The sequence below is a fragment of the Saccostrea echinata genome, unplaced genomic scaffold (assembly GCF_033153115.1).
Source record: "Saccostrea echinata isolate AGI-Se365-2 ecotype Australia unplaced genomic scaffold, CSIRO_AGI_Sech_v1 ptg000056l, whole genome shotgun sequence".
Classification (NCBI taxonomy): Eukaryota; Metazoa; Mollusca; class Bivalvia; order Ostreida; family Ostreidae; genus Saccostrea; species Saccostrea echinata.
The window spans coordinates 7,592,556-7,736,734 of NW_026889805.1; the positions used below are offsets into that span (position 1 = coordinate 7,592,556).

General features: G+C 33.5%; 7 protein-coding genes and 1 pseudogene across 7 annotated transcripts in view; 4 read left to right on the forward strand and 4 right to left on the reverse strand.

Moving 5' to 3' along the window:
* LOC133173774 (peroxiredoxin-6-like) overlaps positions 1–1,760 on the reverse strand; it is a 5,747-nt gene extending 3,987 nt beyond the window's left edge. The window contains exon 1 of the mRNA XM_061308806.1: positions 1,606–1,760. Coding sequence (XP_061164790.1) covers positions 1,606–1,691 — 86 coding nt within the window. The 5' untranslated portion in view covers positions 1,692–1,760. The remainder of the gene's footprint in view (positions 1–1,605) is intronic.
* LOC133173576 (uncharacterized) lies at positions 1,693–3,578 on the forward strand (annotated as a pseudogene).
* Positions 3,579–11,737: 8,159 nt separating this feature from the next.
* Positions 11,738–22,598, forward strand: LOC133173577 (leucine-rich repeat-containing protein 74B-like). Its single transcript, XM_061308557.1, has 12 exons — positions 11,738–12,080; positions 12,435–12,619; positions 12,839–12,946; positions 14,244–14,337; positions 14,910–14,959; positions 15,074–15,155; positions 19,766–19,851; positions 20,910–21,104; positions 21,230–21,325; positions 21,885–22,145; positions 22,242–22,327; positions 22,415–22,598. The coding sequence occupies exons 1-12, from the start codon at positions 11,738–11,740 to the stop codon at positions 22,596–22,598; spliced, it is 1,770 nt and encodes a 589-aa protein (XP_061164541.1).
* Positions 22,599–27,606: 5,008 nt separating this feature from the next.
* LOC133173578 (uncharacterized) lies at positions 27,607–29,062 on the reverse strand. The gene is made up of 3 exons (XM_061308558.1): positions 28,990–29,062; positions 27,967–28,890; positions 27,607–27,920 (listed from the first exon to the last, which is right to left on the reverse strand). Exons 1-3 carry the CDS (start codon positions 29,060–29,062, stop codon positions 27,607–27,609), a joined length of 1,311 nt encoding a protein of 436 aa, XP_061164542.1.
* Positions 29,063–34,095: 5,033 nt separating this feature from the next.
* On the forward strand, positions 34,096–53,735 carry LOC133173276 (uncharacterized). The gene is made up of 5 exons (XM_061308262.1): positions 34,096–34,361; positions 34,507–34,798; positions 50,854–51,031; positions 52,353–52,412; positions 53,178–53,735. The coding sequence occupies exons 2-5, from the start codon at positions 34,547–34,549 to the stop codon at positions 53,609–53,611; spliced, it is 924 nt and encodes a 307-aa protein (XP_061164246.1). The 5' UTR covers positions 34,096–34,361; positions 34,507–34,546; the 3' UTR covers positions 53,612–53,735.
* Positions 53,736–55,223: 1,488 nt separating this feature from the next.
* LOC133173144 (uncharacterized) lies at positions 55,224–64,633 on the reverse strand. The gene is made up of 11 exons (XM_061308083.1): positions 64,401–64,633; positions 61,222–61,365; positions 60,817–60,902; positions 60,541–60,652; positions 60,142–60,264; positions 59,362–59,811; positions 59,129–59,267; positions 58,863–59,005; positions 57,777–57,920; positions 56,486–56,614; positions 55,224–56,397 (listed from the first exon to the last, which is right to left on the reverse strand). The coding sequence occupies exons 1-11, from the start codon at positions 64,414–64,416 to the stop codon at positions 55,682–55,684; spliced, it is 2,202 nt and encodes a 733-aa protein (XP_061164067.1). The 5' UTR covers positions 64,417–64,633; the 3' UTR covers positions 55,224–55,681.
* A 3,508-nt stretch (positions 64,634–68,141) lies between these two features.
* Positions 68,142–89,240, forward strand: LOC133173737 (motile sperm domain-containing protein 2-like). Its single transcript, XM_061308761.1, has 16 exons — positions 68,142–68,212; positions 68,329–68,383; positions 69,885–70,049; positions 70,672–70,758; positions 71,006–71,160; positions 71,554–71,614; positions 75,390–75,428; positions 76,189–76,313; positions 76,672–76,752; positions 77,346–77,423; positions 77,766–77,860; positions 78,127–78,217; positions 78,506–78,602; positions 79,255–79,378; positions 79,506–79,602; positions 88,690–89,240. The coding sequence occupies exons 1-16, from the start codon at positions 68,195–68,197 to the stop codon at positions 88,894–88,896; spliced, it is 1,575 nt and encodes a 524-aa protein (XP_061164745.1). The 5' UTR covers positions 68,142–68,194; the 3' UTR covers positions 88,897–89,240.
* Positions 89,241–91,571: 2,331 nt separating this feature from the next.
* On the reverse strand, positions 91,572–128,985 carry LOC133172898 (cyclic nucleotide-gated cation channel alpha-3-like). Its single transcript, XM_061307731.1, has 5 exons — positions 128,912–128,985; positions 109,619–109,851; positions 101,500–101,645; positions 98,097–98,308; positions 91,572–93,310 (listed from the first exon to the last, which is right to left on the reverse strand). The coding sequence occupies exons 2-5, from the start codon at positions 109,832–109,834 to the stop codon at positions 91,929–91,931; spliced, it is 1,956 nt and encodes a 651-aa protein (XP_061163715.1). The 5' UTR covers positions 109,835–109,851; positions 128,912–128,985; the 3' UTR covers positions 91,572–91,928.
* Between the last annotated feature and the right edge of the window lie 15,194 nt (positions 128,986–144,179).

The following is a 144,179-nucleotide window of genomic DNA, read 5'->3' on the forward strand; positions in this document are numbered from 1 at the left end:
AGAATTAATGCACTTTCACTATATAATCAATAGAGCCCCTCCCTAACACCAGAACCCCTGACCCAGGGACCATGAAATTCAAAATTTCTGAAAAGGCAGCCATGTTCACCATAACTTTGTTCTTAAATAGTTTATTTAAAACCCAGGAGCAGAGAAGATTTTCAATGAATTAATGTATTTTCACTATCTAATCAACAGAGCCCCACCCTAACACCAGAACCCCTGACCCTAGGGCCATGAAATTCACAATTCTGGAAGAGACACTCTTGCTCATCATAACTATGTACTTACTTAGTTTATTAAATACCCAGGAGCAGAGAAAAAGATTTTTAAAGAATTATAATGCATTTTCACTATATAATTAATAGAGCCCCCCCCCCCACTTTTTACCAGAACCCCTGACCCTGGGGCCATGAATTTTAAAGTTTTGGAAGAGGCACTCTTGCTCATCATAACTATGTACTTACTTTGTTTTCTTAATACCCAGGAGCAGAGAAAAAGATTTTTAAAGAATTAATGCATTTTCACTGTATAATCAATAGAGCCCCACCCTAACACCAGAACCCCTGACCCTGGGGCCATGAAATTCACAATTTTGAAAGAGGCACTCTTGCTCATTATAACTATGTACTTAGTTACTTTATTTAGTACCCAAGAGCAGAGAAGAAGATCTTCAAAGATATAATGCACTTTCATTATATGATCTATATAGCCCCATCCTAGCAAAAGAACCCCTGACCCTGGGGCCATGAATTTCACAATTTTGGTAGAAGGCTCAATGCTTATTACAATCATGCCAACAGTTTGACTGCTTGATGTCCAGGAGTAAAGAAGAAGATTTTTAAAGATTGCATTAATTTTGGTGGTTTTAGCCCCACCCCTCAGGTCCCGGGGGGGGGGGCAGGGACCATGAAATTCACAATTTTTGTTCCCCTTCACCCATAGATGCTATATGACAAATTTGGTTGAAATTGGTTGAGTGGTTTCAGAGAAGAAGCTAAAAATGTTCAAATGTTAACGCTCATCACACGACGCGCGCCGACGGACAAAAAAGATAGCAAAAGTGACCTAAAAATCACATAAACTAAGTATATATTATCCCGATAAGTATATAGGGTGTAGGTCTAGCCTTGTAGGGAAGGCCTAAGGATGCTACAGGAATTATCACAAGGTTTTGAAGCTTGGATCCTTTTTTTTCAACGTAGAATAAATGTAATTGGATTAATCATTCGGAGATTCCTTATAAGTTTATATTTTATCTAATAAATCTTGGAAACAGTGTCGTAGTCTATAAAAAATGGTCTGTAGGCTAAAGATGTTACGTAGGGCGGGTTCGTTATGTAGGACACGGGTAAAAGGAGGCAAGGTGATAAGCATGAATTCTTCCACTAGAATCAAATTCATACATTTTTGACAGTCGAATTCAAACACAGGATAGATATTTGTACATTTACATCGGTAAAACTGGCTGACATCGGAATTTTACAACATTTTAAAAACATAGCGCTCACAGCAATTTGACACATGTGTTAGTACATGTGTTACACTTACACATGCCTCAAGTGCTAGCAGTGGCTACTGAAGGAGTAAAGTTCTGTAACTAACCTGTCGCCAATAAAATCATGGAATTTGATTTTTCCAGCAGTTGTTTCCGCCTCAAAGTTAGGGAAAGTATCGCCTAAATTCACCATTATGAGAATGGTCAGTCGTCCTCAAACAGGTACACTAAGCTAAAGTTCCGAAGTGCGTGTATTTCGAGAAGGGGCGGTACTTAAAAATACGATAGCATAGTCATGTCATAAATTTCCGATTCAATCCCTGAAAAAAAGTAATTGCATATTAGAGCCTTTCCTTTCTTAGGAAGAACCAGAGAGGCATTTAGCTTTATGAAATGCCGATGATTTAAAAAAAAATACAGACAAAATAGGATAATCAGACGCAATCACCGCTAGTGCACGTGGTGGTCGGTCAAGTTTCCGTAATATTGCTTGTTTATATAATCATGCTATTTCCTGTTTGTGGTACAACTAGAGCGAAGTCAGTTGATATTGTTTTTTGCACATATTTCGAGACATCGATCTGCACGTTCACACAATTACTAGAGAGGCACGTTTCAATGTCACCTTGAAGCCAATAAACCTATTTATAACTATCACAATTTGAAGTTTTAAAATGTTCAGCTGTGTTATTGTTCTTTATAGATCTACACACTCGCATCAGAGACGAACAACATAATATATAGGTCTCTACTTAAAAAAAATTGCAGATGAATCGCACCAAATATGTTTTTTTTTAAATGAGGCTTAAATCCATTTTAATTTGTTGATCTCAATAGCAATGAATTACCGGGAAAAAATCCAATAAAAACTACAGAAAGTAGTGAGCTTTAATCACTTTTAGGTTAAGATCTAGAATTATTTACAAACTGCACGTAGTTGAGGATAACATTGAAAATTTTCACCCCAAGAAAACCATTGTCAACCGAGGCGCATCGAAGTTGACAACGGTTTTCGAGGATGAAAATTTTTAACATTTGTTACACTCAACTACATGCAATACCGGTATTTATTATACTATACTGAATGTTTTATACAAATACATTTTACATAATTATAACTTGGCCATTCAAGTACACTCCATGCAGATAAAATTGATTGTAGTATCATGCGTTTTAATTCCATCCTTTTTAATCTTGTCCAACTGAAGACCGTCAATTGAGGAGAATCCGATTTTCTATTTGAAATTCCTGTGCAAAACAATGTCACCCTTATCATTTACTGTGTGTAGCCAATCAAAAAGAATCTTGGTTCCCCAACATCTGAACATAAACCCTTGGGGGGATTACAAACTTCCATGATAAACGAACTGATTATTAAAGCAATCAACAGTCAAGCTTTCATAGGGGCCTTTGCTCCTCTCATTGCTTCAGCAATTACCCCCCACATTCAGGTAATAGTTCAGACTTGTATACAACCGATCTTAAGCTCCATAAAAGAACAACAAAAAGATATTAAAGAACAAAATGATCAAATACAATCATTGAAACAAAGCAACTCTGAACTCAAACAGAGGGTCGATGATCTGGAATATGGACTGGACAATCTGGAGCAATATGGACGCAGAACATCTTTACGATTACATAATGTGCCCATACCAGTACCAGGGTCAGATGAAGGGGAGGAGATGGTCACAGATACAGATGCTACAGTGATTAAAATATGTGCAGGGATCGGAGTTTCCATCACTCCGGAAGACATCAATCGCTCACATCCGATTGGGCGTCCAAACCGAAATATAACAAAATGCAAATTATTTGCAAATTCAGAAGCTGGAAGATCAAAAACAAAGTGTACAGTGCCAAAAAACAACTTAAAAATAACGCAGATAAAATTTTTGTCACAGAAGATCTTACTAAGTATAGACAAACAATCGTGTCGAAAATCATACAAGCCAAAAATGCCGAAGTTGTACATAGCTTTTGGACCTACGATGGTAGAATTTATTTGAAGTTCGAACAAAACGGAGACAGATGCGAGGTTACATCACTTGAACAACTGGACTATTTCTTAAACGGTTAACTTTGTGACAAATAAAATAACTGTTAGTATTTATCTTACAGTAACATTATCCCTTTGACAGTCATTGCAACAATTGTTACCCACTGCATAAACAGCATTAAATTAGGGTGATCATTTTATACATTATTACTATGCACCACCTCCCACTTGCTCTCCTTATACAATGTCACTAGTTGTGCTCATAGTAATTAGTTGTCTTTTTGTACATATATCAGTTTTGACTGAATCACTTAAGCTACCTTTATGGTATCTGTTCTTTTTTTCTGTCAGTTTTTGTTTTTTCAGTTTTGCTGTTTTTTTTTGTTTGTTTCTTGTTTTTCATCATGTGTTCACAGTCTTGTTATCAACTTCAACCAAATCATGTGCTCGTATTAACATCTTTTTTTCCGCGGCTCACTTGCTTATTTTTATGGAGGTCACAAATTTCTTTTTAACTCATGATAGGTAATACTATCGAACAATATCGAGCCGCCATTGGTATTTATTACTGCAAGTGCAGATGTACAATGAAATCAGAGTTATTCCCCTTGTTTAATGCCTCATATCTACCAATGTTTTACTACTCTATTGTCAAAAGAGATTTAAACAGTTACTATTTTGCACCGTTTTTCAACGAAATATCCTACATGTACACTTTTGATTTCTAATCCTCGTCCTTTTACATCTGTTATCTGGTGATATAGAATTAAATCCAGGCCCTACTAATGATCAAATACAAACGCTAGATATCTTTCATCTAAACATAAGAAGTATTCGTCATAAAATAGAGAGTTTAGCAGCATTTGTTACAGACTTTGATATTTTATGTTTTACTGAAACGCATTTAGACACAAATGTATGCAACACAGACATTATGTTAGAAGGGTATGATAAAATTTTTCGCAGAGATAGAAATTCGCATGGAGGAGGTATTCTGATTTATATTTCTTCATCCATTCATGCAATCCGTCGATGTGACCTTGAACCTACGTCAGTTGAATGTGTCTGGTTAGAAATAAGTGAACCTACCTGTAAATTTTTTCTTTGTTGTGTCTACCGTCCGCCAAACAGCAATAAATCCTTTTGGGATAAACTTCTGTGGTCAATAGAAAAAGTATCTGATATATCCAGTAAATATCTCATTGTAGGAGACTTAATTTTTTTAGACCATTCTCGTTTAAATCCTATAAAAGATGTCATGTTGAATTATCAATTGACAAACACAATCCACGAAGCAACAAGAACTACAAAATGGTCGAACACTCTTATTGACCCAGTTTTGGTCAGCACAGACCTAGAAGCTCTCCACTCAGGCGTGATAGACACAGACAATACACTTAGTGATCATAAGCTACATATGTATTTCTTAAAACTTGTATTAAGTAAAGTGAACCTTATATTAGAAAAATATGGGATTATAAAAATTCCGATATAACAAAACTTAATGCTCTTGTGGAAACTACTAATTGGGAAGGTCTTATTAGCAATGCTGAATCGATTGATAAGGCTACCGAAAATTTTACAACTACATACTTAGACTGTGTTAGAGAATGCGTTCCTGAAAAGTAGGTCATGATTAGGCCCAAAGACAAACCTTGGTTTGATTCGGAATTAAGAAGAACACTTAGAACCAAAAAAAGATTGAGAGAAAAAGCACTCAAAACTAAAAAAAAACGCTTGACTGGGCAAATTTTAGACAAATTAGAAACAAATTTAATAACATGAAAAAGCATGCAATTGAAAACTACCAAAATAATATTGAATCACAACTCAATGATACAAGCAAAAATAATTCAAAACTATATTGGAAACTTGTTAAGGAAATTTTTAAAACCAAACCAAGAACAGACATTCCCCCGTTACAATATACGTCCAAAAGTGGTGGTGACGAGATCGCCTTTTCAGATGATGATAAGATAAATGTTCTTAATGATTACTTCGCTTCAATTTCATGTGTTGATGATGAAAATTCAGATTTATCTGAAGAAACTCCTATGTGTGACACCATATTTGATAATATACATATTTGTGAACAAGAAGTAATAGATATTCTATCTATACTCCCTGCAAATAAGGCCACTGGAGCAGATTCTATCAGTCATAAAATGTTAAAAGCTACCAAATTTTCTATTGCGAAACCGTTATACTTACTATTTAATCTTTCATTGAAAGAAAATATTTTTCCTAACAATTGGAAAATAGCTAATGTTATTCCGCTTTTTAAAAAAGATGATCCTACAGTTTTGTCTAACTATAGACCGGTTTCATTACTTAGTTGTGTTAGTAAGGTCATGGAACGTATTGTATTTAAGCATTTATACAACTATTTTCCACAGGTACTTGTGGACAGGAACCCCCCCCCCCCCCCCCGATATTCAACTCCGGGGCTTGTAGGATATTTTTTTCACAAATTATATTTATTACACTTATTCATCATGTGTACCATAGGAAAAAAATCGTGAAAATCCCAAAATAATCGTTGTACACAAAAAAATACTCCACTATACATTATAATGTATAGTGGGGTATTTTTTGTGTACAACGATTATTTTGGGATTTTCACGATTTTTTCCTATGGTACACATGATGAATAAGTGTAATAAATATAATTTGTGAAAAAAAATACCCTACAAGCCCCGGAGTTGAATATCGGGGGGGGGGGGGGGGGGGTCCTGTCCACAAGTACCTGTGCTATTTTCATTGTAATAATATTTTTTATAAATACCAAGCTGGTTTCCTACCTGGTCATTCAACGGTGTATCAATTAATAGAAACGTATGACAACATTGTTAGACAAATTGATGAAGGGAAATCTTGTTGTATGATATTTTGTGATTTGTCTAAAGCCTTTGATCGTTTCTGGCATAAAGGGCTTTTATTTAAACTAAAGATGTATGGTATTAATGGAAATGTGTATCTCTGGTTAAAAAGTTATTTAGAAAACAGAATGCAAAGAGTGATGTATAGAAATTTGTTATCTTCGCCGGCACCTTTGCAGACCGGGGTACCTCAAGGTTCGCTGTTAGGTCCATTGTTATTCTTGATTTATGTAAATGATGTAGCTGACAAATTGTCAAGTTTTTGTAGATTATTTGCTGACGACAACAGTTTACAGTATGCTTCAAAATGTGTAAAATCTATTGAAAGTAATTTAAATAATAATCTTAAATCTCTAGAAGAGTGGTCAAAAAAGTGGTTACTTAAATTTAACCCCTCCATTTTTTAACACAAAAAAGAATCTAGAACCACCTAAGCTTCTTTTTCAAGATAACCAATTAGAATACGTTCAAACCCACAAGCATTTAGGAATAACGTTTTCATAAACTTAAGTTAGTCATCCCATATTGAAATCTTACTATCAAATGCATGCAAGAAATTGGGTCTTATGAAAAAACTAAAATTTAAATTAAATCGGAAAACTCTTTCACTCATGTATACATCATTTATCCGCCCTCAACTTGAATATGCATCAGTAGTATGGGGTGGTTGTTCAACTACAGATTCTGAAAAATTGGAGAAATTACAACTACAAGCAGCCCGTATTGTTACTGGTCTGACTCTATTAGCTTCTGGAGAGTCTTTGTATTTCGAAACTGGCTGGGAGCCGCTAAGTGATAGACGCAAGCTACACAGATTAAATACTATGTATAATATTCATAATAATTTAGTTCCTGATTATTTCTGTGATATTATACCTGATATGCGATATAACGCTTCCACTTATACAACAAGAAACTCTCAAAATTACCCATGTGTAGACTGCAAACTTATAAATCGTCATTTGTTCCAACTGTAATTAATGAATGGAACTCATTATCTCTAGAATGGAACTCATTATCTCTAGAAACTAGAAACTCGAGCTCACTTTCTGCCTTTAAAAGAACGATTTCACAAAAAAAAAAAAAAAAAAAAAAAAAAATAGCAGTAACTCCTCCTTATTTCAGTTTTGGAAAAAGACGTAATAAAAAACTGCACACCAGACTACGACATAACTGTGCATTAAATATTGATCTTTATAGATGTAACATTATATCAAGTCCATTATGTTCTTGTGGAAAGGTAGAAGACACACATCATTATTTTTTCTCTTGTTCTAATTATACTAAGGCCAGGAAAGATTTTTTCGATAAGTTTTGAGATTTGATAAGGTTCATATTGTTGACACCCATACTTTATTGTGGGGGGATACTTCACTAAGTGTTGCTGAAAATGAATATCTTTTTTCCATTGTGCATTCATATATTCAGCACTCTGGCAGATTTAAATGATATATTGTAATTATTTATGTATTGCATTTGTATATCACAAATTCTCTTGCAGTTTACAAATTCATGTTGTGAGTTTATCAAATTTATTTCTAAAACTGTGTAACACATTTAACTCAAACTTTATAGACTTCTCATGTAGGGAGAGGGCGAAATAAGTTTTATGAACTTGTGCCCAATCCCATTGTATATATATTGCAATAAAATATGTTCAGTTCAAAAACTTGAGTGATATTGTCCCACACAAGCGTGAAAAAAATATCAAAATATAATACCCGCAATAAAGAACAATTCACTGCTCCTAGATGCGGATTAGAATTATTTAAAAGGTCTTTTATACCCGATGCCGTGTAAACAGTGAAATTTATTAAAGATAGAAGCCATCTCACTCAATGCATTTCGTAAAAACTTAACTACTCGTATAGAAGTAAAAAATCCCCCAATCTATTTTTCATTTGGTAAGCTTTATATACAAATTTAATAGACATAATTGTATATACTTAACCATGATCTACACAAATGTAATATTATCAACAGTCCTTCATGTTGATGTGGGGAGTATGAAGATGTTTATCATTTCTTTTTCTTTTTTTCTTTTTTTTTTTGCCTGTAGAAATTATCCAAACACTAGGAATAATCTTTTTAAATAACTGCCTATTTATATTTGACGAATTGGTCACCATTGATACTTTGTTATAATGGTTGATGTTTTGCCTTTACAAACTCATATAATTATTTTTGCTGTTGTGCATAAATTTATTAATGAAACCTGTAAATTTTAATTGCTATGTTATCTAACAGAATTTTCACTTATATCGATTGTTAACTTTACATTTTCTATGTTCTATTTCAATTGCATGACATATTGGTATATTTAAGGAGAGGATGCAGTAAGCTGTAAGAACTTTTTTCCAATCCTTTTGATTCATTCAATAAAATAATTATGTTCAAAACAAAAACAAAATGCTGTCTACACATGAAGCATCCCGTGTTAATATTTCCATAGTTCCCGACCACAGACGTCAGACCCAATCACAACCCGGTTAATTGACTTGCATATTAATTAGGCACTTGACCAAATTATATAATATTCTGATTTAAAAAAAAAAAAATCTAGGGCAAGGTTGTGAGAGCATGATTTCAATAATAGTCTGTAAATTCAGTTTTGTTTGATGAATATTCATGAAAAAAATATTTATAAATAGTCAATGCTATTTTGCAAGTCCAATTTTTCATTTTATTGAAAATGATTATCTTTGGTAATTCGAATGTATGTTCATTTCTTCTAAATAAATTATTTTCTAGCAGCCCCAATGTTCTATGCTCTAACCTTTCCTAGAAATCAGTTTGCATATACTACTACATATATTTTATATACTACTACATATATTATATATACTACTGCATATATATACTGCTACATGTATTATTTACTTCATCAGTTTTAAGAACTTCATCTTCTCAAATTTCATAAAGGTCTTTTAAAATGTTTTTCGTACTGTGGTCACGAAAGTCCAGGGAAATAAGTCCAAACAAAATCTCAAGTCGAACAAAGAACGTGGAAAAGAAACAAAATATAAAGAGAGGGTTAAAAAATTAAGCATAGTACAAAGAGTTCTTTAATTTTGTTTCCATTGTTCTTACGTAATATTACTGCCCCTTGTTTGCGATAGGTGTTAGCTTAACTAGATTACCATGTTTAGATAAGCAATTTCTACCTGTCAGATCTTGTGTGCTCTAAAACTGTCAACAACAACATTTATCAATTAATTAAAAAAAATATTGTGTGCATTCAAATAAGGATTTACAAAGGATGCAATGAACAGGTATTTTTTTCCTCCCCAAATTTTTAATGATATTATTCAATAATATTTTAGTATCAAAAAGTTACATAGGTTAAATAAGAAAACGTGTTATATATACATTTTGACACTATAATTTCAAGAAAATAAAGTTTATTTGAATGATTGGTAATTTTAAGACTGTAAAACAAATGTTTTTCTGTCCACAATTTCAGACCATTGTTTACATTTAGAGGGAAAAATAATAAAATAGATGACAAATGTTTTATTTAAAGGTAAACAATAAATACATAGGTAAATAATAAAGAAGGAAAGATGTCAGTCGTGTTTGAAAAATATAGAAAATAAGTGTATACCTTTAAGGGTATCAAGTTTATGATTATTAAAATCATATGAAAGCAGAGACTTATCCATCCTCCGTTTAAAACTATTTTAGTTATTGCTTGATTAGGATCGAACAGCTGACATGGATGCATTTCTACAGTTAGTTATCCATCCTAGCTACTAAGCATTTCTTTTTCAAATGAATCGTCAAATGCAGCTACATGTACTTAAATCTGACTCAAAATCGAGAAGAACGTTAACACAACCTTTAAAAAAAAAGCAACTAATATGATTTTCTGTCATTTCAAAAAGCTAAAAAGTATAATGAATCATAGTGACGACTGTAATTAATGCAGGGGTTACTATTTCTTGACATGGGACACATATACGAGTACATGTGCGTTGATGTGCGAAAAAAAATTATAGAACGTCAATTTTATTCATACTTAATGTTATAACTTTAATTGGTCAACAAAGGGATGAGAAAAAAACCTTACGAATCACTATACAAGTTAAAGTATACATCGTTCCTTGTGGAAGAACCTTAATCATGAAATCAAATGGTACATTTTTTAAAAACCCTTTTAATGAAATCAAGTGGTGCCTTTTTTATACCCGCCCCCCGCTTGAAATGTGGGAGGGTATATAGTGATCGGGGTGTCTGTCCGTCCGTCTGTTACGCTTTGGAGTACCCATCTCTTATCCGCAACTCCTCTTATACCATTGAATGAAATTTAATGAAACTTTCACAGAATCTTTGTTACATAGTGCCATTGTGCACCTCATATTTTACTTTTTGATCGGACACATATTTCGGGTTTCCCATAGCAAAACATGGACACTGCCATTCTTTCTATAATATTGAAGGGTACCCATCTCTTATCCGCAACTCCTCCTATACCATCTAATAAAATTTAATGATACTTTCACAGATTCTTTAATACATAATGCCATTGTGCACCTCCTATTTTTCTTTTCGATCTGACACTTATTTCGGGTTTCCAAGAGCAAAACATGGACTTTGCCATTATAATCATATGGGGGGAGGGGGGTATCATTTAGTGAGCTCTTGGTGTTGAATTCGATATATTTTCAGGGAAAATTACAATCAGAAATTAGTTTTTAATTCAGGCTTAGTTGAATGTTTCGATTTTTTCATATGTACATGAATTTATTAAATCTACTAAGAGACTAATCTAAGTATATTGTAATATTTTAAATACTATAATAAGTGTACAATTTTACAATACTCATATTAAAGCTGGAACAGTAAGTAAATAATTTATACATAATTAGGGGGTCATCGTCTTTTTTTTTTTTTTATACAATATTGAGGAATAATACTTGATTTTGAATCTTTATTTTGGACTATTAGTATTTTTATTATCATGTACAAGTATTATTATTTATTGTCTTTGTCTTGACCTATTATAGATTTATTAAATAAAAATATGTTTAAATTAATGTTTCGATTTATCGGAGATATCCACGGACTGCCATGGCCTTGTACTTAAATGATTCAAAGAGAGAAGGGATTAATAAACTCTATTTCAAAAATATATAAAGTGTCGATATAATTTTCAAAAAATGTTGGATTTTCAAATTTACATAACTGATTTTGCCTTATGTTATCTGCTTAATATATAAATGAAACTCGCAGAATGACGTGGTAACTCCTTTATCACCTCAATCTGGAGTTTCCTTTATATATTAAGCATATATAACATAAGGTAAAGAAAATAATTAATATTATTAATATATATCTTCGTCTTACTCATCTTACAGACAAATGCGCAGGGTAGTACACACTCGTCAACTCTCCCCGCTTCGTCAGGGTAAGTTGCCAAAGATAAGAGGGAGAAACCGGAAGACCTTACCCACTAGACCCTCTTCTGAATGCCTGATACGAGATCCGGCCGAATTGTCAATCCGTCCCACTGAGCTGTCTGTCCGTCCCAATAGCGCCCGCCCCGAAGGCATCATAGACGACAAACATTCATTCAGGAAAGTGGCGTGTAAAGTTAATAACATCATGAAAATGAGAAGGAAAAAACGGACGTCCAAATCATCAAACGCAGACGAAAGCGACGAATACGAAGATGAAAGTTCAGACTGTGAAACTGTTTTAGATGGTATGTATATTAGAGCACGTCATGAACATAGAAATCCGGTCTCTTGCAAAAAGCTCCAAAACACGGGTCCGTAGAAGGTGGGGGCGGGGGTGCACCCCGACTTTTTTTTTCTGAGTATTGAAAAAATGTACCAAAAAGTAAGCCCCCTAGGATTTTCGAGTTTGGACAGTTTAGTTTTTTCTTTTGGCTTGTCAGTTTTGGAGATTGCCACCCTCGCCTACTTTTAAAACCACTGCTACGGGCCTGACACGGTTACTTATTTATCTTTTTTATCTACATGTAAAATTAAATTGTATGGTCAATGTGTAAGCTGAAAAATGCAGGAGAACGACAAGCGCATTTTTTTTTGTTTAGATGTTGATAACATTGGGATGAAAAGACTTCATACAACCGAAGACCTTCAGTATCGCTCGCTGTGTGAAGAGCTAGGGATTATTCCTTGTAATGCCTTCGTCCGTCAGCTGAACAACCCACACGCAAACATATCGTACAACCAGCTTATGCCAATAGACTTCCGGGCAATTTCAATTATTCTTATTGTGAGTACTTGTGCAAGTTTGAGTATCGGGATATCAATAAATGCTTCATATAAAAATCAAATGATATTTTGTTTTCATTGGATTTATTTTACAGTGTTCAGGTATAATGTTTTGTGTTTTTATTTCGCAAATCACTTTCAAGAAGTAAGACTGGCATTTTTGTAACGACAGAACCTTTTTTAAAGTCCTAAAACATGGATATTAAATGATATACTTCAGAACAATGCGTGTATAACGTCCCTGAATGTCTCAAACAACAACCTTGGAACCAAAGGTGTCACCTACCTTGCTGACGTCATAACAGAAAATCCTTTCATCGAAAAATTGGTGAGTTTTGAGAAATGACTCTTTCTCTTAAAGTCGTCTTAAAAACTAGTCGAATAATATATTTACATCCACTGAATATTTTCATGCAAACCGATTGCTATTTATCTGAAGCAATAAACATAATATACTTCTAGACTAGTAGTAATGTCCAAAGTCAGGTGGATATTCATCAACAGAAATGTTGTCCCGAGGAAATGCGGAAGACCTGGGAAACTGATGACCAAGGCCGAAGTAAAAAGTTTCCCAGGTCTTCTCCATTATCGAGGGACAACAGTTTGAATGTTTCCCGATTTGTCATGAAATAAATGTTTTATTACTTAATCTACTTAATATTTTCTCAAAGTAATGATACAGACAATGATCCATTATCACGTCATAATTAATTTCCCGTACTTTACAGCTACAATATTGAATTATGTAGAAAACGAGGCATTTTCATGGCATTCAATTTGAAATTATCGTTTGAAAAGTAATCCCGATACCCATATACATTCAATTATTATCCTTTCAAGTAAGTGGCCAAGAACACCTTTTCTGAAGGTTATTTTGAGAAAATGTAGGCTCCTTTCACTCGCCAGAGATCTTTGCCTTAAACGTCTGACTCAGCGTGTTATATTCAAACCTTCAAGTCATCATATATTGTTTACTAAACAATACATGTATACATCAATTTATTAGTGCCTAATAATATTACTCCATAAATTTTCTGATTTTACATCAATCGGTGTGAGAGTTTGATTAATATTTATCTTGTTGAGGTTGGTTTCAAGAAATGCTACAAACTGTTGTCGATGTATTTTTAAAAGCCATTGATTATTACATCTATATCATTACTTTAAAGAGTCAATGTATGTTAGGTTATAAAACACATTTCATGACGACTCGGGAAACAGTCAAACTGTTGTCCCTCGATAATGGGGAAGTCCTGAGAAACTGTTGTCCTCAGCCTTCAGCCTCGGACAACAGTTTCCCAGGTCTTACCCATTACCTCGGGACAACAGTTTGACTGTTCACCTCGTGGTCATGAAATAAGTGTATAATGCATAATTACAATTTATATAGTTTTATTTAGGTTTGGTAATATAATGTTATATCGATCCTTCTGTTACCTAGAAGGAAGAGCCATAGACAAAATAGTAAAAATAATTCACTTTTAATTTTTCCAATTTTGAAATACAGCTGACTATAGATAACAGCAATGTGGTTACCTTACATAAGAAATAAAGGAGAGAATATTCTATTGATGTAAATACCCGGTATATTTGGTACCTAAAACATTCTTTTTTTTTAATTTAAGGAAATGTCTGCTGTGAACATGGATGCAACAGGTTTTAAATCACTCACCAAGGCTCTCCTGGAGAATAAGAGTATAACGTATTTAGACATATCAAGTAAGTCTGAGGCTGTTGACTTATTTTATTAATTTTATAATGGCAAATCACTTAGTATCCAGTCACAGATTATCAAAAGATTGCCAAGAGTTTTTCGATTTCTTACTCCATCGTCTCAAGCCATGGTCCTAGTCTTCACTTATAGCTCTCTCGTACTCTCTCAAGCCACGGTTAGTAGTCCGCACATAACTCTCTCCTACATTGTCTCAAAGCCACCGTCCTAGCCCGCACATAACTCTCGCCTACTCTCTCATTGAGAGAGTTATATACAGACTACGAGCCATGGCTTGAGAGTTTCAAGCCAAGGTCCTTAGTCCTCATATAGCTCTCTCCTATAACCGCCAGAATGGGAGACGCGCGTACATTTTTGTCGTGGTTTGCGACGATGTTCTTACTCATGATGTTGTGGGATTTGTTGGACATAACAATGCACAAAATGTCAGTGCTTTAAAACATTGCCATCAGATTTGATACCCCCTCCCTGCTTCCCAAATCATTTATCTCGTTTTAAAGAGATTTTACAAACGTATTTCCCCTTAATCGACAAAAATATCTTCTCTTTTTTTCTAAAGAAAACAACATTGACAAGAAAAACGCCGAAGACATGGCCAAATTTATAAGGGTAAGTTGTCCACACGTTATTTCAACTTTTAGAGAATTGCGGTGCTTGCATATCGGGGCATATTTGAAAATAAATGAAATACACAGATTCCATTAGAGGTTCTTACTTTTTCAGACGAATGACTACATAGAACACCTGAATCTATCTGGAAATCTGATCGACAGTGAGACAGGGTGTATCTTAGGACCAGCAATAGGTACGCGTCATATAATGAGATAATTTACATTTTACGATGCCTCAGTTTTTTTTTTTTAAATTTAAAGGGTTTTTATCACGTCTCAAAATTTTTTGATATGACAAAGTTTACATGCTATTAAAATCATAAATTTAAAAATATTTGCTAAAAAATTAATATTTTTGATGTTTCAGCGATTCAAAGTTTCTCAATATGCATATTTTGATCGCCGATGTTACGCGCCATTGCTCTGACGTCATAGGTGTCAATTCTGGTCAAGCGAAGTACTTATTGTGTATAAAAAAGAGCTCATTTGTTGTGTCTGTTAAACCTGTTTACGGTTATAAAATAATTAAGTGATAAATGGATAATTGACAGCTAGTAAGGTATAATTTATGGCCTTAGGATGCACAAATGTGCACAAGAAAGGTCTTAGGAATTTTTTTCCACATTTCCTAGACTTGGTCGAGAGATGGTTGTATGTTCGTTCGCCCTAAAACTTGTTCGCCCTTGACGCCGTTCGCCCTCATTCCCCTTCGCCCAGAGTTCGATCGCACTAAAACTTGTTCGCACAGGGTCCGTTCGCCTTATTTATATTGCAGAAAGTTGAATATTGAACCAATGGATTTTTAAAATAAATTATATGTACCTCCCGACTTTCCAAAACGATGCTACGTCCCTGGTTAAATCACACGAAACTTAATAAATTGCAGACGGGAGACAACAGACGTATGCATGTGGTCACACTATAAATACCTGTACTTTCAAAGACCCGACAGACCAACAGAAATTAACGTCCCAGTCCTTTAATTGTTTTCAAAACATAACGCAGATTGTATGATCCCCTAAAATACAGTGACATTATTAAGTATAATTAAATCAATTAAGCATTTAAAGAGCATAAATATCAAATTTGAATTATTTAATTAAGATTACGGTAAATAAAAAAAATACTGTAACAACATTTGAAAAAAAACACCAAGTCGTAAAATATTGAATAAAATTAATAATAAATGTTAACATTTACTATATACTGTATATATAATAGGGCGAACGAGATATAGGGCGAACAAGAATAATGGCGAACGGACCCTGCGCGAACGGACTCATGCGAACAGGTAGATAGGGCGAACGAACCTAATATCTCGAGGGTTGTATGTTCGTTCGCCCTAAAACTTGTTCGCCCTTGACGCCGTTCGCCCTCATTCCCCTTCGCCCAGAGTTCGATCGCACTAAAACTTGTTCGCACAGGGTCCGTTCGCCTTATTTATATTGCAGAAAGTTGAATATTGAACCAATGGATTTTTAAAATAAATTATATGTACCTCCCGACTTTCCAAAACGATGCTACGTCCCTGGTTAAATCACACGAAACTTAATAAATTGCAGACGGGAGACAACAGACGTATGCATGTGGTCACACTATAAATACCTGTACTTTCAAAGACCCGACAGACCAACAGAAATTAACGTCCCAGTCCTTTAATTGTTTTCAAAACATAACGCAGATTGTATGATCCCCTAAAATACAGTGACATTATTAAGTATAATTAAATCAATTAAGCATTTAAAGAGCATAAATATCAAATTTGAATTATTTAATTAAGATTACGGTAAATAAAAAAAATACTGTAACAACATTTGAAAAAAAACACCAAGTCGTAAAATATTGAATAAAATTAATAATAAATGTTAACATTTACTATATACTGTATATATAATAGGGCGAACGAGATATAGGGCGAACAAGAATAATGGCGAACGGACCCTGCGCGAACGGACTCATGCGAACAGGTAGATAGGGCGAACGAACCTAATATCTCGAGGGTTGTATGTTCGTTCGCCCTAAAACTTGTTCGCCCTTGACGCCGTTCGCCCTCATTCCCCTTCGCCCAGAGTTCGATCGCACTAAAACTTGTTCGCACAGGGTCCGTTCGCCTTATTTATATTGCAGAAAGTTGAATATTGAACCAATGGATTTTTAAAATAAATTATATGTACCTCCCGACTTTCCAAAACGATGCTACGTCCCTGGTTAAATCACACGAAACTTAATAAATTGCAGACGGGAGACAACAGACGTATGCATGTGGTCACACTATAAATACCTGTACTTTCAAAGACCCGACAGACCAACAGAAATTAACGTCCCAGTCCTTTAATTGTTTTCAAAACATAACGCAGATTGTATGATCCCCTAAAATACAGTGACATTATTAAGTATAATTAAATCAATTAAGCATTTAAAGAGCATAAATATCAAATTTGAATTATTTAATTAAGATTACGGTAAATAAAAAAAATACTGTAACAACATTTGAAAAAAAACACCAAGTCGTAAAATATTGAATAAAATTAATAATAAATGTTAACATTTACTATATACTGTATATATAATAGGGCGAACGAGATATAGGGCGAACAAGAATAATGGCGAACGGACCCTGCGCGAACGGACTCATGCGAACAGGTAGATAGGGCGAACGAACCTAATATCTCGAGGGTTGTATGTTCGTTCGCCCTAAAACTTGTTCGCCCTTGACGCCGTTCGCCCTCATTCCCCTTCGCCCAGAGTTCGATCGCACTAAAACTTGTTCGCACAGGGTCCGTTCGCCTTATTTATATTGCAGAAAGTTGAATATTGAACCAATGGATTTTTAAAATAAATTATATGTACCTCCCGACTTTCCAAAACGATGCTACGTCCCTGGTTAAATCACACGAAACTTAATAAATTGCAGACGGGAGACAACAGACGTATGCATGTGGTCACACTATAAATACCTGTACTTTCAAAGACCCGACAGACCAACAGAAATTAACGTCCCAGTCCTTTAATTGTTTTCAAAACATAACGCAGATTGTATGATCCCCTAAAATACAGTGACATTATTAAGTATAATTAAATCAATTAAGCATTTAAAGAGCATAAATATCAAATTTGAATTATTTAATTAAGATTACGGTAAATAAAAAAAATACTGTAACAACATTTGAAAAAAAACACCAAGTCGTAAAATATTGAATAAAATTAATAATAAATGTTAACATTTACTATATACTGTATATATAATAGGGCGAACGAGATATAGGGCGAACAAGAATAATGGCGAACGGACCCTGCGCGAACGGACTCATGCGAACAGGTAGATAGGGCGAACGAACCTAATATCTCGAGGGATGAAAGGGGGCCTTTTTCTGCAAATGCGATGGCGTTTATCTCCATTCACAACAATCGTTTATGTTCGATCGATCACAATTTTTTTTCTGTCCTATAAAATATTTTAAGGAAAGATACCTTTAAAAAAATGATAAATGACAAACACGCATTTTAAAAAATCGCACAGAATCTAGTAGGAATGTTGTTAACTTCGTAATGGCGTACGGCGCCATTGAAGAGTGTCATTTCTAGGAATGCGGGTGGTTACGTTCCGATTACTTGTTCGACCCGCGTGGTTTCGACACGAATCCATGTTCGACCCGAGTGGTTTCGTTCCAAAGCAATTAATTGCTTCGGAACGATATTAATTAACACTTTCAACAGTTTTACATTTTATTTTTTCGTCTACATTTTTTTTTTTGTATCGACCACGTATATTTTTGTATCATAATTTGGAGAAATCTACATTAATGTTTAGATAGTGCATATGTGATCACGGTACATTTGAAGAAGTATTTGATTAATTTTTATGGAAAACTGTTCAAATATAATTCATTACTAAACAAATTCATCAACATCCATGCTTCGCGATAGTACAAAAAATGTTAGGAAACCTTCTAACTGCATGTTGACTACACATACGGAAACAACTACCTATTGACACGCACATCTCTGAAGCCATACAATATACAGCTACCGGATATCCATTTGTTTACCGCACAGTGTATACCCCTGTACTCAGGTATTCACATATTGGGATAAATATTAGAGGAGGTCGAAACCACTTGGGTCGTAACCACGCGGGTCGAACACGGAATCGGAACGTAACCACCCGACACCCATTTCTAGTACGTGATATTCACTGCTGGAACAGATAGAAGATGTACAGGATTTATTTATGTATAATTAATTAAAAATAATAATAAAGGAGAATTTAAAATTCCCATATTTATAAATGTTTACGAAGTTAAACTTCAGTAATTCATTCTTTTTAGTCGAAGTCCCGAGTTGTCAACGGCTTCGTCTTCGGTGACTTCTTAGCATATTTTCTGGTTATTTCTCTCTGCTAGACGTTCATACATAAAAGATTGACCGTCCATAACCAAAGGAACATAGTCGATGTCAAAATTTCAACCGGCCATATTGTGTATTTTATTTATTTAGCGTAAAAATCTATTCAAAATATTTTTCTTACGATAAGCTTTACGAGTTCTATTGACCATTGACACCTATGACGTTTCAGTACCACGTGACCCCTATCTAATTGTTGGAGATTTTTGCTTCGAGGACCCTATATTTCGGGCGTTTTATCGTCTAATTTCGGCCGTTTTCAACTTTATTTCATAATTAAACGATAATTAAATGTTTCAAGAATATAATAGTGCTTTATTTTTAAGAAATATAGATACGTGATAAAAACCCTTTAAGTATCAATTCATTATATTTTCATTATTGTTATTAATATTTGCAGCGTCAAATTTAACGATAAAATACCTGGATCTCAGCTGGAATCACATACGTCGACAAGGTGCTCGTATAATTACAGAGTCTATTTGTGTAAGCATGCTTTAATACCTATTTAAATGTTATCAAAATCTTTTTTGAAAAAAAACATCATAATTCTGTTAAGAACTTAATTCTCAGTTTCCTATAGAAATGACGAAGCTGTGTAAGTTTTTTGCATGCCCTAATTGGTATTTTGCAAACCATCAGCATCATATAATGTCAAAGTATCAGCATAGAATGACAAATGTCATCATAATAATGCTTAAAATCTGCTTAAAATCTTTTCAGTGTTCAAAAATGCCAAAGTATCAGCATAGTATAACAAAATATAATCATATAATGACGACGTATCAGCATAGTATGACAAAATATAATCATGTAATGACAATGTATCAGCACAATATGACAAAATATAATTAAATGATGACAAAGTATCAGCATAGTATGACAAAATATGATTATATAACGACAAAGTATCAGCATAGTATGACAAAATGTAATTACATAATGACAAAGTAGCAGCATAGTATGGTGGTTTAACAGAACAGTTATCCATGTAATCTAATAAACAAAATTGGTAACAATTTAATGTGAGTTTAAGTTTTTGCGATCTGAAAAATGCGAAAGCGAAAATTGGATTGTCGCTAAAAACACTGTTATATGGTAATCAGCATAGTATGAGAAAATCATATTATGACAAGTTATCGACATAGCATGACAAAATCATCACATATGACATAGTATCAGAATAGTATGACAAATATCATGATACAATGACAAAGTATCAGAATAGTAGAATATCATCATATAATGTCAAAGTATCGGTATTAAATGAAAATTAATTAAAGTATCATTTTACAGAAAATTTTCACACCCTATTTACCATCTACGACTCGTCAAAAGTTACTCATCGGTTATTTATCTGTCCTACATTCAGACATATTAATACCTTTTATAGTCAACATAAGCTACCAAGATCTATAATACTATGAGATGCCTGAGTGTATACAGTAATCATGCTCATGAAGTCAAACACTACTTATTTACATCACAATAAATTGTATAATCTCGATCTAATGTCTGTTTCATTAATTTTGCTTTCTTTAAAGAAAAACGTGGAGCTTGAACACGTGAATCTGTCATGGAATGGACTTGCAGAGCATGGCTGCAGAGCTTTCGGTACAAACCTCTCAAAAAATCACACGCTACGAATTCTTGACGTTTCCCACAATAGGATAACGTTTCATACTTTGGGCAATTTCCTGAAAGGCCTACAATCCAACAGTACTCTGCAAAATTTAAAGGTGAGTTAAATAAAAAAACCATTCTAACTGTTACAGACAGTTAGATATATTCTTTTGATACCAAACAGAAGTTATTATTAACCATTCTATATTATAGATTTATTATTAACCATTCTATATTATAGATTTATGGAAACCCCATTACTACAGATGGTGCCTTAGCCATACTGAAGGTGTATGAGAATTCTCAATCCTCAGTACTGGAAGAAATCGACATACAGGTAAGAGACAGATGAAAATCGTGCATCACATACCCCTTAAGAGTAATGGTGATTGTGTCATGATTCAAGGACTTACTCTCAAGGTCTAGGTGCAATAACGTTTGAAAATCATGAATGAGATAGCGTGCTACGTATAATTAGATTAAAACCAGCTTATCGTAAGCTGTAGCGTATCGAAGCAGCTGATTTTATAAAGATGCTAGCTACAACGTTGTAAAAGTCAATAATAGTACATCCGTTCTTTAGCACTTTAGACCGTAAAGCGTGGTTTTATCTTGATCCAGGGCCGAGGTCACATGGCAATGATATATCATAATCTTCCCATTGTTGAAAAGTGTAATCCTTTGGAATGAGTTCAGGAGCTTTTCAGACCTAAAATGTTGCAGCTTTTGATCTAAAATGCATCATTCCATAACCTTGTTTTTGTTCAAAAAGGGTTTTAGTTGAAATAAAAGGATTCCCTAACATCAACATTTCAAAGTGAAAATAAGAAAAAGACACTGAATTAGCTTTATCTGTAATCTGATTTTGTCTAATCACTCTAAAAATTTTGCTACAGGACATTCCAATAGATGAAAAGTTTCAGAGACAAGCATGGAATTTGATGGAGAAAAGAAATATCAAATTACATCACAGGGACCTGGTCACTAAACCGATCACTCACATAGGACGGACTCGACATCTGAATGACTTTAATCCTGTTCTGATTTTGTTTGAGTACATGCGCCAGGAAGGCTTCCGGTTGGTTGATCTGTTTCGAACCCTCGACACCGACAATGACAGACAAATATCACGTGATGAACTTAAGGCTGGCTTTGCTGTAAGTTTACAAGTCTTTGAGTGATTTTCTATTATTGAAAGATGATATCACTCATTTATATACACATGTACAAAGTTGATTTTGTTCTTGTTACAGAAAATGAACGTTCATTTGACAAATACACACATAGATCAAGTGCTCGGAATTTTAGACAAAGATCGAAACAACACTATTGATTACAGGTAGATAAGAAAAATTTTGATTTATTATTTTTAACAGTAGAATAAAAATCCTTTATTATATCATTTTTTTTGCACATTGTTTTCCAGTGAAATGATAAAGGGGCGAAGATATGCTGATCACATTCGCCAGTCCTCCCAACAATGTGGTAGGGAAAATCTAGCCGAAATGATGGTCGATTTGCAAAAGTTGATGAAGAAAGCAAGAATAGAGAAACAGACGATAAAATCAGCCATGAGACGTAAACCACAGCTACTTCCTGAGAATATGTAACGAACATCGTATCATGATGCTTTGTCAACATTATTATACAAAGTTTTAGACTAGATGTGAAAAGAGTGCTCGAACTGTCGTATAGCTCAACACTTTTCTTCTAACATGAAATTCAAAACTACAAGAATGGTTCCTGAATAAGATTAACAAGTTCACCAGCAAACAATGATAAATGATTCCTGGAGAAGCTAAACGAGTTTACGAGCAATCTATGAAAATTGACAGAAATTGTGAAAGCATTCTGTTTGAAATCTCCTCCTCTTTCGTCTACTTTATTGAGGAATTTCACTTGCCATTTTTAGAATTTCATCAACATCTTCAAAGCTTACACCGGTTCAAGATCAACTCTGGTTTGAACGAATCGAACTGATGTAGATTATGTAGTAAAAGTAACCATTTATTGATATGTGTGAATTTCAATCACCGAAATACCACTATTTCTACCCAGTATCTTGCATTTAGTGGCTTGTTATCTGTTACACTTACTTACATAAATTTTCAAGACTCTGAAGGCGACCAAGCTCAATTGTTCCTAATATGAACATACAAAATATGGGGGTTTTTTTTGCAAGCACCTTTCAAGGGGGTGTAATCTCGGTAAAATGAACTTGTTTGTCAAAGTATTTCATTCTATTAAATGAACGCTCTTGTATCCATTACAATCAGATGTTTTTTCTTAAATATATTCTGTGTACATCATCAGCACCACAACAACGTGCTGGAATAAACAAGTGTTCCCGACTTCAAAAAAGAAAATAAAACTTGATAATAGATTATTTGTTAGATTAAATACTTGTCGTGTTTTGATTTTTTAAAATGACTATACATCAAATCTCGTGATCTCGAACTTGATGGGGCTGAGATAAAAACTTTCAAGATTTCCAAAGAATAGAGATAGTGAAGTTTTAATACATAAGGTTGGATAAAAATCGTATACAATCATAAAGCACGTGGGATGGGTTTCATCACATGTTTTACCTAAATTTTATGAGTTTTACCCTTTTTCGCTTTCCATCCCATTGTCACCAAAATTACGCCGCAAAAAACGTGTGCGAAATTACGCCTTTTTCAAGAAAAACCTGTTGTTTTTATCAATTAAATTATATAGTGATGTACCACTATTACCTGTATATAGTGTTTATGTCTCCCAAAGTACCAGTATTCGATACTCAAGAGCATGCTTTTAGTACGTTCCGTTCAATTTTAAACCGAGACAGGCAACTGACAAATAAGTTGATGTCACAGGGATTTCAACAATTTCATTAAAAGTTAACATTTCGAACATTCTATGTCGTTTTAGTGACCTTGTTTGAAAATAAGAACTATCTTTGGATATTTTGGCTGTTTCATATCAATTGAGTTCATTGTTTTATCCTGAAATTGATTACGGATTATCTCGTTAACCTGATCAACACACAGGGCTCACGGTGGGTTGGACTGGTCGACAGGGGGTGCTTACTCCTCGTAGGCACCTAATCCCACTTCTTAAATTTTCAGGGTTCTTGTTTTATATCCTGTTTACAAATTTGTATTGTTTAAATTTTTTGAGATCGATCATTGTTCGTTATCATTGCCTTTTACATTTGGAATTCTACCATTTAAGATTAAAATGTTCATGTTTTAAAACTGGGCATTATTCCTTTTAAGCTGTTTGCATTATGATTAGTTAAGAAAACTTTGCAACTGACAACAGTTGCACAGGTCAGTGCAGTATACAAACAAACACAATGCACGTAACTGCAATAAAATTAATAAACAAAGGCAATGCAAGATAACGAATACGTGTCGCCATTTCACGCCGTTACCCTTGACAATAAAGCAGTCAGATGTAACGAAGCGAAAGGTATATCCCAGTGCTGATATCGTAGAAAGTATGATCAAATATGGCGTATGCCAATTTACGAGTCCTGTTCAGCTTTAAGTACTGTCCAAACGGTGTCTGGATTATAAACAAGAACATTCGATCTTGCTGTTTTCAGATACATAGCGTTTAAAACTGGTAGTGCTTTTTACACTGTGTATATTGAGTATTAGAATGTGTTGTTTAGATATTTTTGTGTCGCCTGCAGAGCAGAGCAACACTTTGGGATCACTTTACCCGGCATCTGTCTGTCTGTCTAGCTGTTCGTCTGTCTCACCTTATATTTTTAGAACTGTAAGAGGTGTGGATTTTGATATTTTGCACATATATTCCTTGGCACTATGGCTTTTGTATATTACCATGGTTACCAACCTCGTGACCGTTGACTTTTCACATACTTTATATAATAGTTCATAATGCCGATATAAAGCATATTTTGGACATTTAAGAGGTAGGTCTACGCTATCGAGCATGTGCACTGTTTGTCAAAAACATTATGAGCAATCCACTTGATCTTTGACTTACTTTGCAAAAAATACCCCGGGCAGTGTAATTTTAAAGTATGACTTTTGAATTTTGAGAGTTTTGGGGTTTTGGTAATTAGCATTTATACATGTTTATCAGCTCATGATACTGTACTTTGAAAATGTATGATATTCAGTTACCACACAAAGTTATATTTAAATACGATGAAAATACATCGGGATCTGTATTCCACAATGGATCGTGTAGACTGACAATACTAGAATCTCTTTTGGAGGATTGTTGGAAACAGGTTTTAATAAAATGATAAATAAATATTTCTAATCAAAATCCTCTCAATTTAATTATTAATTTGAGGGTTGATGAACCATATTTTCTTTGAACGTCAGATTTTATCGCAGTCTAATACAATCTGTGGATACTTTTTTCCCTTCTTTTCGGGCAATTGTATGAACTATCATGCTAAAAGTAATTATTTACATTTGCAAATATTTTTCTTAGATGAACCTATTGAAGAGAAAATATGTTCAATTCTGTATGAACTTATTTGGGGGTCAGAGGTCATGGCATGACCGAATCACACAGCGCGATGATATCTGTCTACATATTTCTGTCACGGTGACACTGGTTTCGGAACTTCTAACCCGTTAAAGCGATGAAAAAGATAAAATTATTGGAACATATATGTTTTTCTTCGTTCAACAAATGATCATTTGTTCTTTCTTCGATGCGAAGAAAGCCTAAATCACGCTTACCTTTTTAACCCGAAATCCCTCTGAAGGTATGTAAACGGAAGACGATAGCACCGCTTTTGACTTCATATATAAAGAACTCATACAATAATAGTAAGATTATTGTCAGTAGCGATCATTGTTTTGCATTAGGAACAGATATTTCCTGAACTGGACTGCTGAACATCAATGTAAGTATTCAAATGTTGGAGCGAGGCGAACTCTCAAGACCAAACAGCTTCTAGATCATTGTGCGTCACAACGTAGCAATACGGCGGGCCGTTCGTGTAATAAATGCAGTTCTTTTCAGAATATTTGTCTCAAATGTAAATAAAAGTAATAAACAACAATGTTAAAAAGTTCACTGGGAAATGAACTTGGTTGGTACGTGATCAAATCTTCTGAGAAGCCCTTCGGGCTTCACAGGATTTGATCACGTGACCAACCAAGTTCATTTCCCAGAGAACTTTTTAACATTGTTGTTTATTTCTTAAATAAATAGTTGACCACTCTAAGATTTATTTACGTCTTTAATGAAGCTACAAAACAGGCGACACATGCGTTCCTTGGAGCACTCTAGTAATGTCTATATAATTAGCATGGTGAGCTCTTGGTGACAAAGCACTTGAAGTAAAAGACAATACACATACTAAAATCTTTTTATCCCACCTATTTAATAATTCACTGTTAATGGGTTCATTAGTATAAACATGCTTTTTTTCCTCATTAAAAAAAAAACTTGTACCTTTAGCTACATTTCAAGTTTCAACTTGATTACAAAGTAAAGCAAAAAAAAAAAAAAAAAAAAAAAAAAAAAATAATAATAATAATAATAAAAAAAAAAATAAAATAAATAAATACACATGTTATAAAAAAAATTACATTAAAACAAAAACCACAACACGATTCGAACACTCTCCTCAGTAAAATTTCTATTTTAATTCCCCGCTGAATTTATACGCATAGCTTTATTAAAAATCAAAACAAAAAATGTGGGTCAATGCGCTTCTTTTGGCGCTACAGAGCATTTAGTTTGACCTTTTTGCACTGTAAATACCTCTTACACATAAATCAATTTTTAAAGTTTCTCCTCCAATATTTTTTGTTCAAATAAATTATGGGAACAAAAACAGTCTTATTTCATCTCTAATAGACACATTAAAAATTGTGACAACGAAGAAATTTTCAAATTACTCCGTATGTTCAATTATTTGACCTTTTTGCACTCAAGCATTTTCATTTTTCTGGCATTAAAAATTTAACAAGCAAAAAAATCATTTGAAAGTAATGACATTTTACTGAATTGAAGAAGAATGGTTAAAAGTATCGTATATATTGAGAAAAGAAAATCAAAAGTGGGGGTCTGTGATGTTAATTTTGAGATATTACTTAAAAAGTGCTAATTTAAAGCTTAAATTAGGGCTATTTTTTTCTTCATTTTCACAATATATTTGCTATATTTATCAAATATGATGATAGAATTCATGACAGTTTATTTAGTAGATAATATAGGACCAATATAAAACAGTCCACTGCACAAAATAACTCTGTGTGCATACTGCATGTAAAAATAGGAATCCAAACTTAGCATACTTTAAATACTTCGAAAGAGAAAAAAATTTTCTTCGATAAAAACCTTCCGCCACAAAATATAGTTCCCCACTTAATGCTTTTGGTAGGGAATTTAATCATGGAGTTTAAACTGAATATAGTTAAATTGGCATCGTAGAATCAAAATTTATTGTAAGAATTAAAACATTATGCAGAATTTTTGAAATATAGGTTAAGATAAAAATCTGCTCAAAAGCTCAGGAGCGAACCTCGTTAAGTGCCTCAGCCGGGATATTATCAGGCCCTGCTGACTTGCCATTCCTCATCTGTTTTAACTTAAAACCAGCAGATGAGGACCTAGACATAGACTGGGGACCACCTACTAAGGAGGAAATAAAAATAGCCTTAAAAGTTTTAAGGCTATTTTTATTTCCTCCTTAGTAGGTGGTCCCCAGTCTATGTCTAGGTCCTCATCTGCTGGTGTAATATTAGGAGGGTTGGGTGGAACTGGCCTATTCAACAATTCTTCAAAATGCTCTTTCCATCTCCTTCTTTGTTCTTCTTCCCCTTCTAGTTGCTTCCCTGCCTTGTCTTTCACTGGCCTTTCTTGTTTACTTCGCTTCCCAGCTAGTTTCTTGGTGATGTCATACAAGTCTTTCATGGTTCCTGCTTTTGCAGCTTGTTCTGCCTCCGTTGCTAGTTGCTAGTTCCTCCATGTACCTTTTTTTGTCAGCTTTAATACCTTGTTTAGTTCTCTTGTTGGCCTCTGCATACTCTTTTTGTGCTTTTGCTTTTTCAGCTCTCGTTCTGCTTGAATTGACCCCAGCCTTCTTAGCCTTCCTCTCCTGTACTTTTCTAAGTGTGTCATTTGTGATCCACTCTTTATGATGGTACTTTTTCACTCCAAGTATTTCATGGCAGCTTGTTGTGATGGTCTCTTTTATCCCTTTCCAATGGTCTTCAAATGTTGTTACTTCCCCTTTTTCCTGAAGGACTTGGTATTTGTTTTTAACCGCAATCTTATACTCCTGTAAGATTTGGGTATCTTGGAGAAACCTGGTGTTATATCTGATTCTCTGAGAGTTTCCTTCTGTTTTCATTTTTCTGAGCTTCAGTTTGATGCTGCCTGTCAATAGATGGTGATCTGAGGCTACATCTGCTGCTCGTTTGACCCTGGTATCCTGCAAAGATCTTCTAAACTTTTTATTGATGCATATATGATCTATCTGGTTTTCAGTTAATTGGTCTGGTGATACCCAGGTGGCTTTGTGTATTCTTTTGTGCTGGAATAAAGTGCCACCAATAACTTGTTTGTTGGATGCACAAAAGTTTGCTAATCTTTCACCATTTTCATTCATTTGTCCCAGTCCATGTTTTCCCATAATCTCGCCATATCCGGTGTTATCATTTCCAATTTTTGCGTTAAGGTCTCCCATCATGATGGTAACATCTCTTTCTCTACAGGTGTCAATAACACTTTGAAGTCTGTTGTAGAACTCATCTTTTGCTTCTTCCTCTGCATCATTTGTTGGGGCATAGCACTGGATAATGTTTGTTTTAATCCGTTTATGTTTTGTTTTAAAAGATGCCCTTATAATCCTTGGTCCATGTGCTTCCCAGCCTATTAATGCTTCCCTTGCTGTTTTGGATAGCACGAGTGCCACTCCTTGAGAGTGCGGTGAATTTTATTCTTCATGTCCAGAATAGAGGAGTAATTCACCTGTAGTAAGTCTGCACTTTCCTGATTGAATCCATCTTGTCTCACTTATGCCGAGCAGTGTCAGATTGTAATTTCTCATCTCTGCTGCAATTTGCGCTGTTTTCCCTTCTTCGTACATGGTTCTTACGTTCCAAGTTCCTATATTGATATTTCTGGGTCCGAGAAGGGTTTTCGGCCTTGTAGTTTCCTTCTGTCTCTGGTTTTCACCACATGGCGTCCTTGGTCTTCCTTTTGGAGAACCTTCTCTTCCAGAATTTGAGAAGTCTTGATTAAATCTTGTATGCGTTTCTGTAGCAATTGCCTTTTTACATGGCGGGTTGCTAACCCTGCGCAAAACCCCCTGGACCCGGAGGACTGGTGGTTTTCTGTTGGGGTTTTCCTTCCCCTAGTCACAGATTCCAGTTATTTAAAGGCGCTGGAGACTCGCCTCTTGCCACTGTCACTCAGCTACCTAAGTATTTCCAGGGCCACCAACGGGGAGGTGTGACATGTGACTTGCTGGCAGAACCTATTTGAGACGGTAGGCATTAATTCGAAGTTTTGATAGTGTAACTTAGTGACATCAGTTACACCCCTCGAGACCTTCACCAGCCTTTGACCCCAATATTCAATGTATATGGTTATAATCATTCCAAAGGGAAATAATTTGTGAGAAAATTTATGTCGTTACGTAGGCATATGGGTCGGTTAATCCTCCCCACCCCCACCCCCACCCCCGATTCTTTGTAAATAAACTCCGAAATGAAAACATCATCAAAGCTCATGCTTTTCGGTCCTCTAATTAGCAGATGATTTAATTTTTTAATTTAATGTTTTCTTTTTGATGAACCTTTATTAGTGAATTATGAAATCATTTTTTTTGTGATTGAGAAGAAATAAGTGATAAACAAATGTGTTTATCCTTTTCGTCAGTCCCCGATCTTATAGTCTTGATGGGGATTTCGACAGTGTTATGGCATCAGACCCGATGTTTAAAAGAAACAAAATACTATTAATCACTATATGTATATGAAAAAATGGGCATGGAAATTATGGCATGTCAAATGTTGCAATATTCGATCTTTTCCATTTGTATTGTATAATTTTCTATTTGTATTGTATAATTTTCCATTTGTATTGTAAAAGTTTCCATTTGTATTCTATAATTTTTCATTTGTATTCTATAATTTTTCATTTGCATTGTAAAATTTTTATTTGTATTCTATATTTTTCATTTGTATTCAATAATTCTTCATTTGTATTGTATAATTTTTTATTTGTATTGTATAATTTTTTATTTGTAATGTATAATTTTTATTTGTATTGTATAATTTTCAATTTGTATTCTTTAATTTTTCTTTGTATTGTATAATTTTTCTTTGTATTGTATAATTTTCCATTTGTATTGTATAATTTTCCATTTGTATTGTATAATTTCTGATTTGTGTTGTAAAATTATAGAATACAAATGGAAATTTATACAATACAAAAAGAATTATTGAATACAAATGAAAAATTTTACAATGCAAGAGGCCCAGGGGCCATATCGCTCACCTGAGCACTCTGGCTAGGAAAAAGCAGAAATCAGTTCAGTCTTGAAAAGTTTAAATATAAAACTGGTTGGTGGGGGGGGGGGGGGGATTTGAACTAACTTGAATCTAAACTTCATAGGGATATAGGGATGCTTTTGATTTAATATGACAAATAATGGCTTTGCTGTTCTTAAGAAGAAAATTTTGATTGATATATCCTTTGTATTCCTTTACATGATCCCCTGTCATAGCCCCTCTATTCTCCATGGGATCATGATTTGTACAAATTTGAATCTACATTACCTGATGATGCTTCCATTTAAATATGACTAATCATGGCTTTGCTGTTCTTGAGAAGAAGATTTTTAAAGATGTTCCCTATATATTCCTATGTAAAACTTTGATCACCCATTGTGGCCCCACCCTACCCCTGGGGGTCATGACTGGAACAAACTTGAATCTACACTATCTGAGGATGCTTCCATATAAATATGACCAATCATGGCTTTGCTGTTCTTGAGAAGAAGATTTTTAAAGATTTTTCCTGTTTTCTTATGTAAAACTTTGATCCCCCATTGTGGCCCCACCCTACCCCCGGGGGTCATGATTGGAGCAAACTTGAATCTACACTACCTGAGGATGCTTTCATATAAATATTACCCATCATGGAGTTGCTGTTCTTGAGAAGAAGATTTTTAAAGATTTTTCCTATTTATTCCTATGTAAAACTTTGATCCCCTATTGTGGCCCCACCCTACCCCCGGGGGTCATGATTTGAACAAACTTGAATCTACACTACCTGAGGATGCTTCCACATAAGTTTCATATTTTCAAGCACAGTGGTTTTTGAGAAGAAGATTTTTAAATGATGCCATTAATTTTTCATGAATTCATAATTATCTCCCCTTGGAAGAAGGTGTGGCTCTTCATTTGAACAAACTTGAATCCCCTTTACCCAAGGATACTTAGTGGCAAGTTTGGTTGAAATTGGCCCAGTGGTTCTTGAGAAGAAGATGAAAATGTGAAAAGTTTACGACAACGACGACAACGACAACGACGACAGACAACGGACAAATTTCGATCAGAAAAGCTCACTTGAGCCTTCGGCTCAGGTGAGCTAAAAATATAGAATACAAATGAAATATTATAGAATACAAATAAAAATTTTACAATACAAATGAAAAATTATAGAATACAAATGGAAAATTATAGAATACAAATAAACATTATACAATACAAATGGAAAATTATAGAATATAAATGGGGAATTATAGAATATAAATGGAAAATTATACAATACAAATGGAAAAGATCGAAGATTGCGACGTTTGACATGCCATAGGAAATATTCTGATAAAACTATCAAATACATACAGTGAATAAATTTATTTATCAATCAAGGATTGATAGTCTAGATAAGAAACCAATTCATGGAATATCTTGATGCTTTCTCAATTTGTGCCAGGTACCGGTATATTTATATTAAACCAAAACTGTAAGAGAAATAGAATTTTGAAAGAATTTTACAGCTTAAAAGCGGTACATAGTGCTATGTTTTGACATAGTATAATCTACACGAGTGTCATCATTCTCTATGAGAGTTGTCGTTCCCGTTACCTCTGTCGACGCTTGTTTTGCTAGATTCTTGAAAAGTTTGTAAATGGTGAAAAATTGCATTAAAAATAATTTTTAACTGTATTTAGGAAATGTTCTTAAGTTTTGTTTGCGCAAGTTTTTGAAATATGCCCACCAGACAAGTCTGCCGGTGTGATTTACATTAAACCAATGACTTTAAAAACATTCCTTACATATTACGAAAATGGCAAAATCAATTTCTTAGTTGATCAAATAGAAAAAAAAACACAGTAAATGTAAATATTATTATTTGAAATGATTAATTTTTAATTTATCATCCCTTAAAAAGTTTTTTCCCCCAAAGTTATTTTAATCTTTAATCCGCAAGATCGTTCCTTTAAAGCTTTGAAAAAAATCGTTTAAGGTACGACAGATTCAAAACTATTGATTTATCATCTTCATCCATATCTATTATAATTAATTACAATTACAATTTTAATTACAAATTTTCATCGTTTAAAACTTGTACAATCTTGAATCTTGCACAACGAACGTTGACAGAGGTTTTGTGGGAGCGTAGCGGGAACGACGTACAACTCTGGACAAAGAATGGTGCATTATGTTTCAATCTGACCAAAGCTTAAGACAGAAATTTCTATTCTTAGTGACCATGGGAATACCATTTATTGAAATCAAATTTCTTTGTATGACTTTAATGTAGTGTATTTGTATACAAAGTTTTATTAAAATTGGACCAAAAATTGTAGGTTGAGTAGCATTTTTAAAAGAAATTCACAGAAATTTCTATTTCTCTAATTTTTGAAAACAGAACACAAGCTTGCCTATTTGAGACCTGTAGAGCTTGTAAACTTGATTGAATTTGTATTCCTCCCGTGGCCCTCATAGCAATGATAGCATGTATATAATTACTTAAAACAGTACTTTCCGAGAATCAGCATGATAAGTCTTCGATGTAAGTTCTGAATTACTGCAAAATTCTGAGTGACACGAAACGGGGGGGGGGGGGTTACGTGCCAAAAATGGTAGTTAACATGGCATAATCTTTAATATCCAAATGAAATTCAAACAACATTGAGAGCAAGATGTGTTTGTGAAACACTGATGCCCCCGTATGGCAGGTTATGGCGAAGGTTAAAGTTTTAATGCAAGTCAAACTCCAAGGTCAAGAGATAAAAAATGTTGTTACCCAAAGATAAGTTTTGTCTCATGGAATATAACTGTGAAATATGAAAGCCCTAGCACCAAACATTGAAAAATTATGTCAAAGGTTAAAGTTTTTTTGAAAAGTAAGTCAAAAGTCAAGGTCCAAACTAATGGTGCCGAAGGGAAGGTCTTGTCACAAGAAATACACTTGTGAAATTTGAAAGCCCTATCACCAACTATTCAAAAGTTATGGACAAGGTGAACGTTTTTCAAAGTAGGTCAAACTCCAAGGTCAAGGTCATAGGGTCATAATTGTTGGTATCCCAATGGGAGGTCTTCTCACAAAAATACATCTGTGAAGTATGAAAGCCCTAGCACCAACTGTTCAAAAGTTATGGCCAAGGTTAAAGTTTGATAAAATTTTGCAAAAGTGGGTAAAACTCCAAGGTCAATGGGTCAAATATGTTGGTAGCCAAAGAAAGGTCTTGCCACAAGGAATACACATGTGAAATATCGAAAGCCTAAGTCCCAACCAATCAAAAGTCATGGGCAAGGTTAACGTTTTTGCGGACAAACAGATATATTAACAGACAAACAGACTGGCGGACAGCCAAGACAAAAACTATATGCCCCCGAATCTTCGATTTACGGGGGCATAGAAATTTTAATACTCAATGTTATTTAGAAAGGTTTACTAACCCTTCATCATAAACATATCCTTTCACATTATGTAACCTATGGGAATACTTATATAATTATAGAATTTAAAAGAGTAATCAAATTTCTCCCTTTCGTAGATCAACCGTGAAATGTTCAAACACATACAAAACTTGAGTCGAGGAGGAGATCATTTATAGCTGTTCTTTATAAAAAAGAAATATTCTTTCATCACGTAAAGAGGACTTTGTTCAAATGGCTTTTGACGTTTGAAATCAAAGTTCGGTCTAATTACCCAAAGATAATGAAATGCTACGTACATCCAACGACGTTTCTTTTGGAATGAGAATAAAGCTTCTATTTACCGTTAGATTCGAGCGGCAATCAATAGACATTGCAGTCAGTCACCTTCCGTATAGACACAGAGGAGAAGCGCCAATCACGGATCCACTAGCCCTTTGGTTATTGTTAAGGTTGGAGAAGATTCCCCTGGATTACCTTTTCTCACAGGTAAATTAATGCATTTGAAAGAAAAAATAATATATTCCGTCGACGTTAAAAAACATCAGTGTATAGCTTGACATTTTCCAAAACAGATTTTTAAATATACATACATTGTACACTTTTTCTAGTATCATTTCTTTTGCATATTAAGATATAATGCAGAACATCAGCTGTTCCCAATAATTTACGGCATGCTGACGCGGACAGGGACCGTTGTCCGGAAGAATCGCCGACGTTCCAGCGGAAGGGGGACTTGTCGACGTGGATCCGCGCCCACCGTACTTCAGGCAGGCTGTGTCCCACCCTCTTCTCCCCGTAGGCACCTCTCAAACACACGGACGTATCTAACACCCCAACCCTCGCCTTCAAAAAGTGTCGCATTCAGCTTTGAGAGTGAAAGAAAATTATGCTACTCTCCTGATGTTTTGTCAAGCCGCCGACAAGTAAGAGTTCAGTTTCTATTTAAATCACAATAGCTAGTAAGATAAAATAGAATGTATTTAAATATCTTTATTAGTTTAAGTCTACAAACAATAGAATTAACTATATTTAAATGTCCAAGACGACATACACATAATTAAAATTACGACTGTCCTTAGAATAGCATTGTCTTAAAACACATATTCATACTTTGCTGATGTTATAATCCAAAATGTATGTTAATATACTGAGATTTAAAATTATATATTACATGTACAAAGACATTCTTATATAGGACTTCTGGATAAATAGAGGATATTCAATGTTTTGTAGTTGCATATGGAATTTATTTCACGAGTGGGACAGGATTTTTTGATATTTCCACGAATGCGAAGCATGAGTGAAAATATCAAAAAATCCTGTCTCACGAGTTAAATAAATTCCAACTATCCAACTAAAAAACATCGAATTTTCTGTCAGTTACATTTTCTTTGATTTCCTTTTTGCGTCTGTCTTTTCGTAACACAGTGTCACAGGCAATGACGTCATAGTTTAGCAATTGTGAAATTGAAAACATCGTAAAGTGGATTTTAGCAATTTTTTGGGAAGAAATTGGCAGTTTTAGTCTCTATCAAGATGGTTTAGTCACTATCTCTATCTTATGACAGTCCAGAAATTATTTTTTGCTTACTTTGATATCCTATCGGACTGTGACAGAATATCACTTTTATTCAATAAATAAAAGTATTTCACTATTGAAAATGTAATAAATAGAATTCTCCAGAAGGGATCACATTTGAAGCTCTCCAAATGTTATCCCGAGGTTTTTGTTCCTTTATATAATTATGGACTTTTGATGGAGTCTACTCGTAGCTATACGGAACTGGTCATATTTGGTTGGCCAGGGACGAAGTTCGAGGTTAACCAATACCTGATCAGGTCGAGTACACTGAAATCAAGAGCCAATATTTACATTTGATGTGCTTTTCTACTTAACCAAATATGAAATCCACACTTTGCAAAAGTTGTGCCCCGTTGCGGGGTCAACCGAAAAGTCAAAAGGGAAAGCTTTTTTCTACCAAACATTTGGGCGCGCTCCGATAAATTTATCCTTTATAAATATCTAAATAAATAAATGATAAATTTCCGATGATTTATGGGCAGCCTCATCCTGAGGCAATTAATATTCAAAGTGCAAAGATTTTTTTTTTTTTTCAAATCAAATGATAAAGTTACACACCAGAAAACTACAAAGGCTACTGTGAGGATTCTAAGAGTTTTTCTTCTAAATGTCGGCCAAGGGACATAACTTTTGAAATGTACTAACGCGTAGAAATATACGCGGAGAAACGCACGCTTAAGTGACGTCACAATGAGGCTACAGAGACGTTGATAAAAGTATAACGAAACTAGATGAAATCCAGCGCAAGCGCGGGGAATTGAATTTATACCACTACCGACAGAAAAAATCCAGTAATATATATCTACTGACAGCCTACAGACTTATAGCAGGAAGAAATACTTTGTTCAAAATCCCGCATGAAGTAGAAGTACGCCTCCACCCCCACCCCACCCCAACCCCACCCCCTTTGAAAAACTTAAATAACAATTTCATTAATTGACGTTTATTGTGAAACCTGTTATATACTATGTTATTGATATTGTATATACTGTGTTATGGATATTATACTTCAGATACTCTTATTTCATTTCCGTCAAGAAATGCACATTTTACCGAGAAATTGATTTTTTTTTTGGTAAAAATTCACAGGTACCTGGGTCTTGGTTTATAAATATGTATGTACTTTATTGATATGTAAAAACTGTACCTTACCTTTATTTTTTACATATCAATAAGGTACATACATATTTATAATCCAAGACCCAAGTACCTGTGTAAAAATTGGAACGCCCTATGAATACACTGGCGGATTTAGAGGGGGGCCCAACCCCCCTCCCTTTTGTGTCCAAAATATACATAAAATTTAATAAATCATTTTTTTGGGGGGTGTCTGGATCCGCCACTGGAATAGGCCGAGTATTTGATACAAAAGACTGTATTCAGAAAAAAACTGAAATGTATTGATTAAAGCACAAAATTTTACAGCATAATTGTATTTGAACAATCCGTGTTCATTAATTTTCTCTTTTCATGTAAGCAGATTTATTACGAAGTCCAAATTGTACTTTGGGTTCGTTGCCACGATGCTCTCAGTGAGGAATATACAAATTTTACCGATAAATTTGTTAGGAAAACCTACTAAATAAATGTAATAGTCTTTCGATATATAAATATATTCACAACTTACAGTGTTATCAATGATTTACCATTATTTCAATGACCATTGACACAAAAGCTTTTTTTTTTAATGTTAAAGCAGCTATTTTCTTTTTAACATCGGGCTCGATGCTATATGATGTTCTAGAAGCTTCCGTCAATATTACGATCGGTGAATGATTTGCACATTTTCCTTTTTAATCGGTTATCTCAACTTATTTCTTTTATATCAATTAAATCAAGTTTTGATTGAATAATTCAGTAATGACGTTTAATGAAATAAATTGCTTGTTGCCAGTTTCATTAAAAATTGCCAGTAACTTAGATCCGCCAACCGGAAACGCCACCATACTCACATTTTTGCTATTTCATGGCTGTTTATAGAAAATAAAAATTGACTTTTAATTTAATATACGATACTTACAATGCAAGTGAAATCTAATTATAGTTTACGGACAACATCTTGTATCGTGTGTATTCTTAGAGGAGTAAGTAAGAACTCGGGTGCACCCGTTTCAGAGTTTATTTGCAAAATTTATTAATTTATAAGTATAGATAATGTAGCGAGAAATTCAAACATTGAGTATATAATTAGTTTAGGTGCTTTTAAACATGTAAAATGTACATATAAGGAATAAGATATGTGAATTATTGGTGTATAAATTATACAGACTTGCACGTAGGCATATTTTTCATGAAGCGCTAAGCTAATACCTGGTATCTTGTGTAAATGCAAAATGGTCAACCTGAGTAGTATTGATAAAAAAACATTTCTCTCATTAGTTTGTTGGGAAAGGTATAAATTTAATCACTTTTCGTAATCATTTGTATGGTGGCATAGTTCTCCCCCCCCCCCCCCCTTGTCAGATAATTGATATGATGACTTGTCAGGTCTTTTTGTTGACTTGTACGATAATTATGTCGACTTGACAGATATTTTTGTTGACTTGCCACTTTTTTGTCTCGATATGCAAAAGCATGCTCTATGTATGAACAATTTCTAAAACGAGGCAAGCTATTGACAAACAAGTCGATGAAACAAGGATATCAACAGTCTTGTTTGAAGACACCATTTTGCAAGTTTTATGGTCGATACAACTACATTGTCAGCAAATACAACCTATAATAAGTCAAATGACGACTGACGTTTTCAAACCAATTGTTAGGCCATTATTTACACACTGATTTGTCTACGGATTTTCCCGTTTTTTTCCCCCGATCATGACAAGGAGCACACGGTTGTTGTGAATGGTCGGCAGGGAATGCTCACTCCTTTATGGCACCTGGTCCCACCTCTGATATTTTTGGAGGTCCAGGTTTGCTTTGCCTGATTTGTATTATTAATGGACTTTGAGCTTGAATACTGTTCGTTATCTCCATATTTCATTTACGTGTTTATGAATTCATCATGAAAATGTGTCCATGCCCAGTTTATGCCACCAGTTGACAACATGTTTTTCTGACAAGTTGAAACAAGGATCTTACAAGTCACCATAAAGATCTGACAAGTGAACATAAAAAAATCTTACAAGTTGATATATTATCTGACAAGTCAACATAATTTTCTGACATGTTGACATAATTTCTGACAAGTCGACTTTTCAGATAATGATGTCGACTTGTCAGAAAGTTATGTCAACTTGTCAGAAATGATGTCGACCTGTCAGAAAATTATGTTTTGTCAGATAAAATCAGGACAGGTAGATGTCAGTAAGTGGCATTAATATGCTTTGATAAGAAGATACGAAGATACTGGTCGTGATGATTATTATTTGACAAGTCGACATAATTATCTGACAAGTTGACATAAATGTCTGACAAGTCAACATAAGCCTCTGACAAGTCAACATAAACATTTGACAAATGGTGGCAGAAATATGCCACCATACATATTTGAAAATTTAGTGTTGTAAATTTAATTTTAAAAAATGCATTGAAAAATATTGAGTACATTTGCCTATATTTGTTGATTTAATCTGTTATTTCAATTGAAGAAAGGAGAATTAAATTTTGAATGATATTTCTAACTATTGTTCAATTAATAAAGTCTATAAACGAAGATGTTTGAAGAAGTATTTTTGTGATTTTCTATATTATGATCACTGATGTACTCCTAAAAATGGCTGAAAATTAAAGTCGCAATGGATAATTATCATTCTAAATTGCACCGGCTGCACTACATTTAATAACAAGGAAACATGTCATGTTCTGTTAATTTATTACTAAGCGAGTGCTAATTACTCATTTTGAAAAGTTTAAAAATCTTGTGACAAAGACTTTTCCGTGCAGAGCAAAGATAATGCTTACATTGAAATGTATCGAAGTTGGAACCCTAGGAACATATTGTGCTAAGTATATTAGTTAAAAAAATGCAGACAAAAAACTTGAATGTCATTACGATCACTAAATCTGCTACATTGAAGTAGAATGTTTCATTAAAAATGTCAGTTCATAGTCTCATGAATGTATTTTATCCATTAAACGAAACCGGAAGTTGATGTATCTAAAATGTGTTGAGGTATTTTTGGAGGAATATAAATGAGTGGTTTGCAATAAAGAGGTATCTAGAACGATTTATTAGAAAAAAGAAAAGTTTCTCGAAGCGAAATGTATCAAGATAATGTAGGCTAATGATCACAGATTAATAATAAAATACGAGATTGAAGGGTATGTCTGAAATTGAGTAAGGTGCCTTGTGAAAAAAGAAAGGAGAGATGCCCTGAACAGACAAAACAAATGCCTGTGGTAAATATTCATCATTTATTATGCGAACATTTTCAACATTAGTCTTGTTTCTAGAAAAATTATATGATTTATCCAATGAATATAGTTTAGTGTTTTTGAAATTAGTGAATCCGATGATTTTACAACTCGAGTCCCTTTAAGACTTGAGTTCCGTGCCACTGACACACTTCCTACATGAAGGTAACATTTTATGGAGGCTTTCGTCTACAGTAAGAGTGTTTCGATCGTCACATTATCATTCAGAGATCCGTATAAGGAGAAAGAAATTCCTCTATGTACATAGACTATATGTCATATAGTCATATATGCATTAAATATTGTTGATACCTGAGAAATGACATGGATTACTTCCAAATAGAGAAACTTGAAAAATTCCCATTAATTACTTTACTCTTTATTTAATTGACAGAAGTCAAATTTAGAACTTTATTTACACGAAAATAGTTATTTATTAATCTAACTGTCTATGTCTTTTGGAAGTTTGCTAAAATTCCCTTATTCGTTCTATACTTAGCTTGCTGAGTGAGTATGCGTGAACCTCTGAGACGATGTGGTGTGGAAGTATCTGTAAGTCACGATGAAACCTGCCATTTATAGAAATTCGATTAGAAGAAAAGATTTCTATTCTTGTTGCTAGGGAATTTGATATGAAAAAATGGCGACTTCTAATTAGCGTGGTCGTGAAAAGGAACGTTAAAGGCACCTCTTTGCGCATGACGTCACGAAACGAGCTCGATTTAACACGTCAAATGCAGACGGAGCACTAGATAATGAAAGCTTTATAACATCTGAAACAGGAAGTGTTTGAAATCAAGAAAGTAATCAAAACACCAGTTGTAAATTGAATAGACTTAGAGAACATAGATCTCCAAAATTTGATTTTAGATGTAAGCAAATATGACAATTTTGATTGTGTTGTTTTACGAAAGGTGTTAATATTATGACATAGTAATGCATATAAATATGTATCAGTTTAAGAATTCGTTTATAGATACAATGGACATGTGACAAAAGAAAAATTCTCAGGAAACAATTTTGAATTCACACGGAAATGAATTTATTTGAAGCTGGCCCTTTTTGTCTCCATTATTACAAAATAAAATGTAGTATTCTCTTAATTTAGTCACTAATCATTTTTGAAGTATTGTAAAGAATGACCGTACAATAATTATAAAAAATTCTTTTATTTGAATTAATATTAACACGAAGCTTGAAATTAAAATCACTTTTCGTTCTACTTTTAAAATTTGATCAAGAGTTGTTAATCTTTGATCTAAATTTACATGTAGGAAATGAAGATAATAGGAAAAACTCGAATCCATAATAAGTATGAAAACCATGCAGTATTTTATTTCAGGTTACATGTATATTTATTTTTCTACTAGAAAATGCATAATTGATGCTTTTTGTATACAGAATTTCCTTAAAATATTTGAGATTTCGTAAATTTTACTATACTCGTATATATGTAATATGATGAACTATAATTTGAACTTGGAAGAAAATTGCATGGATAGGTACATATTACGGTTTGAATTCAGTGATATTTCGGTGAGCATGTAAAGATATTTACTGATGATTTTCAGAGGAATAGACATCCTTAAATCATTGATCATTTTCATGATTAATATCATGTCGTCCAAGGCAGGAATATTATTAATGACTTTAAAAAGGTTAGATAAATTTTAACATGACTGTTTAATTTAGAAAAAAAATCTATGCCATAGACGTGAAATAACTGAACTCCTAGCTGAACATGCCTCTAATTGTCAAGATTTTATTGTTATTGTTGGTGAAATAGAAGCTGAATCTGTTAAAATTGAATCGCTTAATCCAAACATCTCTCACTCTCTTTCTAATACTTCATATGCAGCTTTTTGATTAATGCAAGTGCCCCGTAGAATGAAGAATGTAAAACTGCTTATTACTTGCATCATCTAAAAATTCTGTTTCCATTATTTTTAAGAGCAGCAATTATTGTCTGTGATGAGAGGTCTCAGCTTATCTTTATATTGAACAGTTCTGTGTATTTTCTGTTGTCGAACCCGAACGTTTTGAGGTCTCTACAGGCCAATTCTTCAGTTGTGCAACACTGGTTCTTTCATAAAAATTACGTAAACTTGGATTATTTCAGATAATATCTTTGTCGACATTATTACGAAAGAATGAAAAACTGGTCTTGAACTGTATATAGCACCTCTCGGCGTTTTTGTGTTGTTTAAAAGAAATGTCATGGAATATCCTGTATCCAATATTGTCAACTTATTTTAATATAGGATAATAATTAATACAATAGTGGGTCAGGACGTGTTCTTATCATAAGAATAGTGTATAATTGATTTTCATTTACTGGATAATAACGGAAATTATCAGCTCGTGTACATAGGTGTTTACGAGTTATTACATATGAAAGAACCGTATAAGGGATCCATCTCAGCTTTTATAATGAATAACTTTTAGGTTTAATCTGCATACGATTCCTCCTAAGGCAATTCACCACGACTAATGGTATGTCATTATTGAAGAAAAGTTCATTAAGAAACTAATCTCTAATTAATAACTCAAGAAATTTTGAATTCCATATACACTGTACCTTATTGGAGAATTCTACTGATGATTTTTTTTAATGAGTTTTCTTTAGATTCTAGAACTATGTATACATTACAATTAAATAAATGCAAATGAGTAAGGAGAAAATGAAAGAACTACATATCAAGCCGAGACTTCAATATGTGGATCATAATGTCTTTCCAGTACCTAAATCTTCCGCAAAGGGGAAAATATTTACATCCACTGAATATTATTTCCTTTATTTCTTATGAAAACCATTGCTGTTTATCAGTCAGTAAACGCCACTAAGCAAGCCACCTGCAAAGATTTCTTGAGCAACGGCTCTTCCATCAATTATGCATACGATAACACACATATATAATTTTAATTTTACTATGTTTTTATACAGATATAAATATAAACAATGAAAATGTCTTTCTTTGTTTGTTAGTACGGGAATTAATTATAACGTGGCAGCTATTGCAGAAAAAAATTACATAACCCGCTTACGCGGCGATTTGTCATAATGGTCTATGAAACAGAAGTTACTAAATGCAATCTTAGATCCAAAGACAGCTGAACTTGAAGGCGATTCCTTTTCTTATAGTAACGTAGCTTACTACACTCATTCAATATAATTTTGCTGCACTCGAAGTCTAATGCCAAATTGGCTTCTACGGGTCAAGGTCATACCAGCTTTTTTCGCATTGCTATCCTAACGAGTACAATTAGAACCTCATCTGAATGCAGTAACGGATCCAGTCGGGAGGAGAGCGTCTCTCCCTGAGATTTTCAAAGATGTTATATATCAAAGTGATCTAAAATGACCTCGGATCCCCTCAGGGAATAGAGACTTCTTGTGAGTTGATAAGGAGAATCACATTTCTTTAAAGGACAGCAGCTGTAGTCCGTGAGAAGTCTCAATATGTTTGCAATGTTTGTATTATTGTATGCTTTCCTTTCCGCACTTGTTATATGGGAATTAAAGATTGGGAAAGATTGACAATAGACAATTCTAAGTATCCAAAAATAAAAATAGCACAATACATTTTATTCGTCAGCTCAACGCGGGCTAAAACGCCATAAGTGCGATTTTTTAAAGGATTCCCGCATTAAATCACCCGGAAGTAACCTGTCAAAGCTTTGTTTTTACTTTATGAAGTTAAAATTAGATATTGTCGGATTATTTCCGGAACTCGAGCGCTATGATTGACATCCTATGCTGAATTACCAACGACAGCAATTCAGCTAGAGATTGATTTCAATTTGTGTCATTTAATTCTCGGAATTTGACAGAATGTGGTCTCGAATTGTGATAGATTTGGACTGTATATTCTATTTCACAACATGAAAATAAATTTCTTCTTTGGCGGGACAGTGACACTTGTAATTCGATAAAGAGAAGATATTTTTATTGAATTCTCAATGAATTTTAATTTAGATGCAGAGACTGTACCACTAGTACATGTACCCATGGACAGGGACCCCCTTCCCAATTTCTTAATACTGATTTTTTTTTTTTACTCAATATTCATGATTTTGATACAACGATTACAGTAAAAATTAATTGTTATATGTAATAATGAAGAAATAAACTTTGCACTTAATACTAATTGGTTTTCCTTATATTTAAGTTTTGGTAGAGTTAATTTCCTATACGAGTTGTTGCCCCTGAAGACCCAATGTTTGAATCTGTCATTACCCGTATGTTAATTTTAGAACATAAAAAAATGGGTTTACTGGTACCTATTTTACCCATTTGTATTTAAAAATTAATATTTCTTTTTTATTCAGGAAAAAAACAAGGTTAAGCAATTATCTTATCCATTTTGTAAATATAAGACACTTGTCGTCATAAATATTATGTGATACAGAATAATAATGATAAAATATTTCTTTGTTGATCCTGCAGACAGCATGGCACTCAAAGAAATGCCATTTTACTATTGAGTCTTTGTGATTAAAACGTATAAATAAGCGACAATTGCAGGAAGCTTTCAATTAACTCCAGTTAAATGGTATCTCTTCGCGCGGTTGCTTTGAATTATTGTGGTCTTTGAACAGTAATGCTTGATGTTCATTTACAAGGAATATCGATGACGTCATCGTCACGAGCAAAGTTTTCGTTAAGTGAAATCATCGAGATCCAGGCACTTTTATATATTTTTGTTTATATTTATACCATTGAATACCAGTATTCAGTTCATATCCATGTGACAAAATATTTCTGTTTAATATCAGTTTTAGTTTGATCTATACTCAGTTTGGGATCGATAGGAAAATAGATATTGCAAATGATTCCACAATCGTTTATTATAAAAGGTCTGTTATGTCATGTGCGTATGTGTAATGTTCCATTACGCAATTCTATGGCGTGCTTTTCAGAAGTGTCAGAAAAAGCTTTTAAATCCATTATCTATTTGTATGAATAATCACTGTAATTTTTTGGTAACCCCCTCAATCTTAGTTGTACTTTGGGGAAAAAACATCCATAGTGAATCTTACGGAATCGATGATGTCACGTTGTTAGGGCTCCGAATACAGACCTAACCCTAATCACATTGTCCATCTGTTCGGCCGTCTGTACCTCAACACTTTAGTAATTCTAACTCATTATGTGAGTGATTTTGTCACCTTCCTTGTGTGCTGGTAATTAATATAAGACTCCTAGGATGCGTCTTAACTCACAAGACCAAAATAGGACTTGCGAATACCTTTCTTCTTTATATAAAATTGAAAATGGTACCGGGTATTTAAGTAGTATTGCCCGCAAGTATTAAATATTTTTTTACACATGGATATTATCGTGTAGGTCTTTATATGTTCAAATGATGAAAAATGTTCTTTCCAATTATCCTATGTCTCGTACCTAAGTTGTAATTAGAGAAATAGAAACTACTCTGAGCTAACCCTAACAAAATACTAGTATACTACAGTTAACTATAGTTTACTATAGTATCAAAGTTTTTACTATAGTAAATCAAAGTTATTACAATAGTAAATCAAAGTAATTTTGCTATGGATTTCAGATTGTTTTATTTTATGTTCTCAAGTTCAAACATACACATTTTCGAGTCGCCTGCAGAGCAGAGCGGCACTAAGCTTAAGGGATCACTTTACCCAGCGTTTGTCTACCTGTCTGTCCGTCTGTCACACCTTGTATCTCAAGAACTGTACGAGATATGGACTTGGTATTTTGCAAATATATTGCTTGGCACTATGGATTTTATGAATTGACATGGTTACCGACCTAGCGACCCTTTACCTTGAGCTTTGACCTACTTTAAAAAAAGTAAATAGTGCCTATATACAGCATTTTTTTTTTTACATTTAAGAGGCAAGTCTATGCTATTTAGCATGTGCACTGATTTTCATAAAACATCATGAAAAATATCAGCGTTACAATTCACTTGACCTTGACCTTTGACCTACTTTGCAAAAAATACCCCAGACAGTTTAATTTAAGTCTTTTGAATTTTGAGAGGCGGGCTGTTGATAATTAATATTGATACATGTTTATGATACATTGTAATCGAACTTAAGAGATTTTATGCTTTGAAATCTCAAAAAAAAGTTCTAGAGTAAAGTGTCATAGTAGATCAAAGTATCAAAGTATTTACTATAGTAAACTATAATTATTTTTCGTTAGGGAAAATTTGGGCGTGGTGATTTCAAGGCTAATCGAAAGGTCGCTCTAACGTGACATCGAAAGGGATGATGTTAGGTGTTTGAGAAACGGTAGCAGATTTGGAACATTTCGTTTTAGTTAGATCGACCATTTTACAATCAGCTGAAGTTTTTGGCCTTACTCTTTAATAGAGTCCTGGATGGTGAGATCAACTGAGTACACTTTTTTTCCTTCAGTGCAGTTGACCTTGGCTCTTAACCTTACTGCCAGCGTGAAAAAAAACATCGTGGGGAATATTTTTCTGAAAATAATAATATACAATAAATATCTTATAATACAAGTCTTTAGAAATGACTGTTTTATACAAATAAAACATAAATTTCCAAACTTTACAGATATCAGCTGATTTTGACAACCCTATATAAACACTACTGTAGCGTCTTCTTTTCCTGCCAATTTCTGGGCATGGATTTCAATTACAGCCTGATCTACAGTTTTTTATGTCATTTTATATTTTGACATCATAGTTAGATTACAAAGCATATATACATTTGAACAATCAACAGTCTTGTTTTCAAATAATAATAAGACAGTTAATTTTTCTACATTTTATTGAAACAAGCAACAATAATACATCATGATGTATGTTGCTTAATCCAAATCAATTTTCATTTCACCCCTGTGGTACATCACATATATATATATAACTAAAACTAATTCGTTGTCGGCCTGGTTCCACTCCTCTTGTCAAAAATGGTCTGCCATGACAATGCGAAGAATTTCTTCTCCGGTAAGGTAATCAGGGAACCCAAAATCTCCTCGAAACTTTCTTAAGCTGCCACCAACTTTTTTATTCAGTTTTCTGATGTCTCCTTTGGCTTCTGTGGCTAATCTGATATTTTTCTTCATGCGTAGAACGTGGCGTTAACAATGATCAACTGAGTCTGTTTTACACAGAATGGATATAATATCCTTTCGACATCAGGGTTGTGTAAGATGTAACTGCCAACATATTGCTTGTCAGTAGCGGGTCTTTGTAAAAGTTCCCAGGTAATTGGTACATAATGATGCCCAAAAATACCCATTCACGCTACGAAATACTAGTAATCTCCATTCAGTCCATGATTGCTGTACTGTTGTTGCATCTTCTTGAATGATGATGATCAAACAACACGTCTGTATCCTTCGGGTTGCAGAGAAAGAATGAAAGATTTTTGTTTTGTTTTGTTGTGTTTTTAAATTTAAATTTACTTTCATATCTATAATTATTTGCATAATTTACATTTGAATAATAACACACTGTACTACCATTTTCTACATTTATTAACACATTATTAACACATTAATAACAATAAACATTAATATAAAGTAATTACAATTAATTTTAATTCTAAATTGAATGTTCTTTAATTTTTCTTCTTCTGTGGTTTCTTAAGCTGCTCGCTGGAGGAGAATTTGGTACGATGTTGGACTACTCTCTTCAGTCACAGTCGCCGATATCTTTTCCTTGCTTTCGCTCTTTGTTTTCAGGTAGATCTAAGGTTCCAGTATATGGGTACCCATTTTTTCTGAAAGTCCTCGTGCTGATTATCATTATTTTCCTGGCTGTTTTCATCTTTTACTGGGCATTCATTTCCTCAGTGTCCTGGTTGGCAACATTTGTAGCACCAATCTTCTTGGTTTTTAGGACAGTCTGACGCCTGGTGACTTAGTTCTTTACAGATGTAACAGGCGTTTGTTTCCTCAGTTGGTTTCTTCCTTGGATCTTTTGCTTCGTTCCGGTACTTTGGTTTGCAATTTTCTTTTGATTTCATCTTGTTCTGAATCTTTTTCATTTTCGCTTCCATTTTTGCTAATCTTCCTCTGATATAAGAAAACTCATTAGTCATTTCTTCTCTAAATTCTCTCAAGGTGTTGTTAACCCTATCAAAGCTGGTCATTAAATCCACAACATTTTGCTTGTTGATGGGCTCCTGAATATTATAGAGTCCTACATCTGATCCGATGGAGTCCTGCGTTTCTTGTTCTTGTTGATAGTGTCTTTGTAAAATCTGTAAATATTTTCTTCGAAGTTTCTTTTCTTTCTTCTTTTGTCGATAAATAATGCTTTCTAATTCTTTTTCTCGTCTTCTTTGTCGTAATCGCCGCCGAGTTTTTAAACGTCGTTTTAGAACACTATCGTAATCCATCTTCAGGTCTGACATTCAAGTGCTTTGAAGATAAATTTACGCAGTGGGCCTATTTATATTCTGCAATCTATCCAAATGACGTCACAAAGTTGGATTTAAATGTGGATTTAAATTGATGCCAAAAATGACGTCATAATGCAGCCTTAACTAAGACGCTGTCGCAATGTTTACACAGAGCAGAAAACTGCATATCTGTCAAGACTGTAAATTCCTTATTTTATTTATGTATATAAACAGTTATTTCTCAAAACTTTTTAGTGCACTTACAAGATATATATTATTTATTTTTATGAAATACATTTACCCGCCGGCGGTATTTTTTCGCGCCGGCGGTAAGCTCGAGAACCTATTCTAAAAACACCTGCCTTATGTCAGAAGGCGGTAAGCTCGAGGTCGAGTTCCAATTAGGTTTTTATGATGTCACGGTTTTTCCACCTACACAAACGATTGCTCAATCAACAATCTTATGAAAAAAAGCACTCAATTGAACTAACCATCCAGAGTGCCGGAACCTCTCTGATTATGTTACTTTTTAGGTCACCTGAGTCACTCAGGTGACCTATTGCTATCCGTTTTTGTCCGTCGTCGTGCGACGTCCGTCGTGCGTTAACATTTAAACATTTTCAGCTTCTTCTCTGAAACTGCTCTATCAATTTCAACCAATTTTGGCATATAGCATCTATGGGTGAAGGGGGACAAAAATTATGAATTTCATGGTCCCTGCCCCCCTGGGCCTGAGGGGTGGGGCTAAAACCACCAAAAATAATGCAATCTTTAAAAATCTTCTTCTATACTCCTGGACATCAGGCAGTCAAACTGTTGGCATGATTGTAATAAGCATTGAGCCCTCTACCAAAATTGTGAAATTCATAGCCCCAGGGTCAGGGGTTCTGGTGCTAGGGTTGGGCTTTATAGATCATATAGTGAAAGTGCATTATTTCTTTAAAAATCTTCTTCTCTGCTCCTGGGTATTAAATAAACTAATGAAGTGCATGGTTATGATGAGCAAGAGTGCCTCTTTCAAAATTGTTAATTTCATGGCCCCAGGGTCAGGCGTTCTGGTGTTAGGGCGGGGCACCATAATTGAATATTTAGTGAAAATTCATTAAATCTTTGAAAATTTTCCTCTCTGCTCCTGGGTATTAAATGACCTAACTAAGTACATAGTTATGATGAGCTTGGCTGCCTCTTCCAAATTGTGAATTTCATGGCCCCAGAGTCAGGGGCTCTGGTGTTAGGGCGGGACTCTATTGATTATATAGTGAAAATCCATTATTTCTTTGAAAATCTTCTTCTCTGCTCCTGGGTATTAAATAAACTAAGCACATAGTTATGATGAGCAAGAGTGCCTCTTCCAAAATTGTGAAATTCATGTCCCCAGGGTCGGGGGTTCTGTGAAAGGGAGGGGGGACTCTATTGATTATATAATGAAAATTTATTATTTCTTTCAAAATATTTTTTCTACTCCTGGTTATAAAGCAAAGAAACAAGTGTATAGTTGTGATCCGCAAGGATGCTTTTACAAATTTTTTAAAACTTGTGGTCCCAGGGGTTCCTTTGTTTCTGTGAATGGGGGGAGGGGGGGGCTCTATTGACATTATAGTGAAAATGGGTGAATTCTTTGAAAATCTTCAACTACATGTAATTGCATAGTTATGATAATAAGAGTACCTCTTCCATATTTGTAAATTTCATGACCCTGGGTCATGGGTTCTGTTGTTAGGGTAGGGCTGTGTTAAATAGTGAAAAGGTATTATTTCTTCTCTGCTCCTGGGCATACTGGAGGCAAACAGAGTAAAACGTTTTAATGTGCAAGGGTATTTTTACCAGAATTTTGAACATTTAGTCAAGTGTTCTGGTCCTGGCTAGCGCTCTATTAATTTGTATTCTACTGAGTGAAGTTATTCCCCTTTGCCATTCACCTTTGAAAATTAATCACTATAGATAATGTATTTGAAAGGTTAATAGAATAAGAGAATTATGCAAGAACATTTATTATATAATACAAAATTTTAAAGTACTTATTTAGTCTAAATGATCAGGTAGACTTGGAAATAATACAAGATTAAAGATGAAACAAAAATAACTTATCTTTTTAAATGTTCTTCAAAGGCCAAGTGAGGTCAATATGAGAGGTAATAGACATTTTGTTAAAAGTCTGCATGGTAATAGTGATAAATGGGGGACAGATAGATAGATACTAGAACAATTACTTTGTTGATCTTAATCGTACTATTTTTCTTGCTTTTTTGCAACAAAGCTTCCTTTATCAGTTTATGGATCCTTTAAATCGTTGTACTCAGGTGACCGTTAAGGCCCTTGGGCCTCTTGTTTAATTTTTAAAATTAGAAATTTATGTTACTTTTCTAATTGAAAAAATGTATTTTACATTCATATATATATATATATATATAGAGAGAGAGAGAGAGAGAGAGAGAAATCACTAAAAATGACCAACGACACAATTTCGGAACTCCCAGTCCCTTTACTCAGAACAAAGTAAAGATTCTCTGTACAATATATTAATCTGACGAAATTCTTTCTGATAACGTGACAGAATACACGGGTACTACATTTTTGAATTGTTTTATATAGCAATAAATTAACGCATTTCTATTTTAAGCTATCAAAAAGCTTATTTTAGAGGAGCAATATTTTGCATTAATGCTTTATGTGTATGTTTTATAGTCAAGCAACATTAACAGTCCTTGTGATAAACCACAGTACTATGGAAGCTTTGTCCTTTGGACTGACCCCGCGGAAGGAAACTCGCTGTCTGTGTATGTTGGACTTGTGGAAGCATGTGATGAGGCCGGAAATCCTTGCGACTTTGTACATAGAGCTTTTATCATTTTTGGACGAACTGGTGAGCAGTATTATTGACTTACATGTGTGTATAATAGTAATGAAGAAATAGTCAATCACTTTTAACCAAAGGTTGAATTTGAAATCCAGAGAAATATTCCAGAGACATAAATAACATTATTTATGTCTTGAAATATTCCTGACAGTGATGTGGATATTTTAAAAAGTGCTTACTTCGAATGTTGTTATAGGCGCCGGTTTGTCTTAAAAGTTCATTAATCCATTGATAAGAAAGATAACTCTCACTGAGATAAATGACTTTTATTCCTAAGTAAACCTGTCTTGTCAAAGTCTATTTCTGTCAAATTTGGCCCCAGAAGGTATGCTGAAATTGTGTGTATTTTGATTTCTTTTGTAAAATCATTAGCGTGAGAGCAGAATTTTATTGGCGTGAACAGGAGTATGGTGAACCTTAAAATGATTGAAATTAAGTGAACAATTTAATTAGGTGAACAATTTAATTATGGGAATAATTTGGGAACAATTTAATTACGTGAACAATTTAACAATGAATGCTGTATAAAGAAAAAACATACAAAATGACATACATATTCACTATTCCCCCCCCCCCCCCCCGAAATTGAGATTTTTCATTGCTTCTAAAAAGAGTACCACAAAGAGTACAGTATCTATAAAAGATACCACAGAGTCCGACACATCTGTTTCATATTTGGATATTTTACTTGAAAAAGACGTTAATGGTAATCTAACAACCAAGCTTTATGATAAACGTGATGACTTTAACTTTGTAATCGTCAACTTCCCTTACTTATGCAGCAATATACCTTCATCACCTGCATACGAGGTATATATCTCTCAGTTGATTCGATAGAGCATGCACTACGTATGTACATTTTCTAAAACGAGGTAAATTATTGACAAATAAGTTGATGAAACAAGAATATCAGCTGTCTCGTCTAAAGTCATCATTTCGTAAGTTCTATGGTCGATACAATGACCTTGTCAGCAAATACAATTTATCATTGAGTCAAATGCTGACTGACGTTTTTCATACTAATTGTTAGGCCATTATTTACACTGAATTGTCGACGGATTTTTCCGTTATTTCCCGATCATGACAAGGAGCACACGGCGGGTGTGACCGGTCGGCAGGGGATGCTCACTCCTCCATGGCATCTGATCCCACCTCTGATGTTTGGAGGTCCGTGTTTGCTCTGCTCCTATTTTGTATTGTATAATGGACTTTAGAGCTTGAATACTGTTCGTTATCTCCATATATTTCATTCTACAAATAAATCCAATTCTTTTTTTAATGGAGATATGAACATTATTTATAGTAACATATTTTGATTTTATTTCAGTCCCTGCTACTGTTTTTCTCGGATTACTTTTAGCCTTGCCTGTTACCATGATAATTATAGGTAAGATCAAATATCCTCAACTTAATTTTTAAAGCATTTATTATTTATATCATTAATGTGCACAAAAAAAATCTTAGCAGATAATATCAAGAATTCCTTGGTGACTAACATGTATGATTTGGGGGGGGGGGGAGTATGATTAATTTTTAATTAACGAACTTTCTCTTAAATATTCTCCCCACAGAGTCTCTATTAGATCATCATTATATTGGCGCAAGGAAACGAATGGTTTATGAGGACCCTGAAACAAGATGTATAACAAAATTCTTGCTTGGGCCTTAGCTTTTTGATTTGTAAAATAATAGGCTATTAATCTGAGGATGATATCAAAATTGCTCATAACCAAAGAGGTGTGGTGATTTACGAAATCAATCATATGGTCAAGGTCAGGGTCATCGTATTATTATATATGAATTACCACTGACCACAATGTTTATAATGACCAAAATGAGTTCGGAGAGTCTAGAAGTGTAAAGATTTTAGGACCAAAGATATATTATTCTGATGTTCCAGAAACTCGTACTGGAAAGTTTGCTTATGATCAGAGCGTACATGTATTTTATGAACTTAGATACTCGGAGAGGATCGAGGACTGCATAAAATGGTGACATACAAAATAGATATTGTACATCTTCAATAATGCTTGCATTTAATAAGCTCTGGGGGTATTTATCCCTAGCTTTGTTAAACAATTTGTTTTTAACTACTGTATTTATGAAATTGATCACTGTTCGTTATCTCCACTTTTACACTGTATACTTTCAGGAGTGAAGTATTTAGAGGAATGTCCACGAGAACCCAAAATTCCAATATATCTATTGGTGGGCGGATGTTTTGGGGGATTAAAACTCTTAATGCTCATGTGCAAGCAGGCCCGGAAGTTACGTGATGATGACGACGATACAATACGCGATGATTCTGAACTGATGACTTTGACTAAGGTGACACACGTGTGTCTTACATTATTTCTGTGCGTTTGGTTTGTGTTTGGAAACTTCTGGTTGTTTGGGCTTGGGGTTCCAAAATTCAAGGCGCCATTGCACGAACCGAAGAACTGGTGCGACAGAATGGTGTTCAATTTTGCGCTATGGCAGATTGTCATCTGTCATATTTTACTTGGTGTGATGTTTATTTTTTGTGTCTCATTCTGTCTGTGTTTCACTTTTGTTAGATATAAAAAGGATATTGAGAAGGGGTGATTTGAAATAAGAACATTGTGCTGTTGTTTTGTGTACCAGGTATTTAATGAATGTCGTATTATTATGTCGCAAATTGAATGATCTCAGGAGGCAATTTTTACCATTCAAAAAGTACCTCACTTCTACTGAAGAATTCTAGACAAGTATTGTTTCTGTAATGTCAGAGAAGTTCTTTGGAAATTGTTCCGTTTTGAGAGAACGGTGAAAGAATAAATAAAAATTTCACATTACAATATTAATTTTTATTAATATCCCAAGAATTTTATCAACTGGGGTTGCTAATCGTCCTTACCCTTATCAGTTGTAATGAATTGGTCAAATCAATTTTTCCAACGTTTATCATGAAATTCTACATCATTGTCTAAAAGAAGCCTTCGAGGTACAATTTTATGCATGCTCAGTAACAGCATTTCACATTCCAATGCCTACATTCTCGCGCAATCATCATTACTTTTTCTTTGTTACGAACAAGGACTATTTACAGATAGCTATCGCACCTATTGTTCGCTTGGAAATAAATACTGTACACCCGATAATAAAAAAAATGTAGAATCTCATCTCCTCGTGTAAGCTTTTGACAAAGAAAATGCCTATATCAATATAATATGACTATATTGTATATATACTAAGTATGTATTGGATAAAACACTATGTGGTTCTCTTGAGTACGAGCTCACTAGAAAGTTTTAGGAGGTGTCCTTTCATAGAATAACTATGGTTACGAACAAATAACTACAGAAATATATTTTCATTAACGCCTTTTTGGTTTTTAGTTAAAAAAAAACAAAAAACAGAAAGTGTAAATAATTATCTGAATTCAGCAAGCTTTATTAAGCAAAGAAGATGGGTAAACATGACGAGCGAAAAGTCCATAGTGTGACAAACATGAAGGTGAAAAATTAAATCTCAATTATATCAAAATTTTCCTTGATTTTTCATCTAACATGTAAATATACTTTATGTAAAATTTCTACAATTTGCAAAAATCTCACAAAGATTGAAATTATTTGCTTATGAAATATTATACACACACTAAAGAGAGTAAAAAAGAGTCATTTTCTCATATTAAAACTCTATTTTCGATACGAGTGGGTCTTCGCTCCATTTTTTTTTTTTTGAAAGTTAATCCTCTAAGCTTGCATAAAAATATACATTTTTGGTTACCAAAAATATGGAGCATAGACCCACTATACCTTAAAAATACACTTGAAAGTGACTCGAAAGTAAATAGTACTCAGGGTTTTTATTGCTAGGGTTCGAACCCCACAAATACCATTTTAAAGTTACATAGTGAGTCAGTAACATGTGTTTCTTATAAGATAATTGTATCATAAAGCTAAAGATTTATGAGAAATATGAATAAGGCGAAGTTTTGAGATCTCAACTGCACGGTAAAAGCAAGAAAAGACTGCAAAATGTAAGTGCCGGAAAAAGAAAAGTTGTACCTATGGCGTGGTTGTTATCGTCAATGTCAAGGTCATGTGCCTTTTATCTTTAGCGTGAAACTTGAAAACAACATTCAATTAGAGCAATCAAAAGAGAGGAATAAGTTCTGATCATCTTTTTTGAAAATTATATCAAAAGCCTCGGTCATCCGACATTTATAACCATCGTAACTTCTTCAACTGTTCTGCGCATGCGTATCTTAAAGAGGAAGAGGTGAAGCAATACTTTCGTGTTGGGGCAAACTAAAATTATTTTTAGATATATTTCTCCATAAAAGATTTTTTAAGTTCTGAAACCTGTAATTTTCTGAAACCTAATACTCTCAAGAATTGAATAAAATTTGCATGTGTCTTGCAAAAATTCCTCTTTTGTCAATTTTCCCGTTTGTCTGTCACAGTGTCTCTTTAATGAAAGAATAAATTTCGCCGAGAAAATTTTCCTGAGAATAGTTTTGTTTAACATAATTTCATAAATTTCAATAATGAGAACTTAACTCTAAATATTAAATTCACAAGTTGTACGTGATTTTTATATATCTGAAGCTATAGGTTTTCTGCACGCTATGTTCGCCCATCTTCTCAAAGTTATTTCTAAGCTTAAGTCTCAAATAAGCAAGGGAATGATTCACGCCAAGGCGTAGATTAACGATTTCATGTAAGCAGCTGCAGCAAGAGAGGCGTAAGGTTGCCACTCCTTTCTGGATCCGCTCGAATAATCTGAGATCCCACGAATGATGATAAAGCTGTTATTCCGGTTCCCTTCTAACGATTCTAAAACAGCACTGACGTCACTGTCATATGCACTGATTCCGTTCAGTTCTGCAAACGACTGTCGGAGCCAAGGATTTCGGGAGACGAGTTTGCCGCTGGCTATGACAGCTAGACGACAGTTACTCTGTCCCACACGATAAGCTTTGCCAGCGACCGGATGTTCCACTTCTAGCTCTGTCCCATTGTCGTCCGTGTAAAACAGTCTATCTGTCTTCATTGGCGGTCGATGGAAGTTAGATTCCTCTGTTTGAAGGGCGCCCTTGGCGTCGTTGATGTAACGATCCCAAGGACGCTGAGGAGTGATATCTCGTTCGATGATTTGCTTCAGACTAACCGCAACATCTTGTAAAGAATTATCGCTACAGTCCCATTCCCGGGTGGAATAATTATAACCATCCCCATCCTCCATCTTCTCTATTTTGTGACAGTGCATATAGATTGCTCCATTCTTTCTGGAAGGCACAGATACAACTACATCGCCAAGACGCACGTGTTTATTGCCATCAGAGTAATTCGGCACTCCACTCCCTACCCCCACAATTATTACGTGATGAACTTTGTTGAAAGTTCCTGCAATATCGAAAAATGACACCTTGACAAATATTACTGACATCATGCATGCATTGTAATTATTGAAGAATTGTAAATTATCCCTTACCTAAAAGTCTGGTAATTGTGTTTTCAGCAGAAATTCTTGTTTCTTGCTCCGAGTTAGCTCTGCGGGACAGTTTTGTTGACACAATTTTAAACTTACCAATTCTACCTAGTGTGTACACTTGTGATTCGCCTGCATCCAAGAGTAAAGATATAATATGCATCTTTAATTTATCTTTTGAAGATCATATTTATGAAATACGAATACTGAGTATAGAAAGAGAAAAGGAAGAATTTTCTCTTACTTTGTAATAATGCTTAACATTGTTATAAAGAATTACAGACGAATATTTGTACATAAATATTTTGGACAGGAGTCACGGTAAAATTAATACGTGGAAATTTCCATTCATTTTATTCAGATTTTAAGGGACCGGTCAAAAGAGGACGTACAAGGCGAGGACAATCCCCCGTCCTGAAAAAAAAATTCTCACTTTTCAAAGGTCACGGAAAAGTTCCTAGTATATTTTTCTAAAATGATGTTTTCAGTAATGGCATCTTCAACACATTTGATTCATTTATTTTAATGAATTACTTACTGGTTGATTATTTTTTTTTTTTTAAGTGGCCAGTTAAGCATATATAGTGGAAAATTGGAGCGATATAAAAAGATTTTTGAATATATATGGGGTCAAGTTCCCATTCTACATTAACGTTTAAATGACGGAAAGTAAATGTAAAATCTATTTTGTTTCCAAAAAATGGAGTCTGACACAGTGTATAGAAATCTTTAAAATTAAAAATCTCAGACGGGATCTCCCTAGCTCCTATTCCTGATATAATATATGCTTAAAGTCTCTATCATTCACAGTCAAAAACAGAAAACAGGCAACATATCCACAATTCTGTATACAGCTTGTATTTAAGGAATAACTGTCTAATTTTTTGGTTTCATGATGTGATCAATCGATTGGCTTGCGTGATAATTATCTTGCAAGCCAATCGATTGATCATCGTCATGAAACCAAAAAATCTGACAGTAATTCCTTATATTTACATGCTCTTGATTATGCAAATTCACGTGCTACAAGCTCCGCTTCTGTCTCTATTTGTCCCGCCCGCACGTGATTTTTTTTAAACCACGCCGATCGATGAACCGGTAGATTTATGTAGAAATAAAGTATTTTTACTATTAGTAGTTTTATCTCGGACAAAGACATTGGAAATGTAAATATATTTTATTAAAACAGATAATCACAATGAAAATAACGAGTAATATGCTACTATGTATCCTATTCATTCAAAACATATTCATTCAAAATTAAGCACCAATAAAATACCAGCTTATATATTACCTTCAGTTTTATATTTGACGTAAGTCGTCTTTTCTTCAATCATTGCATCAGTTGCTACTTTCTCACAGAACAGTGACGTCACTATGGCGATGGTTGGCTGATCCGCTTGTTTGAGCTCAGGAAGGTTTTTGACGATTTTCACTTCTGCATCAAAGAAAACGTTTGAGATTACTTTGATAAATATTGTCATTGTTTAAAGAACTTCATTATATGCAATATATTTCTTTTCGTTTTCCATGTGGATTTATCAGCGCACCTGAGCCAAGGACTCGCGTGAACTTTTCTGATCGAAGTTTGTCTGTCGTCAATGCGTTTGTAATTCTACATTTTCGACTTCTCCTCCAGAAGTACTTCGAACTGAGTATTCTTGCATTGGTGATGGAAACAATGATTACTATTTTTATTCAATTTGAAGGGCCTTGTTCCCATCGGAAGGAGAGATAAACAAAAAAAATATTAGTTATAGATTGTTCTCAGTTGAGGATATTTTTAGAGTTTTTCCCTTTGAATTCCCATCAAAACTTTGATCCATTATTGTGGCCAGATTTTTTAACCATTTTGGGAATGAGTGGATCAAGCTTTAAATCTGCACTGCATGAAGATACTGGATTTGTAGTCTGACTAACCATGGTCTTTTCGTTCCTGAAAGAGCGCTTTGGAAAAAAAATCTCATACACTTTATGTATTCCAATGTAAAACCTTTAATGGAATCACCCGATCCCTAGTTACCATTTTAGCCTGAAACTACATTATGTAAAGATGCTTTCTCATTCTGGCTAAGTGGTTTTTTGGTATATTTTTAATTGACCGCACTCTAATTTCGTTATTATGCAGGTATCCCTAGACAGTGCAGTTCAGATTTATTTACAACCACAAAAACAACAAAAATTAAAAGTGATTTCACTTTCCTCTCTTTGGGTATTTTCAGAAACTAATGTTCGAAAAATGCGATCATTTTGGTTTTGCATTACCGGTGCTTATAAAATAAATATCACCAAAATTTTCTTCCGTATAAAATTTTTTAACTTCGTAATTTTATTCAAATTAAAGGGTGTTTGATGACAGATAATAGCATAATATGGCTACCGTGTTTGTTGACTTCTGTTTCCTGACTGCTCTGAATTCTCATCCAAAAACCGCCCTCTACTTCTTTAATAAGATTTTTCTTCTGCATGTCCGACAAGAAAACCAGGGCTGCCATTGTGTCCGACTGCTTGATCTTACAGAGTCTGCATGGAAAAGCAATAGGACTGAGAAATTAGAACCGACAAGAAGGAGAAAAGAACTTGTAGTCATTAATGATGAAAAAAATCTTCTGTAGGTAAATCATATATTTCTGTAAATTTTCATACTTAAATAAATCAGGAGTCTTCACCATATTGGGATATGCGTCTTCTAAGCATTGTAACATTTTCTGTTTCTTTGCTATCCACAACAAAGAGTGTTTGATTCTTTTTTTCTTGGCCTCTTTCCCAAAGTCCTTTTCTGCATCTGGAAATAAATTAAGGAAAAAAATTAAACCCCTGTAAATAATTCTTTTCTTTAGATCAATGAATAATTTTTTCCCACTTCTACAAGTACAAACCCAAAAGTTCTGCGAACTCCCACTGCCCTCTAGAAGGTGTTCCGGTGGAAACTGCAAGACAGTTGATATTGAACTGTTTGCTCGGAGGAATCGTCCACTGAAGGAAAGCACCCACTCCATAATTAGCTCCACGTCCAACTTCAATTTTATTGTTCGCCCAGCTTATCCAGAAATAACGGAAATCACTCGGAGACAGAACGTTCATCGTCATAGATTCAGTCATTACCGGTCCATTCGAACCATAACGGATTATGGACTTTGTGTTTCCGTCAGTTCCGATGACGATTTCAAACGTTTTGCGATCTACGTCACCATACACTGCGCTCAGTGCGACGTGAGCGTCCGCTGCTGCTTTCACCATAAATGTGATGAAGGTTTTATTGTTGATTTGTACCTCTGGCACAAGTTGATATGTGTAGGATGCAGGGGTAAATACTGATGTAAAACTTTCTGGAATGGGCATTGAAATGTGTGAAGAATATTTGAAATACTGAATTTGTTAAATACATTAAAACTCTCTCAATAGTAATTACTTAAAAAAAATACATAAAATTACATATATATGTAACAAATTTCATGTGAATTAAAAAATACCACAGAGCTCTTATTCAACCATCTTTCAAACTGTCATTTGACTGTATATAATTTAGCTTTCAAATTAACTTTTAAACCAACTCTTCATATGTACTGATCATTTTCTGTAATAATTTTGCTTTAAAAAACCATCTTTTAATCATCTAATAAATAAATTGAATAGATTTAACGTTAATAACGACTTACTAATAGGAGGAATGGACTCCTCTGGGGACGGATCCTCTGTTTCTTGGACCTCAAGCTCCACCCTTTTTATTACAGGGTAGACTTTAAGGAGTACCAGCGCCTTCTTAATGAATCCAATGTAATCTTAAGCAGAATGTTAAATTCCTTGATGAATGGCAAATACTGGACATATTGTCGAACAAAAAGTTGATCTCTTTTTAGTCTAAATTTCGATTACGTGAATGTGTTTCTTCATGACAAAGATTTCTGAAATTTTATTCTTGTTAGAAATTAAACCATGGACGTTTTGTCAATTAAATTTTTTCATAAATTTTAGATTTAGGACATGAGAAGTGTTTAAACAACAACAACAAAAAATTATATACGTTTACATATTTAAACTAAAATTAAATAGCTTGCTTTTGGGGAAGTTAGAAGGATTCATAAGTTCCTGGAAGTAGTCTGTAAACGTCTTCTTCTTAACGACCCCCTCAGCCTGACCCCGGAACCAAAACCTCAGCGTCCAGTAATCCTGCAATAGAATACCTAACTTATTTATCAAACGGGAAATATCGGGTAGGCTTTTGACACGATAAAACTGAGTCAATCTATTTGAATGAATTCATAGTTAATTAAAGTAAACGACGTAAAATGAATTATTTTCAGTCGACAAAAATTGATTGGGGTGCTTGTCACCTGTACGGATTGATTTTGTTGCTCTTCGTTGATAAGGTATGCTAGAAACTCCAACCTCCCCTCTGGAGGTTCCACGTCTTTTAAATCTACAAAATAACAATGCACTTAATGCAAATTTTGAGATGAACTTCAGTTATAGAAAAGAAAGAATGTCGATTTAAATGTCAACATACATTGCATGTGCAAGCTGATTTACTGCAGAAAATTTAAACATTGAAAACAAAATATATGGGCATTAATCAAACACAGAAGGAATAGGTTTTGGTTTATGCTAGTGGCTTTCTGTCACTGACTTGAGTAGGTATGCATTTGCAATCAGAAACTCTTGGAAAAGATTTGAGTTGCATAATACGTTGGAAAGATTGTGGTTTTACTATAAATATATGTGTCTTCAAAGTAACTGACTGTCCACGGCCTTGGCTATTAGGATGCCTTTGTGAGGGCCTCCCGCTACGTGGTGGACAAGTTTGTCGTCGATTTCACTTCGGAACATTCTCTCTAGTCTCATCACAGACCGTCCATCACGCTTGGCCGCCATCATTACAACTTCTGCCATTAAAAGAAATAACTTACAAATTACATATACCGTCAAAGTTACTTTTGATTAGTTGTGTAAGAATTTAATCTTTCTGTTTTTCTTTAATAAGAAATGAGACTGGGATTCCTGACATTTAACATTACAGTAACTTAACAATTTACGCGCTTATCTGGGGGGGGGGGGGGTCGAGGGGGGGTGGGGGGGGGTCTGGACCCCCTCCCTCCTGGAATTTGCAGAGTCATTAAAAGTATATATTGAATCAAATAAAAAATGACTGTGGATCCCCCCCCCCCAAAAAAAAAGAACGTAGACCCCACCATCACCACCACGATATACATTTTTTTTTCACGTTTGGGAAATGGATTTTAGGTTTTTAAGTTTTTTTTGGGGGGGGGGGGGGGGCGGGGGGCTTTTAAAGAAATTTTCTGGGTTTGATAAGTTTTGGAAAGAAGTTTAGCTGGAATTTTTTTGACTGGGATGGACACCTCCACCCCCTGGAAAAAATCCCTGGATCCGCGCCTGAAATTAATGGTAGAATAACATATGAGTACTCTCTCTCTCTCCTAATTGAAAAGTATTGCAACATGAGGAGGGATTCTTCTCACATTTATTGTAACTAAAATTTGTGTAATTTTCACGCAATGAAGAAGACGTCACTAAGTGATGGTACCATTTCAGTTAAAACTGACCATCTATTTGAGAGACAAAGTCACGTCAAGATTATCATATTTTTTTTTTGACATTAAGGATTAAAAATTTCTGATGCCGTTCATGTTATACCCACTTCTATATACTGAAAAAGTATTATTTGTTCATTGGGGGGGGGGGGGTTTCATACACACATAAGACTTCCTAACCCGATACAAAATGAAACAGAAATTTTAAAATATTGACCGTTAAATAAGAGAGAGAAAAGTTTTTATTGCTTAAAATTGTTTATAGATTGAAAGTTTACCAAGGCTAACAAGATGGCGTTTGTTTGGAAAATCTTGTGTATATGATGTATTCTAAAACTTAAGTCCCTGATTATGAATTTGATTCACTTCAGCAAATCCCTTAAGACTTTGGTTGTTGAAAGTGTTAACTAAATTCATATTACATGTATACTGTAGTTAATTTGATCAAAACTTGTATTTTCCTATGCTGTTGTTCATCCAAAAATATAGTCACTGCTAGATTTTAAACTCAGTTTAGACTTGTAAGAGGGAAAGAAAAATATGATCTTATAAATTCCGAACATCTTTATAGAAAGGACCTTTATGAAAATGTATCATGCAGCTTCAATATTTTCATTAGTCAGAAACCAGACAAGAATCCCAACGCTCTCTCTCTCTCTCTCTCTCTCTCTGTTTTGTATGTTTATTTTTGTTTCTAGTGTGTGTGTTTTGTCTGTTTGTTTGCTTATCGCAATATCTTCTAATTTTGCCCCCCCCCCTTTTGAAGTCCTGAATCCGCCACTGTTTTTTACCCTAAAGTGAAATGTTTACCTTGATTGCGTTACCCTCGCTGATATCAGCATATTTTATGATTAAAATCTTTTATTGCTGTTTAAATCGGCAGATGGAGAGCGGAGGTGTTGGGTATGGGAATAGCAATTCCCAATCTCCAGGAAAGATTTTAAAAACACCTTATGCAGTGTGTGTGAGTGTATGTGTGAGAGGGTGTGTGTGTGTGTGTACGTGTGTCAATGTTTTGTCAATAATGACGGTAAACTCCGGAGAGTACATGAAGTTAATAGTCTTGTCACATTTTAAGTCTTATTTTTCATAATTACGTTCCTCAAATTCACATCAAATATAAAATGTTTGTAAAACATGACCTGAGCAGTCTACATGGTCGTGCTAACAGACATGATTTTTAATATTCGTTATATTTAGTTCCTTGATAAGCGCCATTCAAGCTGAAATTTGGACAGAATCGACCCCCTTCCTCCCCTTGCTCTTTTGTCCTAAATAAAGTTGACCACCATGTCTTTATAAGTTGTTTCAATAAATTAAAAAAAAATGGTTAAAAAAGAGTCGAAGACAATCACTTAAATTAATGAAACCAAGAATGGTTTCAAGATGTGATCTAGAAGTGGGTATTCATATCTGATGTCGCAAAATTATAATTTTCATTATAAAAATCAGTCAATAATAACAACATCGAAAAACTAAACAAGACAACATAATTACAGAGAAATGTATAGACACCGCTCGTTAATGTGGAAGGTATAGGGAAATGTTTTCGATCAATGAAATTGATATCTTTGGAAAATTATGTTGACAGTTTAAACAACAACAACAAAAATACTAGTAGGTTGTAACAGATGTTGTACATGGAAAAATTAATACTATAGTAAGTCTAGAAAATATTTTAAAAAATATTTTTAAAAAAAGTCTGAATAAATGTTTCCGCGCGTGTAGTCCATCTCACTGCATTTAACAAAGTAAAAGTTATAAATATACCGGCCATGCAGGAAGCAATTCGGGGGTGGGAGGTGGGGTCACCCAAATATTTTCAGTTCGGGGAGGGGGCACTATGAAGCAAAACTTTCTTGACAAAGCAAGAAAAAAACCTGTTGGACGGTTTTATTGAGCTAGGAGACATGAGCATACAATAGCTATGTTTTCTATAATATCATACTTGCTCCATGTCCCGGTATTGGCGTTGAGGAGGTGGCGGGGTAAGATAGGGGTTAAAATATTGTCCAGCCAACCAAATATATTAAATTCATTAAGCCAAACGATTTCATTATATTTAATCGGGGAAAATTGACGACACTATAAATAGCTGTGAACCGAAGAATTTTTTCTTTTTTATTGTCCAGCAGTGATAATTTGCTTTCACTTAATCACTACATGTAGTAGTTGCCCGTGGGAAAATCTGAATCAGCCATTCATCCTGACTAAGCGTGTCATCTCAAACAAGCTTATTTTCTATCCCAATCTTTCTGTTGGCTTACGAAGCATTATTTGGGTCTTAAAAATCGATAATTGACTCTAGTTCGTCATTTTTAGGGATGGTCATTGTATAAATCAATAGTTTTGTCTATCTGGTCACCTACCTTCGGAGTCCTCCATTCCCCCTCCCTTGTAGCACGTCCGTTCCGACCGCAGCTTGTTCTCTCTGTGCCTGACCTCCGGCAGAGGGGGTGTGGTCGGTCTATGATAAATTATGTCAATTTCTTCATTCTGTGTAAGAATTTATGAAACTCCGCACGCTTTATATGTTTGCTTAAGATTTTGAGCCGGTTTTTTGACGACGGTCTACCCACCCACATAAAATAAGTACCGATAAGACTCGCGGTCCTGTTGCATGATATGAAGATATGCATGACAGGAAGCAATTATTGTTCCATGTGCTGCATTTCAAACAAAGGCCAATTATAATTATTATTTCTAAAATTAGCATAAAGAAGTCTCACCCTTTCATGCAAAAATTAAGTATCAATTATTAATATCTCTCTCATGAAAAATTTACAAAGGATAACTGCACTTAACGCTGGATTTTGGGTCTTATTCCATCGCTTCTGTTGCTTTTATATCTTAACTGTATTTCACTTTTGTATATTTACTAAAGAATTCTGTCAATTTGGCGCCAAATTTTAAATGTTAAAATGATTTTAGACTGTGATACAATAAAATAATTCTATGTTTTTTGTCCTTACTGTTTTCCAAATATAGACACTTTCCTTGAATAAACATTAGGTATATGCATGAGAGGTGGAGCTAACATTATAAGAGTTTTTCTAAAATTAGACTAGAAAAATAACAATGACATATATAAAAACGAGCTAGATTACTCTTTCTCATCCCCCCTTTATTCTGTATGAAACAAGTACATTATTTACAAAGGTATCAAAACGAAATGAACAATACGACCACGTCCATGTAAGTAAAGAATATTTTGAATCGATGCCTGACAATTCAACGTGTTCGAGCACAGTGCCCTAGTTAGTACAAAACATGCTACCTTACAAGTCACGTGACGGAATTTAGTATTCACAGTTACCTGACGCAAAAAATCACGTGGTTATTATAATATTCAACATGCCACAGCCCTTGGTTATAGCAGAGAGGGCGAATGTAAGAAGAAACAGTTTTTTCTCTTTTAAACATGTTGTCTATTAATCTCCTATTTACACAACATAATGCGTGTATACAACTACTGTTCGCAATTTTCGCATGTCCTTAAGTGCAGTCATCCTTTATTTTAAAATATCTGAAAGAGCAAAGCTTAAAAGCATACAATAAATTAATTTTGTGTGTGTTTTACTCAGAGAAATTTTAAAAGGCAGTATGGAATGATGGCAAACTATAAGCAGGCCCGTAGCAACGGTTTCAAAAGGGGGGGGGGGGCAAAAATATCTGAAAAGCAGAAAAAAGAACTTAACTGACCAAAAGTGGGGGGGGGGCAACTTCCAAAAATTATCTGACGAGCAAAAAAATAAATAAATAAATAAATTAAAAAAAAAATAAAAATAAATAAATAAAATAAAAATAATTGAATTAAATTAAATTAAAAAAAAGCTGATTTACCGTCCAAATCATGAAATTTGCTAGTGCTCGACCATACATCAAAAAGGGGGGGCATCTTTTCCTTATTATTGTAATAATTTCATACTCTCTAAATTAGAAATAAAAAGTTCTGTTCTGTATTAGCATCTAAAGGAAAATTTACTATAGCAATAATACTGCACTCAGAAAAAAGTAGGGGGGGGGGGGTGCCCCCGGCCCCTCCGCGTTCTACGGGCCTGATTAGATCTATTAAAAAGTACAAAAGCCTATTAGGATCAAACTACGGTAAAAAAAAAATTTTAAAGGTGTTATAACGCCTTTTCAAAAGGCGTTATAAGTCGAAAAAAGGCGTAAAAACGCCTTTTTGAAAAGGCGTTATAACGCGGAAAAAGGCGTAATAACGCAAATAAAGGCGTAGTTACGCCTTTCCAAAAGGCGTTATAACGCGAAAAAAGGCGTAATTACGCCTTTCCAAAAGGCGCTATAACGCCTTTTAAAAAAGCGTTATTACGCCTTTCCAAAAGGCGTTATTTCGCCTTTCTAAAAGGCGTTATTACGCCTTTCCAAAAGGCGTTATTACGCCTTTCCAAAAGGCGTTATTATGCCTTTTGAAGAGCCATTATTATGTCTTTGACAGGCCGGTGATTTTGAAGTGGGGGGGGGGCAGCCTCCCATAAAATTGACAAGCAAATAAAAAACAAGAAACACCCCCCCCCCCAAATAAACTGCCTAAATGGGAATCTTTTTCTAACATATCGGTAAAACTTTTTTTTAAATGCAATAACTTGCCCGAGTTTAACCATACTGCAACAAAATGTTAAGGGACTAAGCAATGAATAAATGATTTTTTATATTTAAACTACAGCAAGACTATTCTCCCAAAAAAGTGGGGTGGGGGACCCCCCCCCACCACCACTCGCATTCGTACTACAGGCTTGTTTGTTCGAAAAGGAGTGATATCCAAAAATGGAAAGGCGTTCTTTTAAAATAATAAATATATGAAAGATTGAACCAAAGCCACCTGTATTTATGCAATATTTAGATTATAGTTTCAATATTAAACAATTATTCACTCTTTCGATGGTGAATATGGTTTGTTATTCACCAGAAAAATATCAATATTGACCGGGTTTTCCCACAAAGAAGAAAAACACTCTGGTTGTAGTTGTTATTGGGTTCTTTTAATTTGGACAATGGATTAGATATATATAGATATATATCAACCCTACAAAACATGTAAACATAATAAATATTTTATAACATTAACATAGGTGTATATTTTGTCACAAATTATTCCATTAGCATAAAATCTATATTACACTGATATTCCTCCTATTCATTTACTTATTATCACTTCATAATTCACAATTAAAGGGAAATAACTCTTATTTCTCCATACGCATAAAACTCAAGTAAATTTATATGTTTACAAATCTCAAAATGAGTAATTATATTAATAATACCAAGTTGTGGACCTAGGCTGCATATGTATATATCTAGGTGTTACAGCTACATGTGTCAATCCTGACTTCAACCATATCTGAACCTGTCCACACAACATATAGTTGTATTTACTAATTTTTATAATATACAATATTTACAAATTCTTTCAGGTCAGATCTCATCATTTTCATATATCAGTGTAACTTTAAAACAGGTGTCTTATATACTTATATTCATTTAAATAATTTATTATATCATTTACACATTTTCCATTTACTCATCAAATACTATTTCATTCAAACTCATTCATTCAACCAAGCAAATGATATATAAAGTGTTAGTAAAGGAAAATAAAGAACTTACTGTGATCAGGTCAAAAGCCAGTCAAATATGATATATGTATCAAACCAAGATGGAAACAATCCTAGCTCTCTGACTTATGGCTAGATTCAAAGTGAATTTCAAAAAAAAACAAAAGCTATCCTCACTAAGGAATTTGACCTCAGTGACCTACCAATAAAATCTATGTATACCAAGAATAGCCAATCGACTATAACTGACCTCTAAACTGGTTCTCAACTTATGCATACACTAAAGAGTTCTAACTATGAAAAGATAATGATATAATTTAATCAGTGAGTGCCTATGGTTAAATTAATGCAAGATCCCACAACAAAAATGGGATTTATTAAGCTCTTATGTATTTTGGTCACAAAGGGAAGGGATGGCCCCCCTGGGCCCCTTCTAAATCCGCCCGTGGTATATATATTGCGTTTATTGCTTGCTGGAACCCCCCCCCCCCCCCAAAAAAAATCAACAAAAATTAATATCGGGATCGAGATTCACTTATTGTTTACGTAGGCGTTGAGGAGGGAAGCAACAGACGATACAGTCTACTATGGCGGAAGGGGACGGGGTATGTTACTAAGTTATTGTATTTCGTTAGATTTACAAAATTAACGATGGTTTAGTAAAGACTTTATTTACTTATAGTGTTCAATGTTATGTCTATTTAAATCGTTTCTCTTGCAGAGTCCCCGAACACAAGCCGATAAGTTACGGAATGTATACAATAAAAAGTACAAAGGTAGAGTAGATTGTCTCGGTCTATCGATAAATAAATAGTGTGCAATAGCATCCGTTTAATCGTGTGGAGTGGTGTTATGTATGGGGGTTATAAATATATCTTTTCAACTCTTGTTACATTGTGTATTACAAATACTAGTTATGTTCGCCAAACAAAGTTTTTGCTCTGTTTCTTATTTATATTAAAGAAAAAACAAATTACACTTTGAACCAAGAACCAAAATGTTTTATGTATAGTATATACATCCCTGATTGAACACAAAGTTTTTGTTTATACTTATACAAATAGATGTTTACATACAAATTGATGTTTACATCAAGTTTTAGCATACAATTTCCATAATTTTCCAAAATTTTATACCATATGCCAGGCTACATAGCACCATTTCAAGCTAGACCTGAAATTTATTAATCTGAGGCATGAGGCATATAAAATAATCTGTAAAAATTATAATCCCTATTTCAAGTTGAAATTTGTGGATAAGAGAACGCATTGGAATTATTTTTAAATTAAGCTACATTTTTGGAGGGAATCTTTCTTGCCTTCAATATGCAAGTAAGTGAATGATTTATTGTAGTAACCTGTATAATTATACAAAGCAATGAGAAACGTTAATAGAAATTAACTATTTGACCGCCCTGCCCATCGGACCTATATGTTACTTTTAACAAATATATATAGGATCTCCCATGGTTTGTGGTTGGATATGATTTTTTATCCAACAATTAAGTTATGTGTTTAGCCCCGAGCCTTGGCCAGGGGATAATTATATAAAAACACACAATAAGTTGGATAAAATATCATATCTTAATTCAATCCATGGGAGATTCTTTTTTATTACAAGTCTTACACATAGCTTTTTCATGTTTTACTGTTATATATATGTAAATTCACAATATTTCACTTGATATAATTCACAACCATGGATATTAAAACGATATACTATGAGCTATATCGACTGTATAAAGGAGTAAACGTGTGATTAAAATGAAATATATTTAAGAAATGAATTTAATTTTTGAGAGTTCATGAGATGAACTACGACGCTTCACACTGGCATACTTCATGAAGCGCGTCAGCTCTTCATGATAAATATGCAGGCGTGAAGTGTTGTAGTTCATGTGCCTCATGAATTCTCAAAAATTAAATTCATATCTTATATTTACATTATTTGTCTAACGACTTGTCACATATTTATGTCATTCAACGATCATTTTTGAAACAAAATAGTTTGCACTATAGCTTTACGTCAAGTATGGTATTATGACATCACAATGGAGATATTCTTGCTCATCCATGGTAGTTCATGAGAAAATGAACATCATTCGAATTTGCAAAGAATCTAAAGGAAAAATATATGGAAATGTAAATATATACACATATTACACAAAATGTTTTCTATACATCAAAGACTGCCTGACTGTACATGCATGCCCTAAAAAATTTGATAGATTCCAAATTTGGCATAAACAAATGATGTATTAATTTTACTATTTTATAGCGGATGAATTGGTGAAGACTGGTGTTTATGATCAGAGAGATGTTGATAACATAAACTCCAATGACCTCTATGTCAGTCAATTCATAAGAAAGACTGAAACAATTCAGGATGCTGCAGATAGGTTACATGAGGCTCTAAAATGGCGGAAAGAGATTGGTGCCAGAGGTGATTTATTTGAAAAATTCATTTCATTTTTGCAATGTTTATAAAGGTTTTGAACATTTGCTTTTTACAACACTTGCAGGTATATTTCATTGAGTTCATTACGTTCCTGAGGGATAGTTATATCCTTTTGAATTTTATAAAAATGAATTTTGTAGAATTTCATTTTTGTTACTGAAGTACACGAAGAGACATGAATTGAAAATTTGTAAAAGATTTATTACCTCAATTTAGGATGGTTTTGACTATGATAACTACAGAGTTCAGTTTTCCCTCTTTAGGCATATAATTTTGTTTTGAGAAGTCTTTATTTTGCACATTTTAGTGAAGGGTAAATCAAATTCTTTTTTTTTTTTTTTTAATTTATGTTGAACACAATTGCAAAAGAAAATAAATCTACATAATTTATCAAGAAGATTCAAAACTATGTTGAAGGACAAGGAAGACAAGTATTATAGTATTAATTAATACATGTATGTAGAAAACAACTAGAAGCTGTTCAGCTTTTCTTTTTATAGGTTGCTTTATACGTCTGACTGTAATACGAAAATGTTGCCGTTAAAAAAGCACACTGAAGCACACTGAACTGGTTGCATTAAGAAATTTAAAATTTTTTGATTGATAGATATATCAGAGTCCTCATTTCCTAGAGAGTTTTGGGAGATTGGTGCTATGTACTTCCACGGCACAGATAAAGAAGGCCGCAAAATAAGTATAAAGTCCTCCATATTAAAATTCTTATTGTTTTCATCAAGCATGCTACACAATTTACCAATCGTCTGATTTGATAATACATATTAATCATTGTTTGGGACTAAAACTGTCATTAAATTGTTACTTTATCAACTATTACATTAAAAATTACAGCCAGAAGTAAATTATAAAAGATGTTCATGGTCAAAGACTTACCATAGTGTGTGTCTATATACATGCTGCAGTTACATTCACTTTATTTGCAGTATGGCTGAAAATTTCAATGCACAAAAAAGACCCAAATATGTTGCCTATGATAAAAAAGTATTTTGCGTATTGTTTTGAGACTACATACAATGAGAGTCCAGAGGATGAGATTGTGATGCTTTTTGATATGACCAACACTGGGCTTTCAAATTTGGTATATTAAATTATATTATAAATTCTTCAAATATACTTAAAAAGGAGCACATTTTGAAGTGAAATCTTTACTTATGTTTCAAATGCAACTTAATACTTACAAGTAGATAAGTTGATATTACAATATCTCATTGAACTGTAAAGGTGAACTTTGTACTGAATTTTAATGGCCTACTTGCTCTCCTGAATTTTTTTCATTTCTAAGCTATTTATATATTTGATAAGGAGATATATATAACCTACCTTTTATAATGATTAGTTTCCTGTTAGATCCAGTGTTCAAAAAACAGGAAATTCATTGATGAACACTTATAAACTGGAAAAAAGTTTCAAGGAATCTAGTATTTGTGTGCTAATTGGTTAAAATATTCATTTATTTTTCTTCCTGTTTTAGGATATGGAAATGATCAAATTTGTAATTACATCCTTTAAGATATATTATCCTACATTATTGGGTAAGTATAATGCAGCTTAGCAATGCATGAGTTTTTGTTTTGGATAATTTATTTATAAAAAAAAAATTGATTAAAAAATCTGCCAAATCAACCTCAGCCACAGTTAAAAAAGTTGACATTGATTGAGTGAACTGAATAGTTTGATATATATTCGTGCACATTTTGGCTTATTTTTGGTAAATTTTATTTGGTTATTTTTTATTAGGTACATTTATTGATCTCAGTCAGTTTTGAAATTTTACAGATGTTCATTTAAGGTCAATGAATGCAATAAAATAAAATGATACAGGTAAACTTCGGTATCTCGACATCGGATATGTCGACAACCAGGGATATGTCGACGTCCGTCCGCGGTCCCGGCAGTATTTACTATATAAATGATTTGCAAAAACCCTGATATGTCGACCTCGGTAATCTCGACAACCCTGGTTATCTCGACGTATATTCACAGTCCCAAGAGCAAAATTTACCTGGTATATGTCGACATCGGCAATTTTCTGCTCCACTGAACCTAACTGTTTGTCAGATAGGGTCGCTCGTCACGCACGGACAGCTCCGGGTATCTCGACGTCGTCAAAAATTTACACCTTTCACACCCATGTTTTGACTGCACGCTGCTTAATTAATTCTATAGACTGTGTTTGTAGGTGAATCCAAAGCCCCCCTCGGCGTCTTTGAGACGTTAATTGCTTAATGTTCAGCTTGGGTAATATCACTGATAAATCTGCACGATTCTGCTTAAATTTACAGGTGTTTATTTATGTCGAAACCTAACATAACTTTTAAAACTGAAAAAGATAACTAAATTACAAAGAATAATAAACATATTGAATAAATTCAAACTAAAGAATTAAACGATGTTCTAATAATATTTCGTAGTTAAAATGCATTCAACAGGAAATAATCCGATTTACGACACGATTAACCGAATCATCCGTAATTCATGCATCTGTGATATCACTACGTTAGTTTAGATACACAAATCTCTTAAAAAATTAATATTAATGCACATTCTTCCTGAATGAAATAAGAAAAAAAAATAATTACGCACTTCATATGTTTTCGTATCTCGGATGTCGACTTTATCATGTTTATACGGTTCGGTTCGAAGTTTATAGAGCGCATTTCGTATCCTGTTCTGACAAAAAAGCAAGTAACACGCGAATGCTGAATGGAAAACTACAAAAATTTAGAACGATTTCGATAAAGAGAAAGAACAGGTTTCATAAATAAAATTTTTAAAAATAATTTCTTAGATTTTTAATAAAAATAGAGGGATTGCTGAAATAAGTTGACCTACAGTCTATATTGAAGTCATGTACGTATAATAAGTTTATACACGTGTATGTGTTGGGAATACCTAATTGAAGACCTACAGGTAAATGAAGACCTACGGAAGACCTAGAGAAGACCTACAAAAATATGGGCTATATACAGCAAATCTGATGTGATATTCTGGTTAATTATGTCTTAAATATATAAAATACACAAAAAGTTTTATAAAAAGAAGTTTTAAAGTGTATTTTTCAAGCTCGGTATGGGGAACTATTTCTTCTCTCAGAAGACCTAACGCAAGAACGATAACTCGCGTAAATAACAAATCAGCTGTTCACCAAAACATGTCAGAAAAATGTAAATAAATCAATAGTTAAATGAGGAAAAATAGAATCATTGAAGATATTTAAAAATAAATACATCAAAAATGAAATAATAAAAGGGAATATTCAAATAGATATTATTTTATTTTGTAAAAAAAATATAAATAAATAAAATAAAAATAAAAACAAAAAACTTAACCAAAGCAGACACATATACCGGTACATAAATTTATATATACTACCATAATTTGATCAAATCATAAAATATATGTATGTTTTTAAATGAATTATCAAATTGTTATCACAAGTTTCCAGATCCTATGAGTGGACTCTTTTCAACAAATTCCTTTATTTCTTTTTTTAAATTTATTTTCAAAATTATTTGGGTATATCAATGTACAAATTTAAATATTATAATTGAAATAAACATGTTTATGCTTTTGACAGAGTGTTAAAAGTTAAGTTTAAAAAATCTGAAGTAATTTTTCTTAAAGATCAGAGCCACAATCACTTACAAAATCTTCATGTATTTCACTGACCCTGAACAGCAAAAAATAATAATTTATTCAAAATATGCATGCATTTCATTTAAGTGATTACATGCATGTTACTTGTTTAATTTATAAAATGAATTTGTATACTTTGTATGTAAATAACAGACAGAATATATTACACTATTTCTTGCTGCTATCCATAAATTCATTGATTAATTCTGTAGATTTTAAATTGTCATGTTAATTTATATTTCATAGAATTCCACTTAAAAGTCTTATTATATTCCTATTTCAGTTAATATTTATTTTCAGTTAATATTTATTTTTCATGACATATATTGTTCTTATTTTAAAGAGAGGTCAAACAGTGTAAGTTTAAGAACTTCTATTTTCATTTCCTTTCAATTTAATTATTTAATAAAAATATGTTCAAGATCGATTTACTGTATATTTTGGCTCTACATATTAAAAAAAATATTCTTTAAGTTAATGTTTTATTTAGTATTTCTTGGCGTACATGACAGGTTATTTTAAAATAACATTTAATTTTTTTTTAGTTGTTCTTGCCACTGTAATATAAACATGTTTTTGATTAAGGGAAAAAAGCGACCATTTTGGAAATTTTTTTTTTTTCAAAATGTTATCATTTTAGTCACATGTAAAAGTCATTGATTTTTTATTGGTTTAAAAAGTTATTTTATATTAAGAAATCTAATTCTTTCATGTAGCAGAGACAGTGAGTGTCTCTGTAAGAAGATAATATAATTCAAAGAATTTTTAAAATATATCTTTGCTTTGTTGACTGTTAATTAACTTCATCAGAGCAAGTGGGGTATGTTGATAATTGCAATCAAAACACGGATATATCCTCAGAATGTGTATATAACACATTAGTGTTGAAGCCTTTAGTTCAGAGTGATATCTTACTTTACATGGTTTAAGGCAAATCCACAGTACACATATCAATATTTTAGATTAGAATATTTAATATTTATCCCATAAAACATATTACATGTTTGAAAAATTGCAATATTAAATAATAAATATTGACTATATATAATATTGACAGTATACATCTAATGTGAAAGAATTATTTATATACACTGTATAAATCTCATCAGAATTCATATTTCAACTTATATCTTTATTATAAACATGATTGAAAAACTCAACAAATATTATTTGGATTTTTTTATTTGTGTATTTCTTATTTTCCTTATTCACTTCACCAAATTATAAACGTGTTGTTGTTTACAAGTCAACCAGAGTTACCGTTCTTGCGATAGGTCGTCTGAGAGAAGAAATAGTTCCCCATAACCGAGCTTGAAAAATACACTTTAAAACTTCTTTTTATAAAACTTTTTGTGTATTATACATATTTAAGACATGATAAATCAGAATATCATATTAGTTTTGCTGTATATAGCCCATATTTTTGTAGGTCTTCCCTAGGTCTTCCGTAGGTCTTCAATTACCTGTAGGTCTTCAATTAGGCAGGCCGTATGTGTTTGGTTATGCAGTGAAATCTTGGACGTCAAGTCTCAACTCTGATATCTCGACACCTCGGATATCTCGACATTTTCGGATGGTCCCGTCGATGTCGAGATAACGAAGTTTACCTGTATTTAAAAACAATTGTTTTGGAATATGATGACACATGGTAATCTAGCTGTTTTATTTTAGGATACCTTCTGATTTATGAAATGCCTTGGTTATTTAATGGTATTTATTCTCTTTTATCCTTTATTTTCAATGATTTTTAATTACACTTTACAGTAAATGTTTATCAGTATATGAAGAAGAGTATGATCATGATAATTAAAGTTACCATTACTCTTGGAATTGGAATATTTTTTACAAATTCTAGATACTGATGTTACACTTCTCACAAATCCTTGGACTATCAAACCATTTTAAAGTTGGGATTGTTCATGCCACAGTATCAGAAATACTACCTCTATACACATAAATTTCAGTGTTTACAAGAAAGCTTTAAAATTTAAGATGTTAAGGAATATTCAAAAAGCATGGATCCAATGATCATTTATTGATAGGACACAAGGCAAGTATATATTTGCAATGTCTATATCACATCACATTATATATATATATTAACTTAAAGTTAGGTGATTTTTATTCTCTAGAACATAACACCAAGAAACATCCCAAACAGAGATATGATAAAAAAAACCCTACAGATTTGTAATACACTTTTTGGTCAGTCAAGCGATATCAATCAAACATTTAAAAAAAACCCCTAAAGTTTGATAGTGTGAGTATGATGGGCTAAGTGTTTGGAGGAGTGTGCAGCAGATCAGAATCACTTGATTAGTGAAGATACATTAATTGTAACAGGATTTATACATGCATTTGGCTAGAGGAACATATTTTTATTTCATAAACACTCTGCTGACAATGATTGTATAATATGTTTATTTATTGATTTCATTACTATAAGAGTGATAATTATTTTCATTTCTAGCTGCTTGGAAGATTGTGAAGACTTGGTTGAGTGCAGAAGCTCAGAAAAAGCTCAAATTTGTCAGTAAGAATGACATACAGGAGTACATAGACAGAGAAAACCTACCAGAACATATGGGTGGTACTGTAAGTTTACATGGGAAAATAATTCTTAACTTAAACACTAAAATTACTTTACTGTATACCATAAATTAATAGCAACTTAAGGTATAAAAGGTATGGAAATTATTAGACAAAAGGGGAGTAGCGTTATTGTTACTATATTACTATGTGACATATTTTAGTAACTTTTTAATTTTATTTGAGTAGAATCCTTTTATTTCCCCATGGACTCATTATTCAAATTAACAATTGAAAATAATTAATGGTTGTACCTATGTGTGTTGTTGTACACGGTCCTGTATCTTTTTATGGCTTGGGTGATTTGTAAAAGCTTGAAATGCATTTATTTGGTGATTTTAATGCAAAAATGAATATTTTTCAGGATACTTATAAATACAAATATATTCCTCCAGAGGAAAGAGAAGCTGAAGATAATCAAAATAATGATGCCACAAAGAAAAAGGTATCTATAAAGGTTTCTATGACTTTTTAAAAACATTTATAAAGATAGATGAAGACATGATAACTTTATACCATATTTTACATTTTTTGTAACTGAAAGAACAACAAATTTGAATGAATTTATAACTGTTAATTTTATTGAATTTGTTATTGGATATTTACTGAAATTATGATGGGTAATTTTATTGTATATATGACAGGTAATTTTATTGTATATATGTTTGGTAATTTTATTGTATTTATGATGGGTAATTTTATTATATTTATGACAGGTAATATTATTGTATTTATTACAGGTAATTTTATCATATTAATGATGGGTAATTTATTGTATATATGACAGGTAATTTTATTAATGATGGGTAATTTATTGTATATATGACAGGTAATTTTATTGTATATATGACAGGTAATTTTATTGTATTAATGATGGTTAATTTATTGTATATATGACAGGTAATTTTATTGTATATATGACAGGTAATTTTATTGTATATATGACAGGTAATTTTATTGTATACATGATGGGTAATTTTATTGTATTAATGACGGGTAATTTTGTTGTATTTATGATGGGTAATTTTATTGTCTCAGGTAACATTTGCTGACCAGAATTCTCCTTTGTATCAGAGCTTTAGTGCAGAAACTACAGATATTAGTAACTCAAGTGTGGTAAGTAAAGGCTAATAGCATAAGATTAATTAAATTTTTTTTACCTTTTAAAGGACATCGGTGAAATTTATGATGACATATGGTATTTTCAAATGGTAGTTGTTAATGCATGTATCTTGCATGGTTCTGTTTTGCCCAGTAAAAAATTATTGTTGATAAAATATGTGGAAATAGTAGTATAACATCTTAATAGACCAATAAATTTTGGGAGAAGTAACATTTGATTCAAATGCACAGACTAAGAAATATTTGTGCTCGTGTATAGCTTAGGCTGTATGTGGACTAATAGAGAGAAGTGCGTTTGATGCATTTTAGGATACAGTTTAAGATAATATTCTCCAGGTTACAAGTCCTCGAAGTAACATCAACAGGAATGCTGGTCCTGTGAGGAGTCGACCAGAAGGGAACAGTTTTGTGGGCAGACTTCTTACCATAAGGTCAGTCAGAGTTAGGAGGTGCTGAGAAAGGTGTCAAGAAATCAAAGATTTATAGTATCCATTTAAATAGAAAGCAAGGTTAATTGAAGAAATTTTATCCCCTCCAACCCCCCCCCCCCCCCCCCCCCCCCAAAAAAAAAAAAGAGAAGTGTTGGACAAGCAAATGAAAAAATATTGAAGCTTCAATCACAAAAGAAAATAAATTGAAGTTTACTCTGAAGGCACATTCTTAAAGGTTGTTAATATGTGTGGATTTTATTTAATAGCCCAGCAGAGGAGTTAAAGTTCATTACAGATGATGGTGGAAAAGATACCATCTGTCTTAAAAACACACTCCCTTATTCAATAGCATACAAAGTAAGTATTATAAATATATCAGATAAATTCAGAAAGTAAGACTATCTATAGATTTGCATAAATCTTGAAGGCAAAAATGTTTAAAAAAGGGGGGGAAAGGGAGGGGGAAGCAAAATTTGAAAGTAATGTAAATCTTTGATGTTCAATTTGTTAATGACTAGTCAGAGAATTTTTTTTCATATTCAACATAAGTTGTACATGTATCTAAATGAAGTGACTACTGATTTCTTTCATCAAAGAATATATTGTAGAATACATTTGATACATATTAATTTTTACTTATTATAGGTAAAGACAACTTCACCTGAAAAATACAAAGTTCGTCCAAGTTCTGGTATTGTTAAACCAGGTACAACGGAAAAAATTAATGTCCATCTTCATCAAGGTACATTAAAAAAAATGTTAAAAGGATTTGTCTCTCTTTGCCTGTTTTTTAAATTTTTTTTATTTTCATGACATTTTCCTTTAAATATTATCAGAGTTTATTATTTATATTATTTGTGATGAGATAAGAATAACAGTAATCTGTAGGAATCGTGTAATTAGTAGATTTTGACCTTTGGCCCTTTGTTAGGAGAATTAGGGTCGGTTCACATGGTAAGGCTTGCTTATAAGTCCTGCAGGGTTGTCCATAAGAATTGAAATAGCAGGGGATATATAAAAAAAAGCAGAAGGGTGGTTTGGGGTTCCTCCTCTAACAGAGGATTGAGGGAGACTACCAAATTAACTGGGCCATTATGCCATTATAGGTGGAGAAATTCCATGCCCCCCCCCCCCCCCATTTTTTGAGCCTTACAAGTTTGACTTATGAACAGAACCTTGCTCTTTTTCTTAATACAAGACTTAGCCGACTTTTTCTCCTTTGCCAGTAAAAACCATTTGCCCAAGTGTCGATCTACTTTTTATTTATTTTTTTTTCTTTGTGTAGCTGTTTTTTTTTGGGGGGGGGGGGGGATCTTGTACTGTGTGCTTTACACAGGATACTACTATATTTAATTTAAATCTGCACTCAGAGATGTCCCTTTGAATAATTTCAGAACATCACCAAGGAGTAGACAAAGATAAGTTCTTGATCATGGCTGTCGAACTGAATGGGGATCCTCCTGATAATTTGTCAGACTACTGGAGAACTGTTCCCAAAGAAAACATAATGGAGCATAGGTAAGGAGACAGCCAGGGGACACACAGTGGGATATCTTAAAATGAATTTTAAATTGAAGCAGCCAAGTATCAGATAAATGGTGTGGAATAAGATGACTTAAATGAGGTATATATATCCCTGTTGTAGATTACGATGTGTCCAGATTCGTCAATCAGACAGCAATACGAGTGATTCTCCATCCATACTGTCAGCAGATGATCAAATTGCAGCTCTCTCTACAAAGGTAGGGATCCTTACAGCAATAAGGTTATACACACATTTTTATGTGATAAAATCAATTTTTTAGGTCACCTGAGTTACTCAAGTGACCTATTGCTATCTGTTTTTGTCCATCATCATGCATTGTGTGTTGCTCATTGTTCGTAAACTTTTGAACATTTTCAGCTTCTCTTGAACCACTGAAACACTTTCAACCAATTTTGAAATATAGCATCAATGAATGAAGGGGTGAATTTTGTGGTCCCTAAATAATGGCCTAAGAATAAGTATGAAAATGTCAGTCAGCATTCAACTTAATGATAGTCAATTGAATAAGAGAATTGTACAAGAATTTTTGGGTTACTATCATTTCTCCCCAAGTTATAAGCTTGATCTTGCAGGATTTTATATTATGCTAACGGGATTGGCAAATAACTGCCTAGCACATCTATGATATATACCGGTATAATACTGCTCGTACTACACAAAATGTCAGACTACACAAAAAAAAAATCAGAAGATTCAAATCCACTCTGTTCTCTTTGTTTCATTCTAAAATTATTTCTGGACGGATACGTTATGTATATAAACATTAAAAAAAATGAATACATTTTAAAATAACATCAGCATGCTTGTTTACAAATCTTGGTGCATAGTCTGGAATCCATGTTAGATAATGTAAGATCTCTGAAAATAGAATGTGTTTGACAAATAGCGATTTCTAAGTAGAATTATTTCATGTTTTTTCTCCCAAGTACTCAAATACTGATTATAGTATTCAATACTTGGACCTTTGGATGAGTATTCGAGTATCCATCACTCATTGACAACCCTAATTTGAACATTGTATATACAGATTTTGATGAAGTCACATGTAAAAGAAAAATGTTACAACACAGTGATATGTTTTAAATGCTATTATGTGTACTTCAGTGCAATTTTACATTTGTGTGCATGCAGTGCATGAGAAGAAAGATTTAATTTAGTTTCTCTTTAACAAAACAATTCATTGCAATTAAGACAAAGGCATTTAGTTCTTTTCATTCAGGCATTAGTTCATTTGCACTAGCATTCTTAAGATAATCAAATCTGAACAGTTTAGCCTTGCCTACCACAAAAAAAGTCATAATGCACATTATTATATGATTGAATAATTACTAGATTTACTTACAATGTTCATTGAAAGCCACTTTTTAATATGATATAGTCAAATCCCTCCTATGTTTATGAGCCCTGATACTAACACCACACCCTTTGGGCTTTGTAAATATCGTACTCCTTAGGTGGCTAATTCCTGATATTGATCTTTCAAAAACAGCAATGCAATTGTATAATGTATTTGCTTAGGTTTACAAGTTCCCAAGTGATTTGTTATGACCTTGATTTGTGGTCTGATTTCAAGGTCATTATTGCTGTTGAGCTAATCTATTATCCAGTGGATCACTCCATGTGTGTATCTCTCAAGTCATCTATGTGAATGAATTGTTAATTCATATATTTTCATTGCTTAGCTGTTGTATGAAGATCATGCTTCAAAATTCTATCTTCAATGTCAAGGTCATTGCAGCTGTAGGGCTAAAAAAAATCATTAACCAAGTGGAATTCTCTAACATCCAACAATATGACTTTTTTTTTTTCTTTTTTACACATTTTAAATTGTACTTAATTGGCTGGTATGTATGCTATGCCATGATTCAGGGTCATATTTCAAAGGTCATTCAAAAAGTCATTGTAGCTTAAACTTTTATTGATTCCAGAAGCTTGTAAATATGTCAGATAACTTGATTCTTGACAAAGGAGTTCCATGTTTTTAGCTCACCTGAGCCAAAGGCTCAAGTGAGCTTTTCTGATCACATTTTGTCCGGCGTCTGTCTGTCTGTAAACTTTTCACATTTTCGACTTCTTCTCAAGAACTACTAGGCCAATTTCAATCAAACTTGCCTCAAAGTATCCTTGGGTGAAGGGGATTCAAGTTTCTTCATATGAAGGGCCATGCCCTCTTCCAAGGGGAGATAATTACAAATTAGTGAAAAATTAATAGCATCTTTTAAAAATCTTCTTCTCAAGAACCACTGGTCCAGGAAAGATGAAACTCATGTGGAATCATCCTCAGGTAGTGTAGATTCAAGTTTGTTAAAATCATGACCCCTGGGGGTAGGGTGGGGCCACAATTGACGATCAAAGTTTTACATAGGAATATATATAGGAAAAAATCTTTAAAATCTTCTTCTCAATAACAGCAAAGCCATGATTGGTCATATTGATATGGAAGCATCCTCAGGTAGTGTAAATTCAAGTTTGTTCAAATGATGACCCCTGGGGGTAGGGAGGGGTCACAATGGGTGACCCCCCGGGGGTAGGGTGGGGTCACAATGGGTGATCAAACTTTTACATAGGAATATATAGGAAAAAATCTTCTTCTCAAGAATGGCAAAGCCATGATTGGTCATATTGATATGGAAGCATCCTCAGGTAGTGTAGATTCAAGTTTGTTCAAATGATGACCCCTGGGGGTAGGGAGGGGTCACAATGGGTGACCCCCCGGGGGTAGGGTGGGGTCACAATGGGTGATCAAACTTTTACATAGGAATATATAGGAAAAAATCTTCTTCTCAAGAATGGCAAAGCCATGATTGGTCATATTGATATGGAAGCATCCTCAGGTAGTGTAGATTCAAGTTTGTTCAAATGATGACCCCCAGGGTAGGGTGGGTCACAATGGGGCATCAAAGGTACATTCTCTATAAGGCCGTTTTCCAGCATACAACGACTTCAAAATTTCAAGCAATATTTTTTTCCTTAAAAACTGCTTCAATCATCAGAGTAATAATCCAATTTATTTATAAATGTTGTTTGGTTAGTGGTTCTATAGTATCTGTTATGATATAGGGTCACAAAATGATGTACTATCGACCCACATTAGCATTAGGGCAATGGGAAAACTGGAGAAGTTGGGTGCGTTTGGCAACTCCTACACATGTCATAACCACCTTAAACCAACACCAAAACTTGCATGCAAACTTCTTATTAATATAAAAAGTGACCACTAGCGTATCAACTTGGTTTAAGGCGGTTATGACATCTAAATAAAAACTTTTTGCTTCATTTTAATGATAATTTTAGGGAAAGCTTATTTACTCATAATGAAGATATCACCTTGTTAAGATTATTTCATGTTCTAAAATTTCAGTTAGAGTACAATTTCTAGTTGATAAAAGAGAATGAATGTAAGCCATGCTATTTTCACTCGAAAATATTGTTTTTCTAATTGAAAAATCAAAAATCAAAGGACTGGAAAGACTGGATGTCAGGAAAATACTGTTCTGAAATCTAGTGATTACATATGATTACAAATCTATTGAAATGATTGCTAAAAATACAGAAACAATACTTTTTATAAAGTATATAGTTAGAATCTTTATTCTTGAGTGTAGATTTCATTCTTCTTTGAGTATATATCTGTTAGTACATATGGACTTGAAATTATAGAAACCATCGAAGTTGTAGTGGAAGATACACGTCTGTTTTATTGTGGTATATTAACTAATAATTATTATAGTAGGTAACTGTGATAGATAAGGAATTACAAACGTGAAATTTCGCCTCCACCTTTCAGAGGGACACTCCTATTTTCCCCTGATGAGTGACACAAGATCGAACTATTTTGCTATTTGAAGTGATCAATTTAGTATTGGGATTTAAGGATGCAATACACATTTTGTAGCAATACTAGCTTATGGAACAGAGGCTCTGTCTCAGAAACCCAAATATCAAAGGGGAAGGGGGACTATAGAATGCATGTGATTGATTGTATGTTTTTACGCTGTACAAGACATTTTATTTTTCACCCATGTAAAGTGGTTTGCCCCTTTTGTGAGGAGTAAAAAAAATAAATTATGCATGTTGCTTCTCTATTGGCCAATATTTATTGTGGTACAAGAATATATATAAAACAAATCAACGACTTTTATGCTTGTTTAGCAAAGGGAGGGTCGGTATCCATGTTAAACGCATTAGTTTTGTTGGACCGCGAAGGAGGAATTTAGAAACCCTTTGGCCCCCAGAGCCAACCACTTGACTTCCATGACCGATAGGACTCATGTGTATCCTTGATGTTACAGATTTGTCAGACCATATTCTAAAATCTTTGAGTAATTTAAGGAGCTGTTGAAAATTTTGCGTTTTTTCTTGAATGTCTGTCGATGCAAGAGAGAGGGGTAGAGACATTGGCTTTGAATTATTTGCCATTTGTAAATTATTGCTTGATTAACGTTTTCTTTCAATTAAATTCATAGATAATTTACATGAGTTATTAAATAAAAGCAAAGGAATTTTAAGATGTTCTTTCACTTTCTTTATTATTATTTTCAATATTACATGTATAACCATTCTAGATTTTATAAATCCACTGGTCAATTGATATATATAAAAAACGACTTGTATTTACATGTATATTTTCATCCTGCACATAAATGGATTCTTTTATTCATTTTTTTTATTGTTAATTTAGAACTAGTTGTTTTAATTAACAACTGAGTGTTTATTCAATCACAAAAAAGATCTCTTAAAATGTGTTCAGCATTTCATTCACATCCTTGGCAGTTCAATCTTGAAAGACTCTTCGACACCTCATTTCTTGTATGGGCTTATTAAGCAACACGCATTTAAACATGATTTAATTAGACCTACACTCATTTTTTCTTTATTTGACCGCCTTATTTTATCTCTATATCACATGACTACTGTGATCGATGTTGAAAAATAAACACCAAAATCATAAAATAGAGAGATTAAAATTACGTAAAATTACATTTTTAAATGATTTCATCTTAGGCCGGAAAATGACCTTATAGAGAATCATCCTTTTACATAGGAATATATAGGAAAAAAGACTTGAAAAATCTTCTTCTCAAGAACAGCAAAGCTTTGTTAAGTCATATTGATATGGAATCATCCTCAGATAGTGTAGATTCAACTTTGTTTGAATCATGACCCCCCAGGGTTAGGGTGGGGCCACAATGGGGGATCAAAGTTTTACATAGGAATATATAGGAAAAAATCTTTTCAAGAACAGAAAAGCCATGTTTAGTCATATTGGAAGCATCCTCATGTAGAGTATAGGGGTGAAACGATACACCTCCTTCACGGTTCGATACGTATTGTATAATTTTGTCTTGGTCCGGTTATTTTCGATACGATACATTTTGATAGAAGGAAACAAATTCAACGTTGTTTTATGCTTTCTTTTTCTAAATCTAGTCACATATTTTACGAATTTTATTTGCAAATTGACTAGAAGAAATTGATTAAAATTATTTGACTGTCAAAAATTATTTTACAAGCTATCAGTCATCAAACATTTACATTTTCTACACTTATTTATACTGAGTAACATGTTTTACCTTATGCCAAACCCGACTGAATAACGATCCCGACCGAAAAATGAACCGAACCGAAAATTAGAGATTTTGCACCGTGTATCAAACCGAGAAAAAATACCGCGGTGAATCGATACCGCGGTGAACCGTTTCACTCCTAGTAGAGTAGATTCAAGTTTGTTCAAATGATGATTCCCAGGGTTGGAGGGGCCACAATGGGGGATCAAATTTTGAACAAGGGAATATATAGGAAAAAATCTTTAAAAATCTTCTGCTCAAGAACAGCAAAGCCATTTGTTATATTTATATGGAAGCGTCCTCAGGTAGTTTAAAATTCAAGCCCTCCCCCCCTTTTAAACTTTTCAATACTGAACTGATTTGTTTTTTTTCCTAGCCAATGTGCTCAGGTGAGCAATATGACCCATGGGCCTCTTGTTATATTGAGTATCCCCAGAAAATTCTAAATTTTTGTTTTCTTCTGGGATTGTAGATTGAATCATTATTACAGTAAATATTTCTGGTGGAAAGATGGAAATATTTTCTGTATCCATTTAAGAACAAGCTTTGAAGTTTAGTCAATTGAAAATAATACTACCTCATTTATTAAATTTAAAGTATTATTACCAAACCAAGCCCCATCTGTTCATCACTGAATGTGGTGAGCTCCTGCAAGAACCGTGATTTAAGATGAGACAAAGATGAAAAATTTGTAATGTTATTACATGTACATAGATATTGAGAGAAAATTCTTGGAAACTGAAATATTGGTGTATATTTTACTTTGTACTATTAGTCAAAAATCATTTTAGTCAACTAAAAACATTAGTCACCCATTTAACATAGAAAAAAAGTCATACTAAGGGCATGGTAGCAAAGTCACATTCTATGGTTTTAACTACTCACTAATTATATCAGTGCTCGACATTAATGCTTGTCCGCTTGTCCGGTACCAATGAAAAAAAATTACGGACAAGTGGATTTTGCTGAGCACTTGTCCGATTGGACAAGTGCATTTTACTATAAAGAAGTCTCCAAATAATTAAAGAATGACTTGAAAGTTTACCGGTACTTTAGATACGGAAACAGTACATAAAAACCGAACTTTGATCCCGATATGGTTCTCCATGTAATTGAGTTCACACTCGATTGGGATCGAAGTTCACTTAATGCATACTCAAAGGCATGGAACTTACGAATTTATGTTGACAGTTTCTGAACAGTGATGTTGTTGTCAGGACAGAAAGTCTAGATAAAATTTTGTTTTAAGTGTTTGTTGTATTTATAAATAACATCACACACATGTAATGGATTTTATTTAGTTTTCCAACTGACAGTATTAGATTTTTATTGGCAAAAAAATCGGACAAGTGAAGTTGAAGTTCGGACAAGTAAATGTCTTGGTCACTTGTCCGAATGGACAAGTAGGAAAAAAAGTTAATGTCAAGCCCTGTATATTGGTTTAAGTGAAAAGAATTAAATTAAGCAAGCATTCTGAGAATGCCTAAGCAATACTAAGAGTACATGTGAGATCCCTTCAAAAAAACTGAAGCAGATTAAAATGCAAACGATCTGTAACTCATCAAGATAGACTCTTATAGATAAGGAGTTCACAATAGGGGAACTAAAAAAAGTGAGTCTGAAAAACATTAGGAATTACCTGGTATAATCTGACAAAGTTGTATGTTGCACTGACACATCATCTTACAATATTAAACCATATGTCTTACAATGACTTCCATTTGCAAAAAATCAAATGCCTTGTTTTAAAGATAGATATTTACATCTATGGTGTTCTTGGTGTAGCATTACACATTGTCTTTGAGAATACAGGGACATGTAGAATATAAGGAGTCTGAATAAAAAAAGTAAAACTGGTATGACCTGTACCATATTTCTTGCCAAATTAAAATATATCTTCTGTTGTTAAAGTTAGACATACATAATAATAAAAGATATTGAGGTTTTTACCTACAGAAAATCTTACATAATCAAAAAAATATTTGCTGCTTATGAAATTAGAAGATTTGGATTAAATTGACTGCTAAGTCATCTTAAATGAAAATGATAGAAGTATTGATCAGGTAAAAATGACAAATGCTCTTTAAGTCTCATGATTAGCTCCAAAATCTCAACATTTGTTTAACTTTCCCATGAAGTGTCCCAAGGGCATGTCACTTTTCACATTGTTTCTATGGATACAGGCCAAAACTGTTTACCTGTAGTGAGTAAAATGAACATGAAGCATTAGTGAAAAATTAATAACTGTTTGTTTGTAATTAACCTTTACTGCAAGTCACTATCAGCAGAAAGTGTAATGAGTCCACGGAAAGTGGAATCAGATCTATAACACATTATCACCATCAGAACACATGTGATGAATACTTGGGAAAACCTTTTTTCTAAACAAAATGATTTTTTTTAATATAAAGTGAAAGAATCTCTATATAGATATTGCAAAATACTTAAAACTTACTGAGACATATTAACTTTTTTTTGTAAGAGTATGTTGCCCTCAGTTCACTCTTTCATTTCCTTGAGTGAACAGTAATTTACTCCAGGGACTAAGAGAGATAAGGAAATATAATTAAAGATGATAGGTAGTTATATCTTTGCCAGCTCCGTCAGGCATTATTTTTGGTATATATAATTACACAGTCCACAGTGTATATATAATAATTCTAAACTATAAATGAGTATTTGATTACTGGAGTTCCAAGATCGACTTGCAAGTTTCTCAAAACATTAATGTAGCCAGGAGAAACTTCTGCAATACAGTATGAAGAGAGTTTTCTATCATCATTGAAAGATCATTTTTCCTGTAAAATTATGTAAGAAGTATACCTTCCTTTTTACCATCTGAAGTGAATTTTCAAGAAGTGGAGGAAACCACCATATATAATACTACTATTACCGGCAATTAAATGAATAATGAATATAAAGGTAGGATAAGATACATGTATAATTAGTAAGTTTGGAATGATATGCCATGTTCAAATAAAAGGATCATTTTTATTTTCAAAGGAAGATGATTAATTGGAAATAGGATGATGTCTATAAAATGATATACATGTAGTAAAAAATAGGATGATATTAAAAATCTTTTCAAGAGAGAAGGGTTTAGGGGCCACAGTAGTTATAGATTTGCAAGTTTCCTCAGTGCAGATTTGAATTTGTTTTAGAATACCCCCTGGTTGGGAGGGGTGGGCACAATACGGTATCAAATTTTAGATTGAAATATGAGGACTCGGATAATAGAACTTATCAGTTGATTCACCTTAGAAACTATACATACTTTATTTTCCTGTTTTGTACAGTGTTTCATCTGCCTTTTGTTTTTAAAATCCTGCTTCTTAATTACTACACAGCTACAAATAGTCTTACTTGTATGCAAGCATTCCCAGGCTCTGTAAACTTAAGTATATTCAAACCTTGACCCAATTAAAGCAAGGATAAGGCCATGATTGGGGGTCAAATTATAAATTGTAATGTAAAATAAAATTCTTTAAAAACATCAAGAACTATTTGGCTAAAAGGAGTCAAATTTAAATTCAAGCATATTCATAAAGTGTAGTTTTAAGGTTGTGTAAATTTTGGCCCCTTAATTTAAGCAGAAAACCTACCATGTCACTGAATGCAGGTGACTATTATGGCCCATGGGCCTCTTATTATTGTAGTATCAGACCCTTTACTGGATGAGTGAAAGAAAAATTCAAGTTTTATTTTGTCATTTCCAGGTTGATTCCTTAATAGAAAGTAATGCCATTCTACAGAAGTCCGTGAGCCTGCTGGTACTGCTACAAGTGCTTACTCTTCTTCTGTTGGTACTGTACATGGGGTACTCCTACTTATACTCAGGCCCAGACACAACTACGGTTAAACCAGAAGCTGATTTAACTTCAAACTCCACTGCAGATAAATACTGCTCAGGCAATCTATTTTGACTGGAAAAATAAAACGTTCAAATGATCTATGTGAACCCTAATTTGATTTGTCATTATCAGAACATCGGAGAAAAGCTACAACAAAGAAGTATGATTTGTGAATTTAAAAAAAAAGAGTCATTATAGGTTGATTCATCGATATTTTTAAAACAATTTATGTACATGAAGTTATCCTTGTATGGTAACAATACTGTTGCTTTTAAAGTGTACACTAATATGCTATATTGGTATCATTTTATGAATATTTTACAAATTTCTCTAACAAACTGTGATAGTCCTTGTTAATGTTTTGCGCATTTTCTTTTTTTGGTTGTTTTTATATCAAATGAAAACAAATAGAACAACTCTGTATTGTTTGTGTTTTAGTATTCCAACGTTTAGGAATATAATTTCTTTCAATCCCATTAATCTATCGTGTTGAGATAGATTTTTTTAAAATCCAAAGTGATGCCCGTGAAGATTATAATACTTTATGATCTAATCAGCTGAAACAGAAGGCCGCATTATGTGATCAAGTTTGGTTAACAAAGAATTGATTTTCTTTGATTTAAAGAAAGTACCGTTTATTACCAATTACAAGGGTTGTGTTAGTATATTGATGTAGACTCTCAGATATCCGTATACCGTCTTATAATTACATGATATAACACCAACATTCAAGGATGGTCTGAATAAAAAATAAGTTTAGAAAAAACGATCGCTCAGGTAGGATGTTGACATGGATGTTACTGTGGTAACGGGTGATAACACATCTATTAAGGATCTCTGTGTCTAATACTCCTGAGTTGAAGTTACATTCGTAAATGTAAAAAAACTGCCGCAAGACTTTAAAAATCTTTTTCAAAAAACACCATGTGGATATGATTATAACTTAGTTCCAGCTCCCGATCATTGTTCTCTGTCCAAAATAAACAAATAATTAAAGGTAAAACAACAATAACAACAACAGAAAAAAGATAAATAATAAACAGATGTACGTTTAGTTTTTTGTTTGGAACCATACAAACAAACTTTCCCAGCTTTGTTCATTGTTACAATAAATTAGGTCTTCAGCCTACACAGAAGGCAATGTGCAACTTTTGCAGCATATAGAAAATATAATAGACATTACACTTAGGCTCAGAGTGGATTTACAGTGGTCGCTGTGATGTATTATTCTGTTGCAAGCATGTATAGATGTCATTATTTTTCAACAATGTGCACTTTGATCAGTGATGAAGACAGGGGTAGTGATTAGACAACGCCAGAAAACTATTTATTTTACTGACGGTTGCAATTTGATAGCATCGCTTTTAATAAGCAACAGCACGCTTGTTCTTCAGAAAACCACATTTTTTTTTTATTGATTAGGGTTATAAGAACTGACGCTATTACATTAGGACGGCTGTCTAAGAAAGTGTTGTTTGTTCCTTTGTATTCAATGGATTGAATTCATTTACATGTCGAAAACAACAACTGGCGCAATGGTTAGAGCGTGTGCTCTAGAGTCACGGAGTAAGGAGTTGATCTTAATGTCTCGTGTTCCAATCCACTTTTTGACCTTCAAATAAGACCGTTTAAATCGAGGTCCCGTGTCGCAGTAGGGGCTGGCACGAAAAAGATCCCTCACTGCTCAAGGGCAGGGTAGAGGTCTAAAATGACAGCCCTAAACCGGCAAGTGGTGGCGCCTCAATACAAGTAAAAAATTCTCGAAGGGACATTAACCCCCCCCCCCCCCCCCCAAAGAAAACCCCAAAACAAAGCAAACAAAAACAACTTTTCTTGGGGGCAACGGGAAAAAGTCCTTTCTGTTCATCCTGCAACTGAGATGCGCCTAAAGTCCATAAATCCAACCTTAGTTTCTTTTACATTAAGAAAACAAAATAATGAAGAAACTGAAATAATTAAGTAATCGAGGAAAGACCTTTCTCACAAAACCTTCAAGGAATCTGTATTCTGCCAGTGAAATGTTTGGTTATTATTGGCAACACGTGTTTAGTACATCATCGAGACGATTTGTTTTTTTTTTTGTTTGTTTGTATGTTGTTTAACGTCCCTCTCGAGAATTTTTCACTCATATGGAAACGCCACCACTTGCCGGTGGAGAGCTGCAAATTTTGTCCTATACTCGGCACTTACGGCCATTGAGCAGTGAGGGATCTTTTTCGTGCCAGCACCTACTGCGACACGGGACCTCGGTTTATACGGTCTCATCCGAAGGACCGGTCTCCACGTCCCACAGTGGGATTCGCACCCGCGACGTAAGGATCAACTCCTTACTCCGCGACTCTAGAGCAGACGCTCTAACCACTGCGCCACGCGGGCGACTGAGACGATTTGTAGATAGACGTGTCATCATAAATATCATAGGGGATCATATAATCATTATCAGAAGGAAATGCATTGCCTCTCTGCCTATCCAAAGTTTTATATTTAGTATCACGGGAGGCCAAGGCAAGATACTTAATATTTCAAATTTTGTCGCAGTGCTTGCAATGTTAATGTATAAAATGATTTCACCAAAAAGATTTGTCCAAGAACTGTCGTCTACGAGTACACTTTTTATAAAGTTTTAAAGCAATTGATTTGGACATTCAGTTACATGTAACATTGATTCTACTTATTTAATTGGTATAGAAAGCATATCACAATTCTAAATAATCTTACAGGAGTAGCGATCCAGCGCTTTTTTGTCCATCTGTAATATACTCATTCATTCCGTTATTCCAATTATTTATTCTTTCACTTTTAGAGCACTTTAGGATAATATTGGTGTATTTTCTGAAAGCCAACATACATTATTGTTTATTCTAACCAACTGTCCATTAGTAAATGGTCTTTGGTGGGAACATTAGCATTTCTATTGTGTATATTCACAGTACTAAGGGTATTGTCCTGACATCACTTGGTTGTATTGCTTTGGTAAGATAGTTTTTATTACAAATGACCATTGCTTTGAGTGTCTCAGGAATTCTCGTATAGCCGAACTGTGGCATCTTGGCGAACACAAACTCTCGATGGAACCTTGTAATAGACGGATGCAAAAACGTTCCTCATTCCAGAGCAGAAATGTTCGAAACGTCATCATGATCACGTGTCAAATGTTTCTCTAACTTTGTGATTCGTTGCTTCAGTTTTTGTTGAGTGGAATTGTAATCTCCGAGGAGCCTAGCAAACCTTGTTTGTAAAGTGTCCAGATTTACATCTATCCGTTCCAGCTTTTGTTCTGTCGTTTCTTGCTGAGCTTCCAACTTTTTCATTAAATCCTCGTCCAGCAAATTGTCTTTCCGCAGAATAAGTTTACCACGATCCATGAGTATTTTCTTTGCATCCGGATATTGCGTCAATACCTCCCATAAGTCATCTTTTGACAAACAGAACAGGTCACTGTACCCTATACTCCTAATGTTCGCTGTTCGCCGATTGCCATTTTTATTTCCTGCGATATTAAGTATGCTTATTTCACCGAACACACTTCCTTCCCTTAAAGTTGCAAATATTTGTTTACCATCGTCAGACACTACTCCTAATTGCCCTCGTTTAACAATATACATTTCTTTTCCTATGTCACCTTTTCTACATATGTAATCTCCTGGACTGAACACCTGCAATTTCAGTTTTAGCACAAGGTCTACCAGCATACCTGGTTCACAATCCTGAAAAAGAGCCACACGCTTCAGTGTGTCGAGATGAACATGTATTGCTATTTCTGCTTTCAGTTTGTCCGGAAGAGTACAGAGCACTTCCTCCTCGTTAAGGGACTGTTTGTTCGTCCATAGATAATCAAACCATTTGATCACTCTTTGCTCTAACTCCTTCGAAACTTTCCTAAATTCCATATACTGCTTCACACCGTCCATTTTCTGTTGAAATTCCGCACGTGTTGCGTTCATATTGGTAATCATACTCCCAACATTTCCCACAATTGTAGCGAAAATAAGCACTCCGATAAGAAAATCCACCACCACGAACAAATATTCCTCATCTCTGTCTGGCAGTGGGGTTTCACCAATTGTTGTCAGGGTCAGAGTTGACCAGTAGAAACTATAGATGTATTTCCGAGTGAGAGGTTTGTATTTTGGAATGCTCACATTTGGATATACCCATTTGTCGCTGCCGAATCCTATTGCATTACTGATTGCAAAGTATATACACGCATTCCAGTGGATGATGATGAGTATGTACAATAAAAGGTTAAATATACGGACCATATTTGTAAAGCTAGTCCTTGTGGCTGTTCGATTAAAAAACTCAAACAATCTGTTAAATCTCACTATTCGATTGAACCGGAACTCTGGGTAGTTGATGCCGGTAGCAAAGTAGAAAATATCGGTAGGGAGAATACTTATCACATCGGCTATAAACATGGAGGACGAAGTGTAATTTTTACGGAGCTTTGTGGCATCCCGAACTAAAAGTCCCTCCTCCAGATACCCTGTGACAGTTAAAAGGAAAAAGGTTACTATGTATAATTATGTATCCAAAATATATTGCTGCAAGACTTAGAAGAACAGATTATCTTATCCTGTCACGGAGCATGTTTAAAACCACTTGGTACAATCTTTAAAAAATCATGAAAATGAATAATTTGTTTATTTAAGTAAAATTAATAAATTTAACCAAAAATGTTTAATTTTTATTCAGTTTCCAACATGTATAAAGTGGTTTTACAAAAATTGTTTAGGTTTATAAAAAGGGTGGCAAAATTATTAAATTATAAAATTAATTATAAGAGAAAGTTTACAATTTTTTTCATATTTTAGGAATTTGTTATTTGCATCATTTACAATCATAATAATTCGAAATAGTATCAATACATCAATTTTTTGTTTGTAGCAAGTGTCTTTAAACACACTTCACTTTTTTTTTTGCTACTTTATTTGGAACCAAAAAAGAAACTTTCATGTCTCTTTGAACAATACATTTTTGGCTCTCGCCTTTTAACAATAACCAGTTTCTTTTTCTTTCTCAAAAAATCCATCAGGTTAATGATGCATTCTTTAAATTTTACTGATAGTAGTGGATAAGATTTTGCAATAATCCATACAAGATGTACTCAATACAATTCAAGTCAAAACCATGGAATGAAGGAAAGGAATCAATCTCTCCAGATACAGTGTATAGTTAATAATTACTCCCTAGTTCTATGTATAAGAACTTACAATTATAAACCCTAGTATCTAAGAGCCATTCTCTGAAAGGATTTTCACTTTTATATAAGGGTTGTGGCACACATGATCAACAATTTCCTCCAAACTTTGTGTAACACAGGCGTAGAGGCTATCTTCACGAAATAATTTTTAGAAATCCGGGGTGTCATTGATGAATGTTTACCAAGACAATGGGTCTCAAAATTGGAAAATTGAAAATTTTTGACAATTTTGGAATCTTATTGCATATACTTGTGTCAAAGTGGAACTATAAGCATTGATGATACAGGAAGTTTAAGACTTCATGTTAATATTTACTTAAAAGTTCATGGGAAATACATGTATAGTCAATTTGTGATGTTACCATGGGAAAAAAAGATATGTTTGTGAAATACCGATGTCCCCGTATGGCAATTTATAGCGAAGGTTAAACTTTCTCGAATGCAAATCAAATATGTTGGTACCCAAAATAAGGTATTGTCTCGAGAATTATACCTATGAAATATGAAAGCCCAAGCAGCAACCATTAAAAAGATATGGAAAAGGTTAAAGTTTTTTAAAAGTAAGTCAAACCTCAAGGTCAAGTTCAAATGGTCAAATTAATGGTGCCAAAGGAAAGACCTTCTCATGTGAAATATGAAAGCCCTAGCACCAACCGTTCAGAAGTTATGGCCAAGGTTAAACTTTACAAAAGTAGGTCAAACTCCAAGGTCAAAATCAAAGGGTCAAAGTTGTTGGTATCAAACGTAAGGTTTTGTCACAAGGATTACATATGTGAAGTATGAAAGCACTAGAACCAACTGTTCAAAAGTAATGACCAATGTTAAAGTTTTCCAAAAGTAGGTCAAACTCCAAGGTCAAGGTCAATGAGCTATAATGTTTGTCCGCAAAAACTTTAACCTTGCCCATAACTTTGGATTGGTTTGAGCTATGGCTTTCATATTTCACATGTGTATTCCTTGTGACAAGACCCTTCTTTGAGAACCATCATATTTGACATTTTGACCTTGACCTTGGAGTTTGACCCATTTTTGCAAAATTTTAACTAACTTTAACCTTGGCCATAACTTTTGAGCAGTTGTTGCTAGGTCTTTCATACTTCACACGTGTAATCCTTGTGACAAGACCTTCCTTTGGATACCAACAACTTTGACTTTTTGACCTTGACCTAGGAGTTTGACCTACTTTTGAAAAACTTTAACCTTGGCCATAACTTTTGAATGGTTGGGACTAAATCTTTCATACTTTACATATGTAATCCTTGTGACAAGACCTTCACTTGGATACCAACAATTATAGCCCATTGACCTTGACCTTGGAGTTTGACCTACTTTTGGAAAAAAAAACCTTTGCCATTTCTTTTGAACAGTTGGTGCTAGGGCTTTCATACTTCACATATGTAATCCTTGTGACAAGACCTTCACTTGGATACCAACAATTATAGCCCATTGACCTTGACCTTGGAGTTTGACCTACTTTTGGAAAAAAAAACCCTTTGCCATTTCTTTTGAACAGTTGGTGCTAGGGCTTTCATACTTCACATATGTAATCCTTGTGACAAGACATTACTTTTGATACCAACAACTTTGACCTTGATCTTGGAGTTTGACCTACTTTTGAAAAACTTTAACCTTGGCCAAAATTTTGAACAGTTGGTGCTAGGGCTTTCATATTTTACATGTGTATTTCTTGTGAGAAGGCCTTTCCTTGGGCACCATTAATTTTGACCAATTTGACCTTGAAGTTTGACTTACTTTTGAAAAAACTAACCTTTTCTATATGTTTTCAATGGTTGCTGCTAGGGCTTTCATATTTCACAGATATATTCCTCGAGACAAGACCTTCCTTTGGGTACCAACATATTTGATTTGCATTTGAGAAAGTTTAACCTTCGCTATAAGTTGCTTTACGGGGACATCCGTGTTTCACAAACACATCTTGTTTATGGTAATTTATAAATCACTTAACTAATAGCTGTCAATCCCACATAATCATAAGGTTCAACTAGATGCAAAGAGGAATTTCAAGTTAAAAACAAAGGCTGAAATTTTCTTCATTGTTACCACTTTTAATGCTTAGTAACCATGGAAATCGAATTGAATTTTTAATGACATTAAATTAAGAGGACCAACTGGAGTTTTCATTGCGCAATACTTTGCGCATCATAGTAAAATCAAACGTATTTACAGTTTTAAACTAACTATTTTTACATAACTTATCAAATTTAACAAAATTTAAAAAAAAATCACAGGCTTTAAAATCTGAATCCAATTTTAAAGAACTGATTTAAAATGATTTTTCAAGTGATAGGTAGATTAATAGTGTGTTAATGACGTTATGTTAAATTGAATTTCTTTCAGAGGGGGGTCATAAAAATGTTATAAAAGAAAAAAGTATAAAGTATATGCTATTGAAATTGTAAACACGTGAATTTGAAAAGTACAGTTAATTTCTGATATTTTTTCCCTAAATCATTAGACTAAGTATATGTCGTATTTTGTAGTTATCCATAAAACAGAAAAATTTCGTAAATTTTTTGCATTTTGAGATGCCCTCTCTGGAAACCATGGAAACCTGTATTTTGACATGTCCCTAAAAATTCTCAGACTCTGGATTTTCCTGAAACTTGGCATGTACACTGAAATCAATGTAAATTACATTTGATATAAAATTTAAGTTTTTCTACTGTAGTTTTCACATAAAAAAAACCCATGTTGGCTCCCTGAAATATTTAATTTTAAGATAAAATTTTTTATGATTAAGCACATTTTATGAGGAATAAAAATGGTGAAAATATATCTCTTCAGTATTTGATACTCGTTGCCATGGAAACAGAAATTCCTAGCAACCAAATAACCATTGGTTTAATTTGCAAGATTAAGTTCTGCTTATGCATTAGTATCAAGGAAATTCATGATCATGTGTTCCAAAAGACTTAAATGCTTACATAAAGATATAAAACCCGCAAATCTAGCTTGGTCTGGTAGTTATTACTAAGTCATGTTTGATACAAACATAGTGAAGAATTCGGTCTAATGCATTTTAATTTCTTAAAAAAAAGTAATATGCCCAGCAAACTTAAAGAAACAGTGTATCAGAAGCAGTGCTTTCTAAACGACAATGCTGGATTTTACGAAACAAGAAATCCTTCTCTGAGAGAATATATGATAAACGATTGTCTTGGATCTTTGATAATGATTACAAATTAAATCAAAAATTGGACAACAGCAGCATTATCTAATCAATAGGATACATTGTTGTTTTACTGTTCTTGCATGGGGGCGATGTAAACGTCTTGGCCAATAGAGATTAGAGTATGAATGTTTCTAAAAGTATTCAGGATTGACAAATTTGGAAGAACTGCAATCAAAGGCATTTGTCTAGAGTTCTACATAAATGGACTATTATAGATAAAGACATGGCATTATCTCTGCTGATCGTAGCCAATATACTCAGTATCTGCGATTCTAATACTAGTATTTGCATGATATCACATTTACCTGAAGCTTAATAAAGGAAGCCTACTTAATATAAAGTATTTTGCCAAAAAAAAAAAAATAATAAAAAAATAAATAAATAAATAAAAAATCGTATAGTGAACAAAGTTAAGTTGCTGCAGCTATGCTTTTTTCTTTTATTTTTAACGGTGTTAAAGGAGCGAGCCAGTGATCTATACTTTGCAACCAACATTTGTCATAAATTATTTGTACGTTTAATAGGTTTAATGCAAAAAATTCTACCGTCCATCCGTATTTCCAGAATACGAGTCAAATATGTGAACTTGATCTTTTACCTTCAGAACAGTATATTAATATTGCATGTAGTTGAGAGTAACACTGAAAAATTTCACCCCAAGAAAACCATTGTCAACCGAGGCCTAGCCTGGAGGGCGTGATTTCATCAAAGTTTCTTTTTTCAAATAAATGTTTCTCGACGAATCAGATTTATTTAGTTTACATGAAAGTATAAAGTCAGTATATATTATAGTATATACATGTACGTCAGTATATAATATTACGTCAGTATAGTATAATGTCAGTAAATATTGCATACTATTTGTACTTCATTTACCTGTTCGCATGGATATAATCATATCCATTATATATAGAAAATCGCTGAGGTAGTCCAAGACCATCCAAAGAGCCAGATACTCGGTCTGGAGCTCGGCAAATACAGACCGAGCAATTACAATGACAATATTATACATGACGGCAAGAGAGATGACAAATAACCAACGGTAATAGTAGCTCTGTGAAGGGTCCACTACAAATGTCTTCCAATACCTACAAAAAAAAATTCAGTACATGTATTTGCACATGCTGTAATGAAGCATGCATGCAATGTGCTGAAAGAAGCGATTTGAAAGGTAGTTTACATTTAGTAATTACGATTGTGCACTATGAACTTTTAATGATTTTTTTCTGTATAATTCATTCAACTTTTTGTACTGTTGTGTTTGAAAATTTTCATCCATAATATATTTTTTTGATCGGCTTCTGTCGATCACAGTTGATTCCATGCGAGACATCCGGCAAATGAAACCACTTGCGCACGCTTGACGCGACGGACCTTTGTTGCGTATGAACTGGTGGGTTCATGTAAATCTGTCATAACGTTTAAAGTACTAAGAAGCTTTTTTGATTCATCTACTTTGAGATTCAAGCATTTACATGTATATAGTTGTATGGTGAATAAGCTTACGTTTTCTTTGTATGCGCAAGAATTTCATAAACTTCCGGAATGGAAGTACACCCTTTCCCTTTAAAGTTTATTCGTTCATTGGTATTAGAGTAACTCGCACATTTTTTTATTCGTTTATTAGGTACTTGTACTTTTTTTTTTCTTGAAAGACGACTTAGGTCTAACTACCCTCTGATAAGAGTGATAGCCCTCACTTGGATTAAGAACCAATTTCCTTTATAAAACTGTCCAGTAAAAAGGCCATTCCTGTCAGATTTGCCCCATGTACTCTAAAATGGTAAGCCAGTTACATACATTAGCAATTTAATCATAAATTAGATTTCTTGTAAAAAGTCATTAGCATTGAAGCAAAATTAAAATGAATAAGAGAGGCAAGATGAATCTTTAAATGTCAAATATGAATTAAAGCATTTAAAAATATTTTTATAAAGACCGCAGATAATGTTCTCTTTACACAAAGAAAGTTGGTCATAGCACAAGAAAAGTGAATATGATTCAAATAAAAAATAACTAATTACAATCGCCATGATTATCTTGGGAGTACTCTGATATGTTTGGGTAGTGCGGAGATGTTAGTATCAAAGAGACGGTTATCGACTTACGAAGAAAGATAAATAATTTAAAGTTTGAAACTTCAAATGTCATTCAGCAATCAGAAATTAAACTGGTATTCCGTTATTAAGTGAAACAATTCTGATAATGGTTGATTTGAAAACATTTTTATCATTTTTGTTATGATTGAGATGGAACATGTTTTACAAATATCATCTAAATGCAGATACAGGACAAAGAAAACAATATACTAGTATATACTGCAAACCAACAATTATTAGCGACAGCTTTTATTCCCCATTCGTCAATCTGAAATTGAGTGACAGAGAAAATATTCTTCATAAAAAAATGATTCACCGCAAATACTTTTTGCGACAAAAAAAGGTCGCAAAACTCGCAGATATTTTCTTTTAAAGGAATAAAAAAAGGTTCATAGTTTAGCATTGGATTGGATTGCCAAGCAAGAATCTGGTTTTTTGAATTCTAAATCATGACAGCTTTTGGCTAGAAGATGATATACAATAATTAACCAATGGAGTGAGTATTTAGAATTGAACCTTTAAGAAAAAGAGGTGATGTCATAAAATTACAAAAAAAACGCATCTAATTAACTATTTAACATATACTTTTGTATACACCATATTTGCATATCATATGTACCTGTTTCACCATATGCTACATCTACAGTTCATGTAGTAATCTTTTTGAACTTTTCTTTCTTCGTAAACTGTTTTTGCTGTTATGCCCCCTGGGCCCGAAATTGGAAGAACAAAAACTTGTCTATCTGAGCTACACAAAAAATTTTCACAACGAAAAAGTTTCAGTCTCTATCATTTGAAGATCAATTTGTATTAGATTACAATGTACTATTATTACTTTTGGTGCTTTCCTTGACCCTTCTTCGTTAGCAATATTCAGATGTAAAAGGGATATTATTTCATTAGTCTTCGTTACAAAACTTGTATTTCCTTGAGCAACCCCTTCTTCTCCGATAATCGGCTGTTTTGTATAGAATGAAGACCCTTGGATGTATATTTTATATGATAATTGCCGCGATTGACTCTGCTTGTGGAGCTTTAATTTCCTGTCTCAGCCTATTTTCTTTGCTTGCTTAGTGAAATTGTTGACTGAAAGGTATGATGGATTAACCCCGGACCCGATCGATACAATGACAAACCTTCACTTCCATCGCCTTTTCTTTGGTGTTCCTACGACATTGAAACCAAACTGTTGGATTTGCATTAAATCGCTTGATTAATTAAATTCTGAAGTGCTGTAAAAGCGCCCCAGTCGTAGATTTCCTTTTATTGCCGGGGCGGCTGACAGTAGCCTACAGGATGGTTGTATCTTCCTCAAATCCGGATTTACTGTTAGTGAATTATACAAGCTTCTGTGAAGCCCCTTTAATGGAAATGATGGGTTAAGATTTATATCTAGTACATATACTTAATTTCAAGAGCGTATTGGCCTGATTTACTGAAGATGCATGCCAATCATACTTCAAACTTTAATGGAATTTACCATGATTTACTCACACTTCGCAGAATTTATGTCAATAAGACGTCATGCTCAATCGAGATACTAGTAGTCTCGAGAGACGAACTTTTATACTTTCGGATTTCCAACGTTTCAGCATGAGCATCACTGAAGAGACATAATTTGTCGAAATGCGCATCTGGTGCATCAAAATTGTTACATTACATACTTAAGTTGTGTCATTGATGAAAAAGATACACGTTCATTTTTTTCCACTTCACACATTAATTCGCATTATTTTTAAGTTCTGGTGAACAGTCTTAACAGAATTTTCCGATATTAAAATAAAAAGTCTTATTTTTGAAATCAATGACGGGAATTAAACAAATACTTCTATAAGGGTGATAAGCCAATGAACAAGAAACATAATGACCCAAAAATCTGAGTAAAAAACTAAATTAAATTTAATACCTATATAGTATAGGTGATATGATATTTAATACAATGAAAAAAAAGCTCGTTTTGCTGTGTCTATAAAATAATACAAATTGTATCTGTGCACAGTGAAAGAACAATTTATAAGAAAGTCAATTGTATTATTACCCCCCTCCCCAGTCAACCAGCTTGCCAAATAATGAAATTATAAGATCTTTAAATACATATATATACATGTGTATTTAATCGGGATTCCCATTGTGCTTTGAGAGAAATCTACCCACTCTCTCACTTTCAATTCTAAACTCACCTGATATCGGACGGTTTCCTGACTTTTCTGTCTGATTGAGCAATTTTAACATCTGCTCCTCCCATGGCAACCCGCTCTAGGAAGGAGTCCGGCCGAGCGGGGAGGGTGCGCGATCGCCATCGTCCGGAGGCCCATTGTTTTATCACCTAAAATCATTCGGGAAAAAGTTTTTAATCAATTAATTAACAGGATTTTATGTAAAAAACAAGAACATATCACAGCTATATTTATACAGATGAAATCGCACAAAAAACAAAATTAGCAGTAGTGTCCATTGCAGAGTTCAAGAGTCTAATGGTCTGTCAGTATTTTTTCTCAGTGTAACCAATATGTTATTAGGATAAGTCTTCAGTTCTGGATTCAATTTGATCATAGTCGTAAAGACATGCCCATAGTATGTCCGGAAATTCTTGATTTTTTTCCTCTTTTTAACCCCTCTGAGATGTATCTGACATAAATAATCCACGTAAACCCACAAACCTCTAAATTACGTGCATTTCATCACAATATGTACCCCCCCCCCCCTTTCGCATTTTCCCATTTCAGAAAAAAAGAAATGTATTTGAAGCACTGGATTTTTACTCCCTCTCTTTGAAATGAATTGAAATAAAATAAAATGAAAATTCAATACATGGCTATATGATCTTATGCTGAACGACGTTAATAAGTCAGTGAGTTGTTTGTTTGAAGGAGAGTCATTTAACCACAAAGTGAAATTTTTCCTCCAAACCCCATTATCTGCATGTTGTATATTAATCTAGCCTCTGGGTGTTGCATCACTCATAATGTGCTATAAATCCAAATCAATGACATTCAAATAAAGCACCCAGAAAAAAAAATGATTTATACGATTTATGACAGCATCAGTAACAAATTTTTTCACATATTCGAAATGTTATTCGTAGTATCCTCAAGCATTGATTAAAGTCCCCAGGATATGTCAATTATGAAATAATTCACAGAATGTCATGACGCTCTTGTATAATGTCTCCAAGCTATACTAAAAAGGCAAAAATTAATAATTAATAACGCCCTCCGCCTATCCAGAACCATCTTTAAGCATATGGATGCATAAGTCACGAAAGGACAACTTTAATATAAAACTAGAGGTACTGTGAGCACATGAGCTCACAAAATGATATCCTCTGTTTCCATATGAGTATAATGGAAAAGTCCATTTGTGCTATTGGAAACCCAAAATATCTGTCAGATCAGAACATGAAATACTTAATAGGGGGTGCATAATGGCACTATGTAATACAGACTCTGTAAGTCTCTATAAATGTTATTCAGTAGTATAGGAGGAGTTGCGGATAAGAGATGGGTATTCCCGCAATGATATAGAAAGAATGGCAGTGTCCAGGTTTTGCTGTGATAAACCCCAAACATATGTCCGATCGAAATGAACAAGAGGCCCAAGGGCCTTAACGGTCACCTGAGTATAATACAACAATTTAGGAGGATTTTAAGAGGATCCATAGAGTACAAAATGAACTGAAAGGTGAAGCTTTGTTGCCCAAAAGCAAGAAAAATAGAGTGATCAGGATCAACAAAATAATTAATCTAGTATTCATTGACAGTTTATAAATTAGGTTCTAATCTGTTCCCCATTTATCACTTTCACTATACAGTATATTAAAAACCCATCAGTGCTTCTGTACTATTTTAATTTCTTGTTGAAATCTCTTACATTGGCCTCTCTTGGTCTTTGATGAACATTTAAGACAAGTTATTTTTGTTCCATTTTTATTTATCTATTACTTACAAGTCTACCTGATCATTAAAAATATGAAAATACTTTTTGTATTATACAATAAAAATTCTTGCATAATTCTCTTATTCTATTAACCTTTCAAGTACATTGTTGCCAGGGGCAGAGAAGAAGATTTTCAAAGAAAAAATTCACCTTCACTATAGGATCTATATAGCCCCACCCTATAACCAGAACCCCTGTCCATGGGGCCATGAATTTCAAAATTTTGGGAGAGGCATCATTGCTTATCATTACAATGTACTTTCTTTGTTTCAAAAATATCCAGGAGCAGAGAAGAAAATTTTTAAAGCATTAATGCATTTTCACTACATAATAAATAGAGCCCGGCCCTAACATCAGAACCCCTGAAACAGGGGTCATGAAAATCCCTATTTTGGAAGAGTCACCCATGCTTATCATAACTATGTATTTAATTTGTTTCAATAATACCCAGGAGAAGAGAAGAAGATTTTCAAAGAAATAATGCACTTTCACTATATGATCTATATAGCCCCACCCTAGCACCAGAACCCCTGACCCTGGGGCTATGAATTTCACAATTTTGGTAGAGTCACCCTTGCTTATCATAACTATGTATTCAATTTGTTTCAATAATACCTAGGAGTAGAGAAGAAGATTTTCAAAGAAATAATGCACTTTCACTATATGATCTATATAGCCTCGCCCTAGCACCAGAACCCCTGACCCTGGGGCTATGAATTTCACAATTTTGGTAGAGTCACTTTTGCTTATCATAACTATTTATTCAATTTGTTTCAATAATACCCAGGAGAAGAGAAGAAGATTTTCAAAGAAATAATGCACTTTCACTATATGATCTGTATAGCCCCGCCCTAGCACCAGAACCCCTGACCCTGGGGCTATGAATTTCACAATTTTGGTAGAGTCACCATTGCTTATCATAACTATGTATTCAATTTGTTTCAATAATACCCAGGAGTAGAGAAGAAGATTTTCAAAGTAATAATGCACTTTCACTATATGATCTATGTAGCCCCCCCCCCCTCCTCCTAGCACCAGAACCCCTGACCCTGGGGCTGTGAATTTCACAATTTTGGTAGAGTCACTCTTGCTTATCATAACTATGTATTCAATTTGTTTCAATAATACCTAGGAGTAGAGAAGAAGATTTTCAAAGTAATAATGCACTTTCACTATATGATCTATGTAGCCCCCCCCCCCCTCCTCCTAGCACCAGAACCCCTGACCCTGGGGCTATGAATTTCACAATTTTGGTAGAGTTACTTTTGCTTATCATAACTATGTATTTAATTTGTTTCAATAATACCTAGGAGTAGAGAAGAAGATTTTCAAAGTAATAATGCACTTTCACTCTATAACCTATATAGCCCCACCCTAGCACCAGAACCCCTGACCCTGGGGCCATGAATTTCACAATTTTGGTAGAGGGCTCAATGCTTATTACAATCATGCCAACAGTTTGACTGCTTGATGTCCAGGAGTAAAGAAGAAGATTTTTAAAGATTGCATTAATTTTGGTGGTTTTAGCCCCACCCCTCAGGCCCAAGGGGGGCAGGGACCATGATATTCACAAATTTTGTTCCCCTTCACACATAGATGCCATATGCTAAAATTGGCTGAAATTGATTCAGCGGTTTCAGAGAAGAAGCTGAAAATGTTCAAATGTTAACACACGACGGACGACGCACGACGACGGACGAAAACAGATAGCAATAGGTCACCTGAGTGACTCAGGTGACCTAAAAATAGGAAGTGCTCAATGGCACTGTGTAATACAGACTCTGTGAAAGTCTCAATAAATTTAATTCAGTGATAAAGGAGGAAATGCATATTAGAGATGGGTACCCTCGACATATAGAAAGAATGGCAGGGTTTCAGGGATTATTTTTATGTATCGCTGGCCTTAAGTCACTTTAATTATAACCTACGCTGTCCAGTAATGTGCGAGACTTGATTTACGATATAATTTGACACAGTCTTTCTCAGTAAACTAAGAACAAATACCTCGCATTGTTTTATAGAGATGACGGGTTATTATATACATGTATTGCGATCCATGATGCCAACAGATTGCAAGGTAGCATTATACCTTCGAAAGAAACAGTTTTGAGGAACCATGTTTTATTAATCTTGAATGTTGAATAGAATCCGAGATTTTGAATTACGAAGTTCGATGGTTTTTTTTTTTTTTTTTTTTTTTTTTTTTTGACATGGCTTTCTTGTATGAGGTCATTGGACTCGGTGTTTGATTACTTTTTCAAAAAAGATAGAAAATTTGCTTTTGCAAGCAATTATCGTATGTCACTCCGAACTGACCTTTCTCCGTTTTCAATCATGACAAAGGAAGTCTTTTTGAACGGTGCATGCAAACCTTACATTGCTGATTATCATTACTACGAAGTTTCATTAGGATTTCAGGTGGAACAATAGCAATATGTCCACCCCCACCCCCACGACTTCGTTCGGAATTAAATAAATAATGATTTATTAAAGTAGTAGTTGGATTATAAAGGAATAGATTGAAATATTTCATTAATTTTGCATAGTAAAACTATTGTCCGTTATTTTGAACGTTTTCTGTCATTCAAATTTTGCCTTTGAAATTCAACCTTGCTTTTTCTAGTCGTTTCCATATATGAGTTGGTACCAAATAATATAACCGATGACTCTATTCTCTAGACTCCGAGGTTTTTCAGTCATGTTCGGGAAACGATTCACTTAATTACAATCGTTATCTGCACAAATGTACATTTAAGGGCAATTCCATCGCTATTCAAAATTTGTTATTTCTGCGGGTCTTAGAAACTACAATTAGACGTGCCATTAGGCTGCCACGGGCTTCTGGAATCCGGACTGCGCTAATGAGCGCCTGATTGGGGGAAGTTGTGTAGCGTCGCCTCTATATCGAACATCTACCTCCAAATGAAATCAAATGCAATATCTTTAATAATAAGGGACCACATGTTAAATTAACAAAACATCGAAACCCTTTTTACTGAATCCTTTTAAGTTAATAGCAGCTTTTATCCCAGTATGCACCTCATTGTAGAGAAGTGGAAAAGGAGACAAAGAATGGAATTTTTCGGTTTGTTAATTGTACTCACCTGATTCTGTCATAAAGGGATTAATACAAACCTTTATCAATGTTTCTGTTAAGTTTACATGTATGTTTTTCTGTATAAGAATGTGTGTATTTAAATACAGCAATATAGATTTTTTTGTGATTACATGCACGGCAAATAGTTAAAAATCATGATAAAAACATGCCATGTAATCTTTATCCTTCTTAAAAAAATGCTTACTAAATGGTCATCATAAGAAATAAAATTTTACGCATGTTCTAAACTTTCTTTAAAAAAAAAAATTGGTGAATATATAGAGAAAATAGATAAACATAATACTTATATATGGATTTACATACAGTGGCAAATAAATACACAGAGAGGAAAATCCCTGAGTTGGATAATTGTAGCTGATCAATCCTAAACGGATATGACTAAAACAAACCCAGTGAAACCTAAGAACTACAATTTAGTGTCTTGATCTCAACCCAGATTTCTTTATATTAATGGAATTGTTCATTCCTTCTTTTTACGTATATTCAAATTTGATATATCAATGTGGTTTTTAATTGAAATGATCTTGATTTTTTGCATTAGTTTGAATTCCGAATTTATTCAACGTTTTCTGGTAAGACGCAAGGAAAAAAAGTGGTAGATCTACATTAATGGATCATTACTTAGTTTCTCGCCGATTCATTTCATTTGTCAATTCGGCGTTTTACGCCGGTGTCATATAGTAACCTTCCCTTATAGTAAAATTTCCCACTGGAATGTCTACTATATAGTAAACCTTTCTCAGTTGGGGGGGAGGGGGGGGGTCCTATATATAGTAATTCTTCCGTATAGTAAACTTTCCGAACTAACCATAAACGGTTCGAATTTTATATTCTTCGGGGAATATAGTTATCTTTTAGGAAATGTTCTTCTATATGTTAAATATTATATTGCGTGAAATTAATTATGATCAGATCTTGTTTGTGTTATGTAATTTTTTTTTGTAATAATGCATGTAAAAAAAATCTCAGTATCCAATTCTTTTCAAGACCATAATTATTTCAATCATTACTTGACAAAATGTGACAATTTTCGACTTTAAAAATAAATCATAATTGCAATGGCTAAAGTAAATGTTAAATTTTTATGACGATGGTCCATCCAGATACCGCTTTAATCATAATTCTAGATAAAGAACATTTACTAAATAGCAAAATATTCGGGGGAATGAATACTATGCAAGGAGGAATGTTTGCTATATAACAATTATTCCGAGAGGAAAGCTAGATTCCGAGGGGAAGGTTTGCAATGCAGAAGGTTTACTTTCTGACATCGGTCATATGATTGCCCAATTCGGCGTATACACTGATATTGGATAAATGAAAACGATTCAATGACATTCGATCAAAATCTTAATAAAGTTCGTAAAATTTAATAGAAGACATAATGCCGGTCTTGTAGAGTAGGCTTTCCCCTCTAAAATCCCCACGGCAGAAGACCTGCTCTAAAGTAGGATCCTCTCGGAAAATAGGCTTTAGATAAGGATTCCCCCACTGAATAAATGGTACCAGGGTAGGATTTCCCCTAAAGAAAAAATCACCCACCAAATTTAATTTTCCGAGAGAGGGCATTACTACTCATTTTAATATATGTAGTTATAAAATGCGATTTACCCACGAGCCAATTTTCCACCAACTGAAATATTCATTTATCCAAACAACATACATACATTTTGGATTAATTGCAGAGCAAAACGTATCTACATAAAAATGATGATTCTCCGTCTTTCTGTCTGTGCTAAAATGACTTTTTAAAAATTGCTGTTTTATTCATTTTCTTTTCTTTTTTCTTTCGACTAAGAACTACCCAATCCAAAATCTCAAAAGATGTATGTGGAACAGATCAATAAAAGAAAATTTTGTTTTTCTTGCACACTCGTTCAAAAACAACCTTCTTGGAGAGGACTTATATAGCCTATGCCTGATGTCCAATAATTATGCAATTTGACTTTACAGAATAAAATACTGATTTAAAAAAAGAAGAAAAAAAAGGAGAATATTTTCCTACATACCGGCCTTTAGTTAAAATACTGGATCATTAGAAGGCACATGAATTACATCTTTAAACCGCTGGTGGCTGATATAAATGTAAATTCGTGACAAATACAGCTGCATGTACCACTGTATTCCAAGAGTGTTAATCGAGTTTTAAAAGTTTTATGACTTACTGATTTTACAATTTCTTTTCAAAGTTAAAATTATTAGTTAAGAATCCATGATCTGAATTATAACATGTTTAGAATTTATGCTAAAATTGAACAAATTATGAGTAGAAAACACTCATTTTACTCTAAAAATTCAACTGACTTTCATTTTTTTTTAGTCAAAATATTGTGCTGTGGTTTGTAATGGTCCTTAATCTTATAATTCATTTATATAAAGTAAGGTGAAATCCTACTCTGGGGAAGAATAAAAAGGTTTATTATTATTTTTTTTTTTTGCTCTAGATTGAGATTTCCAGGTGGCTTGGGGTCCTACTTTTGAATGCAGATTCGGGGGGGGGGGGGGGGGACTGGCTATAGGGAAAACATTTCTCTACAACAACGGTAGTTTTTATTTCTATAATGTTTACAAACAAAACTTAAACGATCAATACACAAAATCATAAGACAAAAAGTAGGTTGAATGATTTTTTTTTCAATCAAATTTACTTGATTGAAGTAATTGTAATTGTTTGGTTACATAATAAACCCCGAGACTCAATATTGATCTGTTGTATGTAATATTAACTTCTGCCCCATAGCTATTCATTGACCTTAGTTAATAAAAATCTGTAATTGTCGATTGTGAAGTAATGAGAATTACGTTATGGAATACCTGATAGCTATAACACGTCCCTGTGGAAAGCTCTGTTTAAAAAGTCAAAAGATTATAAAAATAGTCATATATATTCTCAATGGATATTGCTTTCCGTAATTCTCCGAGATTACGTGCTGTCTTTTACATGTTTGTTGTTGAGAATATACAGTAGATAAAGACGGATCCTGGAACTTAATCATTCTCCGATAAAACATATCAGAATAGTTTTACATTTAAGCTGCTCACTACTAAGGTGTAGCATTAAATTTAAATAGGCGATAAAAACAAAATTGAAAATGAAATTTAAATTAATTTAGCATACCATGCGTGGTAGAATTTGAGACTGATTGAATACTAACATTTTATATCGTAAATATTGAAAATATTGTAACTTGTCATTCTAATACCAGACACTCCTTTTCTGGAGGGTTACTTGACTGACACCCTACCTGTAGGGTTCGGACGATTCGCCCCAAAGCTGTGTGGTGTTCGCCTTCTCTTCCTTTAGACTCGCCCTGTTCAATGCGGATAATTTCTGAACAGGCGTCATCGTCAGCTCTAAGAGAGGGATGGGGACTGAGTCCTCCATTTTCTATGACCTCTAAGTCGTCCTCTTCACCCTTAGTACTCGTCAATTTCTCCTGGGACACTGTTGTGTTTGTCATGACCGCCTGTCCACCATCTGGAAAAAAAACAAATTAAGTACAGTCCCAATCAATATCAAGTTAAAAATACTTAAAACAACTTTTATCCAAATGGGTTATTACCAATATCTTAGTCAAAGAGCTTTCTTTTTTATCTTCTCCAACGAGTAAAATCTTAACGATTTGCGTAAGTAATCCCACAGGGATTTCTGAATCCTCAGAATCTATGAAACCCTTACTAAATCATTCTCAATTTCACTATCATCAGATTCCACAAAGAACAATCTTTCATTGATTTAATTCAATTCTATCAAAAATGTTGAAGTCGACAATTGCAAGGAATGTTTTGGAGCATAATTGTTGTACATCTGCAAACAAAGAGAAGACACAATCGATTTTCCATATTTTTAATTCTTGAATAATCGCATCAGGTATATGTCACGGAAAGTATTGAGGAGGATTCTTAATAAAACTTATATGTAGTAAATATCGTTTAAAACTCTACATCTGTTTTACAAGAGTCACCAAATATCAATGATAAGTTATCACTCTTGTCTTCAATTAAAAAAAAGTTTTCGATGTTTTAGACAAGTACCGGAATGCTTAGTATCAATGGTCACTACATGTAGAAGCCTGAACATTGTTGTTTCGGATTTATGCAAATGAATTGGATTTCAGTTATTGAGACCATAACAGAGAAATAATGATATGATCGATCAGAAGAAATAAACACTCTGCTCGGTCTCAATCTTGTTTCGAAAGTCACTGCGGAGCTTAAATTGCTTTAAAGTGGAGTGTACAGAAGCCAATGTTCTGTCAACCAGTTGCCATATTATGAAATAGAAGCATCTCACGAGACATGAAACCGCCGGATGTCAACAGTCGTTACCCTGACGTCACGCCAGGTCGGAAATTGACAGTCTTCTGTCCATTTCACGCTACGCTGCATTCAAACTGATTCAGTTTAATAACAGAAATGATTTGAGATCCAGAGGGATACCAGAGCAGTATCAATACATCACTCTGCCAAACGATTTGTCGCTGCATTTGTCAATTATAAGTAATTTTTACTCCCACTATGTGTTTAGCCATGCTATCATGTTTAAAAAAACATGTTTTCTATCATTTAAATCTCCGCTGGCGATGACTGTTAGTTAAATCTGTTTAGTTCCAGTTTATGACACATGATCAGTTTAAAGCTGAAATATTATATTGGCGTTTCATATGAAGATATTGATTGATTATCATAAAAATGAAAGCAGATTAGATGGAAACCATGAATAAAATCACATACGTCCGTTACGATCACTCCGATCACAATTGAAAAAAATGATCTATTGGAGCAAACCAGACAGAGGCTCTCTTGTAGCAATAACATCCTTGTTCAGCGATAAGTAGCCAGCCAAACAAAAGAATACTGTGGTGTACGGTATTTATACAAAGTTAAAAGACAATATTTCAACTAAAAATGATTTACATTATAATACATATAAATTAAATTGTCCTAGTACCTTCAATGGTCTTTTATGGAAAACAAAAGGTGAAAAGATGGTCAACATGAAATGCATACAAACATTTGTTTTATTGAATTAGTATATTTTTCCTTGAATCTTCCTCTCTAGACGAATTTGTATGATGGTGTTTCAAAGTGATGTACGTAAAAAAGTCTTGAGTGAGGTCAAGAGCCTTGCCCTTGAACAGCGACTTTCTGAGAACTAGTACCTGTTCTTCATAAATAGCAATGGACGAAGTAACATTTCATTTATATATCATTAATTTTGCTTGGAAAGAAAAACAAAAACAAAACCAAACAAAAACAAACAAACAAACAAAAAAAGCAAACAAACAAACAAAAAAAAAAAAAGAAAACAAAAGAAACAACAACAAACAAAAAAGAAAGAAAATTAGAAATATGTCCATACGACATGAATGCCCCGCCGAGGATTTATTAGTAATGCAACATGAAAATTTGTATTAGTGTATGAAATTTGTTGAGAATATCTTGAATAATTTCTTTAAAATTGAAATCTAAAAAGTTGGATATAGATGATAAATTCCCGCCAAATTATGTATAAGTGCATAAACTTACATAAATATATCTTAAATAGTTTCTTTAAAATTAAGCAAAATGCAAATCTAAGAAAAGTGAGGTCAAAGTCACAGGAAGTTCAAGGTCAAATATTTTTGATGCAGTTGAATACTTCTCACAAATACGTATCAGCATATTTAAGTTTGATAAATATATTTGGAATGGTTTATTTAAAACTGAGCTAAACACTAATTTAGAATAAATGAAGTTAAGGTCAAAGGAAAGGTCAAGGTAAAAAAATGTTGATGCAGTTGCCTAGCTCTAATCAATATCTATCAGCATATGAAGTTTGAAAAAATTATTATGAATGTTTTCTTTAAAACTGAGTTAAACACAAATTGAGAAAAGTGAGGTCAAGGTCAAAGGAAAGGTCAAGGTAAAAAAATATTGATGCAGTTGAATAGCTTACATCAGTATGTATCAGCATATGAAGTTTGACACTAAGAGAAGTGAGGTCAAGGTCAAAGGAATGGCCAAGGTCAAAATGTTGATGCAGTTGAATAGCTCTCATCAGTATGTATTAACATATGAAGTTTGATAACACTGTATTGAATGGTATCTTTAAAACTGAGCTAAACACTTATTTAAGAAAAGTGAGGTCAAGGTCAAAGGAAAGGTCAAAGTCCAAAAATATTGATGCAGTTGAAAAGCTCTCATCAGTATGTATCATCACATGAAGTTTGATAAAAATACCTTGAATGATTTCACTAAAACTGAGCTAAACACTAATTAAAGAAAAGTGAGGTCAAGGTCTAAGGAGTGGTCAAGGTCAAAAATGTTGATGCAGTTGAATAGCTTACATCAGTATGTATCAACATATGAAGTTTGATTATACTACCTTGAATGGTATCTTTAAAATTGAGCTAAACACTAATTTAAGAAAAGTGAGGTCAAGGTCAAATGAAAGGTCAAGATCAAAAAATGTTGATGCAGTTCCATAGCTCTCATCAATATCTATCAGCATATGAAGTTTGATAAAAATATCTTGGATAGTTTCTTTGAAACTGAGCATTGAACAGAGCTAAACGCAAAGTGTGACGGAAGGACAGACGGAAGGACGGAAGACGGACATGACAAATACTATATGCCCCGGCCATATTCATCGCGGGGCATAAAAATGAATAATTTTAAATCATATACAATATCGACTTCTTTTTCTTAACCTCAATAAAGAATACACAAATTAAATGCCTACCAAGACTAGTTACTGAAATTGAATTGTTATTCTGTAAGAAATTTTTAAAATCATTCAGAATGTAATTCAAACCCAGGAAAATGCAATATATCTACAGGAAACTGTAGTAAAAACAAGTTTATAGGATTAAGACGTTAATCATGAATACTGCGTTCTTTTCCAAGCTTCAGTAGAACATATATGCAATATGAGCATATAGAATGATGATCTTGCTACCGATACCACCATAGAGAAGCTAACTTGTGTTCGCTTTCATGTATCCATCTTAATACCGAAATATCTCAGTTAGTGCATTAATTTTTCTGACATCTTTATGAAATTTCTGTGCCAAATTGAGTTGTGGTATCGTTAATACACTTCAGAGATCTATAGTAACTCACTATAAAACAATATTAGCCCAATTCGTCCTGTCCCTGTGGGTCGCCTTTCAGGACACGGTATCGGATTCTGGATAATTGATGAAACATTAAATGACGAGTAGGTCAATAAGTCTACTTGTGAATGCTCACTCTTTCTCTTTACAAGGATTGTTTCGACGGAAATCTATCAGTGATTTCACTCATCGGTCTGTTCAGAATAAAATTCCAAAATAAAGATCACTTTAAAAGAATGAATTGCAGAATAACAGGTTGAAATCTGGCATTAAGGTATTATAAGTGATAAAATCCTTTCAAACCGAGAAAAAAGTTCTATTATACACTTAGAATTCATCACAGTGTAAAATGCAAGGCCAGAAGTAGAACAGAAAATAGTATATGTACAATGCATCTAATTCCGTTCATACAGACAAAGAATGTGTTGAAGTTATTAGAAAGCTATCAATAACAAGGAAACAAAGGCTCACTGGAACTGTTTTGTTATGAAAATATGAAATTCTAGAAAAAGAATTAACTACTGCAATAGCATATCACCCTAAACTGACCTCCACGGTGCAATATTTGAGTTGAAAGCAGAGTAATTAACAATTACAATTTTACCAAATTTCAAAATTTCAGAAATTTACTCATTTTTGTTTCCATGGCAACGAAGCAAACTTTGGAAATTTTAAACCCTAGAAACTTGGGGAGACACACATCAGTATCATGCAGTTTGAAATAACTTTAGAGGAAGATAAACAGAAAGAAAATTTCCTCTTTTGTTCCCATAGGAACAATGAAAAGGTTTGTCCAACCAATTCTTAATTTTTGCAGAAATCAGTTTGACTTTATGCAAGGAATAACCCTTTAATGTTTCAAAAAAAAAATGCTGAACAATTTGATGAGAAATATGAGATCTAAAATTTTCATATTTTCTCCATTTCCATGGCAACGGTGGCCATATTGAAATCTTAAATGTTGCAAGTTCAACTAGACTAGGTGATCATTAACTCTGTGCATTTTCTCTTAGATTGTCCAAGCTATCTGCGAAACCCCCTGCAGATAAAATAATAAGTAATATAATAATAATACCACCAACCCCCCCAACCCCCTCCGACTTTGATCGGGGTGACAATTATTCATGCCAGATTCTGCAAATCTTCCGAAATTGTTTTGATACTATGTTAGAAATAAAAAAAAAATTAAGCTGACTTAGCCGTGCATGATGCTCATAAATTACATGTGTAACTACATGTAGTCGAGAAGTATGGCACGCCGATTGCTTCAAAATTATTTTCTGCACGACCTAAAACAAAAATTACACGAGTAAGTAAAAACTTACACAAAGTGAGGAAAATATACACGAAGCTATTGAAATTTACACAAACTATAGAAAAACTGCACAATCAACAAAATATTTACACGATATAGTGAGGAAATTACACAAACGTAAAAACGAAAACTGCACGAGTGAGAATACAACATCGACATAATATGCTACGCATCCTCATTGCGCACATTTCATTAATATTCATTAGAGAACAGTTCAATGTGGTTTGGATGCTTGAAACATACTATAAAATTTTTACAAAAGGAGGAGTAATTAACGTGTTGGTAATCTTTTTAAAAAAGATTCTTTTAAAATTCCGCTAGACTCCCAAGAATATATGTACAACGTATATTATACATGTAGATAAATTGACAGGCACACAATCTTAAACTTGTAGTATATGAACAACCCCGAATAAAAAAACATTCTTCACAGAATACTTGTATAGATAACGTAAAAAAGGGGGATGCATATTACCAGTTGTGTGTTTAATTGTTGGATTTTTAAAAGTATGTCATTCCTCTATATAGCAATTTCTTTTGAAAGTTTAAAACAATGACATAAAGGCCTAAATAAAAATAAATAAAAACATGTGATATAATACAGGAGAGTTAACAACAAATCAAACTCTTCTCCTCCACCACCTACTGTGTGTACTTTTGGTAATAATCAAGGATGTGCATGCGTGACCTTTTCATACAGAGATCCTTCCCTGCTGGTTCTGGAACGAAAGACACATGTACGCTAATCAATTTATAGCTATTTGACACACCAATAATACCTTTTGATTAAAGATTATATTACTAGCAATTCATATTTTTTTTTTTTTTGAAGCAATGTTGCGATCATCTGGGTTGTGGAATTTGACCGAAAACTTTTTGGAAGTCAACAGTAAAGAAAATCGAGCAAATATTAATTGTGCAACTTAAATTTTAATATTGAAACGCATATCTCACTTTTTGGTATATGTATGTAACAAAGTACATGTAGTACATGTAGTCTTAACTTTTGTGCAGCGTGTGGTGATTTCATAAAAACTCCAAGAAAATGTAGAAAAAATATACAGTCGTTTTACTTATGTAAATTAAAGTTTAATTTATGTTGTTTTTGATGTATCGGCGGTAGTCTATTTTGAATAGTTAAAATGCATATAAAGGTGTTAAGAAAATTTAAAATTATAAAATACAGGCAAGTAGTATCGTTTTTGAAAGCGGGGTGGGGGGGGGGGGGAGTCAGATTTTTTTTTTTTTTTTTGACAACCTACCTGAAAAAACAAAACAAGTATTTTCGAAACACATTATAATACCAAATTACTTTGATTTAAACTATCCTACAACAAAGGGAGGGGGCAACCAGCTTTTCAGTGGAAATTTACAATAGAAGTAGGTTATGTTTGGAAAAAAAGTGGGGGGAGGGCAGACCCCTCCTGATGCTACGTGCCTGAAATATTTTCTAAGAATTTAAGGGTACATAAAATAGTCTATCGAAATCAGGATTGCAATTCAACTGAACTGTAACGATATTGTAAGACCAAATTCAAGAAGACATACAAGATGAACTTAATTAGCTGGGACTTGGCTACACATGCACATTTATTTTCAATGTGCAGATTTTGACAATAAAAAACACACGGTAATAAAACAAAGATTTCTTGAGGTCATCATATGTTTTCTTATATTTATTCGTAGTCATGCTCGAAGTAAAACAAGACCTGGTTGATGCCATTGATACACATGTACAATATTGCTATAAAGCAAACTTTTTAATTATTTGTACATGTATTCGTACAAAATACAAATTGCATAGATTAGGCTTTTTAACTCATAATCTGATTTTTCAAAAACGTTAGATATGCACATGAATAGTCTTTTAAAAAGTTAATCTTGTATCAAATATGTTCCTTGAATATTATTGAAGATTATTTTCATTTTATAATTATACAGTCATTTTTTTTTATAATGACTATAGATTTGGGTAAAAAAGTGTTAGCCTATTACAAAAACTTAGTGTTCGGAAAATAATTAAAATTTTATGCATACGAATTCGAAATGTAAAGAGAAATTGTTGTCTTGGAAAATATTTGTCAAACCTCGAGCTCCATAAAGAACATGATTTATTTGCATTATTTAAGAGTGATATAACACATTCTTTGTTCTTTCTATTTATTATAATATCCATTCCCCTTTTCTTATTTGTAACATTGTACGTAGATGTATTTAGTAATTCACTATGTTTTAAAATTTCTGATGTGTCATTATGGTCCAACGATTTGAAACTTTAATAAATACATAGATTCAGATGTTGCTACTCTATCAATCCATGAACCAGATCCGCCACTGATGATATGTTTTACCGGTGCCAGGATCGTTTGAGTAGAGTTTTGTTATTTCATTTGGACAAATTTTAAGTAACAAAACACAAAACCGCATGTACTAAAGCACACAGAGTATATATATTTTCCCTTTATCTGGTCCTATTTATTAAAAGTGAAAACATTTATCAAGTAATCGCCATTACGAATGAGGGTAACGCTTACCCTTAGGAATGTCTTGTTTTTTATTGAGTAGTTTATGACTGAAAATATGTGATATCATGGAAGGAATTCATAACAGTGTAGGCTACAGATGTCCAACCAAAATTGATATTCTCATATTTTATAAGTAAAGATACATGTATAATTAGAAAAAAATATTTTTTATGTTTGACTTTAAAAACATACTGTATATATCTAAGGTCAGGTAATTCCCACTTTTTAATCTATGAAAAAAAATCTGCCCAAATGAATTCATAATTAGTACAAATGAGAAGTACCAAAATGAATTCTACAATTTAATGATTATAATCAGCAATAATTCTGCCATCATTTTCATGAAGAATCCACGTTATTAATTGTTTTATTACGCATGTGTTAATTTTATTTTATACAAGTACTTTCCGTTAAAGTTGTATCTATAAGTTAGAGAATTTTAAAAGACCATAGAGCGTATTACTTTTAGTTCGGAATCGAGTGCATCATGTGCAATGGTACTTTTTTCCCCGCATTATAACACAAACATGCAATTCCTTTCTTGTCACAATTTATGTCCGGCATCATATAATACCTCCATATTTTGGCTAGGATCTCGGTCAATATAAGAAAAATATAATATCTCCGAATAACTTTTAAATTTTTTCACACAGTTCACAAGAAAACATTTCATTCGTTCGATTGGCATTAGCTAGAAATCGGATCGAGTTTTAGCAAAGAAATAAAGAAGCAAACAAACATGCATATCATCGTCAACGCCATTTTCTCTCGATTACACCCAGCATTCAAGAAGAGATAAAGAGTACAGAAAACCAAGAACACAATGAATATTCTATATGCATAATAATGATATGCGCAGCTGTATGCGCAGTAAAATTGTTTGTGTAATTTTTAGTTTCCTCTGCTCGTGCAGTTTTTGACTTTACGTTTGTGCATTTTATACCCCTTAATCGTGTAAAAAATTTCGGATTCGTGTGTTTTTCGTTATGTTTGTGTTAAAATCTTTCAAACTATGTGCAATTTTTACCGATACGTGCATTTTTTTTTTACTCGTGTATGTTTTTCATCAAGCTCGTGTATAAAATCGTGATCGTTGTGCAGAAAATAATTTTGAAGCAATCGGCGTGCCATAGAGAAGACTCTATGCAATTTTCACGGCCATGGCTACTCCTATATTTGAAGGAGTTCCCAAAAAATGGTACACTTGGATCAATGCTTAGTGGTGCATAAAAAATCATACTCTCTGTATCGTTCCTGGGGCTGCATTTAACCTATGTTTTACTTTTACAGATAACTGTTTGGAAGCAAATATATTCCCAGAAAGTTAAAATCCTTATGTAGTCTAAGCTTGCAAAGAGAGTGCATCTGAGAAAGCAGGTCCATAACTAAGTTTCTAGATAGGGTTAAATTTGCATGGATTTCACCAGAGTGATCAGAGTAAAAAAAATTGGATCAAGCTCTCCTTGGTAACGATATCCTCTCGTCTGCATCAAGCTTACTGTCGATTAATCTAGACAAGTGTGCAATAATCTTTCTTCGATTGTTGTTTTAAACAGACATGGAACAAAAGCCCAATAATAGTGAAACTTTGGTATGATCCTCTGCAGTTCTCTTTGAGGTGATTTTTGATATTATAAAACCAAGATTTATTCCTATTTCGAGCACAGAAGACGGTATTGCCAGAATGGAGAAAAGATAGACGAAAACACATGGAGTTGGAAATCCATACATATAAGACAAAACAGTAAAAATACCAACAACTGTAAATTCGAATTCTAACTTCCCAATAGTCCCATTGCTACTGGTATGGAAAAGAATACAGCATGCCAGTTGGCAAACTGTAGACATACGAAAAATAAGCGTGGAATATTTCGTAGTTACAAAGACATCATCTATATAGCGTGCCGGAAATAAATATATATAACGTCACCAAATGTAAACTCTCTTCTAATTAAGGCAGTGTTTTATTGGTATAGAAAGATAGCTTTTGCCACTCAATCTAGATGATTTAATTTTCTTAAGCCTTGACACTTGAAGACATAATTGTATTGCGCAGATTTCATAAGCCATTAAACAATTATTGAGGTCTAGAACAAGGGGAAAATACAACGAAATCTATGTTTCTTAATGATTTATCCCTCACAACATTTCATGTGGTGTAGGATTTATCTATAGATGGGATTTGTATACTATGAAACAAAAGGACAATTTACGTCATAGAATGTAGAGACAAGGACAAATTTTCAAGAATTCGATGGACACTGTAACATACTTGCATGTTTAACTTGTTAATAAAACAATATAATTTACAGGAACTCTTCTCAATATTCCATGCATCAAAGTCTTTCCTTTCCCATTTCTTGCAATCGACTGTCAGCAAATGACGTTTCCTTTTGAAAGCTATAAAAGCCAACGGCGCAGAAAATTGATTCAGTCATGCGTTTCGAGATCGTTGGAAAAGACTGAAATTTGCAATCATTTTAGAGACTTTTCTGAAAAATCAAGGAACATGGTTATTAAGAATAATTTTTTTCTTTGTTGAAACCACTTCCATTCTTTATAACCAACATCGGTAACGAAACATACGGTATGTTTGTTGTTTAACGTTCACAACGAGTGAATTTTTCACTCATATGGATGAGTTTGAAAAGGAGGAAACACTGCTATGGAAGAAAAAGACAAGATGATTAAATCCTCTCAATAATCTAATGTACATCTATGTACACAGAATACACAGCAGACGATGGACAACAATTTAAAGTTTTGTCTCCTCTCTTAATGATGAATATGTAACAGTTTCCGATTAATTTAGCTACCTAGACAGAATACAGCATGCAATGAATTCTAACAGTTACTGATTTCTAGGGTAAACAGTTTTGGTAAAATTTTAATGCAGAAGAATAAAGACGACGTCAGGTGACCTCCTCCTGTGGAATAATAAAATGAAAATAAAATGTAAAGCTCTGTGCACTAAACAGATACAAAAGGAATCCCCTATTTATACTGTTCATATTTAAGGATTCTGTTTGCTTTTCTATCTTGATATAGACTTCGATTTTTAAATATAAAAAATGGCTATAAAATTTGGTCTTCAGCATTAAGAAAGAGCCATTCATTAATTACTACTGAACCTCTCATTAAAAATGTTAATAAATTTACGAAAGTTTTTTTGGTACAATGTCTTTTGATTGAGCCTAATAACTTTTAGTAAAACATGTTAGATAGAAGGTTAAAATTAGGGGGGGGGGGGTATATCATTCCACAAATAACCAAACTGTAAGTATCTATTCCATAGACAACGAGAAGAATACTGGAAACTTGACACGGCTTTCTCATATATGGCTGCAAATCACATCAAAAATATTGGGAATCTTTCAAGCAAGCCCAAGTGTGCCAATGTGAATGCGATATGACATTTTAACAATACATCTAGACGTAGTCATGGACATCGATCATACAATAAACCATAAACAGATGATGTCTCATTTCATTCAGTTTTACCATACATCAATGAACAGTCAGGTCTACATCACATTTCCACTGTTTTCTTGAAACTCTATAAAGAACTATTCAAAAAGAGCTTAACATAAGACCATATATACGTGGATTCTTCAACATAAGAATACAAGCTGATGCTTATGATTAGAGATGTGTCTATCACAGTTTCTTCTTGTTACGTGTTATGGAAGATAATAACTTCCAATCGGTCCGTCGTGCATTTCACCATATCTTAAGTTTGGTCTACAGCCTGCATTTCCTACTGGCTTTATCCAACTGTTCAACCAAATTTTTCAATCATAAAAGAACTTTATAGTGCGTAGATATTGACCAACTTAAAGAAAATCCTCGTAAGTATTCTTGTTCTGTTTTCAACTTTAGTCCTTCAGAACATATCATAACAGGTGATGTAAATATAGGTAGTTGAAAACGACGACCTGAAAGCAATCATTATATAAAGGGTTTAAAATCCAGGGAGCCCCAATCCTTCAAATGGCGACAGAACTTCATTTCTATTTATATGAATTCTGTTGAAGAGTATGCCAGGCAATGGATAAAATATGAAGGAAAAGACCTCGGCACTTTATTTCAGAATGGATGAGGAGTTTTGGATGTATATTAGAGAATCGTATTAGACGACTGAAAGGCAAAAGGTGAACAAACCATCCGTAAACCTGGAGTGATAAAAAAAAATTGAAAGACTAAATGAATAATAATTATTATTTCAGATAAAAAAACACCCTAATTTGACCACGGAGTACCCCGCATACCTGATCAATACATAGTGTTCACGGCGGGTATGATCGGCCAACAGGGGATGCATACTTTTCTTATAGGCACCTGATCCCACCTCTGATATTTCCAGGGGTCCGTGTTTTACCCTGTTAACAATTCGTTTTGTTTACCGGATTTATGAGTTTGCTCGCTATTCGACATCTTCACATTTTACACTGTAACAATATAGCTTTTGTGTTTAAGGCTCATTACAGTATTTTAACTGCATTTTAGAAAAACTTGGTTTTAATGCCACATCATTTAAAATCAACCCCCCCCCCCAAAAAAAAAAAAAAAATTCAATAGCATCAAAATGTCTGATTTCTCTATGCTTTATATAACCATTCTTCACGATAAATTAAAGACCAGACTTTATGACATCAAAGACAACTGCTTCTTCAATAAAAATGAAACTCGTAAATTTTCATATCTTGTGATTGATCATCAACAAAATTACTTTGCTAAAAACCACTCTGATTCTATCTAAAAGTACGCTGAAGTTGAAATTAAAAAGGTTGTGAAGTTCCTCATTAACAATGTTTATGTAAACTTTGGAGACCAGGTCTTCAAATAGTCTGTTGGAATTACGATAGACACAAATTGTGCTCCTTTGATAGTCGACCTGTATATACATCCTTATGAAGCAGGGGGGTTAATTAAAAAAAAAAACTTCTACAAGAGAAGAAAACTTTTACTGTGACCTTTAATCGACATTTAGATACAGTGTAGATGGAGGGCGTTTTATATTTAACAATGGTTAATTTCATTCATATGTTGACGCAAAACACCCCAGAGAAATCAGATGAAATGTATGGAGATAACGAACAGTATTCAAGCTCAAAAGTCCATTATACAATACAAAATAGGTGCAGAGCAAACACGGACCTCCAAACATCAGAGGTGGGATCAGGTGCCATGGGGGAGTGAGCATCCCCTGCCGACCGGTCACACCCGCCGTGTGCTCCTTGTCATGATCGGGAAATAACGGAAAAATCCGTCGACAATTCAGTGTGTAAATAATGGCCTAACAATTAGTATGAAAAACTTCAGTCAGCATTTGACTTAATGATAAATTGTATTTGCTGACAAGGTCAGAATAAAAGACATCACAGAGTCTGCCACATATCTAGGGATAATCGTTAGTGAAAGAGGACTTACGGCGGGTGTAACCGGTCGACAGGGGATGCTTACTCCTCCTAGGCACCCGATCCCACGTCTGGTGTTTCCAGGCCTGTTCACGATTTGTATTTTTAACAGGATGTATAAGATTGACCACCTTTCGTTATCTTCACCTTTTTCATTGTCAGTTGTCCATGTAAGTTTTGAATGCCCCTCGTTAACGTAATGACAAAGGGACTCTTACCAGAACTACAAAGTTTTACACCGAAAGTACAACTTACTCAGGATATTTTGCTCCTAAATCTTAAAAAAGAAATGAATGAGGTGATTGTAAAAAAGTTTTTGGGTTTTTTCTTCAATTGTAATAATCTTTGAATGGTCAGTGATCTAAAGTATAACCTAAAGAATTAAACTAAAAATAGAGATATTTGAAAGCGCACGTTCTGTTAATCTCGATAATTTATACTCTTTGCCAACAGAACCCTGACTTAGATCATATTGAGGGACATTTTCGATATTAATAGTAAGCCAGAGTTGTATAATATTCTCCGTAACAAGCTATTTTTATCTTATTAAATGTTGATTTTTTTGTGGCATTTCAGCGTCAATACATAGTGTAAAAATAGACAGTTAATCTGACAAATATCAAAATTAATAGAACTCCCGAAATTTATGTATACCATGGAGGATTGAATATATTGAATGGAATGAGATAACTGGGAAGAATTGAATATTTTGATCAATGATCTGTGTTCATTAGAGGTTGAAAAAGTTTTATCCATATGTTGGATAATTGCAAGGAAAGCTATTTTGGTTGTCTTTGATAATTAGAGTTCATTTTTCTTTTCCAATCATTCAAAATGTAAATATGCTTTTCTTTGTTTATTTATGGAAATAAATGTGTATAAGTCCCATTTTTCTTTTGTTCGTTCGCTAATTCAATAGCCATGGTGTCTTGTCAATAAAGTATGAACAAAACACGATATGTATGTAATATTTCCTGAGGCTTATTCCATACGTAGTCAATATTTACAAAAGACTCAATGTCCAGATTCTAGTGTAAAATAAGGATGATTAGTAGCCATCTTAAAACATTTGCTCTGCAAGAGCTATTAGTTTTCATATCTGTGCCAGATTGGGTTAATCAAAGGGCGTTAAGAGTTGTACCTAACGATAAAAAAAAGAACAATGCATGTTAGTAGAAAATGAAAAGTAATGTACAAAAATTGACAAACATGTACACTGTATCGTGTTTACTTATTTTCTCTTCTCCACTTGTATCCATTTTGAGATGAATTACTATAAGACGAAAATTAAAATTTCTTACAGATGTATTTTTAAAGATGAAATTAATGATAAATTTGAAGGTATGTAACGATTCTTATTCTGTAAACTTTTTTTAATTCACTAATGTTTTACTTTAATTTGATATTTCTTACTCTGTTTAAAAGACGCAAATGTTTTATTCAGACTCCAGCCAAATAATTGTAATTTATCAGTTATACAGGTTATAAGAATTTTATTTGATGATTTATGGTCGATCGGTAAGAATGAGGGTGGGAAAGGGGGGAGTAGTCTATTTCAGTATTTTTGCTTTTCATGTCACATGACATCAGTGGTCTCTATGGAATATTTTAAAAACCCCCGCCCTGACAAAAAGGATAATATGACACTGTGTACTCTTTGTTTCTAAAGTACTAATTTTGGCACCCCTACCCTTCCTCAAAGGAGGATAATTCTGACAGTTGTGGGTCGAATTTTCTTTCTTTTTACATTTTATTTATTATCGTTTCCCTTCAACCAAACTCAGCACTTTATGCCTCCAATCTTAAAAATAGCCTCCTACATCCCTGAGAAAAAATTGTTTGTAAGTCAAAATAAATGGATTGCTAAATGAAATTCGACGTACTACATGATTGTATAGCGTCATATAGGAATCGGATTCTCTGTCCCCGATGAAATCCTGACATTTCCAGCAAGTGTTATAGTCTTGATAATTGTGATGTAATATTTTCATTCATTCATTTTTCTTTCAAAGCTGTGACATTAAAGATAAAAAAAAAGATATTCACGTGCTCAATTATGCTTTTCACTTACACCAACAATAAAACCACCTTCGGCAGAACGATACAGCGTGGTTCCGCCATCCTGTTTAAAAATTGATTTAACTTTCATATGAAATAAAACTGAAACAATGCTTTCACAATATATGGATAAAAAATATATGCACAGAAACAAAAAAATTATAATTGTAAGCTCTGATTACTTATTTTCTTTGCTTCCGGATATGTCTCGAACGATAACTTTCAAATATGGAGATGTCATGTTTGATTTTATAGTGCGTTGTGTATTTTTCGGTTAATTTTAGAAATAGAAAGAATATACAATGACGTTAACACATTGGCCATGATAGGTTTTGAATCTTAACCACAATTGACATTTAAGAAATAAACAACAATGTTAAAAAGTTCTCTGGGAAATGAACTTGGTTGGTCACGTGATCAAATCCTGTGAAGCCCGAAGGGCTTCTCAGAAGATTTGATCACGTACCAACCAAGTTCATTTCCCAGTGAATTTTTTAATATTGTTGTTTATTACTTTTATTTACATTTGAGACGAAAATTCTGAAAAGAACTGCATTCATTACACGAACGGCCCGCCGTATTGCTATGTTGTGACGCGCAATGACCTAGAAGCTGTTTGGTCGTGAGAGTTCGCCTCGCTCCAACATTTGAATACTTACATTTATGTTCAGCAGTCCAGTTCAGGAAATATCTGTTCATAATGAAAGAACTATGATCGCTACTGAGAAAAATCTTACTTTTATTGTATGAGTTCTTAAAATATGAAGTCAAAAGCGGTGGTATCGTCTTCAGTTTCTTTCGGGTTATAAAGGTAAGCGTGATTTTAGGCTAATCTACACATTCTTCACACCGAAGAAAGAGCTAATGATCATTTGTTGAACGAAAAAAAAAAACATATATGTTTCAATAATTTTATCTTTTTCATCGCTTTAACGGCTTAGCAGTTCCGAAACCAGTGTCACCGTGACAGAAATATGTAGACAAGATATCATCTCGCTGGGTGATTCGGTCACGCCATGACCTCTGACCCCCTAATAAGTTCATACAGAATTGAACATATTTTCTCTTCAATAGGTTCATCTAAGAAAAATATTTGCAAATGTAAATAAGTAAAATTATTAGTGTAAAGGTTGCGCTTTTTACACGTTGAACACAACGCGGGAGGAAATATATAGTTAAACAGAGCACGGAGTGAAAAAAGCATTGTTTTGAAGGCATTCTAGAAGGAAAAAAGTCAAAACCTACTGTATAACAAAAGTAGTAAGGAAGGGTACAGGAGGCAAGATTATCTACAAATTCCAGTTTAGGTATCATTAACCTTCTCATCTTGATTAATATTTTAAACTATAAGACAGTTTGAAGAATTTTATCTCACATTCATCTACAAGTTGGCAATTATTGATCGTCTAGATTTACGATGTCTCTGCAAACATTGATGACCATCTTTTGATGAGCAAATTAAAACCTTACAAAAAGAATCAAAAAGATACAAAGTAAAATTTAAAGACTTGGCTGTTATAACATCATCAAATACAAAATATCTCGATCAGCACTCCATGGGAAAACACACATTGTTGAAACTGAAGAAGCATAATCTTTTCTTTTTTTTTTACCGAGATTTCAAAATCGTCTACTTGAAAAGAATAAAATGTTTAGTATCTTTATCAATAATGCAGTGTTTCCCAAGACAGTAACTTGGATCCATTAGGATACAATGCTTACAGAGTGTATAAACACCAGTACTAGGACTCTATCCTAATGATGCTACATTTTCTAATTGTTGGCCTCTTGTCACCAAGAGCTTTCGAGAGCAAGAGAAAGCATTAATATTGAATAACAAAGAAGTGTTTTTTGACTATTTTTGATTATTGTCACCCACATGTGTGTGTGAATACATGCTCTTAAATCTCTGTACGATTATACAGCTATCATTTAAATCATACAGGGATGAGATAAATCAGACTATCAGAACAAATGTTAAAAAGAAAAACAAAAAACTGTCGCCATTGTTGTGTGATCACAAAAATCTTAAAAGCAATAAAGAATGTAAAGAGTACGTAGACTGTTAGAACTGATTTCAAACACTCATGTTTGGAAGTATGAAAACACAGAGTGCCAAAACAAAGCGATTTTGTTGGATTAATTAAATTCAACTGGCATCCTTTTTCAATTTTGTAGTCGATTCAATTCTGGCCTTGGCTGATCACGAGAAATAATGTTGATATTGGCGGTTTTCCGGCACTGAATCAATCGAGGACTAATTAAAGGCAGATATTGATCAGTTCTGATACTGTGATGTAATCCTTGTGATAAAATGTGTTTCTCTTTTCTTAATTAAAGCGTATACAGTATGTTTTCATGGCGGTTACTCTGTAGACATTATAAAATCGGGATCGATTATTATTTTTACAGTTAACCTCTCTTCGATCCCGTGGTTTATTATGATTTAACTGTGGTCTTATTGATTTTGGATCTTTTGTATTTAAATATCATTTTTTCTGAGGAGTTGTATTGTTTCCTCGTCTTTCTTCCTTTCGTTGAATATTTTTGTATTTTATTGATAACACTTGTTGCTATGTATGTTTGTAAAGTCTTCTACACTCACAGATCTCGAGCAACCATAAAAAAGTCACTGATGGCCGTAAATAAACATTATTGCCCCCAGTCACCATATAAATGTATCAGAGAATTCTTTGTTCTAAAATTTAATTTCCCTTGCTACGTTTGAGGAAAAAAAAAAAAAAACTTTGTTTGATTTTAAGGGACAACATAATTCCAAAATATAAACTTAATATATATGGTGTTGAAAACTTTTAAGATAACAATTATTCTGTAACACAATTTTCAAAAAATAAGAAGAAAAAAAAAAAAAGAAAACTCCTCTTTTTCATCCATTAAGCTTGAATAACATCCTGTAGCTTCTTAACGACCGGAAATACGTCATAGAAAAAAATACATTAATTATCCTTTAAAACTTACCGTCTTTCAGCTTAGTACAGTATATGGTTAACCAGTTGTGGGTTAAAAATTCAAGTTTACAAGGGTTAAACTTTATTTTGTTAAAATTCATTTTCTGTGGAATAAAACTTTTTAAAATTGTATTCAATGTTTGTTTAATACATATGTATGCACATGCAAATACTAGCATATTCCATAGATTATGATTTTATTGTAAGTCATTCCTTCCAAAAAGTGCAGTTTTTCATTCTTAGAATAACAAATGCAAATATCTTTATATTTTTTGTCAATTTAAGTAAATTTTACCAATGAAAATGATCTAACATGCATGTAGAAGAAATTAGTGTTTGATATCGGGCAAACGTTCCCCGTCTATACGACTGTCTCCCCATGTTGTTAATCTCTGGCAGTACATTTAATGACAGTTATTGTCTTCATGTAAAATGAACTAAATAGTCACAATATTCAGAAACGTGTTTGATTTTTTTAATTGTCGCGAGTGGAGACATTTCCCATTAATATTTCCAAAACGCCAACATGTTCCTATTTGAAACATTTCCAAAATAAGGTAACTACGTAACATAACTTTTTTGGTTCACAAACATGGCTCTATCCCTTGGCTATGCCATCCACGACTCCCACGTATTGATGGAATAAATTTAAACGTTACGTACAATCAGAAAATATACTTGTCTGTGGTATATTGACATACAAGTGCATTAGATAATGTTTTGTCTCTTTTATTTAATTTCTTTATATTGCCTGCTGTCTTCTATTGCGGATTCTGAAAAAAGACTTTTAGGAGTCAGCGGAATAAAAGATAATCCTTCTTCGATGATTTACAAAATCCTGAATAAATATACTCCCTTTCTCTAGAAGAGGCAATAATAAAAATGAAACAGATCTCTCACCGAGTTCAATAAATTAGGCAGATCTTTCATCGAGTAGCTACATTGTAAATGATGCTTTTGGTGGAAAAATAAAGAATTCAATGATATGATGTACAAAGTAAGCAATACAAAATATGAAAAATTGACAGCAGATAGATTCCTTCTCTTCTTGTATAATATCCTTAATTAGGAAAACCTTCAAATTCTGACTTCGGGAACCAGTATTTAGTTTAAAAAAAATAGCATATGTAATTCTGATACAAATTGATTTAACTTACCTCAAAATAGTTTTCTTCAGTCATAATTCTCACAATAATATAGACAGAATATCCTTAATATGATCCAGTTATGGAATAAAAATCTTCACATTCTGTAGCTTTTACATCTCTCTATAAAATATTCTAATAAATTTATCTGAAATATAAAAATTATGTATCCTTTGTGAAAATTTACAAAACTGACCAACACAGAACTCAAATCCAGCAGAAATACGGCGGCTACCTTTTTAAGCTATCGAACGCACCACATCTCTGTATTAGTACTGGGTCCCAATCCGATGTCTGTTGATTTCCCTATAACCATGACAACGTACTATCTCCCATTCCATTAGCTGCCTATAAAGTGTGTGTGAAGAATTTGCAATAGGAGACAATGAACAACTGGATTAAACAAATATTTAAGAATTTCTTGATGCTCAAGGTTTCAGCGATCCGTTTTTGTTGCGGATTTCCAAATACAAGCACAGCTTTTCTCCTACAACCCAAGATTAGGTTTTCTCTTGTAACATAAACACAATTTTTCTCTTGCAACACAAACACGGGTTTTCTCTTGCAACACAAGCACAGTCTTTCTCTTGCAGTACAAGTACAGCTTTTCTCTTGCAACACAAAAACGGCTTTTATCCTACAACCCCAAATCGGGCTTTTCTCTTACTCAAAACCATATACAGAGGAATGAATCCCTGTGTTTTTTGGCTTCCGAGGTGAAATAAAACAATGTTTACAAAACAAATGTACCATTGATTGATTAATAGAAATAAATTACATACAAGAATAGATCACATTAAGCAGTGTTTAATGACTGAGATTCTGAGGTATTTGCATGATGATAAATGGAGAGGTATGTCCCCAGGGGAGCAGATTTCTGCTACTGTTCGGGGTCACCGTCTTTAGGACTAGAGCGATCGATTCCCGTATTGTCATTACTAGTTTCTAAATGTACATGAATACCATGTTTATTTGTATATAGTTAAATCGATTATATTTGAATTAATTATTTAATCTCCACACGCATAAATATATAGTGAGATTATCCCTTCATCGACAAAAGACAGGATTTATATTTTCATCATTACCTTGGAAACAGTCCATGAGTGATTAATATTTCTCCGTCACGACGGAAAGCCGAATAAATATCTAATTAACATTCTATTGATAACAGTGGAAGTTTTCTTTTGTGTACAACACAATATATATGTCTGCACATTTTCAAACAGAGTCACATCGGCGAAGGGAAAGAATAGTCCAAAAAGTCGGGATTTACAAGGGAAAAAAGCATTGATTCTATTTTTGATATAAGTATTTTTCTTTATACACGGGTACAAACATTTATATCCATTTCAATATGTTTGATCCGACACAATTTGTTGAAAATTCTTTTACATTTAATTTGATATTATAGTAGAATCATAGCTTTGAAAAGTTCAGACTAAAGTGATAAGGTTATAGATTTGTTGCTTGGTTTTCAATTTAGCAAATTTTTGCTTATCCGGGTTATTTTGTCTATGATATTACAACCATAAATAATTTCACGCAAAACTTATATTGATTCCTATGGTCAAAATCTCAAATGAGAAACATTTATGTATTCTCTATTTATTAACAAGCCAAATCATGCATTTTTTTGAAAAAAAATAATGAAATGAATCACAATCATACATATTTTGAAATTTCTATAGTCTATGCCAAAAACATTTATTTACGTTTCAGATTTGCATAGACTATGAAACAGAATTCAGACAGCATAATAATATCAAGTATTACAAAATAAAATTAATAAACTACAATAAGAATATCTGCAGAGTCAAGAGAACAAGGCTGGGGTATCTACATTGTTGTATGTGACATTTTGAATATTAGAATTGTAATTGCAAAAATGTCTCCATTTTATAGTTAGCTTCTTTCGTAAGCTACATGTATTTGAAAAACAGCGCAAGAACAAGTATATATTTATACACTTTACGCAATGCTTAATATATAAATATATATATAATATATAAAGGAATTTACTACAACATGTACAAGATCATTTTAAAGTTTTGTTTTTGTTTTTTGTTTTTTGTTTTTTTTTTTGTATATAACAACAATGGTGAACCAAAAACAACAACAATAGTGAACCAACAAGGCTTGTCCAATCCAAGTGTTAATTCTAGTAAAAAAATCTAACAATTGGCAGTTTAATCCAAAGGTTCGTCTCTTATATCTATATGGTCAATTACATAATATAAAAGTTCTCTATTGAATCCCTTTATCTCTAACTATAATTTTTACTGTAGCTCTTATTTTTTCAAACTGGTCAAATACATATATGACAATTCTCTATTGAATCCTTTTATCTCTAATTATAATTGTGACCAGTTTGATTGATAAATTATTCACATGTAAATTTTTTTTTCTCAACAATAACACAGATATTTACTTGTATGTAAGACAGAAACCAGATAATCAGATTAACCATCTCGAGCATCTTTATATGGACATGTAACCAAACTTTCTGAACTATACATTTGAAATGTAAATGATGATTAAATGCAATAAAAAGTGCGTAAGAAGAGTATTGATTTTAGAATATATTGACCTGTTAAAAAAAGTTTCTCTCCCAAACATTAAACAAAGAACTTACAAGTAAAAAAAAAAAACTATTTAAAAATAACTATAATGTAGAGTAATCATAAGATGTAATTGATTACTTTAAAAATGGCTGTAATCAGCTTGTAATCGATTACTTTTAAAACCAAAGTAATTGTAATTTAATCGATTACTTTTGAAAGTAATCGACCCCATCCCAGAATTCGATCTTCACACTCTGTTACTTATTACTGGGGCAGTGGTTGATTCCTGTCAGAGAGGGGAAAGCGGGTCTGGTTTGAAAATCTCAATAAGAAAGAGAAATTAACCGAGGTCAACTTTATGAAAGAAAAAGGGGAAAACATCTACCAATCTTGAACTTGTGAATAAAAACATTCAATTTTCTTATGTCAATTATATGTATGCCCCCATTTTTTTATTTGCGTGACTGATACTTTATATAAAAATATTTGAATTCTTAAATCCCCCATTCCAACCTTTATTTTTAAAAATATGATTTAAATATTTGCTAATGATAAGTAGAAACTTACTCAAATATTAAAGTTTATCCCAATTTCAAATAATGTTTAATTTGACTTTATCAAATAAAAATATAATTATTTAATTCCTCATGTTTTAGCAATTCTGTCTATTGAGTAATGCATAACATATTAAAAAAAAAAAAAGTTTTATAAAGCCGTATCACACAACCGCAATTTTCAGAGGACAAAAAACTCTGTTAACTTTGGTGAGTTAAAGACCGAGCATTTAAAAAGAATGAAATACGAATTATTTATATGTATTAATTACTTATGAAAACAATTTAATTTTATGCATTTTATTTTATTATTATTTTTATCTATTTATTTATTTTGAGAATACAACTTATTTGATCCGGGTTAATCTTGTCATTTTAAGCATTTTAATGCCTAAATTAAAAAATTGGAAAACAAAACGAACACCTTTTAATCATGTATATACTGATTTCAAATGGTTGAAAACATGTACTGTCGTAACACTTAAGATGTCATTGGTCATTTGCAACATTATTTTGTTAAAAAAACATTCTGAATGTAAACACAAGTACTCTAAAGTTGACATTAAAAAGATGTTGAGTTTCTGATTGACAATATCTATGAAGTTTTGGGAGATCAGGTCTTCCAACAATCTGTCGGAATTCCCATGGGTACTAACTGCGCCCCGTTATTAGCAGACCTTTTTTGTATTCATATAACGCAGAATTTATTCAAAATCTTATACATGGAAAGAAGAAAACACTTGCTGTGGCCTTCAGCACGACATTTAATTATATCGACGACATATTATCAATTAACAATAGTTACTTCCATTCATATGTCGACTCGATATATCCCAGTGAGCTTGAAAAGTTACCACAGAATTTGACAAATCTGTTTCAATTTTGGATATTTTACTAGAAAAAAGACGTTAATGGTAACCCAATAACCAAGCTTTATGAAAACGTGATGACTTCAACTTTTCAATCAACAACCTCCCTTACTTGAGTAGCAATATACCCGTATCACCTGCAGTTGATTCGATACACAAGAGCATGAATAATTTCTAAAACGAGGCAAGCATTTGACAAACACGTTGATGAAATAAGAATTTCAACAGTCTCGTTTAAGTCATCATTTCACAAGTTTTATAGTCGATACAATGACCTTGTTAGAAAATACAATCTATCAGTAAATCAAATGCTGACTGACGTTTCATACTAATTGATAGGCCTTTATTTACACACTGAATTGTCGACGGATTTCAATTTTTTTTCCCCCCGATCATGACAAGGAGCACAGGGCGTGTGTGACCGTTCGGCAGGGGATGCTCACTCCTCTATGGCATCTGATCCACCTCTGATGTTTTAGAGGTCTGTGTTTGCTCTGCTCCTGATTTGTATTGTTTGAATGGACTTTTGAGCTTGAATACTATTCAATATCTCCATGTTTCATGTATCAAAATAGATACCACTACTTATCCTTTTAATTTTGTTTGATTGTGACATGATCTCATAAAGAATATATTTGCAATAGTATTTCTTCTCTTGTAATGTACTAAATAACATGGAAAATAGTTATCCAGCTAAAACTAATTTGAGATACTTCATATTTACTATCCACACCGAATGCAATTTTTTTCTGTGTAATTTGTAAAGTACATGTATTAAAAATATAAGTTATATAGTCCTTAAGTGTTATCTAAATGCAGACTTACGGTTCAATAGAATTATTTAAATACCAGTATGCCTGATATTTGATTTTGTTTTTTTCTCTAGACATTCAGTGACAACCTGAAAACCGATTTATGTTGTTCAGAACGAAATCCAAATAAATCAAATCTTTCTAGCTCCTATTCTTTCTTTTTTGTCGCTTTTCGAAGCTATTCTACCGTCTTCACGCTGTTTGTTTTATGGTTATGTCACAGAAAATAAATGAAAGCTCACAATGTTTGGAAAGTATTCACAATGTTTAGAAATAATTTCACAACTATGAAAAAGAAAAATGATGTGGATCCATAATGAATGAGTAAATTACCTTATCATCGGGCATGATGCAGTTCTTTCTTGGGAACACAATTACCTGTTACATGTTTACAGAACAAAAGATTCTTGTTCAACGATGGCACTGTTATAATTATATTTCGAGATCACATCTGCTTTACCGTTATTCGGGTTCTGGTTTTCAACTTTTCATTAATATTTTCAAATTCCTTATTCCCGTGCTATTCTCTACGTTCCTTTTTTGTTTAGATAACATTGAGCTATTGCACTGTTTTTGGCAACCAATGATCACTAATTTCTAAACATAAAATAATTTATTACATTTTCATCAGTGAAATACTGTGATTTATTTATTGAATAAAACTGATATTCTCTCATAGTGTGAAAGGATACCAAAGTGATATTCTCTCACAGTGTGAAAGAATATCAAAGTAAGTTAAAAAAATTGTTGGCCTGCCATTAAATAGAGAGTAACTAAACCGTCTTGACAGAGACTAAAACTGCCAATTTCTTCCCAAATATGTTGCTAAAATCCATGTTACCTATTCAATCTCACAACTGCTATAAGTTTAATATGACGTCTCAAACGCTCAATTATAACATCACAGCCTATGACACTGTGTTTAGAAAAGACAGAGGCAAAGGGAAAATCAAAGAAAATGTAATAAACAAAAAATTCAATGTTTTGTAGTTCATGGATATGGAATTTATTTCACTCGTGAGACAGGATCTTTAGAAATATTTTCAATTGTGCTTCGCACTCGTGAAAATATCAAAAAAAATCCTGTCCCACTTGTGAAATAAATTCCATATCAAACTACAAAACATTGAATATCCTCTATTATTACACAAGTATACTGGTAAAGAAAGATTTCAAGAAAATTGATTATCAAAGATCTCGAATACTCACAATAAAACGTTTCAACGAAAAGGTGAAACTATCCCAACGAACACACATTAGGTAGGTCCCTACTCGGCATTTTCTATGTATATACAATGTTTTCTTTCTTTCTTTGAGTCATTAGAATAACATCCTCAGTAATTGAAAAGATCATATAATGCATTCTTGATTGATATCTTTTCTGACCAGAATCTCCTAAAATCTATCTTTTATCAGATATTAAGTTAGAAATTCACAATAAATGAGACATTTATTAAGAAATTGACAAAAAAGAAATATGTAGGATATACTAAATGTAGAATTCAAAATTATAAATAAATATGACGTTTCTGGGTATATTCTTATACTTAAGTTTCCGCTTATTTTTTCTTTAGAATCTGTTGCATTTAAAAATCTATATAAAAAAAATAAGCATTACTCACGTTTTTTTTTCTTTCTACAGCCCTATTCACACTTTTTTCTACAGTTTTTGGAAATGTATCCCCCCCCCCCATTGATCAATCATCATCACCTTTAATGACATGTTATTAAAACACACTTAATTTCGCTTGTGAAATATGTATTTGACAATTTTTCTGTAAACGATGCGATTCAATTGACTGTTTTAATTCCATTTATTGCCTGTGCTATCCTTGTCGCAAAACTGTAATTTATTTAACTTTGTTTTCCTTTTCCTATCAAATTTGCAGTTTTAATTTTTATTTAATTTTCAGAATCCCTGTACCTTTAGTATCTTTGTTCCCCATTTGAAATACGTGTATAGCCAAAGTGATAGAACAAATCACTTTAAACTGAATAATATAAATATTGCTAAGAACGTCATATTGTCAACTATTTCGCTCACATATTGTTTAAAATATAATCATACTTCTGTGAATTATCTACACATCGTAGAAAAATCTTCTCTTTTTTTTTTTTAAAGTTCAACATTAAAAAAGTCTATTCTTGGAGGATAATCGGAAAAATAGATCGAAACTCGATGCAATCGATATTTTATCGCCTTTATCTTCGTATTATTGACTAAAATTCAATATACCTCTCGAATACGTATACAAGACAAGTTTCTCCTACAAACATGCAACATTTATTATTTTTTTAAAATAAATTCAATTTAGCCATACTTTTAATTTTAATCAATATCTCACACAGAAGAGATTGCTCGTTGACTTCTCTGGGTGTTAAATTCTTGATCTGTGTTATTTGATATACAGGCTTAAGAAATCCTGAGAGAGGGTTCTGTAATGACAGTATATATTTGTAATTAACTTATTATTGAGCTTTGAAATTAGGTCTTAGTTCACAATTAAAGCATTAATGTCTTAAAAATACATCGCGTAGATTGCATGCTCTTTCCATTAAATGTTGTCTCTGTTTTTATCCATAATGGTGCTTTCGTCAAATCAATTTTTCAACAAATTTTATCAACATTACAGACTCATAATGTTCGTAAAATGAAAGGAAATTTGTGAAAGAGTCTTGTCATTTGTCGCGTCGTGTCTCTAAATGACATTGCGCGTGTAATTACATTGGTTGCAGTGCTACGATCACCGTTTTGCGTGTTATCTCCTCGGATCGCGTTTATAATGCTGAATATCAATAAAGAATCACTTAACAGAATTCTTGAAAACATTTTCAATCTCAGTTCATTTGCCATCGTCGCTAGCCATGGGTGTTTGTGGAAATGGATTGGACACAAAACACGTGGCTTACTACGATGTTCAATTGCATGTACATGTATTTGTACAAACATTCTTGTGAGGCAACAGGTAGTCAGCAGTTCGTTTTGAGTGTTGTAAACCGTCGTTGAAAATTGTCTTTCCTCAATAATATTAACAGTTCATATCCAACCTTGCAGACTAAAGAAAAAACTCTTTTAAAATGCCTGAATGGAATTAAAAATATTTGCACAAAAATCTTACGACTGACCAATATGTTTGACTATTATTCAAATTTAGAATTTATTAGGTGGAAGTAAATGTAAATTTTACATCATGCTTTTATATTGCTATGATTAAAAGAAAAAAAAACAATCCAACCAATTAATACTTTAACTGAAGCATTTATTATTTTTATTCGAAAATGGGATGCTTATAAAGTCTAAAACTCGTAAAAATTCATTTAAACTAAGGTCTTCTTGATTTGTTAATATTCATGCAGATACTTGTAGAAAGTTTACCCCCTCCATTCTATTGCAGATTGATAATCCATCAATGCATTGGTTCGATATGAATTTAAACATCAGTAAAGTCGCTGCAGTATGTAACAAAAGGAGGGAAGCTTGTATTGAATGAAGACTGGCATTGATGGATGGGGTTTACAAAATGATATTAGCTTTTTGACAAACATTGACTTCGAGAGTGAAGATATATGCGCTTTCTTGAAAAGACTGGAATTTATCTGTATAACACAAAAAAGACTCAAGGAAGATGTAACCATGGTTCTGTGAGGAGTTCCATGGTGATATCGCTTCTCTTTGATTGCTCCACGCAATCTTGGCGTTCAGTGGCCCGGATTACATTGTCATTAAACAAGCTGTGTGTATCAATCCCAGATTTCCTTTTACCACGAGAACTTAGTGGTCATATGGATTCCAATGGACAATTCCTGGCATTATCAGCAGAAAAATCAATTATTTCTCGCTAGTATAATTTCTCGAAACCGTGTCATGTTATCATGTAACAGGGATATATTTTATATAAGGCATACCGCTGATTATCTATGATCAGTTTCGTTGCATTTCTACTTTTCATTTTACAGACAAACGTTGTCATTTGTCAATGTAATTTTTCCAAATAAAATTAATGGTCATGTCAGTATAAAGGAGAACGTACCGTGTCATTTTGACAGGGGATTTACATAAGAATTATATCATAACCTATACTCACAAAAACTCAGTAGAGTAGGATAGCGGAGAAATTACATCGCATGCGAAATGCAAATTTAGCGAAACGATCATATTTCATTTTTCGTTCCGCTTTTTATCGAATTGTAAAAGAAAAAAATCTTGCTATCAACAGATCGCTCATTACGTCTTGTGGATGAATGTCCTTCGCGAGTACTTTTTTTTAGTGTTTGAAGCATAACAGCAGATACATTTCAACAGAATCGAAATACATATTTTGCACACTTAAAGACACATTTCTGCAGGAATTACCCCCCCCCCCCCCCAAAAAAAAATTAACATCCATATAAAAAATCAAGTGGTCTATCTACAGTGTACAAATTATTGCAGAAGAAGCTTATATATACTTAAATCAGAGGTATTCTGTGACCAGAAGGTATATGACGGATCATACATGTATCGTTGTTTTGTACATATTGTCGTCGGTGACAATATGGACCTACCCTCACTGCACATTTGTCGTCCATCGACACATATTGCCGCCAGTTGAAAAATTTTAACAATTTATTTACATATTGTCGCTGACGACAACCTGTACCTACCTTCACTGCACATATACCTCACGGTTAGGGTATGCTTAAATTTTTTTGGTAGTTTTGTGAATGTAATTGGTAATTAATCACACGGACTTTTATCGTAGGCTATTATTTACAGCACAATTACAACGGTACATATTGTCGTTTTGTACATTTTGTCGTCGGCGACAATGTGTTCCTACATCCCCACCCCCACCCCTTGCATATATTGTCATCTATCGGTACATATTGTCGCACGCCTGCCTTGACACGGGGCCTCGGTTTTTAAGGTCTCATCCGAAGGACCCGCAATTTTCACTTCAAAGTGCAAGATATACATGTACATATTGTCGCTGACTACAATATGTGCCAAATCTCACTATTGTGGCTCCACTGTTAAGGTTACAGTAGTATGAATGATGATGATAATAATGATAATAAGTATATGTTGGTAAACTTTTCCCGAGCACCATGAGATTTGGTGCCGAGCGAGGCGAGGGACCAAATCAAATGGCGAGGAAAAAGTTTAACAACATACTTAGTACATGTTTCACACGAGAAATTAAACCCTTTGTGTCTCTATCTATTTCTTGACAAATCTTTGTGTGTTTCTTGTTATTTAATCAAGATAATGATGATTTGATCCTGATTGTTGCCATTTTGTACAGGCCCAGATGTGATAATTATACCTTCAGGGGGTATATCTACCTGTCTGCAACAGGTCAGGTGACGGTCTATAGTGAGTAGTTTTCAAACACAATAAGGGTTCATTTCTATAGATTCAAAATCTCTGTATGAAGATATTCATGTCGTTTTTAATTGAGTCTTGTGGGCATTAGTAAAGATTTGTTTTTAGCGGTAAAATGGATAAATTGTTCTTGAAAAGCACATATTTCCACAGAAAACGAAAACAGAAAAAAGGAAAAAAAAATCTGTATACGGTTGGATTGTCTCGGCTTACAACAATTACAGGGAATTTACACACTACTTGAGCAATATAGGACTTGCCTTGTGTATTTGAACATTGTAAAAAATCCAATTTTGACTTCTTGCTGTGTCCTCTTAATCTGTTAATTATAATCGAAGACAAGATGGTGAGTAAACTTTTTTTTGCACTATCTGATGAGATATAATTCTGGGTATTATCTATATATTCAGAAATAGACATTAACTTTCATATTCACTTGCCTTTCGGGCAAGTGATCTCAAACTTTGACTTGTCCGAATGCAAAACTTGGTTGCCCAAAATTAGGAAAGAAGAAAATTATGCTAAGAAAAAAATGTGATCAAAAAACACTTATAATATGCGTTTGTAATTAAATGTATACCACTGTCCTTGTCAATTTAACCTCTTTTAAAACACACACTGCCATGCAGCAATAATCCTTAATTCTTAAAAATTATTTTCGGTAGGATCTTTTTGTGAATTGTAATTTTCAGAGATATCTGTGAACCCGCAACGCTAAAAGAAGATAGTTGCTAGGAAACGTATATTTGATCAGGATATATCATATGTTACTTATTTGTAAGTGAATAAATAATCTAATAAGTACGAAGTAGGTAACAAAGTTGTTGGAGGTTCTAGCGTATTTTACCACGAAAGAAAACAGAAAACTGAACCCGATTTTTAAATGAACGATATAATCTAGAAACGCTATCAAGGAATTCCGAATGATGTCAGTCAGGTACCTGGCGGAAATCAAATGTTCAATTTATTGTCTATTTACAAATTAATGAAAACTAAATGATATATACATTTGTATGAAAAAAAAATCACTTGCCCGATCGGACAAGTACTTCGACAGTTTCACTTGCCCGAACTGAGAATTTACTTGTCCCGGGCAATCGGACAACCGTTAACGTCGATCCCTGAAAACAATTACTAAACCTTTCTTAAAATTCTGTTTTAATTTTGATTTTTTTTTTGAATTTAATTATTTAATGTTTTAATTTTGACTAAAGTTGGTTATTTCAGAAAGAAAGACAAGGGAAAAAAGACATTTTTTCCTTTACTAATTATGTAGGTTTTATTGACTATTTAGCACATCAGGTCCAACATTCATTGTTAAGTGACCTTGCCCTGTGTCCATGATTGTAACCTATCATTGATAATGATAAGTTTAATAATTATGCACACAATGGCATAGTCATCCAACCATGAAGCTTGGGCTTGGAGTGTACCAAGTGATTTGGTAGCAGCAAAACCCCTTTGTTCGAGGTGTGAAACATGTACTAATAATGATTTATGGAATTGCTTGAATGCTATATTTAATATATATATGTACATGTAATACTGGGAAGAGAATATATAAATTACATGATTTATATATGATTGATTGATTGATTGTATGTTGTTTTACGTCCCATTCGAGAATTTTCATTCATATAAAGACGTCACCATATACCGGTGAAGGTCTTCAAATTTTGACCTTTACTCGGCACTTAGGGCCATTGAGCAGTGAGGGGTCTTTATCGTGCCAACGCCTGCCTTGACACGGGGCCTCGGTTTTTAAGGTCTCATCCGAAGGACCCGCAACTTTCACTTCAAAGTGCATGGCGAAGGAACAGTTGCTACCCATTTTTTATCGACTTAGGTCAGTCGCGGCCGAGATTCGAACTCACGACCTCCCGATCACGGAGCAAGCGCCCTACCGACTGAGCTACCGTGAACGGTCCATGATTTATATAAATTCATGAAAAAGAACAGGAATCCCTTTCTGTTTCACTTTCTCTCTAAAACTTTCAAACAATAACCAAATCTCTGTTTGAAAAAAAAAAAACTTTCATCACTTTAGGCTCACTTATATGCAGTGCACTAAAAGACCAAGTTAACAATATGACTGAAGAAGCACTTGTAAATGTACATAACTCTAACGAAGCAGGTTTAATGAGGAGACTTTAATCATGTCGATCTCCCAAATCCAATAATACCGGTTAATGTATAAGAATTAAACAAAAAATCCAGATTATTACTACTGAACACAAAAAAATTATATTCAATCTCAAAATATATACCGAATAACGGAAAAAGAATAAGCTGATTTATCCAAATTCCGGTATCTTGATATACTTTGATATCGTACTAGTGTACATGTACACATGCCGACCCTTCACAATTTTTTGATAAAAAGTTTTCTCTCTACACCATTGCTTATTTACTTATCAATCTCCATCTATCCTTCTGTTTGTCTGTCAGTCTCTGTGTGAGTCTCTCTCTCTCTCTCTTTTCAAAAACCCAGTAAATGTTCTGCGAAACAATACATTGGCGACAAAATACAGCATGCAAATGTTCACAGTACATATTGTCGCCTGCGACAATATGTGCCGATGTGTGACTGTATATTTCGTCGTCTATAGTGCAGGTTTCGGCACATATTATCAACGGTGACAAAATGTACCGATGGATGACAATATGTGCAATGAGGGTTGGTACGTATTGTTGCCAGCGACAATATATATGTAGAGAACGACAATATGTCTCCACCGGCAAGTGGTGACATCTCCATAGGAGTGAAAATTCTCGAGAGGGACGATACACAACAAACAAACAAACAAAAACCTAAAACTTGCTAAATGATGACTTCAAACGAGACTGTTGATATCCTTGTTTCATGAACTTGTTTCTCAATAGCTTTACTTGTTTTAGAAATTGTTCATACGTAGAGTATGTTCTTGCGTATCGAATCAAAAAACCCCGTATGCAGGTGATAAGGGTATACTGCTACATAAGTAAGGGAAGTTGACGATTGAAAAATTGAAGTCATCACGTTTATCAGAAAGCTTCGTTGTTAGATTACCATTAAAGTCTTTTTCTAGTAAAATATCCAAATAGGAAAGATTTGTCAAACTTTGTGATATTTTTTTTCGGGTATTTCAAGCTCACTGAGATATATCGAGTCGACATATGAATGGAAGTAACTATTGTTAATTGATAATACGTCGTCGAGATATCTAAATGTCGAGTTGAAGGTCACAGCTAGTGTTTTCTTCTCATGTACAAGTTTTTGAATAAATTCTGCTTCATATGAATAAAAAAAAATATGTCTGCTTATAAAATGGCGCAATTAGTACCCACTGGAATTTCAACAGATTGTTGGAAGAAAGAATCTGCAAACACTACATAGATATTGTCAATCAGAAAATCACGAATTTTTGTAATATCAACTTCAGAGTTCCTGTGTGTACAATCATAATGTTTTTAACAAAATAATTTTGCAAATGACAATGACAAGGTAAGTATATTTACGAGTTCCATATTTATTGAAAAAGCAGCTGTCTATGATGTCAAAAACTGGACTCTAATTTATCGTGGGGAATGGTTGTATAAAGTGTTGAAAAGTCGTACGTTTTGATGTTTTTGATTTTGTTAAAAAAAATTTATTTCAAATTTTCTAAAAGTTCCTTGGCGTTTTTGAGTACCCGCATCTAATTTTACACCACTTCTTGAATATACTGTTGTACAGTACTCCTGAAGTTTCTCGTTCACTGGTGTAAATATTTTAGTGAGGAGTAAAGAAAGAGGCTTGTAGAGCATTTACTGGAACCCGCTATGTACTAGTATCTTTGTTTGTAAGGACTTTCATGGAGTTTGGAATCCAGTATAGGTATGGTATGGTAATTTAAATTCATTTTGATTGCTGGGAATATTAAAAATATTTAAAACTGACATATGGTTTTGAAGAATTTCCTCCTTAGAAAGGGAGCTATGGGTAAAAGTTTGATTACCACTTGCAAAATTAAATCCTAGTTCCTCTAAAATACAATACAAATAATGAACCTTACAAACAAAGATAATGTTGTTACATGAGGACCAGTACATACTGATCGTGTAATCTAATTCTTGTTTCACTTCTGCATTGTCAAAGACAGAAGGATAGATTGTTTCATATTGTCCCTCAATGGCTTAATGTGCGATTTCAACATCTATCTGATACTTTTAATCCATTCTGACAAAGAGTCAATGTCTTCTTTTTCATATTTAGTCCATCGTCTGGCGAAATCTTCAAATGAATTAATAATTTTAATGAAATTATGACGCCAGTCGAAAGATCGGGGTCCCCTAAACTTTGGCCCTCTTATAATAAGTGATTTAAGGTCCCATAAGGAATGTGAAGGTAACAAATTCAAAAAGTTTAAAAAGAGTAAAATTCTTCATTTAACCATAACTTTGAAGCGGAAAAATACAGGTATACCACACATAGGTACAAACATTTTCTCCTAACCATGTATCAATCCTGTACTAGGTCATTTTGTTTGAAGCTGAAATTTTCTGTACATCACATAACTTTAAAATGGAATCATTTTAAACGCCTATGTTCCCTTAGACTGGTTTTGACCCTGAACAAAGGTCATTTAAACAAGGTTAAGGTTCACAGAGTTCAAAAGTACTAATTCTGAGAGTCTCAGAAATGTAAAATGGGGAAAAAAAAGAATTGGAAGAGAATTATATATGAGGTTATACTCAGTATTGGCACAATGATGGTAACCAGGAGATCTGTCATAATTCCTAACCATAGTCAAGGTGCCATTACTCAGAAGCTAAATGTTCTCTAGACCATCTTATTGCTAGGACTGTGGATGGTCAACACAAAGGTTGATAACAAATAAACATGCATTTCGTTCGGGCGACTTATAAACTCTTTCGCACAATGTAAATTATTTCTTTCGCACAAGAATTTATTTCGCTTGCACGACTAATTTTGTTCGTACGATTTGTCTTTTTCGCACTGTAAGTGCAGTTAGGATTATGTTGTTAAAATTATAAGGTAATTTTTTTTCAACGTTATCTTGTGAAAATCTGTATAAAAAGAATCAAACATAACAAGATCACACTTTTGATAAATATCTATACCCCCTCCCCTTTT

What these genes read in the sequence shown, in the direction of transcription:
- LOC133173276 (XM_061308262.1), top strand. Translation starts at nt 34,547, where the DNA reads ATGCTGACGCGGACAGGGACCGTTGTCCGGAAGAATCGCCGACGTTCC. An exon ending in TTTTGTCAAGCCGCCGACAA is followed by an intron (nt 34,799 to 50,853) that starts GTAAGAGTTCAG and finishes TATGTTTTATAG; the next exon opens with TCAAGCAACATTAACAGTCC. An exon ending in TGTTACCATGATAATTATAG is followed by an intron (nt 52,413 to 53,177) that starts GTAAGATCAAAT and finishes GTATACTTTCAG; the next exon opens with GAGTGAAGTATTTAGAGGAA.
- LOC133173144 (XM_061308083.1), bottom strand. An exon ending in TCCTTCTAACTTCCCCAAAA is followed by an intron (nt 60,265 to 60,540) that starts GCAAGCTATTTA and finishes ATTCTGCTTAAG; the next exon opens with ATTACATTGGATTCATTAAG. An exon ending in CGTCAAATATAAAACTGAAG is followed by an intron (nt 56,615 to 57,776) that starts GTAATATATAAG and finishes TCTTGGATGCAG; the next exon opens with GCGAATCACAAGTGTACACA.
- LOC133173578 (XM_061308558.1), bottom strand. Translation starts at nt 29,062, where the DNA reads ATGTACGAAGAAGGGAAAACAGCGCAAATTGCAGCAGAGATGAGAAAT. An exon ending in TCTGACACTGCTCGGCATAA is followed by an intron (nt 28,891 to 28,989) that starts GTGAGACAAGAT and finishes CGCACTCTCAAG; the next exon opens with GAGTGGCACTCGTGCTATCC. An exon ending in CAACAAGAGAACTAAACAAG is followed by an intron (nt 27,921 to 27,966) that starts GTATTAAAGCTG and finishes ACTAGCAACTAG; the next exon opens with CAACGGAGGCAGAACAAGCT.
- LOC133172898 (XM_061307731.1), bottom strand. Translation starts at nt 109,834, where the DNA reads ATGACAAACACAACAGTGTCCCAGGAGAAATTGACGAGTACTAAGGGT. An exon ending in AGGAAACCGTCCGATATCAG is followed by an intron (nt 98,309 to 101,499) that starts GTGAGTTTAGAA and finishes TTTTTTTTGTAG; the next exon opens with GTATTGGAAGACATTTGTAG. An exon ending in GATTATATCCATGCGAACAG is followed by an intron (nt 93,311 to 98,096) that starts GTAAATGAAGTA and finishes TAACTGTCACAG; the next exon opens with GGTATCTGGAGGAGGGACTT.
- LOC133173577 (XM_061308557.1), top strand. Translation starts at nt 11,738, where the DNA reads ATGCGCAGGGTAGTACACACTCGTCAACTCTCCCCGCTTCGTCAGGGT. An exon ending in TATCTTAGGACCAGCAATAG is followed by an intron (nt 15,156 to 19,765) that starts GTACGCGTCATA and finishes TAATATTTGCAG; the next exon opens with CGTCAAATTTAACGATAAAA. An exon ending in AACAACACTATTGATTACAG is followed by an intron (nt 22,328 to 22,414) that starts GTAGATAAGAAA and finishes ATTGTTTTCCAG; the next exon opens with TGAAATGATAAAGGGGCGAA.
- LOC133173737 (XM_061308761.1), top strand. An exon ending in ATGATGCCACAAAGAAAAAG is followed by an intron (nt 76,753 to 77,345) that starts GTATCTATAAAG and finishes TTATTGTCTCAG; the next exon opens with GTAACATTTGCTGACCAGAA. An exon ending in CTTATTCAATAGCATACAAA is followed by an intron (nt 78,218 to 78,505) that starts GTAAGTATTATA and finishes TACTTATTATAG; the next exon opens with GTAAAGACAACTTCACCTGA.